The sequence below is a fragment of the Podarcis tiliguerta genome (genome assembly GCF_965153285.1).
Source record: "Podarcis tiliguerta genome assembly, chromosome: 8".
Lineage (NCBI taxonomy): Eukaryota > Metazoa > Chordata > Lepidosauria > Squamata > Lacertidae > Podarcis > Podarcis tiliguerta.
The window spans coordinates 54,651,062-54,759,122 of record NC_139541.1 but is presented as its reverse complement, the minus strand read 5'-3'; the positions used below and the strand labels follow the sequence as shown (position 1 = coordinate 54,759,122).

The 108,061-nt window shown below is 47.4% G+C and overlaps 7 protein-coding genes and 2 long non-coding RNA genes across 25 annotated transcripts; 4 read left to right on the top strand and 5 right to left on the bottom strand.

The window, feature by feature from the left end:
- Positions 1 to 1,068: 1,068 nt before the first annotated feature.
- On the top strand, positions 1,069 to 13,605 carry CCDC28B (coiled-coil domain containing 28B). 4 transcript variants are annotated; one of them, XM_083453014.1, is made up of 8 exons: positions 1,300 to 1,389; positions 2,601 to 2,744; positions 5,001 to 5,315; positions 5,407 to 5,642; positions 7,253 to 7,425; positions 7,699 to 7,853; positions 9,583 to 9,605; positions 9,923 to 13,605. In XM_083453014.1, exons 4-8 carry the CDS (start codon positions 5,482 to 5,484, stop codon positions 9,975 to 9,977), a joined length of 567 nt encoding a protein of 188 aa, XP_083309140.1. In that variant the 5' UTR covers positions 1,300 to 1,389; positions 2,601 to 2,744; positions 5,001 to 5,315; positions 5,407 to 5,481; the 3' UTR covers positions 9,978 to 13,605. The 4 variants fall into 4 exon arrangements, with proteins under 4 accessions (XP_083309138.1, XP_083309140.1, XP_083309139.1 ...); XM_083453015.1 differs by lacking the exon at positions 2,601 to 2,744 and having other exon boundaries at positions 1,373 to 1,527; XM_083453012.1 differs by lacking the exons at positions 2,601 to 2,744; positions 5,001 to 5,315 and having other exon boundaries at positions 1,069 to 1,389.
- Positions 13,606 to 15,470: 1,865 nt separating this feature from the next.
- DCDC2B (doublecortin domain containing 2B) lies at positions 15,471 to 28,723 on the top strand. Of its 4 annotated transcripts, none has more exons than XM_083453392.1 (11): positions 15,471 to 15,922; positions 19,726 to 19,783; positions 21,171 to 21,247; positions 21,846 to 21,977; positions 23,070 to 23,216; positions 24,008 to 24,047; positions 24,665 to 24,733; positions 26,228 to 26,405; positions 27,402 to 27,505; positions 27,957 to 28,019; positions 28,450 to 28,723. In XM_083453392.1, exons 1-11 carry the CDS (start codon positions 15,645 to 15,647, stop codon positions 28,450 to 28,452), a joined length of 1,149 nt encoding a protein of 382 aa, XP_083309518.1. In that variant the 5' UTR covers positions 15,471 to 15,644; the 3' UTR covers positions 28,453 to 28,723. The 4 variants fall into 4 exon arrangements, with proteins under 4 accessions (XP_083309518.1, XP_083309517.1, XP_083309516.1 ...); XM_083453391.1 differs by having other exon boundaries at positions 15,476 to 15,922; positions 24,008 to 24,051; positions 24,669 to 24,733; positions 28,453 to 28,723; XM_083453390.1 differs by having other exon boundaries at positions 15,483 to 15,922; positions 28,453 to 28,723.
- On the bottom strand, positions 28,012 to 32,493 carry LOC310683470. Its single transcript, XR_014514423.1, has 3 exons — positions 30,254 to 32,493; positions 29,384 to 29,495; positions 28,012 to 28,063 (listed from the first exon to the last, which is right to left on the bottom strand). It is a non-coding gene; the product is annotated as an uncharacterized lncRNA (long non-coding RNA).
- A 1,376-nt stretch (positions 32,494 to 33,869) lies between these two features.
- LOC310683457 (IQ domain-containing protein C-like) lies at positions 33,870 to 37,288 on the top strand. Of its 2 annotated transcripts, none has more exons than XM_083453373.1 (5): positions 33,870 to 34,229; positions 34,962 to 35,105; positions 35,293 to 35,605; positions 35,871 to 35,989; positions 36,509 to 37,288. In XM_083453373.1, exons 1-5 carry the CDS (start codon positions 34,095 to 34,097, stop codon positions 36,545 to 36,547), a joined length of 750 nt encoding a protein of 249 aa, XP_083309499.1. In that variant the 5' UTR covers positions 33,870 to 34,094; the 3' UTR covers positions 36,548 to 37,288. The 2 variants fall into 2 exon arrangements, with proteins under 2 accessions (XP_083309499.1, XP_083309500.1); XM_083453374.1 differs by having other exon boundaries at positions 33,875 to 34,160.
- Positions 37,289 to 39,496: 2,208 nt separating this feature from the next.
- Positions 39,497 to 54,111, bottom strand: EVA1B (eva-1 homolog B). 5 transcript variants are annotated; one of them, XM_083453344.1, is made up of 5 exons: positions 53,989 to 54,111; positions 52,191 to 52,289; positions 47,699 to 47,752; positions 42,291 to 42,376; positions 39,497 to 41,170 (listed from the first exon to the last, which is right to left on the bottom strand). In XM_083453344.1, the coding sequence occupies exons 4-5, from the start codon at positions 42,355 to 42,357 to the stop codon at positions 40,749 to 40,751; spliced, it is 489 nt and encodes a 162-aa protein (XP_083309470.1). In that variant the 5' UTR covers positions 42,358 to 42,376; positions 47,699 to 47,752; positions 52,191 to 52,289; positions 53,989 to 54,111; the 3' UTR covers positions 39,497 to 40,748. The 5 variants fall into 5 exon arrangements, with proteins under 5 accessions (XP_083309470.1, XP_083309468.1, XP_083309469.1 ...); XM_083453342.1 differs by lacking the exon at positions 53,989 to 54,111 and having other exon boundaries at positions 52,191 to 52,719; XM_083453343.1 differs by lacking the exons at positions 52,191 to 52,289; positions 53,989 to 54,111 and adding an exon at positions 49,172 to 49,703.
- Positions 54,112 to 56,778: 2,667 nt separating this feature from the next.
- Positions 56,779 to 82,992, bottom strand: STK40 (serine/threonine kinase 40). 3 transcript variants are annotated; one of them, XM_083452928.1, is made up of 11 exons: positions 82,866 to 82,992; positions 69,721 to 69,834; positions 67,389 to 67,474; positions 66,940 to 67,083; positions 65,556 to 65,783; positions 64,920 to 64,972; positions 62,422 to 62,537; positions 62,040 to 62,184; positions 61,821 to 61,940; positions 60,906 to 60,990; positions 56,779 to 59,913 (listed from the first exon to the last, which is right to left on the bottom strand). In XM_083452928.1, the coding sequence occupies exons 1-11, from the start codon at positions 82,984 to 82,986 to the stop codon at positions 59,695 to 59,697; spliced, it is 1,431 nt and encodes a 476-aa protein (XP_083309054.1). In that variant the 5' UTR covers positions 82,987 to 82,992; the 3' UTR covers positions 56,779 to 59,694. The 3 variants fall into 3 exon arrangements, with proteins under 3 accessions (XP_083309054.1, XP_083309055.1, XP_083309056.1); XM_083452929.1 differs by lacking the exon at positions 82,866 to 82,992 and adding an exon at positions 76,835 to 77,109; XM_083452930.1 differs by lacking the exon at positions 82,866 to 82,992 and adding an exon at positions 74,549 to 74,791 and having other exon boundaries at positions 69,721 to 74,442.
- A 4,223-nt stretch (positions 82,993 to 87,215) lies between these two features.
- LSM10 (LSM10, U7 small nuclear RNA associated) lies at positions 87,216 to 89,588 on the bottom strand. Of its 3 annotated transcripts, none has more exons than XM_083453001.1 (2): positions 89,479 to 89,588; positions 87,216 to 87,936 (listed from the first exon to the last, which is right to left on the bottom strand). In XM_083453001.1, exons 1-2 carry the CDS (start codon positions 89,570 to 89,572, stop codon positions 87,545 to 87,547), a joined length of 486 nt encoding a protein of 161 aa, XP_083309127.1. In that variant the 5' UTR covers positions 89,573 to 89,588; the 3' UTR covers positions 87,216 to 87,544. The 3 variants fall into 3 exon arrangements, with proteins under 3 accessions (XP_083309127.1, XP_083309129.1, XP_083309128.1); XM_083453003.1 differs by having other exon boundaries at positions 87,216 to 87,929; positions 89,479 to 89,538; XM_083453002.1 differs by lacking the exon at positions 89,479 to 89,588 and adding an exon at positions 89,072 to 89,094.
- A 135-nt stretch (positions 89,589 to 89,723) lies between these two features.
- LOC310683257 lies at positions 89,724 to 100,276 on the top strand. Its single transcript, XR_014514326.1, has 3 exons — positions 89,724 to 89,947; positions 90,398 to 90,648; positions 99,981 to 100,276. It is a non-coding gene; the product is annotated as an uncharacterized lncRNA (long non-coding RNA).
- OSCP1 (organic solute carrier partner 1) lies at positions 91,603 to 104,439 on the bottom strand. Of its 2 annotated transcripts, XM_083452952.1 has the most exons (11): positions 104,204 to 104,436; positions 100,776 to 100,805; positions 96,730 to 96,884; positions 96,196 to 96,363; positions 95,556 to 95,636; positions 95,297 to 95,400; positions 94,868 to 94,996; positions 94,707 to 94,776; positions 93,576 to 93,715; positions 93,074 to 93,137; positions 91,603 to 92,188 (listed from the first exon to the last, which is right to left on the bottom strand). In XM_083452952.1, the coding sequence occupies exons 1-11, from the start codon at positions 104,313 to 104,315 to the stop codon at positions 92,039 to 92,041; spliced, it is 1,203 nt and encodes a 400-aa protein (XP_083309078.1). In that variant the 5' UTR covers positions 104,316 to 104,436; the 3' UTR covers positions 91,603 to 92,038. The 2 variants fall into 2 exon arrangements, with proteins under 2 accessions (XP_083309078.1, XP_083309079.1); XM_083452953.1 differs by lacking the exon at positions 100,776 to 100,805 and having other exon boundaries at positions 104,204 to 104,439.
- Positions 104,440 to 108,061: the final 3,622 nt, after the last annotated feature.

Genomic DNA, 108,061 nt, shown 5'->3' with positions numbered 1-108,061 from the left:
CACCAAACCTTCAGGTCCCAGTTCAAGAAGACAACTCAGATTTTTTAAATTGGTCTAGAATACTGAAAACTGAAGTTACAAGGGGTCTTCCTAATTTGTATTATAATTTAAGTGGAACTCTAGCTACATTTTTAAAAAGGAAACCATGGAGCTGTGAGGGACCTCAAAGACCATCCAATGTACTGTTACAGCAATCTTGTGTGGGCCATCCAGCTTCTGTTTAAAAACCTCTTAACCCAAAAGAGTATCCACCATGGTTCCAGGATTGAATATCTTGCGCTATTAGCATGGCAAGTTCTTCCCAATGCTTTGCTGAAACCATGTAATTTTGAATGAACTGGTGCGGATCCAACTGTGGAATGTGGGGTAACCTGACACCCTTCTGATTCTGACCATTGGCCAGGACCGATTTTGAGTTGGGTCCAACAAAATCTGGAACATGGGTGTAGCAGCAGCCATATCTCTAGTCATACAACTCTGCCATGAGGCATCCTAGCCCCTATTCAGGCTTTTTTGGGGGGTAGGGGGGATAGGGTGCTTTCAAGTATTGTACTCCTTCAGCAACACTTGTGATAAAGGAATTGTAGCTGTGTACTCTGCCCCAAAGCCCTTAGGCTATGAATATGACCAAACACAGATCCACCCCCACTGGGAGAATATCCTGGGGAGGTTCTGCAGGCCATCATGTCAAGCTTAAAGCTTCTGCTAGGGGCAAGCAGTTAAACTTCTAATTTACATTTTTCAAGGGATGGGTGTTCCACCTCTCCTTTTCTTTCTTTATAAAGGTCCTGCTTCTACCCTGGAGAAATGAACCAGGTCAACCTTTCCTGGGCGTGAAGGGAGGGAAGAAGTCTAATGTACTACTTGGGCTGAATGGAATGCTGTGGGGTCAGGGAGGGGAAGATGGGCCTACCTAGGTGGAATCCGATGCCTTCTGTCCACGCCCAGAGACTTTTCTCTTCGACGTGCTCTTGGGCTACTGAACCCTATCCTCCAAAACGGGTTTAAGAATTCGGGCGTTTGCAATGGGCTGGCTCGGAGTGGGAGTGGGGAGCAAGCTAGTTTTCCAAGGGCCCGGATCCGAGCGATGGAGCAGCTGCTGCTGTCCACGGAGGCGATGGCAGCGTCGGATCCAGTGAAAGGGCATGTCATTCTGGCCACCAAGCCTCCCTCCGCCCCAGCCCGGGGAAACCAGCCGACCCGAGGCGGAGCGGACCCTGAGCACCGGGCCGCAGTTTCCACAAGCCCCTTTGCGGAGGGGTCTGCCTGGCCACCGCCTCTCCGAGAGGGAGTGCGCGTTCTCGCGCACGCGCTCGGCGCTTCTCGGGCGCGCAGCAGCAAGAGCAGCCGACGCCGGAGCGTCCCCCGTGGCCCGTCTCCGCCGCAGAGGTCAGTGTCTCCGCAGCGCGTCCTCCACCCCATGCGGTGCGAAGTGGGGGCGGGGGGGGGCGTGGAACCTCGGCGAGGAGAACGTTCTGATTTGGAACGCGGGGCGAGGAATCAGCGTTCCAAATCGGAACATTGGCGGTGGCATCTTTTGTTGCTGGCAGATGGCGGTGGGTGGGATTAACCGGCCTTTTAAGATTGCCGGCGGAGAGCGAGACCTTTCCTTCTCTCGCCCCGGACCTCTTTTCTCGGGCAGCGACCTCTTAGTAGCCAGACAGGGCTGTTTGTTAAGGCGCTGCATCATCGCCGCCGCCTCTGCACGGTCTTGTTTATCGATCTATTTATGTGAGCTCCTTATGTGATGCAAGAGCGAAAATAAGAGAAGGTCGATGAGCCGGGGAGGGTTCAAATTAGCAATTCAGCGTTTAGTGTTGTTACCTAAATGAGATGCACAGGGCATTTCTCATAGCGGGAGAACCAGTCTTCCTGACCCAAGCAGTTGACAACCCCCAGCAGCTACTGCTAGAGAAAGGAGCCCTTGCACCCATCACTCCCCCCCCCCCCGACCGACCTCTGATAATTGTCCCTAAACCAAGAGGTGCCCCTGATGGGACCATGTGCCATAACAGAGCAGGGGCTGGAGCACCAGGGAGCAGTCAGCTTTGGAGAACTGGGCGGAGGAAGGATTACCACCCCTTCTCAAAATGTCCCTTCTGCAATATTGACACATTTATTTATGGAATCAATTTAAATTCTACCTTAGCTTTCTTACACAGAGCTAAGGGGTGTAAAATACTTACCCCACCCTCACATGGGCATAGCCAGGATTTTTCTTGGGGGGGGGGGCAGGCTTCTGTGAGGAGGACAGAACCTCAGATTTGTATTGATTTGTATTGATTTTGATTGATGGGGGGCAGCTGCCCCCTGCCCCTCCTGGCTACGCCCATGCATCCTTATTTTATTCTCAAAACAAACCCTGAGAGCTAAGTTAGCCTAAGCAAGCACGACATCTTCCCAACATCACCTGGTGAGCTTTGTGGCTGGGTGGGGACTGAAGCTGTCTCCCCCTAGCCCCAACACTGATCAGCGATGCCATTTTCTGGGTTGTATATTCTGGTAATGTGATGAAGAAGGCCAGTGTTATTCTAGGCTGCATCAACAGTAGTGTCCAGGTCAAGCGAAGAAATAATACCACTTTATTCTGCCTTGGTCAGACCACACCTGGGATACTGTGTCCAGTTCTGGGCACCACAGTTTTAAGGAGGATATTGACAAGCTGGAATGTGTGTGGAGGAGGGCAGCCAAGATGATCAGCGGTCTGTAAACCACGTCTTAGAATGAATGGCTGAGGAATCTGGGTATGTTTAGCCTGGATAAAAGGAATCTGAGAGGATATATGACAGCCATCTTCAAATATCTGAAGGGCTGTCACATGGAAGATGGAGCAAGCTTGTTTTCACCTTGTCCAGAGGATAGGACCCAAACTTATGTATTCAAGTTACAAGAAAAGAGTTTCTGACTAAACATCAGGAAGAACTTTGTGATGGTAAGAGCTGTTTGACAGTCAAACAGCCTCCCTTGGGAGGCTGTGGACTCTCCTTCCTTGGTGGTTTTTAAAGCAGAGATTGGATGGTGCTCTGCCATAATAATAATAATAATTTATTATTTATACCCCACCCATCTGGCTGGGCTTCCCCAGCCACTCTGGGTGGCTTCCAAAAGAATATTAAAATACTGTGATACATCAAACATTAAAAGCTTCCCTAAACAGGGCTGCCTTCAGATGTCTTCTAAAAGTCTGGTAGTTGTTGTTCTCTTTGACATCTGCCATGGATACTTTAACTGAGATTCCTGCATTGCAAGGGGTTGGACTAGATGACCCTTGCGTCCCTTCCAACTCTACAATTCTATGACTCTAAGAAGGGTACTTAGGTATCACCACTGAACCAAAAACACCCAGCACCTCATTTTCTCATATTATTGTCTCCAAATAATGAGAAACTCCAGGGGTAATACAACCCATGCACGATGTCCTTTTGAAGGGGAGGACAGTAGAGACTTAGGCCGCATCCAGACTTACTGAGCAATCACCTTGATTTGTTTGTGGGAAGGTTGTACAATCTTGCATTGAGCAAATGTTATCCCAAAATCTTCCTGTTCATTTTCCCCATCACTTTTCTTATCACCAAAACAATCTTTTCTGTGGAGGGGGGGAAAGAATCAAAACTGATGTGCTTGAGCATTAAAAAAAAAAAACCTGTGCAACCTGGATTTGCCAGTGTGTGAGTGAATCCTACCTGAAAATAGCAACAGTCAGAAAGTGTTCTCATGTTGTACTTACACAGTTCTCACTGTACTCAAACAACAGCAGAAATCTGAGTAAAGCAGGGCTGGAGACATGGAGGTAGAAAAATGTGGTTTTAACGATGACAGAGGCTCAAGTGAAGCAGAGATGGAGAGACACGGGGTTGTTATTTAAAAAAATGAAGCTGTTTTAATAAGGAGAAGTAGCAGAAGTGGGTGCATCGTAGCAGCTAACACAACAGAGCCTTCCCACCTCCTTGCTGTATTCAAACCTTTTTCTAATCTGCTGCTTCACCCCTCTTAATGTCACCTTGACTCACTCTATTCAAACCTCTGCCACTATTTAAAATAACCATCCCCTGCTCTGCTTCATTCCACCCCTGCTTTATTCAGACCTGCGCTGCTGTTTAAAACTACTGTTTCCATACTGTGTTTCTCCCTTCTCTCTATACTCAAACTTCTCCTTCTATTCCTCACCTGACTCTTGTGTGTGAGAGAGAGGATGAGGAGCTCTCAATAATTTCATTGTATGGAAGGTTCTTTATTCAAACCTTTGCTGTTGTTTGCTAGATCCAGTTCCCCACCTCTGATTCAAAGGGTTGGAGATGGGACGTGAGGAAGTCTGGAAGTGGTGGAAGTCTGTTTCTTGTCCTGGTTACAGAATGGGCTGCTGTCTTCAGAACGCTCCCTGGCCTTGCAACACCTGACAAAACTGCTTCCCCTCTCAGTGTCCCTCCCTTCTCACTTCCTTGCCGTTGCCACTGTTGTTGGACAACCTGCCTTCTCTTTTCCTCCCCTACCCCACCACAACTTCCTGCAAATCCAGGATTGTGATGAATCCTTCATTGGGGGCTGTGCAATGACAGCCTTACATATCTATGTAATTGGGAAGACATATTTACCGTATTTTTTGCTCTATAAGACGCACCAGACCACAAGACGCACCTAGTTTTTGGAGGAGGAAAACAAGAAAAAAATATTCTGAATTTCAGAAGCCAGAACAGCAAGAGGGATCACTACGCAGTGAAAGCAGCAATCCTTCTTGCTGTTCTGGCTTCTGGGATAGCTGCGCAGCCTGCATTCGCTCCATAAGACGCACACACATTTCCCCTTACTTTTTAGGAGGGAAAAAGTGAGTCTTATAGAGCAAAAAATACGGTATATGTCTCTTATTGTCTCGTTTACCAGTGGGGTTATAAAAAATATTTGCAAGCTGTGTGAAGAGTTTCATTAAAACTTTTGTACACCCTGCAGTTTTCTGATGAAAAAATGGCTTTAAAAAAAATAACAATAAAGAATATCTGTTCCAGCCTTTTATTTTCACTGAAGGCCAGCCAGATTCCTTTGGAAGGCACAAGAGCCATAGCTCAGTGGCAGAGCATCAGCTTTGCCTGTAGAAAGTCCCAGATTCAGTCCCCTATGGCATCTCCAGGTAGGGCTGGGAGAGGCCCCTGCCGGAAACCCTGGAGAGCTGCTGCCAGTCAGTGCAGGCAGTACTGAGCTGGATGGACCAAGGAATTGACTCGGTATAAGGCAGCTTCCTGTGTTCCTATGGAAGCTCCCCTGCAGAGCATGGCGGGACTGGCCACTGCCATGTTGTTTGTCCCAGCGGCTGATGTTCAGAGGTAGACTGCCTTGGAGCCCTGGAGGGTCCATCTAGTTACCTTCATGACTGAAAGCCACCAATATGCTGCTGCTATCTCTTTCTCTTTCTAGCTTATCTTTAGCTTCATTCTCGGTTCCCCTGAGCGGTTTCCGGTGTGTGACTAAGAGAGACGTGCTGCTTCCGGGATGGAGGAGAAGAAGAAGAAGAAAAGTCCCAAAGCCCACCTAGCTCAGCCAGTTCCAGCCAGTGCTCTCCGCAAGCTGCCAGTCCCTTCTAGCAAGAGCACCTCTTTCTCCCTGGGGATGCCTCATCTCCCTTCGCCAAAGCAAAGAGCCAAGTTCAAGAGGTCAGCCAAAGGTTGGGGCAGAGCTGCATGGTTTCATCTGGGAAGGATTTGAACCCAGAGCCCAGCTGGCTAGAATTTCATCCGTCTAGCCACCGCCAAGCAGAAAGATGTGAAACTGGGGAGGAGGTGTTTTAATGCTTATGTTGTGTTCCTACCTTTAAATAGGACTGTTCGGAATTGGACACTCCATGCATGCTTAAGGACATTTTAACCTTATGCTGATTTATTTATTTTTTTAAACGAAGCTGCTTTCCATCAGAGAAAGGCATTTTGCCATTGCCCAGAGGCACCCTTTTCTTGCTTTTTGCTACTGCTTTGAGTTTGATGATTTGCATTTAAATGGTTGCATCATTGTTGCTTTTTTACATCTCTAAGCTGCTTTGATTGACTTTTTCCGTAGGGGGAGAGCAGGGCATAATTTTTTAAAGTAAGAGAAAATTAATAGGTCTGCTTTTTAAAAAAGCTGGCTGCCTTCATAAAAGGAGGGCACTCGGCACATGCTTAGAGGCACTTAGCCCCTGGAAACATTATTGAAAAGGAAAAACTTGGCAACCCTGCTTTTGAATAAAATTATCTCAGCATCTTCTTGCAGTAGCAAACAGGGCACAGTCAAAAACAGGGAGTATGAAGAATTACAGTGTCTTGGTTATGCCTTGCTAAAGTCGCAAGCGGTCCTTGCTCCACGCCTTCAGATGCTTAGGACTATAACTCCCACCAGTTCCAGCCAGGTTGGCGACAGCTTACCTAAGGTCCGTTCCCCTTAGAGAGAGCCCACCTCTTTTCCCTTTGAAATGACACTTCTAACCAGATTATAACCCGAAGCAAAGGGGACCCAGGCTTCCAGTTTGGGGCTGCCCTTTAGGGTGGCAGGAGGGAAGATGGACACGCTTGAGTGCTGTGAGCAATGTCCTCTGGAGCAGGCCTCACTGCAATGAAAGGAGACCTTTGCTAGAGGAAGCCAGTTGGGTGCCTGGGTGGAATCTAGGCCGTGGCCTTGAGTCAATGGCATTTCTTTATCCAGTAAACAAAGCAAAAAGATTTGGCTTCTTAGTCCAGGTCTTGTGGCCTGGTGTGTGGGAGGTGGGAGGGAGTTGGAAGGAATATGTCTCCTGAGCTGAAAGTTCTGGGCTGAGAACTTTTGCTTTAAAGTTGTGGGTAAGCAGATCAATGTCCAGTGGCTGGGGTGATGATATAGCACAATTTCCAGCAGCATTTATGGGGAGGCCAGCTGCTGAGAAGATGTCTGCATACAAGAAAAAGGCTCTGCTCCTATCTAGTTAGCTGTCCAGCTTTCTGTTCCTCCCTGGAAAAAATCACCCCAATGCCTCCCTGTTAATAATTTGGGGTGGGGGATCCCTCAGCTCTCCCCCACAACTTCCGTAGGAGGAGGTGAGGAGGAGGAGAGATTTTGGCGTGTTCCCACCCCTGCATGCCCAACTGGCCATTGCGTTGGCAGAGCCCTGGCTCCTTGGCAAGGAAAGTGGAAATGATGCTGAGGACAATCTTGGAGGCTGTCTCTGGCTTTCTTTGTGCTCTGAGGAAGGAAGACGGACTTCCTGTCCAGGCCCACCCTGCCCGTCACCTTTTCTTATTGCTGTTGTCTGATGCAGAGCGAACAAGGAGAAGCCCCGAGCTCCCCAGCCCGGAGGCAGCGCTGCCACAGCAGCTGTGGGGACCCCTCTGCAGCACTCGTTCCTGACTGACGTCTCGGATGTGTATGAGATGGAGGGGGGCCTCCTGAACCTCTTGAACGACTTCCATTCGGGAAAGCTGCAGGCTTTTGGTAAGCGCTTCGGTTATTTCTCGGCCCTTGAGTTCCGAGGGAGAAAAACATCTCAGAAATATCTGTTTCTGGACGGTGTGTTGTAATATGCAGGGTATTGGATGGGGAACGGCAAGGCCTGAATTAGAATCTTTGCTTAGCAAGGGCAATTAGCTGAATTAAACTTTCTCAGCCTCACCTAGCTAACTGGTCCTCCCTGCAGGGGAAATGGGGTTGACTTCTCCTAGAAGCTCCATGGAATAACGCTGGTGTTCCCTGTCTTGACTAATGCAGGGAAGGAATGTTCCTTTGAGCAGCTGGAGCACGTTCGGGAGATGCAGGAGAAGTTGGCTCGCCTGCATTTCAGCCTGGACGTCTACGTGGAGGAACTTGCCGAGGACCAGAAGAAGACGGTGGCCGACAGGAACCTGGATCAGCTGCTGACAAATGTGAGTGCTGTGAGGAATCCTGGAATCCCTTTTCTGGCTGAGAGACTCTCGCCCTCTCCCACCTCCTTGTTCAGCCCGGAACTGAAGAGCTCAGGCTGCATACACTTTGAAACACATCCAAAGCACACACTTTCCCTCAAAGAATTCTGGGCAATGTAGTTTAAAGGTTGCTGGGAATTGTTAGACGGTGAGGGGTAAACCATAGGGCCTAGAATTCTTTGAGTTGGGGGGATGTCCTTTACAATATATAGTGTGTATGTAGCCCAAGTCACAAATGTTGTCCAGCACAAGACATATTTGGGTGCATATGACTTTGTTATGGAAACCCAGCATACTTAAAATATAATTGCCTCTGCTCCTGAAAAGGTTATGAGCATCCATGACATCCCAACTACTCAGTCCGTGTGTAGGGTGCATTTGCAGGTGATAGGTAACAATCTTTTAAAAGTAAAGGGACCCCTGACCATTATGTCCAGTCGCTGACGACTCTGGGGTTGCGGCACTCATCTCACTTTACTGGCTGAGAGAGCTGGCGTACAGCTTCCAGGTCATGTGGCCAGCATGACTAAGCCGCTTCTGGCGAACCAGAGCGGCACATGGAAATGCCGTTTACCTTCCCGCCGGAGCGGTACCTATTTATCTACTTGCACTTTGATGTGCTTTCGAACTGCTAGGTTGGCAGGAGCAGGGATCGAGGAACGGGAGCTCACCCCGTCACAGGGATTCAAACCACCGACCTTCAGATCGGCAAGTCCTAGGCTCTGTGGTTTAACCTACAGTGCCACCCGCGTCCCTATCAATCTTTTACTTACTGGCAAATCTTACTTTACTTACTTACACTCATCTGCCTGCTGGGGGAGACCTTGCTCTGTGCTCCTCCAATATTTATGGCCAGTCTGGTGGTTTTGACCAAGCCCTATACCTGATCAGTTGTTGGACAGGTAAAGGTGTGGCTGAGACAGAAGAGGTTTGCAGGTACTGGTGATCAGCTGATCATCAGGACTTGCAGTGTTCTGTGAGCAGCACTCTGCAAGCCCCACCAATGAGCTGATCGTCTGCATGGACAAAAAAAAGAGAATATGACATATTGGATATCCCCTCTCTTTAAATATGGCAAGTGGCAGCCACAGAGGTGGCAGTGGGAGATCCCTCTGGCTTCTCCCTTAACAGAGCAAATACCTGTTTCAGGGGCATCTTTATCTGAAAAATGGGGTTTTGTGTGTGTATGTGTTAAAAACACCACGATACACACTCACTCAGCGCCTGCACCCCTGATGCTCATCACTGCCTTCTCCCAGAAGCTGCTATTTGCCAAAATCTAAAGAGGGGGATGATCCTATCACAGTGCTCCATCACCTTGCTTAGTGTGGCCCCAGTTTATTTCCACTGCAGAATGTGGAGTTTCTGCCCATGGAGTCTTACATTTTTCAGCACCACATTTCCCGAGTTACTGCAGTACAGAGTGTGGTTGTGATGTTCAGCTGCCTTTCCCAGCATGCTCTCCTGCCGCAGTTATGGACTGCAGCTCCCACCGGTCAGGTGCTATCTGTGGCTGATGGGAGTTGTAGTCTGAAACAGCTGCAGAGCACCAGGTTTGGAGAGGCCAATTTTCTCCTCCAGTGCAGAAAGGACACCTCTTGCTTTTCGGTGCCTGCAAGGCTCCTGTGACTCGGCTCCTCTTAAGAGCTCCTTGTGTTTGTTTGTGGCTGACTCTCTTTTGCTTTTGCAGCTGGAAGAACTCAGCAACTCCATGTATCCTTCTTATGGTGCCCAGTGTATGAATGCCCAAGCCATTTCCCAGGCGGACTGGGGGCAGAGGCGATGGTGGGGGTGACGGGTGGGACGCTGGGTGGGGTACAGGGAGGAAGTAGTCTATCCACCTGTGGCAGACAGGCAAGGTTGAATAGTCCAGCTACTCCTTTTTAAATAGGAAATTCCCCCCGGCTTCCTCCTCCTCTCTCTCCCCAAGAGAAGCAGCATCAGAGTGAAAAGGTATGTCTGCAGAGAAGAAGGGGGGGCGGGCATCATAGCTTAGCTGCCTTCCATGTTTCCTTAATAAGACACCTCAGACAAAAGCTCCACCTGGCAGAAAACCCTGACTTGGAGGATGCATCCACAGTCTAGAACAAGGAGGAGGATGAGGAGGAGGCTGCCTGGTTTTTCTCTTGACTGTTTTCATTCAGAAGCCTCAAAAAGAAAAACAAAGGAAGCAAAGAAGCAGCTGTGGAGCCGAGCAAAGAAGACCCTCGCGCAGAACTACTTCTGGACTGTACATGGAAAGGATAAGTTAGATGAAGCCTGGTGGAAAAGGATGCGACTCCTGGGCCTCAGTGCACTGGGGACACACTGCCGATGCAGCATGGAAGCCAGCCTCTGGCAGAGACTCCTGCGCCCCACGACCGACAGAGGGCAAACAGAAAGCTCCACTGTAGGGCCCTGGGGGATGTGGCAAGGGATGCTGGGGGAGCCCTCTAGGGCCATGCAGGGCTCTGGCTCTGACTGGCAAAATGTCCTGTGCCAAGACAGAGAGATGCAGGTTCTAGGGCTTGGCTGCCTGCAGACAGTCCTTAGAACCAGGATCCGCTGTTTTTCCCCTCCTACAGCTCCAGACCAGTTTGCACACATGCCATGTGTGTACGCACACAGTTTGACAGGCACAAGGCCAGCAAATTGAATGGTGATGTATTTCATCAGTCTTGCTGCTTCTGCCAAGAGTTGTCTGCCTCCAGTTTTAATATTTTTTTTCAGCATAGAATGAATGCTCATTTTCATGACTGTTTGTTTGGTGCCCCATCAACATTTTTTAAAATGCCAGCTGTTTAATAGGAAACTGCCCCTGGAGGAGGAAAGTGGTCTTATGACTAGGAAAGGCCAAATTTATCAGAATTTCAGTTGAATTCCTCCTAATTATAGAGTTTTCCTTAACCACATTTTTGCAAGCAATTTGCCCGAATACATTTTTTTGTATGTTATTTTCCTTAATGTATGCATTTTATGCACACTTTCCCCTAACATACACATTTTAAAAACATTATTTAGTTGGAGAACTGTGTTAGACTTCAGAGGAGTGTGAATTTTGAAGAATAGCTGTATTTTTATTTACACATTGTTTTAATAAGCACAACTTACGGAGTTCTGCATTAAAATGCAAGCCAGACCCAAATTTATCCTCCAGGCCTATTTGTAGAGAGCTGGTGTAGTGTAGTGGCTTAAGAGACTGACTATGAATCAAGAAGTGTCCAGTTTGAATCTTGCCTCTGCCACAAACTGACTAGTTGTCCTTAGTCACTTTCTCTCAGCTTCAGTACCCCCCTCTGCAATATGGGGTATGATAATGTCTTACAGAGCTGTTGCTAAGCTTTACAGCTAGAGAGAGTACATGTGAAGGTGCTATACAGATGTTAAGTGTTACTATTTTTATTATCCTCATCATTGGGATCATCCAATCCTTGGTCTGCATGTTTCATTTCTGCCATGAAAAGGAGGACCCAGTTCCCCCTGATACCAGATTTGAAGGACAGGTTGTGGAACAGTTCAGGGAACCACTGTCACTTGAGGAGGGGAAGTTTCATGGCTCCACAGCCCTTCACATGCTGCCAGGTGAACTTCTGCGCTCTCTCTATTCAGGATGTAGCTGCCCCTTGCAACTGCACACAAACAGCTGATTTGCAAGAGGTGTAGAAAGACTATTCCTGGGCTACCTCCTTTCTCTTCCCTGGGGGTTGTCCCTCATTTCCTAATCCAAGACTCTGCTAGGTTACACCTACATCACATGCAGGGCTCTGGTGGTTGTTCCAAGGCAACAAAGCAGAGATGCAAAACTTTCCCAGTGTTTACAACTTGGGGGATCTAGCTAGGGTTCACATTTGCTCAATCAGAACCTAGTAAGACGGTAATGCATAACCAGTGAAAAAAGACTCAAGATTATACATGAAATGAAGGTATATTATTCATTTGCTTCACTCAAGGTATATTATTCTCTTCATATAGATAACTGTGGCATTTGAAGAAATGTAATATTGCAGTATAGTTCCGTTATAACTTAATATGGATATCGTCTCCAGATGGCCTCTACATTGAGCATTCATCCTGATTTGCCTACACAATGTTTATGTGGAGGTGATACGGTGTCTGGTTTTTATTGAGCAAACGTTCTGATTTGATTGAATTGCTTGTGTGGTGGTTTTATGCCTTCCTTTAAATCAGTCGTTTATCTCACACTTTTTAGTGCATTTTTAGTGCATCGCTTTCTTAACTGCAGAAAGCTCGTTTTTTTCTTTTTCTTTTAAGTGGCTTTGTTGTGCCGAGCAAACCTAGGTTTCCAGAAAATTTAGCCTCTGACTTGGAGCCATCTAGCTGCAAAAATGAATTTCTAAGTTTGATGGCACATGTAGCATTTTGGAATAAAATATTTAAGCATCAATAGCTGTGGGCTAGGATCCTGTGGCCTTTAGCTGGGTGAGAGGATGTAAAAAAAAGAGTTAGACCCCAAGCAGGCAGGTAGAAAGAGAGAGATTCTCTGAACACCTTTTATATACCAGAAAGATTGTGTTTTTCTACCTTTTCTATCAATTTCATTACTTGCTTGGCAAGCCCATATAAGATGTAGTTTCTGGGTGCCCATAATCTGTGAGCCCCTTCCTTTTCCAGCACCCCTTTGCTCAGGTCACTTTGACACTCCGTTGTCAATCATGTTATTGATTCCACATTTGCTGAGGCACTGTGGCTGTTGTTCTCATTGCGCTTTTTAGTATCTTATTTATGCTGATGGGATAATGTTTCCTGTGATGACCTCATCAGGTTGCCAGGGCCTCTCATGACGGTCCCTGAGGGTCAGCAGAAAGTTCCAAGCGGCCTGTGCAATGTGGCAGAATTGAGCTTGTCGTCCGCTTTAGCCCATGACAGCTGCTCTACTGCCTGCTGGCGTTTGCTGCAGCTGATGGCTCTGCAGGCCTAGCTAACTCCAGATCAACATCCAGATTCTCCATGCGGATTAATGCACATGGGAGCCACCTCTGCCTTCCTGCAGGAGAAATTAGCGCTGAGGAGTATCAGGGGCAGGAATCTCGAGGACCATATTTCTTGGGATTTTTCTGACCCTCAGTTCCACCTTCCCCAGTTCTGGTGCTGCTGCAAGTGCTCCCAACTGCCTCCTTCTCCTGATCACCCTTAGCCTTGAACCCGGAGTCACTGCCAGAGCCATTTGGATACCTGGACCTGTAGTGCACTGCCCGTCCCTTGAGGCTTGCAGAGGATCTCGCATGGCCCAGTTAGTGTTTGTTTAGCAACTGATGGTGTAAGGATGTGGATTGAGTGCTTAATGAGTTGAAGTCCCATAGAAGAATTATTTGTTAATGCATAGGACTGCTGAAGGCAGTGGTTAATGCAGCCTTCACCAACACGGTGCCCTCCAGTTGTTTTTGGCTACGTCTGGAGTTGTATCCAAAAGCATCTGGAGGGCACAAATTTGGCAAAGACTGGGTAGCGTGTACCCCCCGAAAAGCTGCATTTAAAATCACAAGCAGATAAAGTATGCAAACTTTAATTTGTATTACTAGTCCGCTTGTGTTCTCTTTCCCTCCCAAGCTCTTCTAAACCTTTGTGAAAATTGTAGTCTACTGAACAAATGAATGTGGTTTGTAATTTTTTTAATGTTATGCTTGTTAACACATGAAACGTTCATCGTGGAAAGGGGTGGAGTCCAATTTTTGTAAAATCAGCTCATAGTTATTAAACTTTCTATAGGACAAAAGTTTTGTGTGTATATTTGGTAGGTAAGTTTATTTTGTGTCCTTGGTTTTGACATCTAACTTGGCAACACTGCAATTTAGCAGCATCCAGTCGCTGCTGATGTGCTTTACGCTGCAAATGGTATCACAACTCGGTTTCCAGACTTATGGAGTCCAAATCACATCCTGTAGCCAAGTGGGCGGTAGGATTTAATTAGGATGAGAGTCCAAATACTTGAACCCCCCCCCCTCCAGATTCCTAATCATGATTGCCTACCCCCACCAATTTAGAAGGCAGGGGAAGAAAATAAATAGAAAGGCAATAATATTGGGAAAGGCTGAGGTACGTAGTGTATGAAACAAAGTGGGCTCCCAGCAATCCCACAAAAAGCTTGGATTATCCCAGACTTATGCACCCAGTACTCCAGAGGAGTGTTCTCTGCCTAGTACCAAACCATCACTTCTGCCCCAATGCTGCTTTCTGTGGGTACAAGCAAGATGCTGTGCACAAGTGGGCCTGCTGTGGTCAGATTTACCCACATCCTTTGCAAGATTTATGGCTATGTTTTTCCCCCTGAGAAAAGTTAAGATTCTGGAGAATCTGGATTCTGCCCCTTGTGCCACTATCTGCATTTTTTTCTGTTCTTGTACTGAATTGCAGAATACAAACCATCCGTGATCATCAGAGGTGGCAGCCACATTTCCTACCTGGCTGGACAGCAATGCCCGATGCAGGGAGATGGTTATGGAGCACCAGGTTCTGTGAATATTCACAGAACATTCTCCAAGAAACAATTGGCTCTGCATCACAGGAGTTATAACACGGCTGTTTTGGACTGTAGTACTTAGTCCTGCCAGGGTGTATAGAGCTTGCTTTGACAAATAAGCAGCCCAGGGGCAAGTCCTGTGGCTTCAGTGGGTAGGCAACACATTTGACCTCTTCATTTCCATCTGTAAATTGGAATTAACAATGGACTACCTTGCTGAGTTGCTAGGTAGGCAAGCACAGGAAGGACTGCAAATTCCTTTGCAAAATAAATGTATTGCCTATAGTGTGAAAATATACGTTCCCAAGCTGTGTCCACCAGTGGCATCACTTCTCAACATACCGTATTTTTCGCACCATAGGACGCACCGGACAATAGGACGCACTTTGTTTTAGAGGGGGGAGAACAAGAAAAAAAATTCTCCCCCTCTCTGCCCAGTGCCCCTTCAACGAAGCGGCAGGAGGCGCTGCGCAGAGAGGGGGAAAACTTTCCCCCTCTTGTTTTCCCGCTCTAAAACAAGGTGTCGTTTAAGGTGCGTTCAGGCGGCTACCTTGGAAGCCTGGAGAGCGAGAGGGGTCGGTGTGCACTGACCCCTCTCGCTCTCCAGGCTTCAGGTTCCTTTCGACCTGCTCTTTGGGACTGGTGGGGGGAAGCCCACCACCAGCCCCAAAGAGCAGGTCAGGGAGCAGCGGAAAGGCGCAGCGGAGAGGCTCCTGCCATAGCCACGCATCACCTCTCCAGCCGGGAGAGGGTTGCGGGGCTATGGCGTCTTCGCTCCATAGGACGCACACACATTTCCCCTTCATTTTTGAAGGGGAAAAAGTGCGTCCTATAGAGCGAAAAATACGGTAAGTGAGAAGGGCCTGGAAGACTCGTTTATAATCCTAGGTGGGAGGAACTCTGCACATCCCTATGTTGCGGGCCTGAGAACTAGATAGGTTCTGAAGTCAAAGGAAGGAACCTGGATTGTGAATGTTGTTCAAGGGAGGATCGGTGTCCATGGCAAGCCAAAAGTGACTCACTCTCTTCCTCCCTCCCTCTCGCTCTTGATGTGGCTCAGCTTCCTGGCCTGACAAGGATATTTCCTCCTCCCCTGCTGAGCTGGCAGCTATGGAAACGGCAAGCCTTGCTCTCTCAGAACAGACCTTGGCAAAGAGGCCCTGCTCAGACTGGAAGGGTTTGCAGTGGTGGGAGCTCACTAGGATTGCCCCCCGCCCCCATTGCTCCGCTTTCCAACTTTGGCCAAGGGGATTTGCAAGATAAGCAACCTGCTGGTACCTACAGGCCAGAGGGACATGAGCTCAGGGACAGTGGCAGTGGCCCCTGTGGCCAAGAACGTGATGGTGTATCGCAATGGGGACCCCTTCTTCCACGGCAGGAAGTTCGTGGTGAGCCACCGGCGGTTCCTGACCTTTGAGGCCTTTTTGAACGAGGTGACCAGCACAATCCACGCCCCCACGGCCATCAGAAGCATCTACACCCCCCGGCACGGTCATCGGGTCTCCGACCTGGGCGAGCTGCAGAATGGGTGCCAGTACGTTGCAGGAGGCTTTGAGAGATTCAAGAGACTGGAGTGAGTAGGCACTTGGAGGCTGGCTGTGCTGCCTGCCCTACCGATGGCAGCAGAATATCTGCCCCCCTCCCCAACCCCAAATAACCCCAGGCTCTCTGCAGAAAATCAGCTCCACCGACTGTGAACCTGTTAGCTATGTTGACAGGCAGGGAGGGATGAAGTCAGGTATGAGGGCATTGATTTCCTACCAAAAATGAGGGTGTCTTCTCACCTGGGGCACTGCAAGATGCCACATTTTTATTTGAAAGTAGCTGCTGGTGTGTGTGTGGGGGGGGGAACTGCGTAGAGGGGAGTTAGGCTTTCAGCACAGCTGTCCTGCACCATTTCCGCAGATAAAAATTGTCCTCCCAAGCTGCAGTTAGCTCTGTAGGGAACCATGTGCTGGTTCAATGTGCATGTTTTCTGCTGTTGAGCAAATAACAGGATTGGGGAGGCGGGGAGGTCATTTCAACCTGAAAGACCATGCCAAACAGAGTTAACCCTTTCTGCCATATGCTGTCCCTGATCCTATCCAATGTTTTTGTTTTCACATACAGCCGCCTCGTGGCTGTGAGCGTTTTAGGAATATGTTTGGGAGGTGACTAGAAATCTACACTGAATCTCGCTGTGTCTGGCAAGTCATCTTATAAGAAAACTCAGAGAGCTCCCTCTGCTGGCACGTGGTATTTTATTTGTTTATTTATTAAATTTCCACGCTGCCCTATAGCCGTAGATGTCAGGGCCGTTCACATCATAAGATTCTCATATAAAAACACACACAAAATACATAAGAATCATAAGAACAAAGACAACCCAATAATGCCCCCTCCCACCACACATTAAAAGGGCATCGGATGTCATTCTGCCCAAGGCCTGGTTGAAGAGGAACATTTTCTCTGGGCACCTAAGTGTATAATGAAGGCACCAACTGAACCTCTCGGGGGAGAGCATTCCACAAACGGAGCCACTGCAGAAAAGGCCCATTTTCGTGTTGCCACCCTCCGGCCTCCTTGCGGTGGGATCTCCTACATGAGTCCTGATGGCATGAGTGGAAGTTAAGAGCATAAGCAGAGCCCACCTGCTGGATCAGGCCAGTGGCAATCTAGCCCATCACCCTTTACCCCCCAACATTTCTCTGATGAAAATAGGGACGTCCTATTCAGTAGTAGTAGTAGTAGTAATACCCCACCCATCTGATTGGATTGCCCCAGCCACTCTGGGTGGCTTCCAAAGTATATAAAAACTATAATAAAATATTAAACATTAAAAAACTTCCCTATTCAGGGCTGCCTTCAGATGTCTTCTAAAGTAGGACTGCCATATGTCTGGGTTTTCCTGGACACGTCTGGGAATCAGATTGTCAAAATGGTGGCCGGGCAAGTAGGGTGATTTTTAAAATAAAAATGCTTTAAAAAATCCCCCAAAGGCCCAAAGACTTACTTGTTTTTTGGTCAACAACTTTGTCTGGATTTTCGCTCTTGGGAATATAGCAACCCCATTCTAAAGGTTGGAGTTACTTATCTCCTTAGCTCAGGGGTCACATAACTGCATCCTCTCCCACATTTCTCTGATGAAAAGAAAAGCAGAACATTCTGGGATCAAATCAGAAACCAGGATGGTTTCTGTAAATCCAGGACTGTCCCTGGGAAATAGGGGCACTTGGAGGGTCTCTCATCCTGTTCTTACTCTGGCCCTCTGGGAAGCGCACAAGGAAGACCTGAGTGCCACAGCAACATCTCTCCCCATTTGTGATTTCCGTACCCATACAGGAGGCCCCACAATGGATTGTGTGTCCCAGGGAGACTCCCCTCCTGGATTGTGACAGCAGCAAGTATGTGATGTCAGCCCACAAACATCACAGGCATTATCCCCAGCAAGTATTGTGTATGCGTGGGCTCCTGACATACAAAGCTGATGTGCAAGGTAACAGAACAGTCTGAATTTCAGCGCCTCTTATCCCACAGTCCGCTGGGAATACAGTCAATCTTCTGGCAGGCAACAAAGGCTGATTTAAAGAGCGGTGTATCTGGTGGTCAATGTTTAGTGCAGCCTTCCTCAACCTGGTGCCCTTCAGATGCTTTGGACTACAGCTCCCATCAGCCCCAGCTAACACGGCCCAAAACAGGGGGTGGGGTGGGTGTCCAAAGTCTGGTGGCTTTTGGAGGGTCCCAGAGAGAAGAGGTGACTCAGCCCTTTGCCTGAGACTTGTGGAGAGTGACTGAGGTGAATCATTGTGATTATTATTAGGAGAGAACTAGAACCTTTCTGCAAGTGCTTTTGACTTTGGAGGTCATGGCTGAGGTTTCGGAGGGACAGGGCACACAAGTCTAATGAGGCTTCTATTGAGGGCTATATTTTGCTAGAAATAATGGGGGGGGGCATGTTGGACTTAATATTTCTAGAAATGTTTCTCATTTTTTTAGATAAGTGGTTCTTCTTGTCTGTACAGTCTTCTAGGTGCTGTGTGGAGGGTTGGTGAAGTCACCTGTAAGCAATCTTGCTTGGGGAGGCTTTTCCTCTTGTGATTTGGCTGCCTTTGCTTGCTGATTTGATGGTAGCATTTATTGCACTCCATGAAATAAGGACCCCAGCTTGATCACTGCCATTAGCCAGAAGAGGGCATCCCTTGCTTTTGACTTTCAGATGTCTCTTGAAGACCTTTTTATGTCAACAGGCCTGTTCAGTTGTTTAAATTTTTAAAAAGACGAGCCAGTCAATTATTATGATTGTTTTGTACTGTTTTGAGGCACTTTACAGGTGTGTGTGTGTGCGTGCATTGTTGTACATTGCCTTAATATATTTAATGGGAGCAGGCAGTTTATAAATATTTTAAAGAAATAAATATTTTGTTTTAACATGCTGTTTCCCACTTTGGGGGCCTTTGGGCCAAAAAAATGTATAATCTGTAGTTGTTATAATCATATATTAGAGACTGGATTAGGACCCTAGTCTTTATGTGCTCCTCAAGAGTGTTGGGGGATTTTAATGGTCGTTGACAGTTAGGGATGTTAGCAGAAGAGAAAGGTAGGTGTGAGACAGACAGAGGCAGCATTTTGGAGGGCTGTTACAGTACGAAGTTGGGGGTCGTTTCTGGCTTTTGTAAACCATAGTGTCTCTGGCTTTGGTTGCCTCCAAAGAGTCACTATTTTCTGGGAGAGGGGCGGGATTCAAGGGAACACCATAACTTTAGGTTTGCACAACAATTAACGTTGTTCACCACTGCTGTTCAGGAAAAAAAAATGGTTCTAGAAATTTGTTCCGATTGTGCAGATAAAATACAATGGATAGAATTCCACAGGATGTGATATTAGTGTGTGAAAACAATCAAGATCCAATGATCCCCAGGCATGTACCTCCAGATGATGGAGATGTCAGGAGCCATCCTGACTCCCTGGCATCTTCATTTGTTCGCAAGTGGCCGATAGGTTCAAAATGTGCCTGGCTCTTGGCTAATTTCGAACACTGGCAATAAAGCAGCAGCAGCAATGGCCATGGTGCTGCTGGTGCCTGCTTACTTGCTCACCCCTGCAAGTCCTGGAGGGCACCCCTGCTATACCGCAGCACTTTGTTGCAGATCCAACTAGTTTTTTTAATTAATCACCCAAATGTTGCTGTTTTTAAAGATCGCATTGGTTTCGTCATGGGACATTAATTCCACCAAACAAGAAGCTGTAAAGCTAAATTACATGTCCAATCCATAGCAGAGGAGAATGAGACTTGGCAACAGTAGACTTAACCTGACCCAATCAGTGAGCCAGACTTGAGCTGGGATTTGACCTCTGCTTGCACACCCTGTTCATTTTCTTCCCTCACTGCTTTGACAGCTACCTAAACCCTGGAATGAAGCAGCTCAATGGGAACCAGAAGAAAGACAGAGTGCAGGTGAGTTCCAGAGCGGGGCAGGGAAAGGCCTCGGTTGTTTGTAAGCAGCTGATGCTGCTTTAAAGGATGAGCAGTCTAAAGCGGTTTTCACACACACACAAAAACTTTTATTGGCACATTAGGCACTGGAAGCAAAAGAATAAGCTTTGCCTTCAGGCTTACAGTCTGGAAAAGTTACCCTCTCTGCTTGGCCCACCCACTCCAATATAGTCCAGTCTCTGAGAAGCCAATGCAGTGAAGCAAACCTACAAGAGGGCTCTGAACTGCTCTGTTTCCATGTTTTTAGGCTCAGTAGAAAGCAGCTTTAAGTGATTTTAAATGTTTGGTGTTTTATTATGCTTTTATATTTGTTGGAAACCACCCAGAATGGCTGGGGCAACCGGTCAGATGGGTGGGGGTACAAATAGTAGTAGTAGTAGTAGTAGTAGTAATAATAATAATAATAATAATAATAATGTGTGTGTTTGTACACAAATTGCAATGCCTGGTGGCTGATGCAAGTAAGTTATTCACCCACCCACCCACTGATTTTTCTCTTAAATATAGCAACAAGACCTTGAACTATCTATCACTGTTGTGATTCTACTTAGGTCAAAAGGCAAGCAGTGGAGGGGTACAGAATGGTCCACTCATTGAAGATGGTGATATGAATTATATAGGTTAACCTCTGAAGAGTAAATCTGCGGAGGAAGGTCTGAATCTTCCTCAGGCTGAGTGGAACCCCTTGAGTTAGTCCCATCCACCTTACAAGACTAAAAGTCATACAATTGTAAGAGTTGGAAGGGAACCACGTGGGTCATCTAGTCCAACCCCCTTTAATGCAGGAATCTTTTGCCCAATGTGGGGCTTGAACCCATGACCCTGAGATCAAGAGTTTCATGCTCTACCAACTGAGTTGTGTATATATACAGTAAAGCTTTAGTCACCGTAGCAGCAAGATGTGCACTCAGCAAGCTATTGTGAAGGCTTCTTTCTGTGTTGGTGACAACAGAGACCTTGTCTTAGCAGTGCCTCTTAGGAACAGGCCTGCCAAGGCCACAATGACTCACTGCTGTGTGCCATAGTTCTGGGCTTAGTGGGGAGGGCAGCAGCCCATTTAACCTGTTGTTGGCTGTCTGGTTTCAAATTCCGAGTTTGAACTCTAGAATGCATAAACCTGTCAGGCTTTCCTGGGCTGCCTCTGTCTTCTGAGTCACCCTATGTCCGTCGCTTGTCAGACTTGGTCCTCCCTCCCCTCTTCTGGTCTTCCAAAAATCAGATCGTAAGGTTGCTGGGGTAGAGACCCCTGTTGGTCTCTCTTTTCTGTTTATGCTTATCTGCAGAGCACCAAGAGCACGGCTGGAGATCTCTTGTTGTCAATAACAATTTTGGTGTTTCTGGTCTTCAGAGCTACCCAGTTATTCCCCAGAAGATGCCTGTTTCGACACAGTGGAGGAAGCAGGCGAACTTGCCCTGCATTATACAGTGAGTGACTCCCTGGCTGCTTCTGACAATTTCCCCTTTGGAGCAGTAGAGAACTAAAACAAATGTTCTTTGGACAGTGGTGGTGGGGGGAGTGCAGGGATTATTAGGAAAGGGTGCTGAAGGCAGAACATGCCCCGTCCCTCACTCCAGGCCTGGTTCAAGCCATGTTTCTTGACAGGGGTAAACTTCTCGGCACAAGGGCTTTGTGCTGCTTTTAGCAAAAATGTATAAATCTGAATTGAGTACCTGTTGGATGCAAGGCAGCTTGGAGGTTCCTGAAGCAACAGTGGCATTAAGTGTTTTGTTGTATGTAGTTGGTGGATTTGGTGGTCGTCATTGTATACCATCAGTGTATACCATTCATACACTGGTTCATCTTGGTCAGCATTGTCTACAGTGACTGGCAGTGGTTCTCCAGAGTTTCAGGCCAGGTTCTCTCCCAGCCCTACCAGGTGCCACTGGGGTTTCAATTGGGACCTTCCATATGCAACCCTGCCACAGAGCCACGCCCCTTCCCAAAGGAATGGAGAGCTTACACATACAGGTGACTATGGAAATCATGCCCCATGCAGCCTGTCCCTTTGCTTCTCTGTTGAAGTGTTTTCCGCAACGGGGACCTGCTAAGCCCCCCCTTCCGCCTGATCCTCAACAAGAGCACCCTGCAGGAGTGGAGTGCCGTCCTGTCCATCTTGTCAGTCAAGGCAAACCTTCGGACTGGGGCTGTTAGAAGGTGAGTACTTTGAACAAGCTCCACCCTTTTGCCTGCCTTTCACTTTCCAGCAACGAGATTCTTTGGGAAATGGACCCAAAGGTTTTTGTCTCCTAGGAGGCACCTCTATGTGGGATTTATTGAATTCTGGAACACTGGCTATTTATATGTTGTTTAATGCCAAAACAGACTTTTAAGTAGTTTACTAGTAGAAAAACCAGCTGGGAATGAGATGCTTGCAGTATGGGACTGCCATTCCAAAGGTGTAGTGGTTGACGTGGGAGACCAAGGTTCAAACCCCTACTCAGTCATGAAGCTCACTGGGCGGGCCTTTGGCCAGTCACTCTCTGCCCAACCCACCTCACAGGGTTGTTATAAGGATAAAATGGGGAAGAATCCCGCCTTGAGCTTGAAGGAGAGGTGGGATATAAATGCCATAAATAAGTAAAAGTAATTGGCATTTGCTAGATTCTTCCTCTGAAAGTGCCCATTCCTAGGAATATGTGCAACAAGGTTTGTTGACTAGGGGTTACAAGCAACCACGTGGTCTGTAGGAAGAGATCTGCACTCTGTTTTATATCGGCATCACTGTCATGGTTTTCCTCCCAAGGAATTCAGGGAACTGTAATTTGGCAATTCTGCTCAAAGTCCCAGGCTGTCAACACAGTTCCCAAGGGAAGAGAGTGACATTTAAACCCACATTGTTTTGTGCTGTAGGTTTAATGTTTGAATAGAATACTAATTCTTTATTATTATTATTATTATTATTATTATTTTATAGTAATGCAGAAAGTTGCAAAGTCCGTTCTCAAGGCTTTGTAAGCATTTTGGTTTGCTAGTTTCACTTCAAATTTATAGTGAAGTTTCAGAAACTACTTTATACCGAGGCAGGCCATTAGCCCATCTAGCTCAGTATTGCCCACACTGACTGGCAGTGGCTTTCTAGGGTTCTCTCCCATGCAAAGGTTGTTTTCTGCATGCGAAGCAGGTGCTGCACCACTGAGCTATGGTCCTTCTCCATTCAAATATAGAACTTTCTCTCCATCCTCAATATCATTCCCAGTTTAGATTTCCCTGCCTGTTATAGATATTTGCTTTTCTGTCTCTGGCCAGGCTCTGCAAGCTCAATGGCGATGCCGTCTCTACTGGTGAAGATCTGGTGAGCGGCAACTACTATGTGGCGGTGGGCCTGGAGAAGTACAAAGACCTGCCCTACTTCGAATTGCTGGTGCCCCCAAAGATAACACACCAGCCAATTCGGTAGGTGGCTGAAGTCACTGGGGGCCAGTTCAAGTGCCACTCCTTAGATGGCTACAAGTCTGTAAACACCAGCCCCTCCCCATTCCTTCGTGGTTGTGTTCATGCTGCTAAAACTTGTTCAGTACCTCTTGTTCAAAATAAAAATCATTCATAATTGTATTTGTAGGCCACATTTCTCAAGGACGCGGGTGGCGCTGTGGGTAAAAGCTTCAGCGCCTAGGGCTTGCCGATCGAAAGGTCGACGGTTCGAATCCCCGCGGCAGGGTGCGCTCCCGTCGTTCGGTCCCAGCGCCTGCCAACCTAGCAGTTCGAAAGCACTCCCGGGTGCAAGTAGATAAATAGGGACCGCTTACTAGCGGGAAGGTAAACGGCGTTTCCGTGTGCGGCTCTGGCTCGCCAGAGCAGCTTCGTCACGCTGGCCACGTGACCCAGAAGTGTCTCCGGACAGCGCTGGCCCCTAGTCTCTTAAGTGAGATGGGCGCACAACCCTAGAGTCTGTCAAGACTGGCCCGTACGGGCAGGGGTACCTTTAGGCCACTTTTCTACAAAACAAATAATGCTCTTACAACCAAGGAAACAGGAATGCATTTCAAAATCAAACAGTGCAAAAACAATGTCCTAATTACATTGTAAAACAACACAATAGCAGATATAACAACATACCAAAGGCAACTTTTTAGCACTATAAGAATTATTATTTTAAAATAAATCTTACCTGTCCAGACCCTCTTTCCCTAACTAAACTTATCCGGGTGTGGGCCGCAGTGAATTTCCTGCTTCTATGATTACAGGGACCACTCAAATAGCAGAAGAATGAGCCACAATCGAGGGGTAAGTTTTGGTGACTTCTCCAGGGATGGTGCTGACCAGGGATTCTGCTGGTTGAAGGGGGAAGGGCGGGGACAAGACTTCCAGATGGGTCAGTGTGTCATATGGTGGGTTTGGTGGTGCTCATGCAGAATGGGCAGCCCATGTTTTTTCTCAGATATTTTATGAGAAAAAATATTTTATTCTAGATTTTCCCTTTCTGGGAAAAATCCATTTTTTAAAAAAGGGTTTCCAGTGACCATCGGGTAGTACCCAAGGAGATGTTAGATTCTTCAAAAATAGTGTGATTTCTTCAAAACGCTTGCTTCCCTGTGTGATGTATTGGGCTGGTCCACGCCCATTTCATCAAGTAAGAGATCCTAGGGAAGCTGAAATCTCACATTGCTAAATCTCAGTGCATAGGATTTCCTGACGTCGTGCCACAAAAGTCTGCCCTTTCCATTGCCATGGCTCAAAACCCAATTGAAATGTAGAGATAGGCTTTGGTTCCTCTACTCGGAATTCCAGCCCTCTGGGTCTGCCTGTCTTTTTAAAATGAAGCAGCCTTGGGTTAAGTTAACAATTAATTTGATTTAGTCACAATTACCCTGGTGGGAATTTTATATCTTCTTTTTTTCCAGTTAGCTAAGCTCCACCTGGCTCCGCTAGAGGGGTCCAGTGACTCAGCGCTCCTTGAACCGCCACAACAGGTAGAGAAACACAAACAGCAGCTCTGGGGAAATGGGGGCTTCTCCTCATGCTTCTCTTTTGTGTTGACTGAAAAAGGGAGCTTGTGATTACATGGTCATCAGTAAAAGTGCACAAATAATATTACGGCAAAGAACTTAACAAAGACCCCTAAGGTTTGTGCAGCCTTAAAAATTCATTGATGTCATATTTTTAAAAACATGTTTTTATTGTATGTATCTCTCCCTTCAATCATTAACTACTTCTATCTGCCCCCCAAGAAAAGCAAATGGTGGCTCTTGATATGCCATTTGGGACATAAATGTTTGAACCATTTCAGATAGGGATGAGCGATCTCCAGATTTGGCCCTGTGTGGGTTCCAGTTTGGCCTGTGAGACTAGTTTCCCCAAACCACACCCATCTTACCTATACCTGATGTCATATAGAATAACAGATTCATAGAATTGCAGAGTTGGAAGGTACCCCAAAGGTGTTACAGTCCAATTCCTGCAATGCAGGAATCTCAACACATAGTCTTTCATCCAGTTTTAAACCATACTGGATCCTGCTTAGCTCTGCAAATGTAACATCAGGTATAGACGTAGGTAGATCATTTGCATGACCAAATTCCCTGTGGGGCACTTGATCATGGTTCATTGCCCATCAGCAGGTGAACTCAACCCATGGTTGCACAGGCAATCCCTCCAGAATGCTGCTTTGCCAAGCATAGGCCTGCCCAAGCTCCTCTTGCTGCAGCCCCAAAGCAGCTAGCATCGTAATGACCCTGTGAGGGTAGGAACAGGTGATCAGGCCCACTGGGCCAGGAAGACTCCACACCCCGATTTGAGATGATGCGTTTTCAAAGTGGAGAAATCTCCATGAGGTTGCCATTGAGTCCACCCTCTAGAGCTAGAGAGTGATGACAAATGATGGATGTGCTGAGAGCACTTGTTCTCTGGCTACCCAAGTCTGCCATTTTATTTTGTGGGGACCCTTTCCCCAAGTTTGCTTCAGCATGAGAATATGGAGTGGGAAAAGTCATCCTGTGGTGTGTCTTCCACCTTAGCAGTTGTTGTGTGTAAACAGCCCTGTTTCTCCCTCAACCCCGATGGCCAGCTCAAAAGTGACAAGGTAGCACACATGGTTCTCTTCCCCACTGTTATCCTCACAACTCTGGGAGGTAGGATAGCCTGGGAAGCTATGACTGGCTCAAGGTCACCCAGTGGCCGAGTGGGGATTTGAGCCCTAGTCTCCTGGGTCCTAGTCCCACACTCTAACAACTACACCACACTAGCTTTCTTTTTTTGGTGGAAAGAGCCTAGTTGTGTCAGCAGTGACATGTGAGTGTAGGAGCTCACAAGTGACAGCCATGGCAACTTGTGTGATTGTGAAGAAACATCTCACCTGAGCATCAGCACTCATAAATGTGGAGATGGTGGGGCTCCCAGCTCAAATAAGGCACCACTCCTAGAAATAAATTTCTCCTGAGAATGATAAAATTGTCTCACAATTGCAGCTGAACCTTCGGAGAGTGCAGTCCACAGGGATTGTGCAGAAGGAGAGCAGCCAGAATCTTTCCGCGGTGACGCGGAAAGGCAGGAAGCACCTGCGCAAGGAGGCAGACTCCATCTTCCACGCCAAGCCAGGCCAGGCCAGGCGTATCAGGAGGAACTCAAACCAGAATTCTGACCAAGGTAAAAAGGAAAAGGAGGTTTTCTTGCTTGGAATCTCTGTCAGCTAAGCCAGCCCCTCCAGACCTCCTCCTCTCCCTCCCCTCAACTGTCATCCTGGGGGCAGCCATTCTCTCAGGCTGCCTCAGGGGGAGAGATGAGAAGCAACAGGGCTAATGTAAGCACCTTTGCTGGAGGATCATTTCTATCAGGCCCCACCTGGCCCTGAACTGTGCCAGCTGGTCAATATAGGAACAGCTGTGTAGTGCCTGAGTTTTTGATTTTCCTCTCCCCTCCCTGGTTCCTTTTCCCTTGCATGTTGTGTGAATTTTTAGATGATAAGCCTGTCTTGTTTTGATTGCATGTAAGCCACTCTGGGAGCCTTTTGGGCTGAAGAGCAGAGTACAAATGTTATAAATGAATGAATGTTGCACATAACACAAAGATAGCTTCATTAGCCATTAAAAAACAAAACTCAAATCCCTATGAGGGGCAGTGTATTCATTCAGGCCAACCAAATGTCTTTATTGGTTGGTTTAATATGGATTGTAGTATCCTTAATACAGTAGTAATAAAGATGGCAGAATTCACATAAAGCCCAACCTCATGTAGTATGACCGGTGTGTGTGCTGTGAAGGTTGTGGAAGGTCTCGGGTTGAGCCAGCTTGATTTAAATTTAGGCTGTGCCCCCTGAAGGTTCCGTCTTCCTGTCTCCCATGAATTTGTCCTTAGCTGGTGGCAAGAACTGTTTTGGCGTAGTGAATCCCATCCATCATGTGTGAGAGATGTTGAAAACTTTTCTGGAATATGACGTAGATGTGTTATTCAGAAGTACCTCTTGGGTGAAATGAAAGGGTGCTCCTAATTTTAAGGGGAAAGGTCATAGGATTCCCCCAAAGTGAAGAAGACTTCAGACTTGCAGGCCATTTGGGTAGGCTGCCTTCGCAATCCCATTTCCTCTGGTAAGGATGCCCCAGGATACGAAAGAATGTTTTCTCAAAATGTTTTATTTTCCTACAGATGAAGGAAGTGTTTACAAAATAAAAGGTGTAAGGGAAGAGATACAGAATGCCCAGGAAATCAGAGATGATGAAAACACGCAGGTGGAATTGCCTCTTGACCAGGTATGAGGGGGTTATGTGGGCCTCTCTTTAGGTCAACATCTTCTGGATTGATTTTATGAATGGAAACTGTCACCACCGCAAAGAATCCCAGTGGGTGTTGAAACTTCAGCAGGAAGAATTCACTCTCAAAATGTGTCTGGGGGAGGAGTTATGGAGAACTCTGAATATTGGGTTGGAGTCTCTTTGCCTTATATTGACTTGAAATCTGAAAGCTTTTTTAGATCTCCATCCTCACACAAGGAGCCTGTTGTTACATTCCAATTGTGACCACGATTCTAAAAAGCAGCTGGCTTTGTGCTGTGGCCAACTTACTGTACAGCCCTCTACACAGAAGCAAGTCCCATTTTCTTCACTGGGACTTACTGCTGTATGGAGCAACAAAGCACTTCTCCAGCTGTGTGTGTTGTGAATCCTCCTGGGCCTCTTCAATTCCCTCTCCCCTTTTTTCCAGAAAGCTGCAGAGACTGTAGAAGAGGAAGTTGTGCCCAAAAGTGAAGCATTGCAACGCAGGAAGGTAAAGTAGCTGTCTCAGAGAAATGTGCATATTGTCTGCAGCACCTTTCACAGAAAAAAATGTATCCATAGTTTAACCCCGTCACCTTAGAAAAGGTAGTTAATCACTTGAGCACAAAATACCATTTATTCTTGCACGTGTTACCTTTTTCTAAGACAGGGGTGGGGTACATCAGTGGCCCTCCACGTCTTGCAGGACTCCCAAGCCTCATTGTCCCCTGCAGGCAGCATGGCCCAATGGTCAGGGATGATGGGAGTTGCAGTCCAGCAACACCTGGACAAGTCCCCCATCCCTGTTCTCTTCCTACAGCCCTCCTACTCCAGTTCACCCCAGTTCACCTTCCTTCCAAAGCCCTCTGGATGCTTATTTCAATATTTTTTGGAGACAGCACTAGCCTTGTTTTTTAATTTCTAATTCTTTATGCATCAAGTAGGTTGAGAATACTGACAAACTACAGAAGGCCCACACAATTCAGTGTTCTGCTGGTGACTCACAGGAAGTGACAAGAAAGCCTCCTTTCCATCCGGCTTGAAGAAACTTTGTTTCACCTGAGAAAAGACTGTGGTAACGCAAAGACCCGGCAAGGCTTTTCCTAGATATGCGTGTGTGTGAGATCCTTAAACAACCACATTCTGGCTTTGTGCAATCTTTGTCTCAAATGCTTATCTTATGGATGTTCTTACAATAAAGATGTAGCATTGGAATGCTCTCTACTTTGGAATGTACATCTGAGGATCACATCACAGAGGTGGGCTGTGGTGGTGGGATCCAGGAGGCGGAAAGGGGCGCAGACCTCAATGGGACTGTGTATGTGAGACAACTGATACTTGCTAATTTAATACAGTGACACACAGAGAAATATGGGAATGCGTAAACAGGACAGTTAACAAAATAAATCCTTCCAGTAGAGACCAACTAAGTTTGTTATTGGTATGAGCTTTCATGTGCATGCGCACTTCTTGAGATACATTGAAACAAAAGTCACCAGACCCTTATATATAGTGAGAGGGTGGGGAGGGGTATTACTCAGAAGGGTGGTGGGAATGGGTGATTGGCTGATAGGTGTGGTAAACCTGCTGACAACTGTTAACGACTGCAATTCCCACCACCCTTCTTAGTAATACCCCTCCCCACCCTCTCACTATATATAAGGGTCTGGTGACTTCTGTTTCAGTGTATCTGAAGAAGGGTGCATGCACACGAAAGCTCATACCAATAACTTAGTTGGTCTCTAAGGTGCTACTGGAAGGATTTTTGTTTGTTTGTTTCGACTACGGCAGACCAACACGGCTACCTACCTGTAACTATGACAGTTAACATCATAGATACCAGGGGTGTGCAAGAGAAAGTGTGCATGCACTCACTTCACTTTTCCAAGGGATTTGTGCAAAAGTTGGGTCCAGTAGAATTAATCTGAGCCTTGAGAGCACATCGTGCGGGAAACGGGTGTCCCACTGCCTCCTTCAGTTCTAAGTACTTTTCAAGGGAGAAGGTGGTAAGGAACCTCATCATCTCATGATCAAGGAGCAGTGAGCCAGGAGTTCAGGGGCTTTATGTGGGCTGGGAGACATCATTGTGGCAGTGCAAGTCAGACTGGCAAACTGTGTCTTAAAATAATTTTTTCTCAATTCTTGTTCATACTATAACCACATTTGTTATAAAATTGATCCTGACCCAGATTTGGGATTGAAAATGTCTTGATGGTCCTGCTAGATGGTCTACACCAGCGGAGGTTGCGTGCGAGTATATTGGCTCTCCTATAGCTTTTCAGCGTTTAATACTAATATGTTTTGAAGGGAGGGAACTGGCACTACACTTTAGTGACTTATCTGGCTGATAGCAATCCTAGGGGACTGCTGCTCTGCCCCAAGGCTCCTCTTGGCTGTGTCACCCTCCTGTGCCCTCCCCATTCATTTGCTCAGGGGCCCTTTCATTTCTTGGATGGATTTTTAAATGTCATTGTAAGCTGCCTTGGGAACTAAGGCTGAGAAATGGGGCAAATACATAATTGCAAGGCTTGATTTAAATATGAGGCAGTATGGGAAGACAGACTGTTTAATAAGGCATCTCTGTCTTCAAGCAAACATATACATTAGCATTCACCATATACTGTCAGTACAAAACATTTATTTAGTGTCAACAGTGCATAACACCCCTCTCAGTTCCAGACTAAGGTTGCCATATTTTGAAGAACAAAAAAGAGAACACATTTGCTAACTTCTACTTTTAATTACCTCATGGTATGTCACTTTCAAATGCACTTTGTTCTTCTTTCTGGTGTTGTCTGGCCCAAGCATATTTCTCTGTAGACCTTATCTTATTCAACAACTGCTTATTGCTTAAGAGATAAGCATGAAATTCCTTGCAAGTAAAGTGCTTATAATTATATTGTACTAGCAATATACTCCGCAGCGATTCCAAGGATAAGTGGCCTCTTTCTTTGCTCCACCAACTCTGCATCAAAGAGAAAATGTGTTCCATATTTGCATTATCATGTGATGCAACAGCAAAAAAAAACTGTGCAATCTTCAAAAGTTCTGAGTGGCACATGTTTTGGGAAGTCTCAAAGTACTTGGTCCACTTCTGATGTGCCTGAAGATTAATGAACCCATCATCACCTTTGTATTGATCCACAAACTTCTTGAGGTTGCAGAATTGATCAAAGCACTTCACATCATCTATGGACACATCCCTGTCCAGGAGAAATTTTATGGACAGTTCTACCTTATCCCACTCAAGTGGCTCACTAAGAGACATCCACATGAAGCATGCAAACTCTTTCATGGACTCCATCCATTTCCCCAGATATTCTATGCAGCTGTCATATAAGCTATTTACTTCTGCATAGAATTTGTTACACTCTGCACCAAGACCCTCCTTACGCTTTTCTTCTAGAAGGCTCTTAACTTTGAGGGACATAAAATTGTTGCTTTTATGTTCATTGAGCACGTTCTGAACACAAAGCAGAACTTTCAGAACCTCTACAACTGAATTATTTTCCCTTTCGAGTTCTAAAATATATGAGTGGAACATACTCATGAGAGACTGCAAGTGCAATAAATAAACCTCACTAAACGCGTGCTCAAAAAACCTTTTTAACACTGTTGGTGGATTATTCTGCGAGAGAAAAAATGCCTTGACAGCTGGAAACACGCGAATGAGTCTATTGACGCCTGGAAATAATGACAACCACCTTGTCTTGCTATGAGATAGCAGCTTTTTGTATTCAGTATCTACAAATTCACAGTACTCCTTTAACTGCTCCGTTCGGACTGTATAGATGTGAAAGTACTGGTATATCTTGAAAATGATGCTCTCAACATCAATGTCCAAAGTTTCTGCTGCCTGATGAACACAATTATTCAAAATGTGTCCTGGACATCCCACACCAATTAAAGTTTTGTTATCTAGCTCATTGTTCAACTTTGCAAACACATTTCTTCCTTCTGAATCCCATCGTATCCCTCCAAACATTGTGTTGCAGTTGTCACCTATGAATGCTATGCATTTCTTTAGCAGTCCTTTACTTTCAAGAGTTTCCTTCACGTATGACAAGATTGTATCTGCAGTCTCATTGGGTTGGCTTCGCATTTCAATTATTTTGGACTGCAAACCACCACTTTTCCAGTCAAAATACTGAATAACTATTGGAAACACCTTTACTGAACCATGGTTACTCCCATCAGTAGAAACTCCACAATAACATACGTCATTTTCTTCAATGCTTTTCAAAACATTTTCCAAACAATCGGGTGCCAAGACAGAATTTACAATTGCTTCTGTCTTGGTTTTTGCACTTGAAAACTTCCTTGCGATATTGGAATCCGGGAATGTCGTCTTCAGTAGGCCTGATGTGCATGCCATCACGTTATAACTATTGTGGTGCTTAACAGTGTGAAAAGCAAAAGTTCCTTCAGCTGCGGTTACTTCATCTTCTAATTTGCTGCACGGTTTTATGAAAAAGTCTGTTAATTGTGCTGAGGAAGCTTCGCCTCGAATTGCTTTTTTGTGTTTTTCGGACTCCACGTGTGATTGCAGGTCACGTCCTCCTTTATTTGCCACAGAGACAAATGTACCCGGTTTACATATCATGCATTCACCTTCAAAATCATCTCTACCTCTTCTAAAACAGGTATACTTCTTCTGTAGCCCAACAGAAAATTTACATTTTCTTTTCGGCATTTTGTTGTGTAGAAGCACTAAATCTCAGTTTTGCCTGAAATGTTTGAACCAGAAAGCAAAAACAGCTCTTGAAAGTAGTATGCAGAACTTAAGTTTATACAATTATCCATTCCATGTGGGAAAATATGGAATTCAGGTGTTATCCTGAATTTAAGGAGAATTTCAAAAGTTCATGAGGTGGGTTCTGCAGACTTCAGAAGTGCTTGAAGTGGAAAAGTGACTGAGCTGGTTTTAAATCCCAATTTGCTTTTTAGTCAACGTTTTCCCTTTCAACCGAAGCAGACTCTGCAGGTCAACAAGATCACCTAGAAGGCCAGGCTAGGAAGAAGAGACAAGACACATTGCAATCAGTGTTCCTTTCTCCAGACGTGAACACCATGTACTTGTGAACAAGGAAGCCTTAAAATAAGAACATGCAACGAAATCCACGCGGATTGCGCTGGAAGCATACGCTAAAGTCGGCAGCAAAAAGGGGAGGTGAAAATGTCTTACTGCAGGGTGAAACGGCGATACTATCATGGGAGGCAGGCGCGAAGGAAACTGGAGGAATTAAAACTGTCACCAAGCATGCTCCTTGGCCCAACGAACTAGCAGAAGAGAAGGCAGTCCTCGGTGAAAGGAGGAGTTGCAGTTGCAACCCCAAGGCATAAGAGTTACTTGGGAAAACTCCCCGTTACTCACCGTGTGGCTTACTTCCGAGTAAACACGCAACAGGACGGCGCTGCAAACCACCCGAGGTGGCAAGCTCGGATCCGGGACCCGAGGAAAGAAAGAGGGGGCGGAGGAGGAAAAGCCCCCGTGGATCTCAGCGCCTAACCTGCGGGAGTGCGCGCGCGTTTCCTGCCCTCCATCTCCCCTCCATAGCTGTCAACCTTCCCTTTTTTTGCGGGAAATTCCCTTATTCCAGCGCCGTTTCCCGCTGCTATCCCGGATTGTTAGATATCCCGTAGACTGTCCCCGGGACAGGTGAAGCTGCTGATCCCTTAGTTTCGAATCTGAAAGTTGACAGCTATGCTCCCCTCCCATTTCATAGTCAGGTAAAGTCGGGTACGCCGTAGTTTGCCCTATCTACACTCTCCCTCCCTCCCTCGCAATCCGCCTCCAACTGCCGCTCCTCGACCAAGCCGGACCCCAACGGAACTTGAGTCCCATTATTTTTCCCCCTTGGAAGAAGAAAGGAGACGGGGGAAGGACGGAGAGGCCACATGCTCGAGGCAGGGGGCGAAAGACCGAACTATGGGAGCCTCAGAGCCCGGCTTCTCCTCCCTCTTCCCCCCTCCCCGGGACGCGCCCCGCCCCCCACACGCAAATATTGTTTCCTCCGCCTCCTCTTCCCTCAGGCCGGTCGGCGGTGTGGAGGGAGAAGGAGGAAGCGGCGTCGCCACCGCGACTCTCACCTGCCAGCCAAGTTCCGGCAAAGCACAGCAGCTCCAGTCGGGATCCCGGATTTTGAACGCTCCTCTTTGCCGCCGTTTCTCCCCCGCCGCGCCCACAAGGCCTCGCTCCAGTCTGCCAGCCAGTTCCAAAATGGCGCGGCTCAGGCATCCGCGATGCCTTGCGAACAAGCCTCGCGAGAGCTCGCCGCCAACAGCCGCCGCGAGCTGCCGACGAGACTTGGCTGCGGGCAGTGGACGGGGGGCAGGTGGGCTGGAGGAAGGGTCGTGCGCGCGCCAGACGTTACAATTAATTTGAAAGCAAATAACGGAATTTTTTTAGTTTCCCCATTCGCCTCCGTCATCCATCCCGGAGAACGAAGAGGGCGCCTGGACAGCGCCACTTCGCGGCCGCTCTGAGGAACTTCAGGAAAAAGGAAGAAGAAAAGAGCCCGCGCTTGTCGCGCTTCGCTGACGTCATCGAGAGACGCGGTTGCCAGGGCAGCCAACGCCGAGGAAGATGATGGAGGAGAGCGAGGAAGAGCGGCAGCGACTGATGCTGAGGAGGAGAGTGGTGACGCTTCAGGTGCCGAAAGCAGTTCAGTGGGTGGCACCGGTTGGCATGGTGGACCTGCCACTCAAGGCAGACCTAGGGGTGCTTGTCCTCATGGTTTGGCTTCCTATCATGGCCTCATCCCCCTGGGGACCCTGAAAAGGAGCAGCAGCCCTGGGAGGGCGGGAGGCTTGATGTGGATGCAAAGCAGGCGAGAGGAGCTTCTGCATGCAAAGCAGATGCACTACCACTGAGCCATTACTTTCCCTTCCCAACATGGCCTGCTTTGTGTAAATACACATTTCACCCATCCCACCCCTTTCCTCAGTGATTCCCTTGCAGCAAATAAACTGCTCTGCTGTTTATTTTGTGCTGCTGCTGCTGTTGTTTTTAAATGGAAATGGTGGCTTCTGTTAAAGAATGCCGTAGGGAAAAGTTCTCAAAAGTGGTGGTGGTAGCATGTAATATATAAATATGCACACATACATATGCATTTTGCTCCTCATTTTCCTTTCCTTTCCTGCCTCCAGCATCTGTTCTCTTGGGATTGGGGTCAGGAGCGCAGTATACTAGAACTGCCAACTTCCTAACTGGCCTTTCTCCTGCATCTTCTACAGCAGCCTGGCAAAGGTGGAGATAGAAAAACCATCACTATATAATTCCTGCTTGTTGGGCTACTTTTTAAAGCCACAAGACCAGGAAGTGGGGGAATCATGGCAACCCTAGAAGGTTGGCCTGTGTGGACTTGTCTTATTAAACCAGGCTTGAGCTAATGACCTTTAATTCCTTCCTAATTTGTGATTGTTATTTTTTTATGATTCATTTACTTCCTAGGCTCATGTCAGGGGTTACCTGGTCAGGAAGAGATTTAAAAGCTTAAAGGGGGAATATGAGAGCATCGTCAAGGAGATTGAAGGGGATCTGGATTGGCTCAAGTGGGACAGTCATTCCATGCCTGTGCCGGTGTTTCTTCCAAAGGTACAGTTACTGGTTCTTTCTGCTCTTGGTAGAAGCTGGCAGTGCTTATAATTTTGCTGGCTTTTAATTGCACGAGGAGGAAAGAGAAGAGGGAAATGAAAACTGACATCAGTAAAAGTGTGGGTAATACTTAATGTTGCAGCCATGCATTGAAAATGGTGCTCTTCTTCCTCTGTCTTAAATATAGTCTGTCCAGAAACCAATAAAAGCCAAGGAATTAAGTGTCCAAGAGCCAGGGGCCAACAAGAACAAGCTGCATGAAAAGGAGGCAGTGCTTTGTCCTCAAGAAGAGCTACTCTCCAAAAAAGACCTTGATTGCAAGATACAGTCACCAGCTGAAGTGGTGGCAGAAACTGAGGCTGAGGAACATCTTGTGGGCAGGCCCCCTGGGAATGCTTGCAGCTTGCCAGGAGAGAGTGAGGAAGGCAAGCACCACAGTAGCATGTCGTCCGAATGGAGTAGCATGATCCTCAACATGGAGTCTCCGAGGGTGAGCCAAGGTAAGGCATGTGGAACAATTTGAGACTCCAGGCTCCCACCCATTGTCTTCCTTTGCTTTGCAGTACAGTTGCTGTTTTTCTCTGTTCTTCAGCATCATCACCCAACATAGTGCTTTTTGCTTATGCTGAAAAGGCAAGTCCCTGCCCCAGTAAACTTACCTGGTAGTGGGGGGCAGGGAAGAGGATCCAACCGGAGGGGAGAGAAAAGGGGGGGGGGCAAACTAAGAGTGGTTTCTTGACCTTTTGTGCACCTCTTGTTGTGCAGAGCTTCATTTCCAAAGAGTACCAGAGATGCCCCAAGCTGTGCCTGACCTCCAGTGCTACCGAAAGCACCTGGCCATGGAGCTGCTGTGGCTGCAACAAGCAATTGCCAGCCGTAAGAACGTAAGAGCTGGTCCTCAAGGAACCATGGGGTGTCTTCTGTGCATGGGGAGGAGATGCTAGGAGAGCAGGTGCTGCAGTGTGGAGCTGTGACTTCTTGTTCACACCTTTGTAAGATGCCTACAGCACCTCCAACCATTGAGAAAAGAGCTGGTGGGTCTGGGATGATCCCTCGGCTTTTGTTTCTTTTAATCTCAGTGGGTGGGTAAAAGGTAAAGGTAAAGGGACCCCTGACAAGTCCAGTCATGAACGACTCTGGGGTTGCGGCGCTCATCTCGCTTTACAGGCCAAGGGAGCTGGCGTTTGTCCGCTTCTGCAGACAGTTCAGCACCAAATAGCTAAAACTGTCAAAGGCACTATCCATTGGAGTCTAATGGGGGTACTGGTGCTTATTACAATTTAATATTCATTTCAGAACCAATGGTGCCCTAGGTGCAGTACAAAGGACAAGATTTCATCTGCAACTCATTTCCTTATTTCTTCCTTTCCTCTCTCTTTTCTCCCTCCCTCCCTTCTTCGTAGTATTTGATCCTGAAACAGAAGTTGGGGAGCCCAGAGTGACTGCCGACTTGGAGGTCTCCAGCCTATGTTCCCAGTCAAACAGAAACAGATGTAACTGCTCTTACCAGCCATCAGGGGGAAGAAAGCATTGGGGGAGCAGCTCCCACCATGACTGCAGGGAAAAGCTTGTAGTTCCCTGGAGCTGGCTACTCCACATGCCCCCAGCTTTGATGTTTGTGAAAGCAACAGTGAAGATTCTCTTCCGATTTATCTGTTGTGAGTGAGGCTCAGAGCCCATTTCTACAGACTGATAGCTGGTCTACCTTGGATGAAATCTGAACTTTACATGAGCTATTAGCACCCTTTATGGTCTCTGTATTGGCTTGTTCTGCAGTCTGTTTTTTGTTGACCTTGGCTGCATGTGGATGATTTGACAGAAGGAGGTAAGTCCCGAATTGGAGGCAGAGCTTTGTGGCTTCATAGAGTTCAGCTCCCATAACTGTACTCCAGAGCTTACAAATATCACTGTGAAGTGACAGACATGGCTCTTAACCTTTGTAGAACAGGCTGCATTCAAGCCACACAGTGTTTAGATGTGCATCAGCACACCCACAACCACCTCTCCATCCTCCATGGGCAATTTCTAAAAAGATTTAAATGCACACCTGTGACAGAGGGTGTAGTGCAGAGACTTTTAAGGGAAGATGGATGAAGAAAATGCTGATACTATGGAGAACACACAAGAGGATAACAACTGGGAGGCATCATCATGTAGGTGTCCCATAAAAAATGAGGGAACAACGTATTAGCTCTATGCTAAATGTGCAGAACAAGTGCTGTTGGACTCTAGGGGAACTGCAAGTGTCTAGCGTAGGCAACTCCTGAATGTCTCTATTCCATTACTTATTTTGTTCTTGTTCTCATGTTGCACTAGGCCAAAGCGTTTGGCAGAGCTCCAGGCAGTCCGTTCTGGCCAGAAAGAAGAGACTCTGCCTGAAGTTTTGGCTTCCTGTTTCCTTCAAGGGGTTGAAGGGAGTTTCCAAACCTGTATTTTGTTTGGCAGTTTGTATATCATGGTTCCCTCCTAAAGAATAGATGTTGCTTGATAAGTGGTATGTTCTATGGCACGTGCCTTTGTTTGTCCTGCTCATAACCCTAAAGGGACTCAAGGAGGCAGGTGAGTAGAGAGAGAATGTTTAACACTGTTTGGGGTCTCATCACCCACACTAGTAGGAATCAAGATATTTGCCTCCTTTTAAGGGAACGGGAAGAAATTCACTTAGCCAGGACCTTTCGACTCTTAGCTCTAGCACAACCAGAACCTCTTAGACCCGGCTTCCTCAACCTCGGCCCTCCAGATGTTTTTGGCCTACAACTCCCATGATCCCTAGCTAGCAGGACCAGTGGTCAGGGATGATGGGAATTGTAGTCTCAAAACATCTGGAGGTCCGAGGTTGAGGAAGCCTATCTTAAGACTCTTGCAGACATAAATTTTATTTGTGGGGCCCTCCTTTCTATTCCCCCACCCAAACTGAATTGGGTAGGTCAGGTTTTAATTTCAACAGTGCCAGCTAAATGATGTTTGTTGTGGTGGGGTGGTCATAAGCCTCACTCATTAACTTCCCCCTTACACCAGATAATATGAGGAAAATGTTATTAACCCTCACTTAAGAGGCTGGCATAATAACCTTCCCATGCACAGACATAAATAAGTGGCACACAAGCCTTGAAAAAATGTGGGGCAGGATAGGACCCAGAAGGATTTCAGGGTGGCTGGAGACACTGGCCTTGGAGTTGCTGTGTGCATGAAATCCCAACACAGTTGATGATGTGGATACAAAGAACATGTCACATTCCTAACTTTCAACAGATGGGAAGAGGGAAGACCCTGGGCTGGCACAGGCTCTCTTTGGGGCATCTGGCCCCAGAAGCCTTGCCTTCTTTTCCCACTCCCTAGATGCAGGATGGCTTCCTTCCCCCAACACCCCTTCTTATCCCCTCATCCACTGCATTCCAGGCAACATCCTGCCCAGCCCCCCCCCCCCGCCTGCAGGAAAACATCTGGCTCCAATTAGAGCAGCAGCAGGAGGAGAGGACGGGCTATTTTTATCAAGCCAAACTAGGGAGGAGTGGGATAAAGAGCAAAAGGAGCAGGGAGGAAGGGGTGTGTGCCTTGAGCCCTTTTTGTCCCAGGACCGATGACCCCAAATGTCCTACCAGGGGCCAGATGCTGTCAGGGGTGGGGTTTGTTTTCTTGGATGGAAGAATTGGTTGCTTTCCCTAATTGCAAAATAAACTCTTTAAGCATCTGATTTTCAGCTGTGCTTGTCCCTGCTCCGCACTGCCCATTCCCAGCCCAGACAGATTTACTCTGCTCTCACTCTCCACCCCTTCCACATCACCAGTGCTGTGTCTCTGGGGGAAAACATGCGGCTACTGGACAGAGGCTTTGACCCTGGGAAGCCAACCCCAACTGACCCCCCGCCCTTCCCACCAGCCTGTTACTGTTTTCCAAGATTGAGTCAAGGGACAGGTGGGGGTGGGGTGGGGAGGAGGTTTGTGGGAACCAAGCAGAGGGCTCCCAAACAAGGAAGGTCAGTAAGAGCCTTCAAGTAGCATGGGTACAAAAAACTCTTCTTCCAACAACACAGGGAAGGTCTGGTGCAGAAGAGAACCAGCCTTTTTCAGGAAAAGACAAGACATCCTTCATGTTGGCTGGTCTGTGTGTGTGTGAATGAGGACAGAGAGAAAGTTAAAGGAAGTTATACTACCAAAATATGCTTGGAACATGGCCAAGAGTCTCTCAGACTCCCCCGCCCTCTCAAACCTCCCATCTGGCTCCTTCCTGTGCAGTAGGGGGCTTAGAGAGAGAGGCATTGGCAAAGCATCTCAACCAAAGGAGGTTCCACCAGGGGCAGGGGAAAGCTAGCCTTCCCGCCTGCTTCCCCCATTTTCCTTGTTACCCAGGTAAAATTAGGCAGAGGACCAGAGGTGAGACCACAAGGCAAGTTGTGGAAAACTGGAATGAAGTTTATGAAAGATAAGGCACATTTTTACACAAAAGTTTACCGGCCTGTTAAAAACCAAGGTTGTCCTGTATACAACATGGGTCTGTGCAAAGTTGAAAGAGTCCCCCTCTGGGGTACATGGGCACCAGGCACAAAGCCCCACAGGACCAGTGGGAGGGTTGCTAATCCCCCCCCCATAAAGGCCACTGGACAATGCTGCTGCTTGATAATACTTAGCCAAACCACACCCTGTTTGTGGAATGAGAGGAGTCAGGCAGCAAAGGAAGTGCTGGGGTCATCCCCAAGCTGCCTCCCTGCAGGATGCGCCCCAGTTTTGCATCAACCTGGCTGAAGGTGGGATGAGATGAAGTGCTGCACCCTGAGAATTCACTGGGAGTTTCCTGGTAGTGTGGCAAAATACTGAAGTTGGCACTTACCTGTTCCCCATGCAGCTCCTTGAAATAATAAGCACCATTTGGGAGGGGTAGGAGAAAAACAGGCTTCCAACACAGCCAGGAAAAAGGGGAGCTACAGAACTTTGTCACGGTTGCTCTGTCTCCCTTGGTATGTGGTTGTGTGTAAGCACAGGTGGGTTGAAGTTCCTTGCAGTCTATTCCCTCCAACCCATCCCTTTAGAGGTACCTGGACAGGTGCAACAAGCCCCCCCCCCCCCCCGCTGCCGCCACAATCCTCCCCAAGAGCACCATATTCCTTTTTTGCCTACTAAATCAGTTAAGCACAATGCAAGCCAGAGTCCTGCATGCAAGTACTGAGTTTGGTCTGTTCAGGCTGGTGAACTGCAACCCCCGTACCTTTCTGTTACTGCAGTGGGCACTGCTACACCACTTTCCATGTTCCCTACACATGTCCATTGTGAAAATCAGGAATAGTCCTCACACGTAAACAAAAGAACTGGCATTAGTTCTGTGTGCTGCTCCTTTACTTTGCCTGCACTGCCTTCCCTCTCAAGTTCCCAGGAGGAAAAGGAGCAGAGTCCTTGAATTTGCTGTCCAACAGTTTAACTAACTCATCTTGGTCCTTCTTGCCATTTTATCAGTGTCACTTGATCCTCTCTCACCCCTGTGTGAAACCGCTGCCTCTTATCTGGCATCAGGGCAGGTCTCGCAATGTTTGAGATACTGGCTGGGTGAAGTGATTAACCATAAATCCCTTGGGGTGAGACAAGGGGGTTCAAGAGTTCAGTAGCAGTCCACACTGCCCGGGTGAGGAATGTGACCATGGCCAACCATGGGTCAATAGTAGTGGACTCTGCCAATGGTGCCAGTGCCTGTGCCCAGGATGTCAGGTTGCCCGTTGCGCCAGATCTCCCGGAGGATGCGTTCCCGCTCCTCCAGCCGCTGGGCACGCTCCAGCTCTTCTGCTGAGGCAAAGACGTTGACGGTGAGGGTCCCATCAGGGGTGGAGTGGGCCTCCAGTGGCAGCTCTGTCATAGCCAAGGGGGGCTCAGAAGCTGCTTGGTCAATGGTGTCTTCCTCCTCCTCATCGTCATCATCCTCCTCGTCCTCATCTTCACTGAAGTCGCGTAGGCTTTTTCGGGGCTTGCGGGGGATGGCCTGAGGCTGCCATGAGATGTGGATGACCAGCAGGCAGAGGGTCAAGACAAGGCCAAAGCAGACCCCCAGCACGAAATAAAGGCCAAAGCTCTCAGGGTGATCTAGATGGCAGAGACATGGAGGACAGGGTCAGAAATAGGCTAGGAAGACCACCAAGGAGACCGGCTTTTGAGATTCAAATGGTAGTGAAGGGGACAGAAATGGTTAGGAGCTGGGGCTCCCACAGACTCTAGACATTAGGGGGTAGGAAACTGAGTTGATTTGCCATTTCTTTGTGGATGCTGGAATTTTAGTAGCCAAACACTGAAAGACATCAGAGATTTAAACTATTGTGCAGCTGGAGGTGAAGGGCTGTTCAGTACTAAATGCTTAAAACTTAGATAAATATTATGGTGGAGGGAAAGTAGAATGACGTATATAGAAAATATAGGGATACAGTTTCTTCTGTGTGAAATAAAGAAATGGCCTTTGAATAGCTGGGATGTAATGAGGGAATACGGAAGTGAGTACAGGAAGAAGGCAATTAATTTGACATGGTAGTCTTTCACAGAGGTTTCTTAAATGGTTACCAGAGTATTATTTATTTATTTATTTCACATTGTAAATGCTCAGTTTCAGGCGTTTGTGAATTGCACATCAAGGGATGGATAGCCTTCATCCTCAATGACACAGCGCTATACGAATTAGTTTATGAATGAATGAATGAATGAATGAATGAATGAATAAATGGAAGAGCACGGTGTTGAATGCCTCCCACTGTTTTCCATTATGAAGTCAAGGAGGTATCCTAAATCACACTGCACTGTATGGAGCAATATAACTTTTATAATGTTAAGTTGACCAAGAGGGTTCCTGAACTTGAAATGCAGCGGACTATATTGGCTTCTGGTCCATGGGGTCATGAAGAGTCGGACATGACTAAACAACAACAACATTTTGGCTTCTGAGAGAAGAAATCCAAAGGCTGGTGGCTAAATTGGCTGGTCAGTTCATAAATGCAGGTAAACCAGACTCCCTTCTGGGGATGGGAAGGAAGAAGGTTGATCTGCCATTTTGAAACAGGAGGAAGAAGATCCTCCATCCACATCCCAAGATAAGGACATCTTGTTCCCACTATCTGCTGAGGACCGATAGTGGGAACAAGATGCCACCTCTGGCCAAGTGCCAGAGGCTGCCATTGCTCACATATATGTCCGCCCCTGCCCCCATTTCTTGACCCACCTCGGATGTGTGCATAGGCTGCCATGCTGTTGCTCAGCAGCTCCATCTCCCGCTTGTGGGTCTCCATGGTGGCTCCTCAGTGGTACCTGGGAGGACAGGGAGGAGGGATCGTTATTAGCATATTACTCCTGCCCAATTCCTTAGAATTAGGAGACATGGTTCATCTAACGATTTGTTTAGACAGGAGGCATCTGGACTGGAAAGAGGACTAAATCCCAGAGGGTGTCCATGAAGAATTGCAGAGAACATCAGGCTAAGGGCCTTCAGAAAGAACACAGAGGACCTTCTATCAATATCCCTGCTGAGGAGCATGGACAGAATTGTTTGTGGTCTGAGATAGGACAGTGTCACCAATGGTCTTCAGAATCGTATTCACAAACATTGGCATCTCAAGATAGCGTTCTATGTTTAGAGAGCAAACCTTTAATCACAAAAAGAACAAGGAACTTAAAGGACTGGTTGGTCCACAGCGACTCTAATGTAAAATCCACCACAGTCCATTATCTTGGGAATATCTAAGCTCTCTGGCCACCATCCCTGTAGACACTGCATTCACTGTAATCATACAAGTAAATTTTACATGTTCACAAATCCAACAGTTTATACCAGCCAACATTTCTCCATGTGCAGTAGCATTTATGTCATTTGGTGTGCATGCAGGAAACTGTATGTGGGTCAAACACAAAGACCACTACAAATGAGCACCTCAGTAACATGTGGGATAAAAACAAGGTACACCGCCCCCACTGTGAATCATTTCTTAGAACCAGGTCTAAGCTGAATGCACGCAAGTTAAAAATGCATGTGGGTTGCAAGTCTACTAAGATGCCTCCAACAAAGGAACTTATCTAAAATGGGTCGGGCTTTTAATAAATTGATTGTGGCACTCCTGAGAACTCCTCTCTCTCGGTTTTGCTCACACTGTGGGGTGCACAGCCCCAGAACAGTTAAGCTTAAAAGGCAAACAGCTGAGATAGTTTTAAATTGCCAAATAAAAGAAACCTTGGGGGCTTGACTGTGCCAAACAACTGCCTCCCCCGTTAATTAGCAAAACAGCTGCCTTGCTTCCCTCAGGCCCCCAGGCCAGTCATGGGGTTGCTGGACAGGACAGCCTCTCAGGCTACAAAGTCCTGTGACAGTCATCCCTCCCAGGGGGCCTCTTCCGACATGCGTCACACACCACACCCCGGGCAAGCTTGGATGGAGGCATCTGTCAGTGACTTTGCAAGCTGAAAAGAGGGGCGCCAAAGGATACAAAGAATTTCCTGTGGCATTTAATCCTCTCAATGACCCAGGCCTTTTAAGTTTCATGCCCGAACAGGGTTTGAACCCAAGTTTCTCCGTACCCAAACCCAATGCATTATTCACACTGCCTTGTCATGCACCGAGGCCCAATGTTTAATTTACAGTTGTGCATGACCCTGGGAACAGAGTCCCAGCAAATGTTTCCTCTCTTCCCCCATCCCTTAAGCCCCCCAGGGCACTTCCTGCCACTGTCACAGGAAAAGATGCATCCTCAGTGGTGGGAAGATGGCTTGTTGTTTGGAGACCGGATGTTGCCTCTTCCTCTGCCCCCACCCAGCACCAGCCGCACTCAGGAGTCTTCCAGGTCAAGGCTATTTCTGGCAGGTTGAAAGGATGTTGCAAAGGGTCCAGAGGACACACTCCAGGGTGGACAGAACAAGGGCCAGGGAAGAAGCTGATAGTCACAGAATTGTAGATGCAGGGAAGGAACCCTGGGTATAATCTAGTCCAACCCTTTGCAATGCAGGAATATGTGGCTGTCCCATACGGGGATCAAACCTGAAATCAGAGCAAAAAGGTCTTGGGGACAGAAGGACAGGTTGGGTCTGAGACTCTCAGGTTCAAACAGGATCTCAGTCAAAAGCTTTGAAGATTCTCAAGCAGCATGTGAACACAAATTTTCACCAATATAGTAATATTGCACTGACTCCTTAAACAGGGCCTTGGGCAAATAATTATTCCTGGCCCCCACTTCCACTGAATAATAGGTAGAAAGCACCCCCCACTCAGAACAACATGCTGGATTGGATGCCCCCTTGAGCAATGGGCAGCTCACAGCCACCCATTTCCAGGAGCCATCCAGGCAGATGCCAGCCTCATCTGCAAACCGAACACTCCCCCCCCCCAGCTTTTCATGAGTCCAAGATTTCCTAAAGCTCTGAGCGACCCTTTGATGAGAGCCAGGCAGCTGGGCTGGGCAGCAGGCCAGAGAAGAAAGAGGGGGTTGTTTTCGGGGAAAAATTACCTCCTCTTCTGAACATTCTAAGGATAAACCATGCAAGGTTATGGGCCCCAAACATAACAACATAAGACCAGCCTGTGGGATCAGGCCCATGGCCCATTTAGTCCAGCATCTTGTTCTCACAGTGGCCAAGCAGGTGTCCCAAAGGGGAAACAGCAACCAGGATTTTTCCAGTGGTTTCCAGCAACTGGTATTCAGAAGCACTGCTGCCTCTGACTGGTCATGGCTAGTAGCTATCATGGTTGTTAGTCATCAATAGCCCTCTCCTCCGTGAATTTGTCTAAACCGCTTTTAGAGTCATCTAGCTTGGTGACTAAGGGACGCAGGTGGTGCTGTGGGTTAAACCACAGAGCCTAGGACTTGCTGATCAGAAGGTCGGCAGTTCGAATCCCCGCGACGGGGTGAGCTCCCGTTGCTCGGTCCCTGCTCCTGCCAACCTAGCAGTTCGAAAGCATGTCAAAGTGCAAGTAGATAAATAGGTACCACTCTGGTGGGAAGGTAAACAGTGTTTCCGTGCGCTGCTCTGGTTCGCCAGAAGCGGCTTAGTCATGCTGGCCACATGACCCGGAAGCTGTACGCCGGCTCCCTCGGCCAGTAAAGCAAGATGAGCGCCACAACCCCAGAGTCGGCCACAACTGGACCTAATGGTCAGGGGTCCCTTTACCTTAGCTTGGTGACTACCACTGCCTTGTTGATCTGGGGTGTGAGTTTGGTCACTTCTGCTGGGAAGGAGAGCAGCTCCTCCTGTTACCTCCCACTGTTCATCTCTATAAGGAATGCAGAGAAGGTCCTCATCAGGGGTCTGTTCAGCTCCTACCAGGCTGGCTAAGCAGTGTTTCCACATAAGTCAGGGATAACAATAAAGTTGTAAGGGAGGGAACAAGGGGTGTTGCTGCTAACTTTCATCAAAGGTAAGAACTGCCTGTTCTCATTTGTCTGTGATGTTGGAAAATACGCACACACCCCTCGACCAACCCCATGGCAGTACAGCAGGGATGGAATGGGAAAGGGAGTCTAAAAACCACTTGCAAAAATATCTGTAAAACTCGGAAATGAAAATGAGACATTTGGGCACAGAGGATGAAACCCTTTAAAAAACCTCCAAAATGCAGAAAAACAGACTTGTGCCATTGATCACTAACTGGAGTGCAACACACACATATTGGGGTGTGGGTAGGAAAGGGGTCCCCCCATGACCTGTTTTTCATCTGTTTTAGCTAATAAGCATAGGGATAAATGCTTCCATAATCTGATCAAAATAATTTGAGATAAAGGAATAATTTTAAAAATAGAGATTTATGTTATGAAACCAATCTCACCAACAAAACCCAACTTTGTCCTATTTTTTCAAATATCAAGCAGGGGAGAATAAAGAAAAAAAGAAAGAAAAAGATTGCAGAGGAACCTTTTGTGAGTAGGGAAAGTGATTTAGAAGGTGCCTCAGATTCTCTCCCACCCCCACTGGTGCTTTCTGGGGAACTCTCCTAGATGCCTTTTTTTTCCTGGAGGGTGAATGAATTTCAAAGAGGGACCAGGCAGTTCCTCCTCCAGTTGAGCCTGAAATTAAAATGGAAACTGGCTTGGCTTGGTTGGAGTCTCTCCTGTGCTGACCAAATTGCCCAATGATGCCTGGCCTGTTGCAGCAGGAAGCCAAGAGTGCAGGAATGCAGGGGAGGAGGGAGGGAGGGAGGGGGCGAGGAGGGGGGGAACCAGCAGAAGCAGAGGCAGCTTCAGGCACAGTCCTGGTGCTCAATGTTGCTTTAAGCACATCTCCGGGAATGTGCTAGCTAATAACAAAGGCAAGAATAACCAAAAGCATGCGCAGAGTGCATCCCTCACATTGAAGAAACATTGCCTGTTATTTGGGGGAGGGGTGGGGGAGAGCAAGTCTAGAAAGTTAATTTTTCAATTTCCACCCTTGGGCTGTTTATGGGTTCTACATAACATCAAATTTTAAAAAAGGGAAGAGGAGTTTGGGTGTCTTTTTTGTGGGGGGGGGGGGGAGAGAGACTTTGTGAACATGTTACGGTGAACTGCAGCTTTGGCTGAAGACATAATGTTAGTAGGGACTGGGAAAGGCTCCATGAAATGGGATTTTCCACAGAGCATTAAAGATTTAGAAACAGATCTCGCCCAGTAACAACAGGATATTAAGATGTCACTGGGGGACTTGACTGGAGGTACAAGTCATTGGCAAGACTCGGCTTAGAATTTAATAATAAATTCTGTCTCTGAGCATGGGCAGAGTGCTCTTGCATCCACAGCAAGCCCCCTCCCCCAATTTGGCGTAAGAGAGGACCCTCCAAGGGCAGAGGTGATAGCTAGCCAGGTCTGCTTTGTGAAATTAAGAGCAGTTACCCCATCCATTGGTGAAAGTGAGCCATGAAGGTTCAGGAGCTACACCTGAGTTGGTTATTCACGCCACGACCGTAAAGGATGCGAGGAAGAGGCCAGAGATGAAACCAACAGGGCTGTCCCTAGAGGTGGACTCTCCTTCACTGGAAGTTTTAAAGGAGAGGTTGGATGGCCATCTGCCAGAGATTCTTTAGCTGTGATTCCCACATTGCAAGGGGTTGGACTAGATGACTCTTAAGAGTCCCTTCCAACTCTACAATTCTTTGATACTAGGAACAAGCACGACTTCTTCTAAAGGAACAGTTGCCGGAGTAGAATTGGACTGGAATCCCAAGGCTTGTTCACCCACTATTTCCACTGAGAAGCTCCTTCCACAAAGCTCCTTCTATCAGCCCATCCTTCCCAAATGGCACAGGGACAGGATCCCCACTCAGGCATCACCCAAAAAGGATGAGATGCAACACCAAAAGAGGGGCAAAGAGGATGCAATTGCACAAAATTTGGATGCACTAATTCACTAAAGCTTGCAAGTATTTACTGTGCTTTCGATGGAAATAGAGTACATCTCACCCTGGCAGGGAAGTTTGTGGGTAAGGCAACCTGTGGCCCTGTGCTTGGCCTGCTATCCAAGTGCATAGATGTGGATGGGCAACTTCCAGCTCTCCTTTCTGAAAAGTTTGCTATCTTCAAAGCAGATTTGAATGGGACCGTTACAAAGCAGCTCATGCAAATAGCAGCCACAGAATCCAGCTATCAGACCAACAGTGAGAAAGGGTGTCAGGCTTACCGAGTGCAGGGTCCGTCCGAATTCAAGGCTGCTGCTCTGCCTCCATTGCAGTCCCTGTCAGAAGAAAGGAGCCTCTGAGAAGGAGGGGAGAAAGGGAGCCCCCCCCCCCTGCTTGAGCGGGATCTTACAGAGCAGCAGCAGACTGGCCTCTGGACTGAGCGGCTAATGGAAACTGCCGCTCACTTCCGTGCAGCTGGAAGCGCACAAATGTCAGGACCGGCCTGGCTCCCTTTGGACAGTGAACCCGCCCCCTCCCCTGGAGCAGGAAGCCTGGGCTGGACACACGGACGGACACACACACACCCAGGGACACACAGAGAGAGGAGAAGAGAAGGCCTCCTGTTTCTCTGCGTACCGGGAGGAGCAGCCCCCGGGCAGCAGAGGGCCAGGCAGCAAGGAGGAGAGGCTTGCAAGGGCCAATGGACTGCAAAATCATTTGCGAAAGGAGCTGTCCCTGTGCCCGCCCGCCTGCCGTGATGGTCGAAGGGGCCCAGAGTCCACGGGAGGAAGTCAGGATCAAAAGAGGTCCACACAAAGGACCCTCTCTCTCTGCACCAGGGAGGCCTCCAAGGTTGGCATGAAGACCCGCTGGGTGTGTTTGCACAGCCAGGGCAAGAGAAACACCCTCCTGCCAGCAGAGGCAGAAAACGGCTCCTTTGGGCCTCTCAGATTTGGTCCCGGGCTTCATCAGCAGAGCTTGGTTTTAAAAAGGAGGGGTGCTGGATGGGCCCCCAAGGCTGCCTCCTTCTGGATGGGAAACTAGTCAGGAAGCTTAACTATACCGGAGCAGCAATTTCTTAGTTTGAGAGGCGAAAGTCTCTCTCTGCACATGGCTCAGAGACACTCTGTTCCTGTTTCTCCAGGCTAAGTGGTTCTCGGATTAAGCTCCCAAAACGGCACCCTGGCAGCATGCCTCCAATGGGAGGGGTGCTCATTAGATGTGGCCGGTGAAGTTTAACTCAGCCCCACAGGAGAGAAAACAAACACTGCAGCCAAGGCACTGGTCCCAGGAGGCCACACTGGTTGGCACGCCCTGCAAGGGAGGTTTTTTTGGTGCGCGTCAAAATAGCCTCTCCTCCTGTTGCCAAGCCTTCTCCCCCAAAATGTCAAAACCGCACACAGGCCACAAATGCAGCATCCAGTTCCAGCAGGTTTGCAAACCCTGTTATCAAAAAGACAAACGCCAGGTGTTCTGTCTTAGGGAGAAACACTGCAATCAGACAACCAAACTTTCAGTGCAGGAACACTTCCAAGAATGTGGGAGGCTGCCCACCCCCACCTCCCCAAATACATTAGAAATACTGGTCAGCCTGATAAGGAAAAGGATCCGGCTATCTGCTCCAGAAATACATAGTGACTCCTCCCCTCCGCCATTGGTTCAGATTTGGCACACATGTTTTCCTGGCACACCAAAGTGCTCTCATACCTCTGGGCACTCCGGCCTTTAAGTCCCTCAGCCTTTTAGTCACTAACCTCAGAACCCCAGCAGTGGCAATGGGGCTGGGAAGGATGAGGCCTCCTCTAGCATCCTCTCTCTTTCTCTGCTTCACAACACTGAGCTCAAAAGCAGCTGTCCCGTCTCCTTGGCTGCAGCGAGTTTGGCAGCTGGAGTTTTCCTGGGACTGAGAGCGATGGCTGCTGAGTTTAGCCCAAGTGGGGCAGCGGACACAGGGGCAGCCAGATCCTGTTTTTCCCAGAAATATCCGGATGGATGGAGGATGAAGAGAAAAATCCAAAAAATGTGACACATCAGCAGAGATGAGTCAAACCAGGCCAGCAATAGAAAACACAGACCCCCTTCGGTGGGGTGGGGGGGCTTCTGGCAAGGAGCAGGAGGAGGGATGCCAAGTATTCAGCCACAGGAAATGGGAGGTGCTGGGGCCCCTCTCTTGTTTGTGGTGGTGGCGGGGGTTGGGGCAGTCACTGCCTTAAGGAGTGGAGCTGCTCCCCCAGCCAATTCAGTGGCTTCTCCCAATCTGTACTGATATGTCCGGCTGTATCTGTCCGAGAAAGGGCTCTTTGGCTAGTCTGGGGGGGGGGGAGAGGCAAGTCAATGAAGTGGCCAGGCTTGAGTGAGAGTTGACACTTCACTACCACAAAGAGGGGTGATGAGCTTGAAGCTGCCAGCCTTGAGAGGACCCTGCCATAGGCACATTATGAGCAGACTAAGGCCACTAAAATAATGTGAAGTGGCCCTAGATTGACCCTTGCAACCTCTTCCACAATCTTCCCCTCCTCCCCTCAATGCAGCAGCTCAGTTCCTATAAACTCCCACCATCCAGCGGGGGCCCCCCTCCCATTCCCTGGTCTCCGCACAGCTCAAACATCTGGTTAATGATTAAAGCAAAGTCAAGAGGCTTGAAGTGCAGGGAGAGAGCAGTGGAGGGGGTGACTCAGGGTGCCAACTGTTCAGCTGCAAAGTGTAACTGCGCCTTTGTAACAGCGCATTGGGCTGCAGACTTTAGCAGGTGAAAGGACAAATGGTCTCAGTGCTGTTGGAGGCACAAGAGCAAGGAAGTCCTGCATCTTCGTAGTCAGCTGGCAGGCTGGAGGAGGAATTAGTTACAAGTGGAAAGAGAAATGGAGTCCCAAGACAAAGGGTGTGCACTTGCAATAAGGCCACCAGCTGACAGTCTTCCTGGGGTGCCCTTGGCTCATGCTTTCGTCTCTGCAGTATTCTCAGCTGGCTCCCGACTGCTTAGGGGAGTCTGCAGCACTCTATATATGCATTATTGCAACTGCTGAAGAGCACCCAACCTGGGAAGCGACGTCCATTTGGCCCCAGCCAGAGCCATGAACAAGAATGTCCTGAGCCTGCTGGGAATGTGGTAACAGGACTGGGCATTGCCATCATGCTCCAGTCTTCATTGCTGAGCCATGTGCTGCCAAGATGGCAGGAGAAAGCTTTCATGTCCCAAACCCAGGAAACAACACTGAGCTTTGAAGAAGCCTAGCGCCCTGTGGACTTTATCTCATCTCTTTGATCCTAGCAGGCTTTAAAGGCAGGGCAAGGTGGAAGAAGGGTGTGGATTTGGACCTGGAGCCCCTTCTCAAGGCCTTCATCAGAGCCAGCTTCAGGTTTGCCTTGGGCAACAATGTCCTCTGATGGGCTTAGCTGTGTGCTGGGTAGTAAAATCTATGTACTTTTAAAATTTTACATAGTACCCCAAAGCAACATTAGGCCAGGGGCATTGTTGGGAAATATAAAAGCTGGATAGACCCTATTGCTGTGCTCAGAGTGCTCCCCCACCCCATCAAAATTATGGGAGGTCCAGGGCAGGCATCAGCAGTGGACCATGCCAAAGCACAGCAATTCTGGAAGCTGCCCAAGGATGCTAGATGCTGACACAGAGTCTAGCATTCAGTGCTGGGACACATGGAGTCAGCAGCCCCACTGTGGAGTCAGCAGTGGGATGGGGTGTCTACAAAGGCTAGTGAAATTCTAGGTTGCATCAGCATGATAGCATCCAGATCACAAGGAATGGTGCTGTTCCATTCTGCTGTGACCAGGCCTCATATGGAGAACAGTGTTAACTTCTGGGCACTGGAGCTTAAAAAGGATATTGACACATTGGAATGTGTCCAGAGGTTGGGGTTGGGGTGGGCAAGCAAGCAAGCGAACTAACAAGAGGACCCCTTTCTTCCCGGGTCTTTAGGTTGAAGCAGCTGAGTATATTTAGCCTTAATAAGATACAATGACGACTACTTTCAAATATCTGAAGGGCTGTCACAGAGATGGGGCCAATTTGTTGGGCTCCTGAAACAACAGATTCAAATCACATGAAAAAGGATTTTGCCTTATTAGAAAGAACTTCCTGATGGCGTGAGCTATTTGGAGCAGGCTGCTTCAGAAGGTGGTGGACTCTCCTTTGTTAGAGGTTTTAAGCAGAGGTTGGATGGGATGCAGAAGCAATGGGCATCTTTGGGCTGAGCAGGGGTTTCAAGTGGACCAGCTTCAAGGTCTCTTCCAACTCTATGGTTCTGTGAAATAGCTATGGCGTCACTGAACACACGCGGAGGGACATTGCTGAGTAACTACAGTCAACTGCTACACATTTGAAAACAATGGCTCCTAATTCCAAGGGTTAGAAGGGTTGCAGAAGTTAAGTAGGACCAGAGAGGAGGAAGGTGGCTAGCTTGTTCTCCGGCTGAATTCTAGAATCTGAGAGAACTCAAGTCTGTGCCCAAGATGCAAATTTGAGCATGCTTGCACTGAGCTAACAGGCCCAGATCGGTTCCTCTCCCTACATACAAGCAAACACATGAACACACACACAGAGAGAGAGCAGAATTGGGGTGGGGGGGAGATTTCTCCGCTACCTTCCTTGTGAAACATGGTGGAGAACCTCAAGCTAAGTGGCTTCCAAGCTAGACGCAGAAGCCGTTCCTATTTCTCCAGTGAGCAAAGAACTGGGTCGCCTGGATCCCTGGGTGGGAAGAGACAGGGGATGGGGGTGGGGTGGGGGAAGGCTGCTCGCCATGGCATACTCACCGGGCACACGGAGAAGAGGGACGCGGGAGCAACAGGGGTGCCAGGAGGGAAAGATGGAGCCCCTCTGCCACGGAAGGACCCCCTTGCTCCGTCCTCTTGCTTGGGAATGAAAAGAGTCAGAGAGGCAAAGATGGGGTCTGTTTTCCATTAACGCTGCTGAGCAACAGGAAGTGGTTGAGAGGGGGCTGGCGGGTCAGAGCTCCCCCCCTTCCACCCACACAGAGGGAGCGAGAGCAGGGATGGCTGGATTATTTTGATGGCTAACCTGCTTCAGGTATAACAAGCAAGGGAAAGTGGGTGCCGTCCCTTAAACAAAAATGGCCACTGGAGTACACAACAACAATAATGTGTATTGAAATTCCATGTGGATGGGAGGGAAGGAGGATTAAATATTCCAGCTGGAATAGTTGGCATGTTAATTTATTTAAAGATATGCAGATTTGAGGAGCCTGTTGGTTTAACCTTAAGAAATAGAATAGGCTGAGAGGCGGGAGAACAAGAGACACAATCCCTACCAGGACAGAACAACAAGTCCTTCATGGACACAAACTGCAGCTCCCTTTGGCTACAAGGATCCAGAGACAGCATGGCTTTCACACATTCCCATATCTCCTGCTCTGGTGTTCATGGGCAGGCCTGCAAACAGCCCCCGTGTGCCCTGTGGAGTTTAAGGGTGGATCTGTGCCAGGAAATGACTCGAAATGGGGGACCCCAGCTGACTCTGTGTTATCAGGGGTGGAGAACCTCAAACCTGTGTCTGAGTGTGGCTGGGAGTCTTTTGCAGGGCACACTCCTCCTCCCCAAGGCCACAGCCCTCATCTGCCTGGCTCAGCACCCTCCTCAACTGCTTTTGCCTGGCTAGAACGTGTCTACGAGCTGTGTGATCATGCCTCCTGCTTGCTTGGACAGAGGGAAAGGCGTGGGTGTGTGGCTAGAATGCAGAAAGTAGGAGTCACTTCTGCTGCTCCGCCCACTCTTGCCTCTGGCTCCGCCCACCACTGGCAGGTGACTCCCAGAAGACATGCTATGGGCTGAAAATTCTCTCCTCTCATTCTTTCTGCTTCTCAGCCATTTGCAGGTCCTGCCCAAGTGTTGCAGAGACCCCCACCCATAAATTCAGTCCAACTCCCCTACCTCATTTATAAGCTGCTGCTCTCCCAACAAATTTAACCCAAATTACTAGATCTGGCCATTCCCTTCCCTTCTCACCGGTATCCTCCTCCTCCTGCTGCTGCTCTCTCTTTCTGAGGCTGTTTCCTCCACAAGACTCTTATGTGTTCAATCACGTGCAACTTCTACTTGGGTCGAGGGAGAAGAATTTGTAGGCATTAGTCCAACCAGGGTTTAGAGGGTGCTCCTCAGTCCACTTCTATTACCTCAAAGGGCAGCTGTGCCAGCAGCACAGTCCATTTCTGTCCACCCGGTCCCACAGGGAAATGGGGCTAGAACTTAACCCTGCCTCCTTGCCTAGATGCCATGTCCTCCAAATCCAGGGGGCAGGAGAGTGGGGCTGGGCTTATTGAGCTGTGAGAGAAAAGCATGCACTTGGGAGGGGATGGTGGACACTGGCACTGGGAAGCAATGGCAAGTGGCGAGGAAGGGGAAATGCTGCGTCCTCAAGGGCTAACCCCAACCTCTGAAGAGCTCTCCCCAGCCACCCCTTGTGGGCTGGCTCCATCTCAATCACCTTCACTGTACAAAGGGATTTCCAATTATGCTAAAATAGGTCCCCAGTTCCTCAGTTTGGCACAAAGTTGCACAAGCAGTTTGCCAACCCCAAAACAAGTTTGGGGCCAACCTGTTGGGTACACAGCCCTCCATCTTTCATTGTTTTGGGGTGGGGGTGCAAGAGACCCTCAGAGAAGCTGCTCAAACAAGATGGGAAGCCCCAATAGAAAAGGTCCTTTCTCCTTCCAGGTCTTGTACTGGGGAGTTGGGGGGAAAGCGCTGGCAGAGACTTTCCCACCCCAAATCTTCCTTTGCAGGAAGGGAAGGCTGCTGCTGCAGTTGCAAAGGGTGGAGCTTCCAGGAGGGACTGAGGCCCAGTCAGGGCTGCATCCAGCGCCCAACCCTCAGGCGCCCTCTTGTGCCAAAAAGAGGGCCAGGCATTAACTCAGCAGTGGAAGAGTCCAGCCTGAGGCCCTTGCTTGCCCTCATATCCCTTTCAGGGGAGCAAGTGAAGGTGCCACACTGGGAGCCCCCGTCCTTCCACTGACTTCTCTTCAGGCCCTTGTTGCAGCACCCAATGCAAGAAGAGCCTGCTGGATCAGGCCAGTGGCCCATCTAGTCCAGCATCCCTCTTCTCCCGATGCCTGTGGTAAATCTGCAAGCAGGACCCAAGCACAAGAGTATTCTTCCCTCCTGTGGTTTCCAGCAACTGGTATTCAGAAGCATTGCTGCCTCTGACGGTGGAGACAGAGCGTAGCCATCTTGGCTAGTAGCCTTCTCCTCCGTGAGGTTGTCCAATCCTCTTTTAAAGCTATCCAGGTCAGTGGTCATCCCTTCCTCCTGTGGGAGGGAGTTCCACAGTTTACCTATGTGCTGCATAAAGATTCTTTTATCTGTCCTGAATCCTCCACAGCTTTTGGCTTCGAATGTGTTATGGGAGAGGGAGAGAAACTTTCCCCTATCCACTTCCTCCATGCCACACATTTTATAATCTTCTATCACATCACCTCTTAACTAATTTCTTGCCACGCCAGCAGTGACCGGGGGGGGGGGGGGGGCTTGGGCTGGGCTTCGGCAACTGACCTAGCCCTGGCAGCAGGCCTCAAAATCACCATCACTTGCAGGGTACACCTCAGCAGTGCCCCTTTGTACCAGATCACTGCAGAGGATCCTCCGGGGCCCAGAGAACATAGAGAGGGCCTGCACCCGATTGGCTGGAAACCCCAAGTTCAAGCACGGGGGGGGGGGGGAGCTATACCAGCTGGTAGAGTTGCGCCCAATACAGTCATACATCAGGTTACAGCCACTTCAGGTTGCGTTTTTTTGGGTTGAGGACCGCCGAAACCTGGAAGTACTGGAACAGGTTACTTAAAGGTTTCAGCATTCGCGCATGTGCAGAAGCGCTAAATCGTGCTTTGCGCATGCGCAGAAGCGCAGAATCGCAACCCACGCGTGCACAGACATGGGTTGTGAATGCTGCAGGTTGCGAATGTGCATCCTGTATGGATCATGTTCGCAACCTGAGCATCCACTGTACCCTGAAGCAGGTGACACCAGGTGAGAGGAACAAATTAACAGTCAGACTGAATCTACGTGGCAGCTGCGTGCAAAAGAGGGAGCATCCAGCCTAGCATAGGGGTGTCTGCAGCATGCTGTTGGTTTTAGACTGGGGTCAATTTGAAATCTACCCACCTCCCTGAGCCAGAGCACTCCCTGAACTAGTCATCCTTTTGGGCTAGCCTACCTCACAGGGCTGGTGCAGGAGATGTCCCGCCTCACAAGCTCGCTGCAATGTGGGTCAACCACAGTGTTACCGAGGCAGAGGTGGGTTAACGGTGCCTTGTTGGACTGGAAACTCTAGCTCACTTTCCCTTCAGCCCTGCTGTGAAGGTTCCTGGATTTTCTTTGCCAGGCCAGTTTTCACCGTGAAGGTAAAGGTACCCTTGACCTTTAGGTTCAGTCGCGAATGACACTGGGGTTGCGGAGCTCATCTCACTCTATAGTCCGAGGGAGCCGGCGTTTGTCCGCAGACAGCTTCCGGGTCATGTGGCCAGCATGCCCAAGCCGCTTCTGGCGAAACCAGAGCAGCGCACGGAAACGCCGTTTCACCGTAGGGCTGCCTAAATGTCTGTGTGCTGATGGAGTCAGACGCGGGTGGCAAGGGAGAGATCTGAGAGTGTCTTCCCCTTCCCAAGTTGAGTACCAGCTTGTGCCCTCTTGTGTTTCGCTTCCTCAATAGTGGAGTGGTGCTTCAGAGGAATTTTGAGTGTGTTAGATAAGACAGACCAGTGGAATTCTCTCCCAGCTGGAGCTCAACACATTCCTAAGTAGAAGAGTTTTAACTACCACAAGCACCCATACCACCAGGGCAGAAAGGACATACCTGACTGCCGGTGATAACACAGGTGTAGAACATTGGTGTTTGAAAAATGAGTTGCACAAACAACTCAAGGGATGCTCCTCAGGCAGCGGGGAGAAGCCCTTCGCTTTGACTCACTGCAAGGCTTTATTATTTGAGACACATTATATTCTGTCTCCTTGGACAACTCAGATTTTGCACCCAAACTCCAGGCCTTGCATAAGTTACACAAAGTGATCCCATGTGCTCAACCTCCCCATGTGCAATTCGTTCTAACCTGTGGTCTCACGTACAGCTTTCCTTGCCTCCAGCTTCCAAGATTTCTGCAGATATTGCCTACCTCATTCCAAGCACATCTCCAAACGCATGAGAACTAGCAGTTTCTGTAAAAATGTTTAAAAGCTAGCAAAATAATTCTCTTGAAACAGAATTCTATTTTCACACGCTTCTCTCTCTCTCTCTCTCTCTCTCTCTCTCTCTCTCTCTCTCACACACACACACACACACACACAGAGCTTGGCTCCAGACAAAAGTCACCAGCACTTTCCAACACAATACAGATTTAGTTCTACATTATGAAATTTTATTGCTGACATGCAGGAATAGTTGGATGTAATACAAAAATAGGTCTCTATACAAATTATCTTTGCAATTTTTTTACAATAGGATCTTTTGTCTCTGGTGTCTCACCCGGCTTGTAATCCACAAAAACACAACCCAGACAGCTCACCCCAATTTCCACACACCCTCACTCCCCATTTCCTTTCAGTTTGCTTTTCATCACCATGTCCAGAGTTGGGCGGAGCACACAGCTTGACAGCCTGTCGAGTATTGCTATGTTTTTTTTGAGGATGGAGAGAGTCCCAATGCAAAACACACAGCCAGCTCTGCTGGGGAAGATGGTCAGTACTGGTGAAGGGGAGATGAGAGAAAGAAAGGAAGCAGAGGGAGCAGAGTCTGCCCTGCCTGAATTCTGAGAGGGGAAGGCCCTGCCCAGGGGGCTTCTATTGCTACTGACACAGGAAATATTCCAGGCAGAGGAGAAGTCCACAGAAACCGCCTGCTTGGGAAGTGGACTAGAAAGTTGTCGTGAAAGCTGGCCCACACCTCGCCTGTCATCCTACACTTCTCCTCCCACCTTCCAATACTGTTAAGAGAACATGTCAGCTGGGACTGCAGCCCCATAGAAAGCTGTAGGTAGGACTGAGGGGAACTGCTAAGGGTCTGTCTTCAGCAGAATAGCTCATTTTGGAGATGAGCAGGCCCCGCTCAAGCAGGACACCTCGCATGTGCTTCCAGATGACAAGATGGGCAACTCAGTTTTTTGGAGTTGGGGAAATATCTTACCCTCCGACTGAGGGATTCCTCCATCTTGTGGGCTATGATGGTGCTGCAAGCAACAGTCCCCAAAACCACCAGGGAGGCTGGGCCCCGGGACACAAGATCCAGGGGTGTACAGCAACTGGCTCACCTGGAGGTTTGGCCCACAGAAGGGGCTGTGACATGGGAGCCCAAATTTACTGCCCCCACTTGGACCAACAAGGGGTGCCATTAAGCTTGTTAGCATTCACCAATCCAGTTTTGGATTGATCCACAGAGCTAATGCCTTATAGACAGGTTTATGCTGTGTTTCTTGGCGAGACTGCATGGGGGGCTGGTGACCTTTGAGGGGTTGTTTACCGTCCATCCCTAGTGAGAGAGCAAAATAAACTGTTCCTGGGTTTCCCTAACTCCATCCCTGTTTCCCAACTTAGCAACGATGAGAAAGCCAGAGAACAAGCAAAGCAGAGTCTGCCCCACAGAGGGGAGGGGAGTGTAGATCAGGCACAGAGGTTCTGCAAGGAAGTTTTAACGTGGTTGGTTTTCTTCTTTTCTCTTCTTAAACAGATTTGCAGAATTCTTTTGCAGTTCTTGTCAGTAGAAAAGAATTCCTTGTGCTGAAGTCAGATTTCAGGATCTACAACCTTTGCTAGTCCTCCTCTTTGCACCATGCAAACACATTCACGCTAAGGGAGGCCGTTGTCCGCGGCTGGTTCGTTCATCTCAGGGCCATCCAACAGCCCCACTCCAGCCAGACTGCAGAGGTCTTAAGCCAACTTCCTCCAGGTCAGTGTCGCTTCCTGGATACTGCAATGCTGCTTCTGCTGGCATCCAATGGTTCAACAGGGTGGGTGGGGAGGGGACACCTCACATTTTGAGACAATTTTTGAAAGGGTGATGAAGGCTGACCGGAAATGGGAAGGGAGTGGAAATGGGGCAGCACAGCCTAGGGAGGGTTGCTTGAGAACAGCTTATCTGGCAAGAGAGGCATCCAGTTCCAACAAACGAGGCTCAGAAATGATCCAGCCCAGTCCCAGCAAGACCTGCTGTTTGCACAGCATCAGGGGAACACTCCCGCCCACCCCCGCAAAAAATAATAATAAATGTCATGGTGGGGGAATTGTCTGTGACAAGATGGCAATGGCAAGACAAAGCAAAGAGCACATAAAGGAGTGGAGACCAGCAGGCATTTCTGAACCTGAGACAGCCTGGGGGGTAGGGGACAAAACAAAAACGAAGCAAGCAAACCCTTTTCACATTTTTCACAGATTTATCCCTTCAGCCGTACCAGTGTGGGTGAGGAGGAGGAGGCAGGGAGAAATGTCAACAGAATTAATGCAACGTTACTGCACCTTTCAAAAGCTACCATTTAAAAAAGAAAGGAAGACAGAACAAAACAAAAACCCTCCCAGGATATCCCCAAATAATTAAAGTGATTGGAAAAGGGAGGTTTGGGCCCTCAGAAAAGCTACATTTTTTTAAACAGCCCCTGGTTTGGAACTCTTTCCCCAGGTCAGAATCTGCAGAGCGAGGCTTTCTCACGTGGAGAGAAGCTCGTAGTGGAGGCAACCCATTTGCTAAGCCTGTGGTCACGCAGAGGGCCCGAAACCAACGTTTACACAAAATATATTCAAACCAGGTGTTAAATTAAAAATAGAACAAAGGGGATGGGGGAGAGGGTTTAAGAAATAGTTACTTTCATGAAACCCACCAGGGGGGAGGGAAGAAAGGAGAGGGAAATGATTAAGCTTATTCAAACCAGACAGAGCGAAGCACGGCCCACGTGGTCTCCGCAGCAGTCCAACGTCTGCGTCAGAAAAGAAGCCTGCGGGGGCAAACTTTGCCAAAAAACGCTCCTCGTTTCAGTCCAGAGAACAGTGTGGTTAAAAAGAGGCAGAGAGGTAGATTTCAGAGTCATGATTAAAAGCAGATTAGCTGTCTAGGTGTGGAGTTAAAATCCGCCAGCCATTTCCCCAGACAGTTGGGGTCTTTCCCCTGCTGCCCCCTCCGGGGTCGGGGGGCAAAGCCCAGCAGGCGATGCCCGCTGAGCCCTCAGCTCACAGGGGAAGACTGCTACATTGTGAGGGATCCTGGGACCTGGCTGTCGCTGTCGCACGCCCCGTCGGGGGCAAGAGACCCATGGTGGGGTGGGAGGAGCTACTTCCGAAGGTAGCGCTGTGCAAGGATGGCCGCGTCCAAGGGGTTCATTGGCTGGGCGTCGTGGCCCAGGCGCCGCACCGGAGGGATGTTCCCAAACTGCCGCTTTTGGAGGAAGCTCTTGGCCTCGTGGAGCGTGTTCTTCTCCTCGGCCAGCAGCAGCTGCTGCCTCATGTAGTTCTCAAACTCGTACTGCGAACACTCCTCCGTCACCTTCGCCTGCGAGGGGGAGGAGCCCTGTTAGAGACCACCAGGAAGGTAGGGGCCAGACCTGCTTGCAACAGCATCCCCCCCCTTCCCCCCAGCATTTGTACACAAGCTCACTGCTCCACTGCACACACCACAAAGCCTGCCAGGCTCCTTTTCTGAATTTGACAAGTCGCTCCCCATCCCCACCCCCCATGTTCAAGAGCCTGGGAATCCCAGTTCCGTTCAGAGCAGTGGGCATATGACTTGAGAACAAGCTCTGAGAGGCGACAGAGGTCTCTGCTGCAAGGAGCCACCAGATTTGAAGCACTTGAACACAACCTGGGGGCTCTTGATATTTGGCAGGAATGTCCTCAGACATTCCAGCTGCCAAAGGGAAAGCAGGAGGGGCCTGGAGGAAAGGCAGGTGGAGCCAGCTAAGAAGGGAAGGGGCCACCTGCAGGTGAAGAGGGAGAAAAAGAGGAGGCCAAGAGACCAGCTGAATTTCATGGACAGGCTGAGGAGGTTGACTTCAGATCCCCAGTAGCATTTAATAATACTTAAGAATATGAATTGCAATTGGGTTTTAAAATGTGTTGCTATCTCAGAAAGCTTTCTCAGCAAGACATTCGTTTTCCCCAGCCATCACTTCTCATCAGCTGGGAACCAACTGATGGAAAAAGCCCCCAAGGCCAGCAGAGACAGATGCTGCTGGGTACCTGCTCTGCCCTGCTTGTTTCATTTCTGACTAGAAAACAGATCACACCAAATGTCCTCACAGCTTCTGTCTGAAAGACACCCACACCCACACACCCACACACACCCAGCGAGTTTCCATGTGGCTCTGGAAGCAAAATCTGGGATCAAGGCACCTGAGAATGGGACTTCAGAATGGAGCGGAGCTCCTTTGACCCTCCGCACAGCTTGCAGAAAATATGCAAAGCAAGCAAGACACACCATCCAATCAGGTCGCAGAGCCCGTCTCCCTCAAGGGCAAGTGGTCCCGCTCAGCAGGCAGGACTTACCTCGTGTGTGCCTTCTGGATTGGCCACCTGGTCGTCTATGTCAGGCACCACTTGCAAGGGCCCGCTCAGCAGGGACATGGACTGCCTGCAGGAGAGAGAGGCTGGTGGGTCAGGAGGCAGCACATTTGTGCCAACCTCAGAGGTGGCCTAAGCCCCCAGTTGGAAGATGGCAACCCTCACACACTGCACCCAGGAGCCTTGCCCACCCACCCACCTCACCATTTCTCAGCATGTGAAGCAGCAGCAGCACAGGACCGGGGTGGGGGTGGGGGCAACATGGTGCAAAGGTTATTATGGATGCTTCTTTATCAGTGGACCAAAGGGTCAAGTGCTGTAGGCACTTGTTCATCACATGCTGCAGGCAGTTGTTCCATCCCCAGGATCCTTTTGACTGTCCTTTGACAGCTCTACAATATCTTTTTAAAGACCTGGTAGTCAGAACTGTAAGAGGTCCTCCACAGTGCCCACTGTCAAGAAAGGCAAGCCTTTCCCTGGGCTGGACACTGAAGGACACAAATGGGGTGCTTCCATTTAGTTGAGAAGTAAGTAAAGGTGGCTTCTCATGCTTGATTCGGTACTTGGGTCTTGGTAGCAGGGTATAAAACTTAGCTCAAGAAGATGCTCTTCTAGCAAAGGGAGCAAGGTGAGGAGGAGGGTGAAATTATGCCGCACCCACCATTAAGAAACAAGAGACATGGCCCAGGGTGTTCCTTCCCAAGAAGTTGAGACAACACTTCCTGTGTCTTTTGGCCAATGTTCAAAGCATTTACAAAAGACTCCTCCACCCAGCCTTCCCAACAAAGCTCACTCCTTTACCACAGGCCAGCTTTGGGCTGGAGGGGTGAGATGGGCCTTTGGCTTGATCCATCTGCAGGGCTCTTTGAAGGATTTTATCCCCTTCCACCACACACTCACCAGGAAGCAATGATGGAACTGAGGGAGTCGAGCACTTCGGAGGCGGTCAGGCGCTGCTGAGGGTCCAAGACGAGCAGCTTTCGGATCAAGCACACAGTGTTTTCCGACACCCGCCCATCTCTGTTAGGAAAGAGCAAGAGTGAGGGGCAGTGGAGCTACCAAACCAGAGACACCAAGGCCCAGACCCCGTGGCCAGGCATGCCCCTGACTCCCACTTACTCGGGGATGGTGTATTCAGCAGCCTTGATCTTGCGGAAAAGCTCCTGGGGGATGCTGTCGTAGAAGGGGAACTGCCCGTACAGCATGGTGAAGAGGACCACACCCAGGGCCCACATGTCGCTGGGCTTCCCACGATACGGCCGGCCTGCAAACAGAGAGAGACAGTCCTGGAGAGTTAGCAGGGCCCATCCAGGAGGAGGAGGAAGACAAAGGAGAGGCGCTAAGCAACCAGCCTGTGGGGTGGTCTCATGTTCCCGTCTTGGGCCCAACATTGGAGGGGCTCAGTGCCACGTCACATGCCTGTGATGTCATGCGTGCAAAGCAGGGAGGAGGCCCTTTTGGGTGAAAGGTCTGGGGGCTGCCACGGGATGCTGCTGCCTACCACTGAGGACGTCAGGGCTGATGTAAGCGGGGCTCCCACGCTGGTCCTTCAGGAGGTCATCTTCACTCACCAAGTGCTTCCCCAGACAGAAGTTTGTGATGGTGATTCGGTGGGTCCTGGAGAGGAGAAAAAGTTAGTGGCCGGGTAACGGGGGTGGGAGTGAGGGGTGTTGGAGTGGTATGAATGACCAGGGTGTCAACAAAGACACTGAAGGCCGCTCTGAGGAATAATGCCAAGCAGCTAACAAAAGTGGATGAACCAGATGGGGCTTTTGGGAGTTTGGTATGACATACACATCAGAATTATTCAGAGCCACTGTGGTGCAGAAGATTAGCTGGGAAGACACAAATTCAAACCCTCCCTTCAGCTGCAAAGCTCTCTGGGTGACCTAAGACCAGTGAGTAACTCCCAGTCTAGCCTACCTCATGCGGTAGTTGGCAAGGGCATGTGGGTGTATGGATGCAAGACCATGTACATTGGCCTGAGCAACTTGGAGAAGCACTGTATAAATATGTCGCTGCCTATTTATCTAAATTTGTGAACTCAGGTTCAGCTTTAACTTTGATGTTCAGAGTGTGAAGAATCTTCCTCAAAACCCTGATTCAGCCTTCACCAACTTGATGCCCTCCAGACATTTTGGACTAAAACACCCTTCAGTCCTCCACAAATGCGGAGAGCACTAAGATGGCAAAAGTTTCATTAACCCCCTGGGAGTTGGGGTTCTGGCACTCCCCTGAAAGGTTTTGATCATCTGTGCCAGATTTATTGACCTTCACTCAAGAAATATGAGCAGACTTTTGACAAGTTGGGAGTGGGAGGGAGGGACGACGGAGCAAGAGGCCTGAATGCACAAGAATCAGCAGGCCTGGATGTTCTTTGGCTAAATTAACTGAGACTTTTTTAAAAGAAAGAAAGAAGTCAGCATTCCAAACAGCCAGCTCCTGATGACTCTCCTGTGAGCGAGGGGTGGAGGATGGCCTCAGCTCATAAACATCCGCCATGTCCTCCTGGCAGACGACAATGTTTTCTTGGCAATGAAGCCAAGAGATCAGCATCCAAGGTGCTTCAGCTGTGAAATGTATGAATGGCTGTTTTCAGGCAGCCAAAAACTGACCTCATCCCACAGGGGATCAGGAAGGAGCAATAAATGGCACCACTTGCCTCACTGTGATCCTGGATGAGCGAGGGCCACCCAAAGGGCATTTCTGCACTACCAGGCCGTTGCTCAACAGATATTTGCTTGCTTCACACCTCTCGCTCCACAAGGCCATTTGATGCGCTTTTAATGCAGCGGTAGAAACAGAAACAAGAACATGCCTGCAAGAACATGGCCTTGTGGCCACCTTGAATGCAAAACACTGCTGGATCCCTGGGATAAGGCCTACTCAGGAAGGGTTCATTCTTGGTAAAAGAGCCAAAGTCAATGAAAGGCACTTTGAGCCACAGATATCACTTCAGACAATCAACTGCAGGGCTGGAACTCAGAGAACCTTCCAGGTGCGAACCAGATCCTTTTTCAGGGTCATTCATCCCCAACTCCCTAGAACACCTTTCCCCATCCTGGTACTCTCCAAAACTTTAGGACTTTAATTCCAATCAGCCCCACTCAATGGCCAACATTAAAGGGTTATGAGAGATGCAGTCCCAAACACCTGAAAGGCACTAGGGTTGGGAACGGATGCTCTAGAAAACTGTTGCATTTCATTTTTAGGAGTCTAAGAGCGGCCCTAGTGGGTGATACCAGAAAGTTCATCTAACCCAGTATCCTTTTTCCAAATGCAGCAGCTAAGTATCTCCAAGAAGCTCACAAGCCAGGCATGAAGCCACATGTATGCCTTGTATATTTCAGAACAGATATAACTTGTGCTTGTGGGTGGCAGGGGCTTGAACAGGCAAAGTCTTGCCAGAAACGTGAGTCACATTATGCGGAGCATGTGAGTGTGTGCAAGCAATGGATACAAAACCTACTGATGTGACATAACATCTTGTTTAAAGGGGTGCATGGAGCTGTCAGTGGCATTCCTCACTGTGACGCTGAGTTGTCTGGGAGCAAAGGAAGGGAGAGGGCAGTGGCAGCTATTGGAAGTTACACTCTGATGATAAAACTAGTTGGCCTCGTCTCACTTGAGGCTCTTATGAGGTCAACCCTGAACTGGTGCACAAATGACAAGGCTGCAACACATGTTCCTGCATCAGATGTCTAGGGGGATGAGACTGACATGTCCTCCCTCCTCCAGTTTCATTCTCCTGTGACCTCGCTAAACTCCTAAGGAAGGCCAAAGTGCTTTCTCCAGGGAAAAACAAGCAAACAAGACACCGCCTTCTAAGGCTGCTGTTTGATTTGTGTGTGGATGCACAGACTGAAAAGCGGGAGCTTTCTTGGCAGGTGTTTCCCAGCACACACAGGAGCTTAACTTTCTTTGGCGTGCCACCTCAATCTGCAGAAATCCCACCAGCTGCAAATAATGTTCCAGAATGCAAGTTGCAAAAAGGCTCACCTTTTGTTCAGCACCATGTTCCCCAACTTCAAGTCTCTGTGCACAATGTTCTTCTAGAAAGACAAGAGGGAATTTATACTATTACAGTGGTACCTCGGGTTACTAACACTTCGGGTTACAGACTCTGCTAACCTGGAAGTAGTACCTCGGGTTAAGAAATTTACCTCAGGATGAGAACAGAAATCGCGCGCAGTGGTGTGGTGGTGGCAGTGGGAGGCCCCATTAGCTAAAGTGGTACCTCAGGTTAAGAACGGTTTCAGGTTAAGAATGGATCTCTCGAACGAATTAAGTTCATAAGCAGAGGTACCACTGTAGAACAAAGTAGATTATTTGGTAAGATAAGAAACTTAAATGCTTACTTCAATCCCCCTAACCCTAAAGTTGTGCTTGCAGAAAATGGAGTGGATCAAGATCCCTTGTTCATTTCACCTGGCCATTTATGACCTGAAGACTTTTGCACCAACTAAGTTGGATATAAGAAGATGCTTTGCACAGAACTCTTTCTAGCTCAGCATCGGCAGACGCCATGTCCCCCACCAAAGCACCAAGCCTCCCTCACAGTCACGTGGCTGCCAAAACCCCACAAGGGCCCCACATCTTCCTCACAGCTCCCTGAGACAAGCAGAGACACCCTACCTTGTGCAAGGCTTCCACTACCCGCACAACGTCGTAGAAAATCACGACGGTCTCCCGTTCGCTGAGGCGCTTCTCCTTGATGACATAGTGCTGCAGGTTGATGAGGTCGGCTGTCTTGTCGCTGAAGTCGTGGGCACAGAGGCAGTCCAGCACCAGACAGATGCGCTTCTTCATCTTACGCACCATCCGGTTGGATTCCAGGTCTTCCACATGCTCACAGGCTCGGTCCTGCAGCCCCAACAAGGATGGAGGAAGGTGTCATTTTAATCTGGGAGAGATGGTGCCAAACTGGCCTTTCCATCCATCAGTGGCTGACCACCATACTTGCTGCTTGTGTGGCTCCCACAAATCAAAACCCCTATCTAGGCCACCACTCCTTGGCACGAGAGGTCACAGCCAACCCCAAACTCTACACCTGCATGATCACAGACATGAAATAAAGAGCCCAGTTATGGTTTTGGGGTTGGAGGAAACTAAGGTACACTTAGAGTTGACCCCCTGAAATTAATGGGCCTAAGTCAGTCACGTCGATTAACTTCAATGGGTATATTCCAAGTATGACTAATACTGATGCAACCCTTCTATTTCAAAAGTCTCCTTTCCAAAAAGGTCTCTTTCCACCAGCACAACAGCAGCATGTGTGGCAGGTCTGGCCCATTCACCTTCTTCAGTCATGTGCTGAATTTACATGGATAGATGTGTGTGTTTGGTAGGGGTGCCTGAGAAAAAGCCTTATTGCTGGAAGTGTGCTGGAATTCTTCCCACTAATGTGCCACAGACTCAAAAGGCTGAACTGCTAAATGTCCCACTGAAGAGCTTCCTAAACACTTCAGTTTGGGTCACCCGCAGTCTGTATTATGAACTGCAATTTCTTACCTTCACCATAAAGCCCAAGGGTGGGTTACAACCATGTAAAAATATTAAAACTGGGTAAAACGTTACAGTCAGAAGAACTTGAAGACTGTAGCAAAGCCTGAACAGAGTGATGTTTCATTGTTGCAGTATGATTGCAAAACATGGAGTCACTGTGGCACTGGCAGCCTCAGCAAGCAGCTTTAAAATATATATATTTGATCTGATCTGATTTGATACTTCTTATTCCACTTTTCAGATAACAGGTGCTGAGCTCAAAGCGGCTCATAATAATCATAATAGCATTTGGGGGGTGGATCATGTTGCATACACTATAATATCAATAGAGTGACATATAAGTGAAGCAAATATGGGGGCAATCATAGTCACAAGCGTGGCTGGATAGGTGTGCAGTGTCTTTTGAGGAACAGGGGCCCACATCTCTCCAAAGGGCAAAAGCTGATAGAACATGCAACCGGCTGGGCTGGGCAGGGATACAGAACTCCAGTGTGCCCAGGATGGCTGTGCTTACCTGGAAAAGGCCGTGGTGGTGGACCACCCCGTCCTGGTTGTGCAGGAGGGAGAGAAGCGAGTACTCTGTGTGGAGTAGCATCTTGCCCTGGCGCTCCTCCTGGGTTTCCGTGCCTTTGTCATTCCTATCCTCCAAGGTAAGGATCTTTGGGGAAAGCAGGCAAAGAAAAGAAAACACACACATATTGCATTTCTTTCTTGAAAGTCAACAAGCTCCGACATCAATCTCTGTGCTTGGAATATTTACAGCTGGACCAAGGAAACCCTGGTGCCCGACCTTTGGGGACTTGAGCAGAGCTGCAGCACCCTGGCAGCACTTTGTGCTGTGCTGTCAGCGGTTTAAAGGCTGACCATCACAGAAGGAACAAGCCCACAGATTGCAGCAGCTGCCGATGCTTCCGCAACCTGGCCAGCTCTTCTCCAGAAAAAAGGACTCCACCTGCTGTTTACCTTGAGCTGGTAGAAGTCATCTGTCCCATCCTTCCTTGCCAAACACTGGACGATGCTCGGCACTGGGGAGTTGCCCAAGCGAGGCCCTGAGAAGGCAAAAGCAGAACAATGGACTTTGCTTCTTCTGACTCATCACCTACACTGCTGCTCACTGCTGGCAGTTCAGCTGCCGACCCTGATTATCAGGAAGTTCCCTTTCCCTGCCCGAAATGGATTACATGTCTTTCCGTAAGTCACACAGAGCTTCAGAGCATGGAGGCCCAAATGCTTTGCAGCCCCAAGTGAGGGTTGATGAAGAGAAACAGAAAACAGCGGCCACATAAATGATGTTTGTGTGACTGCTGTTTAGGACGTATGGGATACAGGTTTTTTTAATAAAATAAAAAGAAGTCCAGGATTATCTTTACTGTCTCCCTTTGTGTTAGTGAAGTGAGTGGAACAGATATGCTTGAAAAATTAGGAAACCGTTCTTTTGGCTCCAATATTTACATCTCAACAGTTGTACAGTGTATTTCTAAATATAGTTAGTAAGAGTTTGAAGTACTGTCATACTAATTGAGTAGTTCAAATAATCTGGTGTCAAAAATTCATGGTAAGAAGTAAAAAAAATGTACAGTATATGATTAAAATTTGCATGGTACTTGTAATAGCTTTTAAGAAGCCTAGGGAGAAATGAATGGCTCAGATATATCATATCAGATATGGCACTTTATATTTGCAAGAGATCCACCTCAAACCATCTGTTGGAAAAGGAGAGAATCATTAAACTATGCAAGTGGTATCTGACCCCAGACAGGCAGTTTAGAATATTTAAAAAGCCACAGATCATGGCTGGTGCTGTACTCAAAATATGGCTAATTTCTACCACAGATGGTGAGCTTGCTTGTAAATTAAATCCTTTTCCAAAACAAGCTAACTACACATTATGCCTAACATCAGGTTACACAATCCACTAGATCCTCTCTTGAGGTCAGTAGGTTATGTGAATGACACAGTAAAGAAAGAAAATTAGGGGCTAGTGTGAAAACTATTGTCAGCTGCAAAAATGGTGATTACAGCAAAGCAGAGAGTCAATCGTTTTTGTCACACCAACAAAATGTGATTGCTCGAGATTTGGACTATTGTGGAAATTGCCATGATTACCGAGAACATTCAGTTAAGAGATGGCAGGCTGGGGGACAGACGGACAAAGTTTTCATCACCACTGAACATTATTTCTAAACTTTATGAGGAACAGATATGGATTAGATATTAACTGCTATAATCCATTCAAACTAATTTAAGTGATTACGGTTAATGACTGCATTTATAATCCTGGACCATACTGCAGCTTATTATATTAGCATTGTAGTGAGTTTAAGTGTATTTGGTGCTATTGACTGGTATTTTAGTATGTACCAACCTGAAATTAATATGAATAAGGAAATATAAAGACGGAATGGTATCAGGTAACTTAAAACTAAATTACTATTCTTCTTGATTGCATATCTAAGAGATAAAGCACACCTACATTTTAATAGCATTTTAGGTCTTTTTAAGGAGATACAAGAAAGGACACCTCCTCCAGAATTGGATCACGGCAGAAACGTCACACATGCCAGAAGAGCCTGGCTGTTTTTTTACTTTTGGCGCAAGCCCTCCTGCTGCTCAGTGGTTGCCAGCCATCTAGTCTAAACCATCATAGGACCTTTGGAGGCTGCACTTGGGCTATATCACAAGGAAACAAGGTGGCCAGGATTGGGCACTGGACACAGCAAACCACCAAAAGGAGAAAGGTAGTGCTCTAAGTCAGGGCCAGATCTGTGGAGCAGTGCTTGAATGACGACAGCCGAGTCTCTGCAGCTTACCAGGAGGGAGAGTGGGAGGGGCAAGGAGGTCGCCAGGAGCAGAGACAATACAGCATCCCTGCCAGTGTGTTTGCACAGCACTGACCTCCCCACCACCTCACCCCTCCTACTTTCCCAGTAAGCAGCAGTGACTTAGCTGTAAGGTGAGCAACACTGTGTGCTACCGAGGAGCACCAATGTGGTACCAGGGACAGAGCTCTCCTTCAGAACCTTACCTATTCCGCCTTTCCCCAAATTTAGAAAAAAAACAAGCTCCTAAGCCACCTGGCTGTGAAAATAAGCTTGAATATGGAGGGATCTCAGATGCCAGAGGGGTGGGCAGAATATGACCATGTTGCCAGAGAATTAATTGTGCCCAATGCAAGCTTTATGCACATTTGATTAACTTGCATTCTGCACGCCAGCTGCAGAGTAAGCACAGGGTAGGTTGCAGCCTGCCTTTGCCAGGTGCAATGCAGCAGATCACAGCCTCTGTTCCTGCTTACCGAGAATGAAAGGTCCTGCCCGCTTGGTGTTGCTGCTGGAAATTCCCGGGCAGAAAGCCTTGGTGGACGTTTCCCCGCCCCCTCTGTCGGACACTCGCTGGTTCATTCTGAGTTCTGGGGAAAGAGAGCAGACACTTATTGTGAGGCCCTGAGGGAGCCCCCTGACCTTCAAGTCTTTCCCTCTGTAATGCTCCTACATATCCTAGGCTACCTTGAGAGAAAGAGAAAGTAGTATTTGCATGATCTCCAAACTCAGGATCCACAAAACATAGCTGACTTCCCATAGTAAGCATAAGGTTGGTATGTCTCTCTAATTTTGTGCTTCCCTGCCAACAGCTATTTTCTGAATGGCACCTACAGTACTCACTCAAAATGGTCCTAAAACAGTGACCCCAGCTCTAGGAGCGAAGGTGATTGCTCGAGCAGTGTTAGAAACTCAGATATATAAGCTAGGCGCCAAATGGCTCCTTAAACCAAGGTTACAGTTGCCAAAATGGAATGTCTAGTTGCCGTTTGGGGGTAAAATGTCTTAATTTTCAACAATGGACTGACTGCGATTGATTCTCATTTAAACATCTGGCTGGTTCAGATGACAACCTTGAGCTAGGTTAAGGACTTTGAGAACTTAAAGAAGAAAAGCCACTTGGTCCAGAGACAGTCCATGTATATACTGGCCTATTCCAACCTTTTTCTTAATAGTGACTGCTCCTGATCAAGCTGCACAGAAAAAGCATTTTGGTTCCAGAAATTCATTCTAATTGTGCCTATAAAAAATAAGTGATAGAATTCTACAGGACGGGGTATTAGTGTGTGAAAACAGTCCAGATACAATGATCCCCAGATGATGGAGATGTCAGGCACCATCCTGGCATCTTCACTTGGTCGCAAGTGCTCCATAGCCGGGTGCAAAGTGCGACTGGTGCCTGGCTAATTCTGAACACTGTCCTCAAGTCAATAAATGCAACTCTCACCCACTTTATTCCATCCCTGCCAGGGACAGCCCCTGGGAAAAGATGGCTGTGCAACCCTCTTAATCCCTGGTGCCTTTGCCATGCACTCACAGCCTGGGCAAAGGTCGCAGATGAAACATACAGACAAACCAAAGGCTAAGAGAAATTAACTGTGCCCCTGCCCAATGCCCAAGATCAGACACCAGATTGGCCTCAAGTGATCCACAGATAAAACAAGCTCAGCTGCAGCAGCAGCAGCAGCTGTCACAGCCTTGTTATGTAGGACTGTTGCTTTGTCAATCACAGCCAAAATCCAAGCACATTTACACTTTTCATACAAGAACAGAAAAGCACCAATAATGTGAACACTGCCTCTAAGGTTGAGTCAAGTAGGATGAGATGTAATAAGGCCCAGGTGCTCCCGTTATGAACCGGCAGTGGCCACAAACTGAAGCAGTGGCAGTGAAGCTGCCCACATTGCAGCTTCTGGAGCCAAGAGCCTAAGGAATGGTGGCTGAATTGAAAGCACATTCACCTTCCTTAAGGGGCATCACCCTACACACATCCAGGAAAATAGGGCTGAGGGTGGCCTTTGGAAACACAAGAGGGATTTCAAAATGGGGACTGTGAGCCTGCTCAGCCCCTGGCACACAGGACCCCCCACCCAAGGCTGAAGCAACTGAGCATAATGTGACACGATGGGGAAATACGAGAGAGGTTCCCACGCTGCTGAAGTTGACAGGCATGCAGAGGAGATGAGTCACTTCTCCCTGGAGACTCCTGGCGGGCACCATTTGTCATCAAACTTGAAATGTCAGCTGTTGCTGCAGCCTTGCCAGGACAGAGAGCCGCCCAGGTGGCAAGGGGCCAAGGGGATCTCCCAGCAGTGGCTGATGTTCTGTCAAAAGAGGAACAAAGGGAGCCCATGGGGGGATCTGGCCGGGATCTCCCTCGGGCTTCTCACCCTGTGAAAGTTCACTGATAAAACAAATACACAGAAGCTATGGTGAAACTGTGGGCTCAGCCAACCCTCCAAGAGCTGCTGTCACCTGCCTTCAGCTGATACTTGGTGGAGGATTATGGGAGAAGAAGATCTGTTTGTTCATGCGGAGAATAGGCAGAGGGGCACTGCCTTATTACGGTCAAAGGGGAGAATGTGTGATACCAAAAGAGCCATCCAAAATCTCACAACACATTCCCATTCGCCTCTCTGAGTTTAGTGGTACACAAGAACAGGTCTCCCTGGCCAGCTTTGCCTGCCCATCTCTTCCAGTCTGAGAATCATAAACTCAACAGCAAAGACTACATAGAGCACCAGTCAATGCAGGAGGGCTGAGAGCAGAAACGTATGTCAGATCACCCAAACACAGCACAGAATTCAGCAACCTGGAAAATCTCAACTTTTTTTTTTAATATAAAGGTATTTTTTGCACTCACAATAATCCATGAGGAAATCTATGCCCAGTAAAGACATTCAAAGTTTTTTTTGTGGGGGGTGTAGAGCTAAGCAGCCACTGCTACTGCCTGGGGTTTGAGCTGCAACCATCAGCAGAGACAGAGGAAAATATGTAACTGGCAGAATTTATCCAGGTTGCAGAACACAGCTTTTCTAGGTGCCAAAATGCTGGTATTGTGATGCCACAAGCACGTGGTTCGGAAAGGCAGCAACACTGCAGCCTGATTCAAAGCCAGCTGTTCTCTGCACTTTGGCCCCCAGATTTGGATCTGGCTGCCTCTGAAGAGCAAAAGTAAACATCTGCTTCATTCTACTTTGCGTGGCCTGCAAGGAGCAGCCAGCCAAGCGCAGCGCCTTCTGTTACTGAACCATAGCCCACCCTCTGGCCGCCTCCTCTTGGCTTCCAAAATCTGCAACACAACTGGCCTGCAAGTTCTGCGCAAGGAAACCCCGTTTCAGAGATGCTGAAGATGCCGCAAAGCCCAGCTATTCAGGATGACAGCAAAGCCACACAAGGAGAACTGCGTTTTTAGCCCTCAAAGCTCTCAGGGTGTCTGTGGTTGCTGTTAGGGAGGAGAGAGGCAGCACAGCAGATAAAGCACTGCAGGGAGAGAGTGAGGAGTTTAACTCCCATCCTCCTAATCATTGGCTGAGGCTGATGTGGGCAGGAGTACAACAACAACTGGCGGTGCACAGGTTCCCCAACCCTAAACAATTCCTGGAGAAAAAAATGTGCCTAGGAATGAGAAGACAAGCCGGCAGTCCCACCCAATAAATATTGATGCGTCCTTAGAAGGAAATCTTTCCTAATAAAGAGAGGAGCATGGCAAGAGTGGTTCTTGATGACAATGCCATCTGCTGCAGGGGAAGTAAGCAAACGGATATAGGATACAGACGACGACCTGTTGAAGATGTAAATCTAAACCAAAGTTTTGCATTACGAGCAGGCATTGCAGCCAGCCCCTCCCCTCCCCTGCCTTTGGTACAGAGAAGTGACAGGGAGTTTGGCTTGCGTTTTAGGTTAAGCATAGCTTGCTGTGCTGCCTGAACCCCAACAAACTGTGGTTAGCCTTAACAACCGTCAATGGGGAAAAGGCAGCTTAAAGCCACAGTTTATGAAACTGGCTTGTTTCAACTAACTATGGAATTCAGAAGATTAAAATGGAAGTGGAAATTTCCAATATCCTTCTGGCAGTTGTAGTGGAGACGTGGTGCATGCTGGTAAGCACCCTGACATGCTAGGGATTGCACATGGGACCGTCAACATACAGAAGATGCACAAAGATGAGGCAGGCTTAAAAATAAGTAAGTAAGTAAGTAAGTAAGTAAGTAAGTATTTTTAAAAAGCTCTCTTGGATAGGCAGTGTGCCAATGTGAATCTGCCCTGGACCAGGGAACTCTATCTAACAGCCTTCACCATCCAGATGACCAAAGGTGCGCAAGTTATTTAAAAGACTTAAGCAGGCTTCACCAAGCCCACTCTGAAACTATAAAAGAGGTTGGGGCTAATGAAAAGTTGTAGCCCAAAACATTTGGAGGGTACCAGGTGGGTGAAGGTTGGTCTTAGGTGACATCATCTGGCTTTTTGGTGCCAGCAGTATGTTTTTAGGCCTATTTCAGTATTTTGGCTTTCTAGGCACCAGAATCAAATACCTATCATCAGGCGTCTGGATTTTTTTCAGCCCTGAACAAAGGCTGCTGCAGCTGGAAAACAGAAGAACCAGGGACTTTGGAAAACTAGAGATTAGAGCCCTACTCAGGCATTGTTTAAGCATGCAGGTTACCGCATGACAAACACAGTGGCTGTGCCCCCAGCTTGTTTTCATCACCTTCCACAAACTGAAGGGAAGCTGTCTGTAGCAGGAAGCCTCTTGCCTCTGTACATTTTGGAACACTAGTGGAAAGCATTGAAAATGGGGGTGGGGAGAGCTAGCACCCTCCCCACAAGCTTTTCACGTGCTAAGTTACACGCTTAAATAGCATGTGAACAGGGCTCAAGATGCACCATACCAATCAATTCATATAACCAGCCCAGTAGGAACCAGAAGCAGAGGGGAGGGGAGGGATAAGAGGAAAGGCAGGGCCCAACACAAACGAGGCTGGCCTTACCCAAGTGCCGCCGTGCTATACATCACACAACTACCTCTCCGGCGCTTAGGAAGTCATGTCTCTTCTCTGGTGCTCCAGAAATAGTGGGGACGGACTGGCAGAACCAGAAGGTCTGCTTTGGATTTAAAGTTCTATCCAAGGTGGCCTTGCGGAATGATACAATTGTAGAGTTGAGAGAAACTCTAAGGATCATCTAAGTCCAGCCCCCTGCAATGAAGGAATCACAGCTAAAGAATCCCTGACAGATGGCCACACAAACTCTGCTTAAAAAAACTCCACCAACTTCTGTGGGAGTCTGTTCCACAGCTCTTACCATCAGAAAGTTCTTCCTGATGTTAATCTGAACCTCCTTTCTTGCAATTTCAATCTATCGATGCAGGTCATAACCTCTGGAGCAGCAGGAAACAAGTTTCCTCCTTCTTCCATGTGACAGCCCTTCCGATATCTGGAGATGGATATCTCCATGTATGATAGGAAATCTCTGGTGAGACCTTTTCTTTACCAGCTGGGCAGGTGGAGTAGCTTGTAGATTTTGGAGTATTCATGTTCACAAGATAGGACCTGGAAGATTTCAGGGCTGTGATGAAATTCTCTCGTTGTCACCAGTCAGGACAGACCGGTGAAGGCCTGGTTTGCTTACCACTGTGCACAGACATCTAACGAAGGACGAGTATCAAGAGGTGGAAATGACAGGGAAGAAGATTTCAGCTAAACATCAGGAGGAACGCCCTAGTGGTAATATTACCTTGGGCAGAGATGGGCACCTCTGTTGGAGTTGTTTAAGCAGAGACTGCCAGTTGTCTGCCAGGGATGCTGTATCTGCTGTAAAGGGGACTGGGCTAAGTGACCCCCTAGTCCCCTTCTAATCCTCTGCAAGAGAACCCTGAGCAGCATGCAAGAGAATATCCGCTCCACTACACACACAAACACACATACAGGTATATCTTGTTCAGTTCTCTACATCTCATCAGTCTAACCTGCACCTACAGTTCGGAAATACTCTGGTTCCTAAAAGTATCACAACATTCCAATACCTCTGCCCTGGAATGATACTTTCCTAGCCCTGATAATCACTGCATGCTGCCACAGAGCATCCGAAACACAGAACAGGATTATCTACAACTGTGTATATGTTTCTTAGCAAAGTCCTGCTCCCTGTTTGATAGCTCTCACCGCCAACGGAATTCCAGCTTGATGCCCCATTATGCCACTGAAAATACATCCCCAAAGTGTTCTTTGGTGACTAATAAAAAATGGGATTAGCAAACAGGTCTCACTTTCAGCCTTTTGTCACACTGACACTTCCAACCATAACTCAGCTGCAGTAACGTGCAGTTTTTGCATGTTGTGCTGCTACATAACTGATGACCCCAAAGGTGATACAGATATTTAAACAAGAGGTTTGATCCATGATGACACAAATATTAAACACCTTACTGGTGAACCCATGCAAGGAAAGTGCCAACGTCTGATTGCCCCTGTCTGACCAATCCATATAGTGGTACCTCAGGTTACATATGCTTCAGGTTACATACACTTCAGGTTACAGACTCCGCTAACCCAGAAATAGTACTTCGGGTTAAGAACTTTGCTTCAGGATGAGAACAGAAATCATGCTTCGGCGGCACGGCAGCAGCAGGAGGCCCCATTAGCTAAAGTGGTCTTCAGGTTAAGAACAGTTTCAGGTTAAGAACGGACCTCCGGAACAAATTATGTACTTAACCCAAGGTACTACTGTATGTACTTTGATCAGATCCCATTCACTGATAGGCTAAAGGCTGTGATAAGAAGGTTCGTCAGAGGGCAAAGACTTTTCCATCAGTCAAAATCTCAAAGGAGCTCACCTCGGTAAAAAGCAAAAAAGTTGTATGTATGCTGACATACTCATTACACAGAGACACAAAAAAACTCAGTGCAAAGTTCTTCTACCCAGTAGTAATGCTGGGTAGGAAATTTCCCACCGTTACCTTTTTCAAAGGAAAACGTTCCACTTTTAGAAATGCACTACTTCATAAGTTTGGTAATATAATGAACAGACACAACTCAGATTGGGCAACTGGGACAGATACAATACCACTCAAACCTAAAATCGATGTTTTAATTGTATGATATTTAGGTGACTATACTTAGGAAGCACATATATTTATGCACAGAGCTCTTCAGACATTGTAAAATGAGTACGTTAACAGTCTTTGGATCCTTCATTTTCCCTTTATGCTGCAATCCTAAACACACTTTATAAAAAGTAAATTCCACTGTGTTTAATGGGACTCACTTCTGCGGAAGCAGACATAGGACTGTGCTGTTAAAATCCAATGATTTGTGGGAAGCATATGCTACTGAGCTGTCAGGTCTTAATGTATTTCTGCGTATGTCAATAAAAATATTTTCCAAGTAAAGTTTTGATTTCCCCCCCAACTATAATACTTAAGCCACGCTAACAGCACTTTATTGGTCTCCCCCAACCCAAAATTTCACCTCACTGACTTGGGCTACAGTGGCTGGGGAGGAAACTTACAGCTCAAAAAAAGGAACATGATAGGTTAATAAACAAGACAAACAAACAAAACTGTAAGACTGTAATTCTAACCTCACTTACCTGGGAGTAAGCCCCAGCAGAAATTGTTAGAATTGCACTATTAGGCAAACAAACATGCTAAATGAGATTTCCAAAGATTTAGAGCAGCTGGGGGGGGGGGGGAGAGAAATAAATTTAAATGTTTCCAGAAAAATTGCAGAATGTCTCCCCAAAATAATATTTACACATGCCCCAGTTGTTGCTCAAAGGCAAAAAGCTCTGTTTTCCTTGGGACATCAGCAACCCAGTGGGCCGTTCGCTGGTCAAACTTATTTTAGCGCCGTTCACTGGCCGAAGGTATGCCAGCTATGTGGGTTTGGCAAGTTTAGCTCAGAGCAAGCCACAAGGCTTGCCCACATTTGGTCATACGGATAAGGAGATTGGGGCGAGTGGAGGAAGGCCATGGCACTCCAGAATAGTAAGCCAGCCTGGTCATGATACCTAACAGCTGCACTCTTCCAAAACCTTCATCCCCAGAGCCAGAAGCCTGTTTTAAATGGGCACTTCAACCAATGGAGTTTGAAAGGGAGGGAAGGCCTTCTTCTCAGAAGTCGCTTGCTGTTTTATTTATAACTTGCCTTTTGATTGAATTAGTCTCAAGAGAACTTACAAAAGATTCCAACAGCAAGCACAAACCCCCAAACAGCCCTCGGCCTCTTGGTTGAAAGATGGGGCCAGGACACTTTTCCTTTCTGCTCTGTAGCCTCATGTGGAACTTTAGAGGAGAAACTCACTGAAAACCCAATCCTCAGGGGGAAACATGGTCTCTGTGGGCCAGATGACAGGCAGAAAGCAATATGGAAGACACAGGCATATTGAGCAAACAGACCTTTCCAAGCACGAGTGAGGGAACACAACTGCTTGTCCATGACAAAGGACCCCAGGCTTGGAAAAAAGGGGTCTGAAGTTATGTGAAGTTAAATTGTTCTGGGCCCGACTAGATTTCCTTAGCTTTGCCACTTGGGGATTCCTGAAGAACAGATACATCAAGGGTTCCCAAACTGTGGTCTGTGGACCACCAGCAATCTCTGAGCCCTGTCAGGTGGTCTGAGGTGTGGCTGAAGATAGGACAGCGGCAATCCATCACATTCAACATTCATACTTGTTTTTAATCGTATTTTTATTGCTTCTCTTATTTCTTACGTTGTATTTTACCATCTTACAATTTGATTTCAAATTGCAATACAATAAAACCCAAATATGAGAAGTAAAAGAAGCAATGCAAAAAACCCAAAACCCCCGTGTCTAGCACAGCGTATTACAATTACTACAACAGGCAGAAACATCACGTGGTTCGCCAACACCTACATCACTTTTCAAGTGGTCTGTGGGGTGGGGGTTGGGAACCACAGGGGGCAATGATTAATCTGGTTGCTGCCTCTTCTAGAGCAAATTAATGGCAGCCCAAACAGAACCACTGACCTGTGCACACCCGTCCTGGGTCAGGCACCTGTTTCAAGAAGGACAGGTTTCTGTGCTATCAGTCACCAAAGTTTCTCTTTGAGGAGCTATAATTATTGTTATTAATAAGAAAATGTATTTGTCCCTTTTTCTTGCTACAAGAAACTCAAAGTGATTTACAAAAACAAAACAAAAAAAATCACATGCATACAATTAAAACAAAGGAGAAAATATATTAACACACATAGCATTAAGAAGCCATAGATCATTAACAGAGGAATGTTTTTGGGTGGCACCTAAAGATATGTAACCATGGTGCCAGGTGAGCCTCCCTGGGGAGAGCATTCCACAAACGGAGGCAACACAGAAAAGGCCTGTTCTTGTGTTGTCACCCTCTGGACCCCGTGTGGAGCTAATGCACTGAAATAGAAGTACATGAGCATCTTGCTCAGTATCTGCACCTGCAATCTGCACACGCTATGCTTGCCATGTCTGTAGAGGAGAGCCATAGCTCAAGGCCAGAGTCCATGCTTTGCATGAAAGTCCCAGGTCCAATGTTTAGTTAGCACCGTCGATTAGAAGGCTAGGAAGGGAAGAAACCATAGAGCTGCATGCTCGACGGAACAGCAAACATGGTGCCCTCCAGATATTGTGGGACTATAACCCCCATCATATTGGACTACTGGCTGTGCTAGCTGGGGCCGATACGAGCTTGAGCCCAACACCATCTGGAGGTCTCCACATTCCTTGCCATCAGAATAGACAGTAGTAGGCTTGATGAGCCAGCATCAAGCAGCTTCATCTATCCAAACAGATCAGAAGACCAACAACCATTGGCAAAAACACTGCATTTATTTGGAAAATGATACCCATGACAAATGTGAACCAGCCTTGGAAAAATATCTTGTTATATGGATTTAGAGATCAAACCCAAATATATGTGCATGTGTGCAAACGCAAACTTTGACTCTGTTACTTTGGGCTCTGATCGATTGTATTTTACAGAGGCTTGCCTGGTGCCATCACTACATATCTTCCTGTGCCAGACAAAAGAATTTCCTTTTTATCCAGGCCTATGGCTTCTAATTATCCGTGGCTTTTTTGCATGGATGGAACGTTTTAATGTAGAGATTTTTCTTTGCTGGTTTTAACTTGTGTTTTTGTTTAAAATGTTCTAAGTCGTTTTGAGTTGCTGCGGCAAAAAAAAAAAAAGCAACTAATAAATTTAATAAACAATAATGCTTCTACAGTACTGCTTTTTACTTCTGGGGTGTAGCGCTGCAATCAGGGCTAGAATCATGTTTAAAAGGAAGACCAGAACGCTCAGAATGCCAAATAGACCCCACAAAAGCACATCAGGTTAAGTGCTATGCAGCCTGCCCGTGAACCAACACATAACCAGAAGCAAACCACAGGATGTATTTACATGGCCTGCCTTTCATTTTCTCACTCTCATTCATGCACATGAAGACACAGGAAGCCAAGTTTTTCATCTCTGACAGCTAAGATTTTAACTCTATACCTGACTAACTCCTCCGTAAAGACCTCAAGCACAAGGTATCAGATATATTCATTATGCCCATAAATCAGCTCCTCTCACTGCCCGCCCCCCAGCTTCCCATCAGAATTACAGAGCATATCCAAGTGTCATAGAAGCTATCAGAAATCAAAGAGAGGTTTTTTTAAAAAAAAAGTTGTCAAGATTTACAAGCTACACAGATTCTGTGTAAGGTGACTGGAATGCCAATGATTTCTATGGATCACCATCATGGGTATCATTACCTGACTTTCCTACGAGGCTATGGCTGGGGCTGCAAGCCAGCAGACACAACCGTGCTACTACCTGCAGAGAGGACTGTAAAATGAAGCCTAGTCTCTCAACCTTTCTCTCCACCTGAAGTGGTGGACTGCACCTTACTATAAAACCACACCTCAAGTTGCAGCATTATCAACGTGACAAGAAAAAGGAAGAACTGAGCAGAGAAGCAGCCCAGAGAAACTTCAGGTTGAAAAGGGAAGAGTGTGGTCCACACATGAAAGGAGAGCAAGCTCTGAACTCTGGGCCTGTTTTATAAGGCAAGCTTGCCAAAATCACCCAATGGAATCAGAGGCAAACTATGCCTACAGAGGAGAAAGGCTTACTCTATTTGTGCTCAATATGTATATTTGCAATTAAAAACAAATGTTACGAGGAGAGAGAGAGACACAGAGAGAAGTGCTTAGATCACGAGACCTAAGAAGACTCATAGTTCTCCAGATGCTGAAGACCTGTAAAACAGCTACACAGTGACCCTCTCAGGCTGGAAAGCTTTTTCAATTCCTAGGTCAAAGATATTTCAAGTTCTGGGACACGAGCATCAAATTGCCATATTTTTTCCCCCCAAAATCTTATTCGAGTAGTTGCTAGTAGAATTTCTATAGCTTTCTCTCATTAAGGAAACTTGCTTCCATAGACTTCTGGAGACAAGAGCAGAGGTGAGGGTTACACCCCTGCTCCAGCTACTGGTGACACCAGAGTCAGAGGACTGGGAAACCTTTGTCCCACCTCAACATTTTAGCCAGCAGCAGACCTGTGAACTTCCCCCACAGCTGTCAAGTGGAGCCACAGCAGAAAGCAAGGAGCTATTAAGGTGCAAAAGTGCTGCACGATCTTTTTCTGCATCATGGAACACAAGTGCCATCATTCTCATTTGAGAGGAGCAAGTATAGTGGCTAAGAGCCAGAAATGTGGAAGCTCCCTCTCCCCCCCCATATCTCATCTCCTACAATGGCCACTGCCAATCTTTTTTTCCTTCAGACTCAGCTCCCACATTAGCCACATTGAGATAGTAGCTGTAGCTAATCGTGTTTAGATAATGGTGGTGAAGTGCTTCAAAAAATCTACAGTGCTGTAGCCTTGCTTACTAATAAGCAGAGATAATGGTTTGCCATGGCAGAGCTGGGCATAGCCAGGTTCCCACCACATCCAACGATAGTGGTCCCTGAACACTGACCACATTGAGTGGGGCCGATGGGAGCTGTAATCCAATAGCATCCAGAGGGTACCACAAAGACTATCTTGATCTGTAGGACCACACTTTCTCTGAGGGCAAAAAGCAAATTCTCGTGATATAACTTTTATACATAAAATGAGTTGCCTGTTACTTGCAGGGTGAAGGCTGAGCCCTCATATTTCTCTTAGCTCTGCAAAGGAGCCCATCTGTCATTCCCGAACAAGGACTGTTTTCATCCCCACTTCATCCCCCTGAAAAAGTGCTCTTCTGACTGCATGTGGGCTCCCAGCCTCTCTTAGGCCAAGAGTCCTTCCTCTCACCTTCCTTCCTGCCCAGCACTCAGCACCACCACAGGGAAACCCTCATGGGTTGCAGCCTTTCCTTGATCTATCATCCCCATCCAGAGAAATGAGCAAAGCCAAGCACAGATCTCTTGAGCAGGAAGGGATGGCAGTGTGGGGAATTATGGCATGCTGCAGCAGCCCTGAAAGGGGCCAGGTAGAGGAGCTGAAGCAGCGGACATGCCAGAAACAAAGCAACTGGCCGGTGGGGGGTACTGGTGGGTGGGGGGGAAGATGGAAGTAGGCGTGGTCACGGAAGGGAGAGGAAGGAGTCTCAGCGGGGGCAGGCAGGGAAAGAGAGAAAAGAGGGATTGAACGTCGCCCCCCCCCCCTATTTTTCTGATTGCAACAGCATTAAATGGACATGAGACCAAAGTGGCCAGCAGGGTGTGTATGAAGAGAAATGCAAGAGAACAAGATGAAAGGATCAAAGTAGAGGGGCAACATCAGTGAGCAGGGGGCCGATTTCTGAAAGGAAGGAGTAGGCCAGACTGCAGACAAGGGCAAATCTGAGGGTGAGGGAGAGAAGCAGCCATGGCCAAAGCAACTGTGTCCTCGCTCGGCAAGGAACAGAGGGGGAGTCTTCAACCGTTTCTTTTCGGGGGGGGGGGACTCTGTGCCGGTGATGAACGACTGATTTCCCCAACGGAGGTGTTCAGCGGGTTGTCTCCACAAACCCGTATCCCAGTGAGAGGCCGGAGATGGAGAAGGAGGGGCGTGGTGGCTTACCGACCAAAAAACTCGCAAAGGGGCACGTTGGTCCCCGCTCTCCGATTCCCCGTCCCTCTCTCCACCGCCCCAAACATCGTATGCCAGGTCTACTAACCCCCTCGGCTCCGCGCCGCCTGCAGTCCTACGTGCCCTAAGCAGCCTTCCTGGGAAGGCCACCCAGTGGAGCTCAGCGAGGCTTACTTCCAAGAAAGCCTGCGCACCAACTGCAACGGGAGTCCAAGGAGTACGTAGAGGGCTGGGCTGCCGCGGCTGGCCCTTGAACGAGGGGCGGGAAGGAGGACGGGGAGCGCTCCTGTACAGCCTGACCCTCTGCCAGGAGACTCCAATCCATTCCCTGCTGGGCTGACGCGGCTGAGCCATTCATAAGAGCCAACGCTGCTGCCGTACGGGAGGAGGAGGAGAGGCGGTGGGAAGGGCTCCTGCTCAGGATACCAGCTGGTCAGCCGGCCAGCCATGCCCTCTGCCAGGAGACTCCATTCCAGCCCTACCTACCCCTCTCCACCCCCGCCCCGGGAAAGAGAAGGTTTCGCGCGCACCGCGGCGGGGGTAGGTGGGAAGGGCAGGGGGCGGCCTGCCCCTTCTTACCCATCGCCGCCGCCTCCGGGCCCGGCCCCGCCGGCCACCGTCCGCTTCTCGCCTGTCCCAGCCAACTCGGGCTCTTCGACTCCGCCACCTGACAACGGACGTGACGCGACACTGCCGTCATCGCCAATGCCGGCCACGCCCCCGCAGGCAGCCGCCGCCGCCATCTTCTTCCCCGGAGCCTCGGCCTGTGTCAAAGATGGCGCCGACAGAAGCAAGGCCGGGCGGAAGAGAGGAAGGGGGGAAGTAGGCGGGGAGTGCCGGTGCAGGATTGGTGAACTCGAGAGTCCCCCACCCCTCCCTCCGGTAAGAAATCAGCCCTGCCCCTCACCTACTCGAGGGCGAATGAAAGGCCTGCGCAGGGCATGATTGGCAGACTCCGACTGACGTCACTTTAAATACCATAGGTTAACTATATTAATCTTTCTGTATTATTTCTCTTTCGGAGCAACGTGTTTAAATATAATTAATTATTAAAAAAGCAAAACACATGAGAAACCTGGCCTGGCCGTTTCCACCAGATCTGCTCCTGAAACTGGCCTAGGGGGAAAGGGGGCTTTATTATTTATTTATTTATTTTTATAACTCCTATCTTTCCCACCTTTTCCTCTAAGACGCTCAAGGCGGCGCACATGTTTCATGGCCGAGTAGGGATTTGAACCCTGGTCTCCCTGGTCCTAGTCTGGTACAACACCCTGGTAGATCAGGGTTCAAATCCCCACTTAGCCATGAAGCTCATTGTGTGACCTTGAGCAAAGCACTACCTGGCCTCACCCACCTCACAGGGTTGTTATGGGGATTAAATGAGGAGAACCATGTCTGTACACCACCTTCAGCTCCTTGGAGAAAAAAAGGTGGGCTATAAATGCAGTAAAAAAAATATATTGATGGGGCCTTCGCTTGCTCCTTATTTGACAGCCTCAAATTGCCATATCTCTTAACTAGAGCATATTTTTTTAAAAGTGAAAAGCAAGTAACCCAGAGCAACCCTCAGCCACTTTTGTAACTGGTGAGTCATGCTTGGGTGGTGGGGGCAGGAGGGAGAAGGACAAACAGCAGCTCGCTTTCTCTCTCTCAGTTGAGCACTTGCATCATGCAGGCATGACTCACTCTATGGGAGCCTCAACTGCCACTTGTGCAAACAACAGACTCCAGGGAGGTAACAAAAGAGTGTTCGCCTTCCTTAGTACTGCCGGCATTAGGGGAAGTGGGGCTGCAGTCACCAAACCTGACTTGAGCACTCTGCCAGATTTGGAGACGCTTTCTGCAAACAGCTCTGTGTTCTGGCTATGCAACTCCCTCCTGCTATCATTGGCAGGGGTGCTCAGCACCGTTTGGAAATAAAGCCAGGCTCTTCCCACGCTTTGTCTAGTGCCAACTGAAGTGGATAGAAATCACTTTTTCTAGAAGTTGTTGCAGCAGCCAAGAATCCTGAATTATGAGCCAGTGGTGGTGTGCTGGTTAGCGTTGGACAAGGACCTGAGAAACCAGGGTTCGAATCGCCACTCGGCCATGAAGCTCACTGGGTGACCTTGGGCCAGTCACTTACTCTCAACCTAACCTACTTCACAGGGTTGTTGTGGGGATTAAATGAGGAAAGGGAGAAGCATGTAAGCACCTTGAGTTCCATAGAGGAAAAGGTGCAATATGAATGCAATAAATAAAAACAAATGCCACATGTGCAGTCTGAATAGAAACCCACAAAATACATGTAAAGGTAAAGGTAAAGGTACCCCCGCCCGTACGGGCCAGTCTTGACAGACTCTAGGGGTGTGCGCCCATCTCACTCAAGAGGCTGGGGGCCAGCGCTGTCCGGAGACACTTCCGGGTCACGTGGCCAGTGTGACATCGCTGCTCTGGCGAGCCAGAGCCACACACGGAAACGCCGTTTACATTCCCGCTAGTAAGCGGTCCCTATTTATCTACTTGCACCCAGGAGTGCTTTTGAACTGCTAGGTTGGCAGGTGCTAGGACCGAAAAGCGGGAGCACACCCCGCCGCGGGGATTCGAACCGCCAACCTTTCGATCGGCAAGCCCTAGGCGCTGAGGCTTTTACCCACAGCGCCACCCGCGTCAGCTGCAAGCAAAAAAGTTGGGAGACGGTTCAGCATGTCCACACTAGTTAGCATAGCAAATATGGAGCACACAGAATTACATGGCCCTCATTGGCTCCTTAATGTGATGTGGCCAAGATGCCACTTTTTTTGTTACCAAACAGACACACCAACATGTGCCGGGCAGCCTCTGCACAGCCTTTAATTCACTTGGTAAAGTTGCACCTGCTTCATCAGGTGAAGGGGACGTGTTAACATTTCCTGCAGTACAGACGAGTCACGTGCATGCGATGGGGTGAAAGTGTAGCTGCGGGGCCCACATTGCTGCAGCATTCAGCACACATTAAGATGGATCCACACAAACATTAACTCTTTTGGGCTGTAGATTTGGGGAAGAAAAGCAAAGCTGGTGCAGACAGGCAGGCTGTCTGCTGTGTCCTCAGTGGCCCTGGAAAGCTCTGAATCATCAGCCCAAAGGCATTTAAGTCCAGCTCCTCTCCTGTGCCAGTTACCCCTCAACGTGTGCTAGGCAAGTCAGCAGACTTGGCAGGAAGAGCAGCTTTCAATGCCTGCTGGAGGAAGGAGGGGATGCTGCTCTTTCATCTGCCTAGAGAGTAGCTGAACTAAATGGTGCGAAATAACAGGTGGCCTGTTGCCAACACAGCACCTATTTTGTGGGGAAGATGGTGGAGAAGCTGCAGAACTGCAAGTGTTCCTGGATGACACTGGTTCTCAGGATCCAGGTTTAGGCCTGGTTTTGGGAATGAATTGGCCTTGGTCACCTTGATGGATGACCTGTAATGGGAGAAATATGGCGATACATGGCCCTGTTACAATTGCTTGATATCTCAGCAGCTTTAGATAGCATTGGCCATGATAACCTACTGGATCACCTGAGTGGGATGGGTGATGAAGACACTATATTAGTGGTTCCACTCATACTTGTTTGGTTGTGTCCAGACAATAACACTGGGTGGGGGACTGCTCTTTGACATTGTTCTGGCATTGATATACAAAGCCCTGAGCAACTTGGGCCTAACATACCTGAAGCCTGAACTGCTATATTCCAGCTTGACCACTGAAATCCAGAGGGGTGATGTTAGTTGTCTCCCCATGTTACAGACCGACATTTAGAAACCAGACATTTAGCACCACTGGTCACATAGCCTCTGATGTACCTGCTTACTCTGCGCCATGGAACCTGACTTCTGTACCAAACTGACTTATGCATTAAAAGCTTTGGAAGAAATGGTGTTGAGAGTTCTAGTTCCTCATCCAGCTGAGAGCCAGGACAATCCCCAAGCATTGCTTATCCATGGTGCAAACCATTCTCATATAACAAAAGAGCCATAGTTAGCAGCAACCTGCCTCATAGTACCTGCTGCCCACTTTGGGGCTGCCAGTTCAACTAAGTAATACCCATGGGTGAAACGCAAGGGGGAACTGAGCAACAGTTATGGGATGTTAGTAAGGCTGCAGCTGCCCTCCTCCATTATTTTCAGAAGAGAAGGCATTACAGTCTACACATGTGCTTCTGGCACAGAGAGATGATGCCCAGCAGCTGTATTATGAACTGAATGCACTCTGTCAGATGCAACTTCAGATCAAACAAGAGGATGAGTGAGAGAAGGGCTCAATGACAGGTTTATGCTTTGCAATCCTTGGGCATCTCCTACTGGAAAGATGTGATGTAGCAGAACTAAGAAAGCTCTCTCTGCCCAAGGCTTTGGAAAACCACCACCATTAGTCAGCAGTGGGCTAAATCAGACTCCTACAACTCCCATTAGTCCCACCCAGCACGAGCAATAGCCAGGGATGATGTGTCCAGCCTCTGGAGGGCACCAGGGTGAAAAAGGCCAGGCAAGATAGACCAAGTTCCTGATACTACTACATGTTCATATTGCATTATTGAGGTAGCGATTAGTGTTGGGCTAAGACCTGGGGGACCAGGGTTCAAATCCTCACTCAGCCATGACATTGGGCCAGTCACTTCTTCAGCCTAACCTACCTCACAGGGCTGTTGTGGGGATGAAATGGGGGAAGAGAACTGTATATGCCACCTTGTGCTCCTTGGAGGAAAGGTGAGATATAAATGTATGTATGTAAATAAATAAATAAATAAATAGTCAAGCTCTGTACAAGGACTGAGTGCTCTCTCATTTGTAATTTAACCTTGGCTCAGCTGCTACTTTTCTCAGCCTGCAAATCCTTGTTAAAGAGGGATGATATGAGGATTTTCAATGTACAAAAAGCTGCTGGTTGGTCTGGTGAGAAACAGTTTGTAAAAGGAAAGTGGATCTTAAAATTTTGTAAACAGTTTATTTGGAAAAAAGAGGGTGAAGAGAATATTAGTCCACAGAAAGCAAGACTCCTATTTGTTGCTAAGGTCAGTTGTATTCGAACTTATTCTTACAAAGAGACCTAATGCCCACTTCCCCTTTGTATAGAAAAGTTTGGTGAACTCTTGAACTCAGGAAGTGCAGCCAGGTAAGGCATCTAGAAAAATCAGGGAGGGTTGTCTACAGGTCACTTCTAATCTCAGTCCAGAAAAATGTGCTTCTTCATCAGGAGTACAAGCAATGTCAGGCTGAGTTTGGGGCACATGGCAAATCCAGGGCACTAGCCTGCTCATTTGTAGCTCTGCTTAAGGAACTCCTTCCTGCCCCTGTCTCGGCCACCAAAAGTGCGAACTCTGTGAATGAGCTGCAGCTGTTTCTCAATGGTGGTTGTGATGTCCATGTCGTCAGGGATGTGGACGTAGCGGACGTTCCTTCCTGTCACAAACAGATCATCCAGCCAGGTGGAATGGCCACACCGGTCAGTGAATGTCACCTCGGCCAGGCGGATGTTCATGAAGGCGTCAACATTGGTGATGCGGCCCACAGCCATGCTCTCGTCCCGCAGCTCCACAGTGGTGACATGTCCGTGGAGGCCCTGCAACAGGATGACAAGGCTGTTCTCCGAGATGGTGCGCTCCTTCACGGAGTGGCTGATCTCCATGGTGTGGCACCACCTGATGGCTGGAACAGAAACAGGAGGAAGAGGAGAGTTCATTGAGTTAGCCCCATTAATCGCTTTCTCTTGTGCTATATAGAGAACGGATCTGTGCTTGCTCTGTGCCAACCATGGAATTCAGCTCATGATTTTAAAATCACAGTTCTTGTTAGTTTTGCTTGGAGAGTACACAGGTGAAACCTCAAAACCCAAACTGAGGCTCCGCAGGATCTCTAAAGGCACCTAAGTAAGCTTCAGTACAGAACTCTGTGTGCTGGTTGGCCTCTCCTTAGCAGCCAGGCAGTAAGAATTCAAAGGGGCTGAGCCCATGATCTATCATCTGTCCCAAAGAATCTGCACATGCCCAGAGGCCAACTGCTCAGCAACCAAACATTCTCACTTGGAAGGAGCAGCAATAAAATAGTGAGAAAGCTGAATTTCTTCTCTTTCCCATAATGTATTTGTGTATACTGGATGTGTTTCAGTGTAAGTTGTTGCAAGACCTGTTTGGTGACAAGCAACTAGTAAGTTTAGTGCATAAATGAAAATAAATAAATGGCAGACCTGGTGTCAGGGCCACTGAGAGAGGAACACTGTTATACTGGGTCCAGACTCTTGAGCTTTCTTTCTTTCTTTCTCTGTGTGTGTTTTTTAAATTGAATTTAACACTTGTAGAAGGAAAGTGTGGAAGCAAAATGTGTGGGCATTTGAAGCAATTGCTATTTGAAGCAATTGCTTTGTGATATGAGCCTATTCCTGCCTTTCTGTTTTTAGCCAATGAGTACAGTCACAGCTGTGACCCATAAGTGCTGTGGGCAAAAACATGCACGGAGAAGAACCCTCAAACTTGGAAGCCTTTAAGAAAAAGGATTGGGAAAATACACAGAGAAGGCTGTTGATGCTTCTTAGCCATGATGGAGGCCAGGCTCTGCCTCCAAAGCCTCAGGCAGAAGTGTTTCTTAACGCCAGCTGCTGGAAACAGCAGGAGGGTGTGTGTGCTGCTATTGCCCTCCAGTCCTGCTCTGGGGGTATCTGTTTGGCCACTGTGAGATGAGGACACTGGGCTAGATTGGCCCCCTGTGTCTCAATCTAGCTGCAGCCGGGCTGTTCTGATGTTCTTCTGTAAAACAACTTCCAAGTGGCCCAAAGAGTCCCTCTCACCAAGGAGATGGCCTTTTAGTGGGGAAGAGGGCCCGATCCACTCATGAGGCCTGCTGGGCCGCAGGAAATCATGTGGGCGCAGAAAGCAAGCAGGCAGACAGGCAGAAGGGGTTCCCAGCATGAGCTGCCCTGGCATGGGTGTAGCCAAGGGGGGCAGGTAGGGGCAGCTGCCCCCTTCAATAAAAATAAATAAAAATACATGGAGGGGGCAGAACCTCTGTTAGCTAACAAATGGCCATGCCCCCTAGGCCTGCTCGTGGCTGCCTAACTCTCGCTCTGTCTCGCTCTCCGGCCTTTCGCTCCGCGAGCAAAGCCAGGAAAGGGGAAAGGGCAGCTCGTGGCGGCTCCTGATCCGAATCGGGTCCCGTGCAGAGGAGGCGCGCACAGCGGAGTCTCCGCTCGCCTACCTGTCTTGGATCTCCCGCCTCTTCGCCCAGCGCAAAGCAGAAGCACGCGTGCGCAATTGACAGGCGGCGTAATCAAAGAGACTTCGCTCCTCATTCGCCGGTTCTAAGCCCAACCGGAAGAAAGTGGAGCAGCCCCATTGGCCATAATGGAAGAAAAGGCGGGGCTCGAGGTGGGGGAGGAGAAAGCTGGCTTGTGATTGCTCCGTTGCTTCCGCCCGTAGCTGGTGCGCTCGGAGATTCGCTTTCCGCCCTGAAAGTGACGCGAAGAAGCCACCTAAAAGCTGGAGAGGTTGTAGTTTCGGCGCTGTTGATGGGCTCCTTTGCTCCAGCTCAAAGCCGCCTTAACTCTCAACTAAGCATGCTCAGAATTGCCGGTATCCGGGTGTGATTTTACGAATCACAGTAACATCAGGCTGCAATCAAGTATTTTGGAGCAACCCTTGTTGAGCAGGGTAATGCTTCCTGCCCGGTAAACATGGATAAGATTTAGTTAACTACACATGACGAGCTGTGTGTTAAGCTGCATTTTTCAAATTTAAAATGTTTTAAATAAACACATATAGTTTTTATACACTATTCTTTAATGGTAGTAATGGATTTATAATTAGCTTATAATAAAAGTAGAACTATCTTCTCTATTAAGCAGCTTTTGTTCTGTGCAAATAGGTTAGATCTAGTTCACCAGAAGCGGTTTAGTCATGCTGGCCACATGACCTGGAAGCTGTCTGCGGACAAATGCCGGCTCCCTTAGCCTATAGAGCGAGATGAGCACGCAACCCCTGAGTTGTTCGCGACTGGACCCAACGGTCAGAGGTACCTTTACCTTAGTTAGAGTCTATTTGGGAGTCCTATGCAAACTCACTTAATATGAATGCATCAGCTCCACAGAGACTCATCAACCATTTTACCAAACCTGCAGGCAGTTCCATCAGCCTGATGATGAACATCCTGGGTCAGGACGTCGCCAGCACGCCATGCATTAGCACTGGTGATCACACGCTTGAGATGGTAGACTGTTTTGTCTATCTGGATTTCACCATAACCAGCAGCCTCCATGAATGCTGCGCTGGACAAGCATACTGGCAATACAGCTACGACAATGTGATGCTAACATCCCAAACCAAGATAAAGGTCTACCATACTTGTGTATTGAGCAAGCTGCTTATGGAAGTGAGTCATGGGCAACTTAGAATTGTCAGGAGCGACTCCTCAACGCCTTACATGTGTGCTGTGTCAGGAAGCTTTTGGGTATCATCAGGGACATGCTCTATGGGAAGATGGCTTCAGGCACCAGGCCTGTTGGCCAGCCAACTCTGTCTTACAAAAGATGTCTGCAAACGTGACATGAAGGCTGGCAGCATTAACCCCACCGTGTGGGAATACCTTGCAGAACACTGGAGTGCCTGGAGATAGACAGTCAGGTTGTGTATCCATAGCAGTGACCAGAGGAGGAAAGACCACTGGGAAGAGTGTACAGAGAAGAAACGCCATAGTGTATCTGCACCAGCACCACCAGATGCCTTCATCTGACCCAGCTACAACAAAATTACTCTCTTGTATTAGTCTCAACAGCCACGGCAGGTGCTGCAACCATCCAATAGATTAGCTTGACCCCCAAAGGCACACTCCTTCACTGTCTCCTGAGACAGATGGATGCCAACAACAATACTTAAACCATGCTGTCCCACAATCAGAATTGTTAAGGTTTTTGCCAATAGGGCTGCTGTGCCTTTAACAGCTGCAAAAGCAGCAGAAATTCATCAGTGGGAGAGGCATCTAGGGCAGCCTTCACAAACCTGGTGCCCTTCAGATGCTGTTGGACTACAACTTCCAGCAGCCCCACTTGTAGTCTGGCAACACCTGGAGGGCACCAGGCTGATATAGGGAAATAAACAGTGGCAACTCTAGTAGGAGTGTTGTTTCTCTCCTCTGTCAATGTATGTCTATGGGGATTTTCAGAGCTTGCAATCCTCTGCACACTTACTGGGAGGAAACCCTACTGAACAGAGGGGGATTTGCTTATGAGTAAACTTCTGGACTTGGCATGTGAGGCGGTGGGTTATCACAGGACAGGTGGGGTGGAGAGAGGCTTAAAAGGTAAGTGATAAAAAAGGCAAAAGGACATCTTGTTTCTGGTCTTTATTGCTGCAACTAAAAAGACCTTGGTTGCAACACCATTAAAAACTTGGTCCCCATAAACAAAATGAAGGAACTGGTCTTTCTGCTCGTGTTATAACACACTCACAAACTTAACTAGTGATATAACACAGTTTGGACCTTTAATTAGGAAGCCTATAGAGGGAATCTGTGTATGCACACGGGACATAAATGCCCACTTTCTTTCCAAATGCTCCAGCTTCTAACTCTGGGAGGCACAATCTAGGTCCTTATTAGCAAAGGGATGAAGCTGCTATTTGACCATGACCCCATTTCACCAAAGCCAGAGACAGAATTGGTCAAACACATCTAAGCAACATCCAGCCTTAGTGACCCAACAAAAATGGATGGCCTTGGTAATTGCTCTGTTCTACAGGAGGCTGACAGCCAGGTGCTCTCCTCCTCAAGATGGGAGAGACTTGCATTCATGCTCAGCATCCAGCTCATCCATCATTGCCAACAAGTCAGCACCCTTGCTGATCCTCTCCTTTGGTTCTTCTGCGACCTCGAACTCTCCCATGATGCGAGCCAGCTCCTCATTCCGTTGAGGGTCCTATTTAAAAGAGTCCAATTGGTTCTACTTATGGGAGAACATAAACCATAAATTTGACAATTCAATACTTTATTTTCAGTAACCAGCTTTAAAAAATCAATTTAACCTCAGTTGCCAGAAGCAACAAAACACCATAGTTTTGATTTTAAGAGCATCAAAATGTTCCTCTGAAAATCAAAAGGAGCTTTGACTGCTGTGAGGGCAGCAAAAAGGATTCTTGGTTCTCAAACACCAAGCTCTAAGTACATAACACACACCTCATATGAAACTCACTACCCACAAGATGTGGCAATGGCTACTGGTCAAGTTGGCTTCAAGGGGACTAGACAGTTTTTACGATTATCAATAATACATATTAAAAGCAAAAAGAAGGAAACTAGACAAATTCATCAAAAAGCGCAAGTTATCACTGGCTCTGGAACTTCTGTTTTCAAAGGCAGCACACCATCTAAGATGCAGGGAACAAATATCACTGGAGTGCTTTTGTTCTGCCAGGTTCTGACCAGACACTGTTCGAAACAGTATGCTAGTATAGAGAGGCTCATGTTCAGATTCAGCAAGGTTTTTCTCAATTATGTTCACAGAATGTGGTGGCTTCTCTCCCCCACACTCCCCATGTGTTATCTTCTTTTCATCTTTTATGCAGGCTGATCAGGCAGAAGAGAGATTCTGCCGTGCAGTCAAGAGTTCTGTGAAACTCAAATGCTTGCTTGCCAAACTAAAATTACCTCCCCCCGTCCCAAGTTCCTTACCTATTTTATTTTCTGGAAGTAACATAGCAACAAATATCAATAACAATACACTTCACCAAATGCACATTCATTTAGTTCGAAAACTATTCAGCTTACTCTCGAAATGAGAGGCTAGGGGGCAATGACTGCATACCTTGTCTGCTTGTATGTTGATAACTTGATACAATAATTCCTCTGGGCGGGTCAGTGCAGCATGTCTTGAGGAAAAGAATAAAGAGCTGTCACAGAATTGTTGGAAGGTGAGATGGGAGTCATCTAGTCCAACCCCCTATGATGAAGGAATCTCAACTAAACCAGCCATGATTAAATGCTATTCATGAGCAGATAGAATGCTACAAATGCAATCTGTTTGGTAAGCTGTAATGCCTCTAGCAGCTTTTCACATACCTCACTTGTTTGAATTTTTAATGAATAGCAATTCCCTGACAATTGCTCCCCGTTGCTACATCTGATGAGCCTTTTCTGCAATACTGGTACTAATTAAAGAAGGCTCTGCAGCAAAGGTTCCCAAAAGGAAGGGGGGTGTCATGCAAGGGCTTCAGTACGTGCCTCTCACCCACGGATTGATTCAACCAGATGGCTGAACGGCCAACTCTCACCCACACCACCAATAAAGCAAGTGAGACTGATCATACTCTTCCTCCTCATCTGTGGTGAAGAGATTCAGCCGGAAACCAGCCTCGTTGCCAAGGGGCTTCTTGATGTCCAGGCTTCCCATGAGTCTGGCCAAGAAGTTCAGCTCTTCTTTAGCGAGAGGGTTTGGAGCAGTATTCTCCTACATGGAACAAGAGTGGGTTTGTTACATGGAGAGGCAACCAATGGCAGTATTGGAAGAGCTTTGTTTACAAGGGTTGTGGCCTCCTAGCACTATACTGTAAAGGCTGCAACAAAGGCTGCTGGGGCTCTGGCATCTTGGTTGAAAGCAGCTTTGCAACTGACATTTTTGAAATTGGGACATAAAAGACTTTCTGTATATGGTTGCAGCCGAGTATGTTCTGGCATGGGAATTAATGTGCCTGAGAATTAATATGCCTGAGATAGGCATGATCGTTGATTTCAATGAGCCTTCTTTGAGTATGATTAGCATTGGATACAACTTATGCACATATCATAAAATAACGTCTAGAATAATCTATAAAGCAGCTCATTGCTCCAGAGGTTATCAGTTATCTCCACATAATTAATGGCAGCAACATGCAACTTACAGAATATGAATTACTGGGAGATATTTTGGTGTGAAATTCATAATTAAGTGGACATCTAAATCTCTCTCTCTCGTTCTGGAGATCACTGGGACGAGATGTTTATGTGTGGCCTTGGCTCAAAGTACTCTCTGTCCCCAATAGTCTCTCAGCCCTCAATGCTCTTAAGCAAACACCAACACTGGCTTATAGAAGTTGCATTCAGCAACAGACACAACCTGATCAAAAGAAAAGACCAGAAAAAAACAAACTCCAAGTTGAAAAGATATGATTAAGGATGCTCTGTCTGAGCAAAATGGCATCTAGAGAGAAGGACTGATTATATTACTAAAGGATACAGGATCCTAATCTGAAACAGAAAACATTTAGGTAGTAAAGTGGTTTTCTGCACAGCATTACTTAAGAGCAGCCCTCTCCAACGTGGCGTCCTCCAGATATTTTGGACTACAAATCTCACAACCCCTAATCACTGGCTGTTTGGAGCATTGGGAATTGTAATCCAGGATCATCTGGAGGCAGCAAGTTGGGAAAGGTTGATTAAGAAGGTAGACTAAAGATACTGACCTTTACACGGGATGCCAAATTTTTGGCTGCCCCCGACATGTCTGTCTCTACAGGCCGACTGATGCTGTATCTAGAGGCAATTGATAAAGGCTTATAGTAGACACAAAGGAAAACTGCAGAGAGCCCCCAACTGAAATGTGGCTTTGCATTCCATGGCTTACATGTTTGTTCCCAATTTGATTACTCTGTCTCCATAGAGGTCGAATGAGCCTTCTCGATATGGAAGCTGGTAATTTCCACCACTGACGAACTCAGTCCTCTTAATTTCATCCCCTTTACTGTTGAAAAGTCTGAAAATTGCAAAATTGAAGCACTGTAGTGACTTCTAGTGCTTTTGTGAACAAGGAAAAATAACCCTCTATCTCACAGAACAGATGGGAGAGTTAATAAAGGGCAATTTGCTGGCCTAAGGTAGTGCACATACACTCTTTCCTCTACTCCCAGCAGGTTTGTCTCAGTCAGATGACCCATGCAGCCTGGCACTAGGAATTCTCCTTAAGATTGGGATAGATGGTTAACTAGGTGCAGCTCATCTATCTAGTGGCTACATGGAAAAAGCAGGGTGCAAGGTAGAGAGGTCTAAGATTCACCTGATGAGCCCTGGAACCTCTGTTCCCCAAGGAACTGGACCAGAGGTTGGCAGTACAAAATGCCCATTTGAGTTCTGTACTTTATCTTTGAGGAGGATGGAAACCTGTGGAGGAAGCACAAAACTTTGTAAAGTGGTCTTGCTTAGAAAGAATTTCTGCCCAAGACCTCCTTATTCCTGTATCACATCATGCAACTTCCCAGGGATCCTTGCTCTTCTATCACAAGCTCCTGATGTGTAAAAATGAAAAAGCCACCCACCCGGATGTGTATGTCCTGGAAGAAGATGAGCAATGTCTGTCGGATGAGCTGAAGTTCGCCAGCAGAGAGAGAGCCGTATGTCTGCGGAAGAAAATCAGAATAAATCCTTACTGCTGCTTTAGCATTATTCAAGTGTATGATTCACATGGATGTTTAAGTGCATCCTCATAGCTGTGGGCAGAAAATTATTTCCATTTTGGTGACAGGCAACTGAGAAAGAGCAACTTGCCCTGAGGACACCCCAGTGGTTATTTAGTTGCTGCTGGGATTTTAAACCAGGTCTCCCAGATTCAAGTAAACTTAAATAGAAATCTAACCCCCAGTAAAACATGCTTCTTTTATGAAATCACGAATCCATTTCAAAACTTTTGTTACTTTTTGAATATTATTAATATCAGTACTGCAACACTGATATAACCCTGGTAACGAGACATGCTTGCATTGTATTTTACTCAGTTGTCTTATTTCTGCTTTAACTGGTGAAATCTCCAGACTTACAGTGCAGCAGCTTGAAGGGAGAGCACACTACACAGCAGAAAACCAATGAGGGCATGCTCCAATATGTTTTGCCTTCGTATCATTTCCCCCCATAGTCGTACATACATTTGAATGGAATCTAAAAGATATGGTGTGCTCTTACATCAATGAGTTTCCTAAAGGTTGCATCAACCTGGGCCAGAGTTTTGGGTGCTTCATAAATGAAATCTTTGATAGCATCCAGGTGGTTGAAAGTGATGAGTAATATGTCTTTGGGCCGAGGGCAGAGTAGAACTTGGTACTTGAATGCCATGGTCATTAGATCGTAGAGCTACAAAGTAAGGAAACTGGAATTAGTTAAATCACAGAGCCCAGGCTGAGCCTTATTAGATATTAATCAGCTGTCTTCTTGTGCAGTTGGCTGGATTTTATTCTGTGAGCCATTCTAATAGGAGTCTGTGCTTGGCTAGACCTGTCTTGATCTTGCTCTAGTTGTCACTGCAGTTTCTTTGCCTTCAGCTCCCTTGTGTACCTAAGCTGCCATTTTCTCGATTCAGCTATCACTTTCCTTTATCCCTCAATTTTTCCTGAATGTTAGTGTGAGAATACTAGTTTCATTTGATGACAGCACTTGTTGATAGAGAATTACCTGAATTCCCCATAAGACATTGGGGGAAACAGAAAGGTTCATCCTCACCTTATCCATACTGGGTGCATTCAGTCTCATGATTGAGGCATGAACCAGACGCTCAAAAACTGTCCTCAGGGCCTTCCTGGAATAGAGCTCCTGCGGCTTAAACAGCTCGTCCATAAACTTTTTATTGAATATACCCCCTATGATGTCATTCATAACTGAAAAGACAAAAGATTCAAATTTATCACAAATGGATCAGCTTTGCTTTTGTTTCACAGGAAGACACAGACAGTTATAGCTGAGGAGGGACTTGCAAAGGCCACTCTCCACCTGAAACACACCATGCCCCACAAATGTCTTCTGTGCAAGGCTGTTATCCTCTCCAAATCCCCTTCAGTTCAAGGAAACTTGCACAGAAGCCATTCCCAGCCTTTGTCAGCAGTGCTGGTAAAGATACAGGATCTGGAAACGTTTCCTTTTCTTAGTAATGAGACACAGTTGCCCTCATTGAAACTACTGTTTCCAAATTCAATAAATTCCAAGAGTAGAACAGCAGATTATGGTAATCTGAAACAATTCGTCTTCTTTTGCATTTGCAAACTGCATCCATTCTTTTTCTTCTGCAAACATTTTATAGAGGCTCCCGAATCCATGGTAAGTAAATTGTGGTAGAAGAGAATCACAACACTCTGTCCCCCATTGTTTAATCATTTGCAGTTGGGCTGATAACCACAACCAAATACTGAGAAGTACATAAAATGATTGAAACAATATTCAGATGTAGTGGTCAGGGTTACTATTGCCAGAGGTACTACACCAGTAATACTCAAGCACTAGATGTTATTTCTTTTACATTCAATACCCAGTAGTGTGCAAGCAGAGTTGGCTACAAAGAATCTCTCATGTACCATAGTAGGTATCCCTACTGCTAAGAAAATGATATTTGGCCATGTAGATGAGCCAAGTTTTGAACACTGGAGAGAATCACTGTAAAAACCAGTCTTAGAAATGACTGTGTACCTGTGTGCAGAGAAAGGGTTAAAATATTTCACCAAAATGTCAAAATTCTCCATTTATCAACACCAGATCTTAGATGCCTGGGATCTTCCTAGTCAAGCTAAAATTAAATACAGTTTCCTGTATGGGTCCTAGCTGCTACAGAAACCATATTCATGTGGATACCAATAAAGTCTGAGTTTAAAAGGTTTCAATCCTGATCTGTTGCCCAGTGCTGTCCCTTCCTCACATGCCCTGGTTGAAGTGGACAAAGGCAAACTCTTCTGGTTGCCTATGCCTTCACTGGAAGTTTTTTAACAGAGGTTGGATGGGCCATCTGCCTGGGACTTTTAGCAGTGATTCCTGCATTGAAGGGGGCTGGACTAAATGACCCTTGGGGTCCTTTCCAACTCTACGATTCTGAGATTCTATGCCCAGTCATGAAGTCTTTTCTAGCTCCCATTTTCATTCTAGTTGTTCAATCTAGTATCCAGCAGGTGTTGCTAAGCACAGAGAGACTAGGATGGATAAGCAGAGCTTTTAGTGATGCAATTCTCTCTTGACCCGCTCCGATGCAATCCTTAACAAAGTTGTAGTAAACTCTCCCTCAGTGTATGCTTCTAAAGAGAATTGACAGAGTTCTGCTTCTGTGCTTCTCTGTCAGCCCCAGCCAGGAAAATTCTCTAGTAGTTTGGAATTGGACAGAAACATGATCACACCAAATAGTGACCTCTGACATTTTGCACTGTATTCGTGTAACTGAATGAGATAGTACATTGCATCACTGTCCCAAAATATAAGTCACTAGGGGTGGTAGAAGATTAGGATGCTTACCAGCCAGTTTTCCTCTCAACCCTCAGGGTGGCACAGGGTGTTTAGTGCCAGTTGAGTGACTAAACTTTGGGTTGGTAAATGAAAGTGGAGAAATCCTGCATTGTTCTATGATCCACACCAGAATCCTGTGGTGGAATTGCTTTCTTTTCTTTTCTTTTTCACTCCTAAACAGTTTGGTTTATTAAGCCACCACCAATTAAGACTACCTAGTACAGTCACTATACACAGCATTTAGGGTAGCCGTTAGCCATAGGTGGTTAACAATTCCTCCATACCAAATCCACTGGTCTGGCCTCCTGTGACACACAGGCAAATGCAGGTGGGCTAAAATTCAGCCACCAAACAGCATTTTAAAAAACCACAGACTCCCTCGTTCCCTCATTTACCTACAGACTGCTATGCATCTGAGCAATAGAAACAGAGATCTTGTAGCATTTGGGGGTTATGTTTGGTTACACAGTATACTTGGGGGGGGGGGGACATACCTGGTGGTTTCTTCAGCTCAACCCACTCCAGGTATTAAGCATGATGCAGAACAGCATGATGCAATCTAAAGATATGAAATAATGCCATACTAAAGCAGCAGTAAATTTTGGGATTTACTGAGGAAAGTTGCAGATTAAAAGACATAGTTCAAGGCAGAGAACTGGTGACTAATTCTGCAGTATGGCAGGAAGAGAGCAAGAACCACGGGGTACACTCTGCCTGCATACTGCTCATAGTATGCTTGTACACCTGCTCCTTTGCCAACAGAGATGTTGAGCTACTACCTAAGATGAATTTTCCAATAAGTTTTTTTCCCCAAGGCACTAGTGAATATGTTTCAGGATCATTCCTGCCTGTTTTTAAAATGCAGAAAGCCCTAGTCAAGCATTTACTTGTTCGTCAATTACACCTGCTACAGAAGTGTTGATGCAGCCGGGAACACTATGCAGCTCTGTGTATGTACAACATGCCACTAAAATGCTGTCAGTCAAAATTTCAGTCATTAATCAGTCAGGTTTTTACAGGAGTTCACCATCATTAGAGGTTCCGCTTTGAGGTTTCATTTACAATTTTGTTAGAGTAATAAAATAAAACCACTGCAATTAACACACAGAAGGACTGTAGGCAGTTCATAGGCTTTAAAAGCACATCCTAATACATATGTGCACTATGACAGTCTATTGCATTTATGGTTTGTTCTTAGCTCCTGTGCAGCTATAGCAAAATCTTTCAACTCTGTATGTTGCCTGTTTCAGTTAGACAGACGGCAGATGATGGTTGTGGTGGTTGATGGGTTAAAAAAAAAAGACTTGGTCAATTGACTAATCCAATATTGTCAAATGATGGTCAAGTATTTTCAAAGCATTAATATTAAAGCAAGACAGTCATCAACCGATTTGAAACTCATACTAATTACAACAAAATTAGAAAACTTTTACTTTAAAAAGGGGAATGAATGATTTCTTTTTAATACATATTTATTTTGGCTTCTTCTCCAGAAACTGAGGGCAGTCTGCCCATCCCTCAGTGTGTTCTCACAACAGACCTATGTGTGACTTAACCAAAATCGCCTAATGACTTTCTTGGCTGAGTGAGGATCTGAATCTGCGTCTTCCTAGTCCTAGTTTGACACTTTACTCATCAATGACTGCTTCTGCTCCTGTTTGGAATTGCCTGTTAAAGAAGGTAGCCTGTGGAAAGTGTTTTGATGTGGAGTTTGTCACTAGCAAGCAACCCTCATGCCTGTCCCTGTTAACAAATGATAACCTAATCAAACAATAATTAAAAAAAACAAGTTGCCATATTCACAATGGTATTCTTGAAATATTTGATAATATGTGACCAGAGTCAAATAACAGGCAATCTATCTTGCAAGCAGAAGGTCCCAGGTTCAATCCCTCATCTCCATGTAGGGCTGGGAGAGACCCCTGCCTGAAATTCTGGAGAGCCGCTGCCAGTCAGTGAGGACAATACTGAGCTAGATGAACCATAGTCTGACTCTGTATAAGGCAGCTTCCCAGGTTCCTAACAGTTGCCCAGCATGCCAACACTACTATAAGTTACTTAAACTAAAGTCATAAGAATTGACCAACGAGGGTTCAATGAATTTCTTCCAGGATTTGCTATAAATGTGGTACATAATGTTGTCAGTCACCCGAGCTCCAGAAATATAATGCTGCTGGTCTGAAGGGATCTTCCAATAGCATGCCAGAAGATACTGTGTATGCATAGTTTGGAATCTCAGTGAGAGAAAAAAAACCTCTTTGTGCAGGGGGCTAAAAATGTTACAGTACCTCGTCTCCTGTCCACATCAGTCCATTCATCTACACGAAGCATAAAACAGAAAAAATGACGGGTCAAGTACTAAGAACAACAAACTGACAAGCAGGATGAAAGAGGAGAAATAAGTAAAAAAGAATCCAACAGTATTTAGTACCCTGCTGCATTAGAGCTGGAAAGCAAAGGAGAGCTTTCAACTAATATTTTAAAGTGGCAAAAAAGAAGAAGCCATAATGTGTGGAGGGTAGGGGTGATATACAGGCATTATAAAAATGGACCTATGACACTTCTGTAATCTCATTCCACACATTGTGGGGGAAAGAGGCTTATTTTCCCAGCATAAAATCTGGTGAAAAGGCAAAGTATTGCAACAGCTGCACAGCCTTGATGTGGAGCATTCACTTCAAACAAATGAGATACAACAGAAATAATTGCACTAACTGCTCAAAATGACTGTGCTGACTGCTGAGTATCCTCAGATCCCCATAGATGAGTTACTGTGCTAGAGCAACTCCAATACTTCTGAGCAAATGTAATCTGTACAAAGCCATTGCCCCATACTTTAAGTCTGAAGGTAGAAAAAATATGATACATGCATGCTGGATCACCAAGAACGTAACAAGATTTGTTTCCCACCTTTCCTCTTGAGTTCAGCCACTTGTCCACTAAGCTGTATGATGAAATGAACTCATGCTATTTACCAGCCCAAGATGTAAACACATGCATATCAGTAGCTTGGAATTTTAAGCATTTCTGCAGTAGAATTAGTATACTAGAGGATTTGATGCTGGTGCCTAGAGAACGGAAATCTTTTTCTAGTCCTTTTCACCTGCATCAGAATGTCAACCATGACTTACATTATTATTTTTTCTTTTACATTTCCTTTTAATGGTCTGTTTCTGTTTCTAGTACAGTATGCCCTCAACTTATATGAGGGTTATGTTCCAGGGATCACACCTAAAGTCAAAATCATGTATAGTCAAAATATATTGGGTACAATGGCAGGTGGGATTGCCAAAGACCTTTTTCCTGGATGCCTGTCCCCTTCTTTATTTTTATCCCCCCCCCAAGTATGCGCATAAGTTAAATTTGTGTAAGTTGTGGGTACCTTGTACATCAGGAGCAACATTCACCTTTCAATGCTAGCCCTATATGCTCATGCCCAAGAAGCAGCAAAGCTATTCTTCAAGTACCTAGGAAGCAGATCAGACAAACCTTCCCCCCCACCTTGAAATGGTGGGGCGATTGTCCATGAAAGATGCTGTTCTTCCAAAATGCTCTGAGGGACTCCAAAGTGTAGCATGACTGCAGCTCCAAGTGGGAGGGAAGGGTCTCAACATGTTCACTAATGGGTAGTGGCATACTATGGCAAAGGAAATTGTGGGATCCTGCAAAGGACTTATTTCTAGAGAATTCCGTTAGAATGCTAAACATTTCCAGCATTCAGCTCACCATGTGGAAATATTCTCCCCTCTCAATGTTCCCAAGTACTACTAATGTGGCAATGTCTTCAGAAATGTTGATCCTAACAAGGTTACCAGTCACTTTAAGACATAGAACTTAAAACTGTCTGCACAAGTTGTCATTCAGATGGCAGAACTTTATAAAGGCTGTTTCACATTCAACATCATTTTATTATTCTATAAAGTTGCCTGGTCAGAATATTGTAAGTCACCCAGAAGGTTGTAATCTGTGACGGGGAAGTACATTACTCTGAAAAGCCGCTTTAGGTAGGACGCCTTGGCTGGCCTGAAAATTTACTTGCAACTGAAGGTACCGTATGTAAAGGTAAAGGACCCCTGACTGTTAGGTCCAGTCGTGGACAACTGGGGTTGTGGCGCTCATCTCACTTTATTGGCCGAGGGAGCCAGCGTACAGATTCTGGGTCATGTGGCCAGCATGACTAAGCTGCTTCTGGCAAACCAGAGCAGCGCACGGAAACACCATTTACCTTCCCACTGGAGCGGTACCTATTTATCTACTTGCACTTTGACGTGCTTTCGAACTGCTAGGTGGGTAGGAGCTGGGACCGAGCAACAGGAGCTCACCCTGTGGCGGGGATTTGAACCACCAACCTTTCTGATCAGGAAACCCTAGGCTCTGTGGTTTTGAAGGCATGTAAGAGCCATCAAATAAATGATGTACTATAAGAGTTCAAAATTAAAGCTACAAGGAAATTGTCTGATATGGAGATTCAGGAGAGTGTGGTATTAACAGTTGCCAGGCTCTGGAAATTGAGAAAGTTAGTTTGTGCAAGGAAGCAATTTCTTAAATGGCTCATGGATTGTGTAGAGAATGATCTCTGGTTACAGAGCCCCAACACCCATACTTGGGGTTTTTTTTAAGGTAAGACCTTCTCCCAGCTCTTGGAACAAGACTGGAGAGATGTCTTATACAGTGAATAGGAAAGAAGGGACTCCCTACACACTCACAATAAAAGCTTGGCTTTGCACTGGGAGATGGTTGGAGAAAAGCCACCTTTCAACTCCCTCTGACTCATGGCTGGGGAACCTGTGGCCCTCCAGATGTTGCAGGACTACAACTCCCATCATCCCAGACCAATGGGCATGTTGGCGGGAGCTAATGGGGATTGCAGTCTGACAACAAGTGGAGGGCCACCCCTGCTCTAACCACACTTATGATCGGGTGTACTTGATTTGCCTACCTCAACAGGTATTGGGAAATGTACACCCCTCCTCGAGAGGTCTGGAGGGTGGCAACACGAGAACTGGCCTTCTTTGCAGTGGCTCCCTGTCTGTTGAATGCTTTTCCCAGGGAAGTGCGCTTGGCGCCTTCATTATACACCTTTAGGCACCAGGCAAAAACATTTCTTTTTAAACGGGCCTTTGGTTGATCTGATTTGACATCCTTTGCCCTTTTAAAATGTGGCCCTTTTGGGGGGGGGTTGTTTTTATTTTGATTATATATATAGTGGTTTTTATGTTGATCTTTTCTGTGAACCGCCATGAGACCTCCAGGTATAGGGAGGAATATAAATTCAATTAATAATAATAATAATAATAATAATAATAATAATAATGACCCAAGACCCAAGTTGTAAGTGGGCAAGATACTATATCACACTAAGGTGTGCAGAGCCTTCCCTGATTTGGTGCCCTCCAGATGTTTGGGGCTACAACTCTCATTGGGCCCAGCACCATTCGGTCGTAAGTCCAAAACATCTGGACGAGACGCATGTTCGGAATGGCAGCAGATGCGCGTTGCCAAAAAAATGGTCCTCACAGCTTCGGGCAGGGTGTCTTTCACCCTCGTCGTGGCACTCGCCCCTCCCAACCCGAATAGTCGTTATGAGGAACTCAATCACACCAGCCCCCTCCCCCACCCCGTTAAATGACACCCTCGCCCCGCGTTGTAGCCGGAGAGGAAAGGGGTGCGTGGGGGTGAGAGAGACAGCGCGGTATAGGCGGGGCCCCTCCCAGACCTTGGCGCGCCTTGTCTCCCGGGATGCTTTGCGCGCGCAGCCGCTGGTCCACGATGTAGAGCATCTCCCCGCCCAGGTTGAGGACGAGCAACGGCAGCGTCCTCAGCGACATGGCCGCGGGACCCGCACTCGGCCGGGCTTCCGTCCAGGAGACAAGCTGTGGCTGCGACTCCGGTTGCGGCTGCTGCTACGACGGCAGCGGCCCCGTTGCCTGGACAACGCCACCGCCAATCGGAAGGCTGCTTGCTGGCAGGTCTCGTCTCCTTTTAAAGGCGGATCTTAGGTCTCCGCCCACAACTTCCCTAGATGGGCTTACGGCCCGCCCTCTCATCCTCTTTCCCGCCCTCTCATCCGCTGGTGTATAATCGAGACGGAGTCGGATGTTAATAAGATGAGCTTTTTATTGGCGCATGCGCAGCTCAGGATGCAGTGTCCAGTTCTTGCCCCGCAGATCTGAAACACACAAGGAAAGTGGGGAAGATTTAGTAATAATAATAATAATAATTAATAATAATTATTTATTTATACCCCGCCCATTTAGAAGCTTCATGCGAATTGGCAAAAATGACCATGAATATCAGAGATCAAGAGGACCATAAATTTACTAAATAATGGGGAATTTTTAAAAGTTACTTGAAAGAGCACTGTAAACAATTGAAAACATTGGCAGGATTTTAAAAACACTGCAATGAAGCGAGAATTATGATAAAAAGTGAGTTTTAAGAAATATGGATAATATGATACAATTCAGTTTGAAAAGAATACCTGGAGAAACCATGGAGGGGTGGAGGGAAGTTCGGGGATTATGAGAATCCTATTTGTAAACTGATTATGATTTGTGTATGATGTCATATGCTAAAAGTGAAAATGAATAAAAAAAACCTTTAAAATCAAAAAATAGAAGCGTCATGTGAGGGAAAGGGAGAGGCTAAGCCCTTCTAGTCGCAGCCCTAAGGCTCCTGGGAAGGAGAAAGTCGTTACCATTTGCAGCCCAATCCCCACACGCATTCTTCAGGCAGTTTCATACGCTAAACACATTTAGTGACACAAATACACAATTGACAGGGTGCAAAAGTCAGGCCTGGCTCCGCCTTCTTGCCTCAATCAGTGAAGTTTCCTTCCAAATGCATAGCTGCCTGCATCCCTTGTTCTTTTACTCATATTGCGGGCTATCACTGAAAAGACCCTGTCTCTAATGCCCACTAGCGAAATTGATCTGGCAGGTGAAGACATGAACACGGCCCCTGACGCAGATTCTCGATGCCCAACCAGGCTCTTGGAGCTTAGGCTACAAATGTGCAAATGTGAAAGAGAGAGAGAAACTTCTATCCACTTTCTCCACAGTGTGGATAATTTTATAAACCTATCATGTGTCTCTCCTCCTTTCTCCCTCCTAAATGGCAAAAGTCAAAGTTTCGCAATTTAAGCAACTATCAGAATTTAAACAGTGTGATTTCCCTGCTTCAGCACTAACCAATTGCAAGTGGACTCAAAAACAGTTGTACCATGGATCTCAAACGCCTTGGCTCCCGAACAAATCAGCTCCGGAATGACTGAAACTCGGAAGTGAGTTTTCCGGTTTTCGAATGTTCTTTTGGAACCCGAATGTCTGACGCGGGTTCTGTGGCGTTTTCTGCAGCCAATCAGAAGCCGCACTTTGGTTTCTGAACTTTATGGAAGTCGAACGGATTTCCGGAATGGATTCTGTTCGACTTCCAAGGTACGACTGTACAGTGGTACCTCGGGTTACATATGCTTCAGGTTACATACGCTTCAGGTTACAAACTCCGCTAACCCAGAAATAGTACCTTGGGTTAAGAACTTTGCTTCAGGATGAGAACAGAAATTGTGCTCCGGTGGTGCGGCAGTAGCCGGAGGCCCCATTAGCTAAAGTGGTGCTTCAGGTTAAGAACAGTTTCAGGTTAAGAATGGACTTCCGGAACGAATTAAGTACGTAGCCAGAGGTACCACTGTATTCCCTTTAGGCATCTGACTGAAATCTGTGCTTAGAGATCGTCGGATTCCGACAGAATTTTTGTCCTGGAGGGAAAAATATGCCAGTGCTCCTTTTCCATCAAGACCCACCTTTGCCCCTCCATTTCCTTATTTAGTCAGAGAGCGGGTGTGCACTTCACGGCCCATGCGGCACAACTCACACAGGCTACAAAGACACATTGACATGGCATCCCTAAAAACAGTGCCCTGTATGATTCAAACAAAGAAAAGAGATTTAATGAGACATAGCACCTCAAATCTGGAATACATTTTTGCTCCGCATACACTCCTTCAAGCCTTGCACACAGGCAGTTCTTTAGAAACATACAATGAGCCAGTAGACAGGATCAGCTTAATGTGGGCATGAGGAACATGCAGGTGTCATATTCTGGCTAAGATGCTGAGGTATGAACCTCCAAGGCAGTCCCTTGGAATCTCATCTCTCAGAATCAGAATCAGATATGATAATACTTTCCAGCCTCACATGACTGTTGTAAGGATCACAAGAAAATGTACATGAAGCCCTTTGGATGCTCCGAAGCATTACAATACTAAATATTAATAGTATGAAAATCAGATCATGCACAGGAGAAAGATGTACCCAATACATTTGTTTAAAAATGGTATCCTCCCTTCTTCCAAGAAGTTCACATTGACATTTTGCTGCACAACCATCCCATGAGGTAGGCTAGGATGAAAAATAGCAATTTTTCCATAGCTACCCATAAAGCTTCCTAGCCAAGTAGGGATTTGAAAGAGGGCAACATGCTACAGTACTTGAGTGTGTTCACAGTGACCACTGACTGCTGGACAAGTCACTATTTCTATAGGGTTTGCACTTAACTACTGGAAGTTTAGGGTTCTAGCACCACTTTACTCCTGTTTCACCTGAAAGAAGCAGTTCATATGGTTCAGGAGTAGCGTGGGCTGTCTGGTGAAAACAGTTACCTAGTGTGTTGTGGGCTCCTAAGGGAGGAAGAGTGAGACAGCAGATAAAGAAATGTCTTCCTCTGCCTTCAGTCAAAACAGAGACGGGGATCACTATTTTCAATAAACCCTGCTGAAGCGCCTATATGGAAAAAATAATCAAAGATGACATACTTCACAGTTTATACCACAGCTTTTGAAAAAGAGTCCAAACATCTATAAACGTCAGGCGAGCATTGAACCAAATTGCTCATACTATACAGTGGAAGAATGAATTGTTCAGCAAAAGAGAGAAGAGGCGAGAATGCTTTGTAGGTGGCAAGGAGAAGTCCAACCCAATGAAAAATCAATATTGTCCTCCTTGCCAATTTCCACCACCACTGAGATATGAAGCTATTTAACCAAGACCTGTTCTTGTGTTCTGCTTGTTGCACTCACCACAGCACTTCTAACTTCCTCTGCAACATGACAAAGGCTTTTGTAATGCTACCCTTTGGATGGAATGAAAGACAACCTGGGCTGTTGAGAAAAAGCTGGAAATAGTTATCTGTGGTGTTGCAAAAGCAACAGAAATAATGTCTGCTCTGTTTTGTAATGAAACAAGGCAGCTCCAGGCCTCGGAACAAACTGTTCCCTCCTGCTTGTGTTCAAATTGCTGGAGAAGTTATGGTGCAATTTATCACCTAGAATTATTATAGAGTTGGAAGGGACCATGAGGGTCATCTAGCCCAACCCCATGCAATGCAGGAATCGCAACTAAAGCATCCATGACAGATGGTCACCCAACCTCTGCTTAAAAACATCTGTTGAAGGAGCCTAGAATAGCATCAGCATTAGCTTTCCCCCCTCATTGACGCCTTGCTCCATAAGATTATTCATTCCTCTCCCAGCCAACTCTGGTAGAGGATTTGGGGAGAGGAGAAGCAGTGAAACTCA

Bases quoted from the DNA above. Each gene is read 5' to 3' on its own strand.
- OSCP1 (XM_083452952.1), bottom strand. From the start codon at position 104,315: ATGTCGCTGAGGACGCTGCCGTTGCTCGTCCTCAACCTGGGCGGGGAG. The intron at 96,885-100,775 runs GTACTGTAACAT...TTGTCTTTTCAG, and splicing joins TGATGTGGACAGGAGACGAG to TTATGAATGACATCATAGGG. The intron at 95,401-95,555 runs GTGGGTGGCTTT...CTTCCTCCACAG, and splicing joins TCCAGGACATACACATCCGG to GTTTCCATCCTCCTCAAAGA.
- EVA1B (XM_083453344.1), bottom strand. From the start codon at position 42,357: ATGGAGACCCACAAGCGGGAGATGGAGCTGCTGAGCAACAGCATGGCA. The intron at 41,171-42,290 runs GTGGGTCAAGAA...TCTGCCATCTAG, and splicing joins AGCCTATGCACACATCCGAG to ATCACCCTGAGAGCTTTGGC.
- LOC310683457 (XM_083453373.1), top strand. From the start codon at position 34,095: ATGATGGAGGAGAGCGAGGAAGAGCGGCAGCGACTGATGCTGAGGAGG. The intron at 35,106-35,292 runs GTACAGTTACTG...TCTTAAATATAG, and splicing joins TGCCGGTGTTTCTTCCAAAG to TCTGTCCAGAAACCAATAAA. The intron at 35,990-36,508 runs GTAAGAGCTGGT...CCTTCTTCGTAG, and splicing joins CAATTGCCAGCCGTAAGAAC to TATTTGATCCTGAAACAGAA.
- DCDC2B (XM_083453391.1), top strand. From the start codon at position 15,645: ATGAGCTCAGGGACAGTGGCAGTGGCCCCTGTGGCCAAGAACGTGATG. The intron at 21,978-23,069 runs GTGAGTACTTTG...GTCTCTGGCCAG, and splicing joins CGGACTGGGGCTGTTAGAAG to GCTCTGCAAGCTCAATGGCG. The intron at 24,734-26,227 runs GTAGAGAAACAC...TCACAATTGCAG, and splicing joins TCCTTGAACCGCCACAACAG to CTGAACCTTCGGAGAGTGCA.
- CCDC28B (XM_083453012.1), top strand. From the start codon at position 5,482: ATGGAGGAGAAGAAGAAGAAGAAAAGTCCCAAAGCCCACCTAGCTCAG. The intron at 5,643-7,252 runs GTCAGCCAAAGG...TGTCTGATGCAG, and splicing joins CAAAGAGCCAAGTTCAAGAG to AGCGAACAAGGAGAAGCCCC. The intron at 7,426-7,698 runs GTAAGCGCTTCG...TGACTAATGCAG, and splicing joins GGGAAAGCTGCAGGCTTTTG to GGAAGGAATGTTCCTTTGAG.
- LSM10 (XM_083453001.1), bottom strand. From the start codon at position 89,572: ATGAGGAGCGAAGTCTCTTTGATTACGCCGCCTGTCAATTGCGCACGC. The intron at 87,937-89,478 runs GTAGGCGAGCGG...TTTCTGTTCCAG, and splicing joins AGGCGGGAGATCCAAGACAG to CCATCAGGTGGTGCCACACC.
- STK40 (XM_083452928.1), bottom strand. From the start codon at position 82,986: ATGACGGCAGTGTCGCGTCACGTCCGTTGTCAGGTGGCGGAGTCGAAG. The intron at 64,973-65,555 runs GTAGGGTGTCTC...TTGTCTTTCTAG, and splicing joins TAGTGGAAGCCTTGCACAAG to AAGAACATTGTGCACAGAGA. The intron at 59,914-60,905 runs GTAAGTCCTGCC...TCCCCCTCGCAG, and splicing joins ATCCAGAAGGCACACACGAG to GCGAAGGTGACGGAGGAGTG.